Below are 135,506 nucleotides of genomic sequence, written 5' to 3'. Positions count from 1 at the left end.
TGATACCCGCTTGAAATGTGACAACTGCTATACTAAGTGTACGCGGAAACGAGACTTTTAATTCACTTGATGATTCACACTGGCGAGAAGCCTTACAAGTGTAGGTCCGTGCACAGGTAAAACTCGCTTTAAATGACATTTAACCCATAACTATAGGCAGGGGCGTATTTACCCTAGGGCCAAGGGGGCCATGGCCCGGGGCGGCAGGCCGCAGGGGGGCGGCTTCGCCGCCTTTTTCTGGCTTTTTCTGGGCGCCTTTTATAATCAAACTTAGCTATATTTTTTATTATATTTTAATTGACATTTAAATTAATAAACAAACGAACGATTCAAACCAATTGCTTAAAATATCTACCAACAAGTACCTAAATTAAGCAACATTTTCGTTCAAGAAGTATTAGTGCGGCGTGATCAGTTGTTAGCCGAGTTGAGGAAGCGCAAAACGTCATACGACGTAGTGACGGCCAATTTTGTCTTCTTAGGTAAATTAGACACAATGTCTGAGGCAGAAGTCAGGAGTGCCGTAAACCTTCAAACAGTATACCCGTTAGATCTCGCGGTAGACCTACAAGACGAATGTGTTTTATTAAAACATTTTCTGACCGCCTACGAAAATAAAATGAGCTTAAGGCAACTAAGCTTACTCATAAAAAATAAGGACATTCTACATATGAGAAGCATTCCCATATGTAGAAATTGCATTGCGCATTTTTCTTTGCACCGCAGTGACTAATTGCAGTGCAGAACGATCATTTTCTGCACTCAAAAGAAAAAAAAATTATCTACGTTCCAGGGTCGCCCGCCGCACCGCAAAATTTAGCGGTGCGCGGCGCCGCGCGCGGTGCCGCCGAGCGGCGTGCGGCGCCGCGTGCGATGCCGCGCTGCATAGTAAAAAATAAAATTCGACTACCAGTTGTTTGATCAGACATGGATCCCTTCATAGCGATAGCGGTTCGCCAAAACACGCTGCAAATGGTGTTAAAGGTTTGAAAATCGGTACGATTGATCTTTAGGACATTTGAAACAATTTGACCCGAAGCACCAACAAATAAAAAAAAACGAGAGGGGTTATGACGTCATCTTTTTTTGTATAGAATAAAAAAAATATATTTAGAAACCTATCGTGTGTGGTATTAATTAAACGAAAGGTCTTTCTGAGCTGATTCCAAAAATATATCACATCATTACATTTGCGTATTTTTTTTAAATTATAATAAAAATAATTTTCAAGACATACCAAGTTTGAGCTTCTCCAGATACAATACCGTTAATTTTTTTTTTGTAAAATATACCTCAAATTATACCTAATATGAGGATATTTCTAAACATTTTTTTAATTCCATACAAAAAAAGATGACGTCCTCATCATCTTTTTTTTATTTGTTGGTGCTTCGGGTCAAATTGTTTCAAATGTCCTAAAGATCAATCGTACCGATTTTCATAGCTTTAACATCATTTGCAGCATTTTACTGAATTTCTCGGTGTACCGCCAGCGCTATCACACGTGTTCTGCTCTTGCTGTTGTTAAGAGGGCGTAGAAATAAAAAGCGGCCAAGTGCGAGTCGGACTCGCCCATGAAGGGTTCCGTATTTAGGCGATTTATGACGTATAAAAAAAAACTACTTACTAGATCTCGTTCAAACCAATTTTCGGTGGAAGTTTACATGGTAATCTACATCATATATTTTTTTTAGTTTTATCATTCTCTTATTTTAGAAGTTACAGGGGGGGGGGGGGGACACACATTTTACCACTTTGGAAGTGTCTCTCGCGCAAACTATTCAGTTTAGAAAAAATGATATTAGAAACCTCAATATCATTTTTGAAGACCTATCCATAGATACCCCACACGTATGGGTTTGATGAAAAAAAAAAATGTTTGAGTTTCAGTTCGAAGTATGGGGAACCCCAAAAATTTATTGTTTTTTTTCTATTTTTGTGTGAAAATCTTAATGCGGTTCACAGAATACATCTACTTACCAAGTTTCAACAGTATAGTTCTTATAGTTTCGGAGAAAAGTGGCTGTGACATACGGACGGACAGACAGACGGACAGACAGACGGACAGACGGACAGACAGACATGACGAATCTATAAGGGTTCCGTTTTTTTGCCATTTGGCTACGGAACCCTAAAAACAATTGAAAAGAACAAATTAGGTGAACCCATATCTTCGTATAATGAATGAAGATGGAAATCATTTGAAAAGAAAATACGAGGTGTTGAAGATGACTGAAAATAAATGTTATAACTAAAGTCCGTCAACCAAATCTTGTCAGTAGTAAAAGGCGGCAAATTTGAAAAATCGCGGGTTAGCAACACTGTGTTCAAATAATTCCAAAACGCGTGTCATCTGTGTTTTATCTGTGGAATGTGGATCGTGAATGACAGCCGTCACCTTATTTGTTTTCATTTGGTTTTCATTCTGAATCGTTTCTGTTTCAAGAGATATTTCTGCTGTCACCATTAAATACCAATACATTAAATAAGAATAAGCAAAGCTAAGGGGCCTACAATGTACAATCATGCTCGTTGATGGTAAACATTACTAAAAATTGAGGTTATGACAAGTATTGGAAGAACTATTTCGAACTTTTAAGATTATGTTCAGTTTTTTTGTTTTAGAGTTAAAAGGCATAAATAAAATTAAAACGTACCTATGCCTAAATCTATCCAACAAGACCATAAATTGTGTCCTGGAAACCGTCCATAGGCCCACATGTCTGATATTTTCAGCAATCAGTTGTGACTATTTACAAAGGTAAACCATTTAAACAGTATTAAGAGCCTTGATTATATCGCGGTTCTTTCGCAATATCTACCTAATCCATACATGTTTGTTGCAGGATTAAATCTTGCCCAATATAAGGCGTTCGTAGTAGGTAGTATCTTTTCAGACAATACTTACCTATGGCGGTTTATGTACGTGTAAAACGCAACCAAGTCGAAAAGTGACCCTTATCTTATTTACCTTTAAATTAAATAAACACCCAAATATCAGTTGTTTTATTTTTAATATGTATATTGTACAATATATACCAATCAAAAAAATTACACAGGTATGTCATATTCATCCAGAACAGTACACTAATTTACATTAACAAGTGGCATATTATATTGTAAATAACAAATATATGCACTATCTAATTATCTGCATTTTGATATGATTTTATTTTAGTAAACTTAGAAGACATAGATAGGGAACAAAGAGAATATAAGCACTACTATAGGGAGTTGTTTTTGATATCTTCAAATTTGTTCATCATTTTGATTAACATTGTTTTAACATCGCTTTTAAATTGTCCGTCCATGTTTCAATTTTTTTTCAATAAACCGCGAGTGACAATTTGAATTGACGTACGCACGCAGGGCGCGCTCAGCGGAAAAAAAAAACTGTTGGTTCGATGTACATTGCTGCTTTTCTTAGCGCAATACTGCTCTTTGAGTGTTGCCCTACTTTAGTTTGCTTTACATTGCTACTGACAAGATTTGGTTGACGGACTATATTTTCGAATGTCTGTGCCGTGTTTTGAAGAATTTTTAAGCAAAATATCACCTCGCCAACAGCAAGAGCAGAACACGTGTGAAGGGATTCATGTCTGATCAAACACTGGTCGAATTTTTATTCTTTACTATGCAGCGCGGCATCGCACGCGGCGACGCATGCCGCTCGGCGGCACCGCGCGCGGCGCCGCGCACCGCTTTGAGGCGCCGCCGGGCGGCACCGCTAAATTTTGCGGTGCGGCGGCGGCGTCGCACCGCTGACATGTGGCCGGGCCCTATCAGCGAAGAGCGCCTGAATATCTTAGCTCTTCTTAATATAGAAGCTGAGCTGACAAACGTTTTAAATTACGACAGCGTCATTGATGATTTTGTCAACCAATTTGTACATAGGAAAACAATGTACATTTTGTAAATGCCTATGTGAATAAATGGTAAATGTTTAGTTTTTTTTATTTCACACCCCAAAGGTACTTGTTGCAGGCTTTTTGATGAAGGGGGGCGGCAAATCAAAATGGCCCGGGGCGCCAAATTTGTAAATACGCCCCTGACTATAGGGCCTATTAGATCAAGGATCAGCAAAGCCTCGGACAGACAGACAGACGGCATGGCGAAACTATAAGGGTTCTTAGTTGACTACGGAACCCTAAGAAAGCAGACTAGTCGTGCATTATTTGGCCGTGTATTAACCGAACTTCAAGCCAAATGTCACAACTGTCAAAAATTTCAACATTGTCAACTATGGCGTATAGCGTGAGAATAACTTGTATATTTATATAATTTCCTGAAATTTAAAACAAGATAAAATGAGGTGGAGTGAATCAATCACTCTAGAGTTCGTGAAAATATATATAAAACACGAATGCCTGTGGAACCCCGCGCACACTGGTTATAAATTAAAATATCAACGAGAAGAAGCTTACAGCAGTATTCAATCAGATTTCAAAGCGGCCACAGGTAAATCACTGAGTATTCCCGAGATAAAAATAAAGATAAAGAATTTAAGAACAACCTACTGTCAGCAAGTGCAGAAAATACTGCAGAAGTCGAGTCCTGATGCCATATACGAACCGTCTTTAGTTTGGTTTCATGAGATGGATCAATGTTTGAAAAACGTACCAACTAACAGACATTCTACGTCTTATATCAATGTAAGTACTGTTGTGTTTTCTTGGTCATTTTATATCCATAATGCAAAAAATTTTAGAGCAGGGGCGTAGCTAGAGGATACGGGTAGAGATTCAATGACAAAGACAAATTTCAATTAGCTGGGTTGGGGGCGAGGAAATTGCCTGGCGCGTATGCTCGCTCTGTGTGGATTTAAGCATGATAGACACTAGACCAGCATTTCTCAAACTATGGGTCGCGCCTCGTTGGTGGGTCGCGAGTGAGTATTTAGTGGACCCTGGAACTACTTGGGAATCTGAGTGTTACCAATAATATTTTATGCTCCCTTTTTAAAACGGCCAAGCGGTAGGTCTTGAATTTGGCAGTATTTGTTAGGTGGGTCAGAGCCCAGTCAACTTTGGGAACCACTGCACTAGACCAGGAATCGGAACCGGTTTTTTGAAAAAACATCGAAATAACCATATTTTTCGAATTATTTTATACTCGAAATGTAGGACTCAGTTGTGTGTTTAGGTAATGACTTCGTATTATTAGATTGCCCAATTAGAAATGAAGTAATTAGCAAAGAATGAAAAAATATGGTTTCCATTCCCATGATCCCAAATCCCAAAATGTCCCATACATTTTGGGATTTGGGATCCAATACATTCTACCACTTCTCTTTCCGCACAGACTCTGCTAGTTTTTTTTTTGATGTTACAATGGATCTGAAAAAAGCTCAGTAAAACAATCATTAACTAATGATAAAAAAAATTTGGTAATAAACAAAATAAATAGGAAAAGCTCATGAAATTCCCCTATACTGCATTTATGTACTGTATAATCCGACTTTGTTTATTTATTTTCAGACCCATGAAATTCCAGAGGTTGACTCTTCCTGCCAATTGTGGGTTGACCAGGATCTGCCAAATGAGAATACTGAAGACTCCAACCCAGACCCCCTTGTGCCACATACTGATGATGAATATGACTCCAACCAACTCGAACACACAGAAAATATTAAAAAAGAAAGGCGCATTTCGCCACCCTTTAAGAAAATTAAAAAGAAAAAAATCAAGCATAGAGCTACAGATTACTATTCAGAATCTGTTGACAGTACAAATCATCCAAAAGAGGATGAATTTGATATTTATGGGAAATTTATAGCGTCACAATTGAGGAAGATGGATGAGAGGAATTCTTTGAAACTGAAACTGCAGATTCACAGTCTCATCAGTGAGGCTAGGATGTCTGATTTATCAAGAAACAACTAATTCATTCAAATTATAACAGACTTTACATTTAAAGCCTGTGCACATCAGGTAAAGTGGGCCAAGAAAGTGGTCTACCACCCTACGGTTGAGGTTCGTTTGAACGTCATGAGACTCATGAGACAACAAGGTCGATTTACTTTAAACTCCATTAGAAAAGTCAACCTTAGCGATTGTTAGATCTCACAGAAACTTTTGTCAAAACTGGTAGACCACTTTCTTGGCCCTCTGTACATGTGTGTAGATGTGCATTGTAATATACAGATCCATATGAGACATACCACATATGTGATGTGTTGGTATATAGTGTGCTCTGGCCTTTATAGATTTTTAATCTACACAGCATCTAAAAGTATAAAAACCATAACCTCCTAAGTTTTTCATTCTTTAGTATTAGTAGAAAGCTATTTTAGAAAATGTGCAATGAACAGATCTCTATATATTCCCTTTTATTAGGACTTGTATTTTTAAGTGTTATTTTACTTAATTTTCTAAGCAATGATAAAGTTATTTTTAAATTTAAGTTTTGTCAAAGTTTATTTAGTGCTAAAACAAACTAACAAAATTGTTTTTTATAATTTATACCTGTAATTTAGAATGTTGAACCAAAGATTAAGTTCATGATTTGTTTTATAATATAATAAAACATGATTATGTATATTATCTGCTTCCTTATTTTTATTTACCATTTCATACAAGATCAGCTCCCATTCCCATCTGGAACCTCTGAAAATGAAAATTGCAGTATTTTATTTACTCTTTGATTATCATCAAGGTTCACACTGTAGAGAAATATAGACTGGCAAACACAACTTGTCAGTCAGTAAGAACTAGGATATACCTTTTCCTAATTTCATATTCATTTATTACGTAAATGCACACAATACATTACACGTCAGAAACAGTTTGAAGGAAGGAAAAGCCGGTCAAACAACTTCGTCAGTAGAAAAAAAGAGTGAAATTCAAACTTTCTATGGGATGATTGATTATCCTTAGCGCCTACATTTTTCGAATTTGCCTACTTTTTCTACTGACGGAAATGTCTTGACAGACTATAGCAATCGTCTTCAACGAAAGAAATCATTGTTTATGGTTGGGCACGTTTATGTTGAAGTAATTTTCGTAATTTTATACGTATTCAATAGGTATAGTAATTTGGACTTTATAGGGATAAATATTAAGTTGCTTTGAGCTTCATCTAGAAACCTACATTTTAAATACAATGTCGAAAATATCCCATAGTGTATTGTCCTACTGTCATTGCCAAACAACAAATGCCGTGCCAGGGCGACGTTAGTTTATTTATTTAATAAACATTGAAAAACAACATCTAATAAAAACAAACATGAGATGGAGTGAAAAAGAAACGTGTACTTTTGTCAAATTGTACCTGGCGAATGAAGCACTCTGGAATCCTAGAGTTCCCGAGTACAAATCCAAACCAGAACGGCACAAAGCTTATACTAAAATTATAGCTGAATTCAGAGCTTCTACGGGCATGCCTTTGACGGAACCTGAAGTGAGAACCAAGATTAAGAACTTAAGGTCCACGTACATACAGGAGGTCAATAAAATACGTAAGCGATCTAGCCCGGACTTTGTTTTCAAGCCTTCGATCAAATGGTTCTATGCTTGGCATAAACGGTTTAGCAAGACGCTTAGAAGAGATCTGGACGTTATGGACGATGCATTTTTTGATGTAAGTAACGCTGTTTCATCTTTAAACTATGCAACTCACATAATCTGGAAAGAATCTGTTTCTGTGGGATTTTAAGTGACATCAAATTTTCTTTTTGCTTTATCAATAATAGGCAAGAGATTAATATCCTATAACATTTTTTCTTTTAAATAATGGAATGTTGTGGAGAACTGATCAAATAACTGATAAAAAGTATCTGTGTTTGTCAACATATTCAAAATGCTATAGAACACATTCAATGTATGCAACATTGAAATAAATTATTGTTGTGCTAGGATATTCCCACAGAATTTAGATGTAATTTGTTTACTTTATATCTTAATTCTTCTGATATTTACTTGCCATATCTTATCCAGTTATGTGATGAAACAATAATATCCAAAAATTTAATGATTTAATGTGATTTTCTTATTCATTTTACAGCACGAAGAACAAATTGATGAATCATGTCAAAAAATATGGGTTAGTCCAGACGAAGTCAATGATAACTCCAATTCTGACCCCTTCGAGTCCGAACAAGACAACTTCCTTCTAGTCCTCAAACCTGAGCCCGAAGACATAAAGCAAGAAGCGACACAGAGCTCGTACAAAATAAAGAAGAAAAGATTTAAACATCGCCACAGTACCGATAACTCGGATAGATCATATAGGAATAGCATAGACAATGAGGCCAAAGAAGATGAATTTGATATTTATGGTAAATTTATAGCATCACAGTTGAGGAAAATGAATTTGCAGAAAGCGCTACGGCTGCAACTGGAGATTCAGAGTTTAGTGAGCGAGGCTAGGATTTCAGATATGGAACATTGATTTGGAACATAATAATAGTTTTTAATATGTTCCAGTGGGAAGGGATCGAAAGACCCCATTAACCGTTTCGTTGTGACTTCCATTTTCGGAAACTTTTGGCTGTGGCGGCGAACAATTATTTCATGACACGACAGGCGTGCCTTACGCCATAGAATATGATGGCACGCCTATCGTTTCATACGCCACACGTTAAAAACATTGATGTCATGCCATCCGCACCGAATCCTCCGGTTAAAAGTATGATTAACCAGGCTATATATTTCCCTCATCTCACTTCAAACGCGTGTTCTATTTTTGATGAGTGAGACTGACCTTCAATTGTCATTTTCGAAATGTCAGCCTGGTAAAGGTATTAAGCTAACAATTTTATGTTATGTTTATGCAGTCTGTCTAAGCTGGCTCTGCACCAATAATACAACAAAGGGTATAGATGTAATCATAAGTCATATTTATAAAAAAACCGGTTGCACTCCGGAAGGGCCGGCAGAAGTGAAAACTCAATGACTAGTGCAAAATGTCTGCAGCACCATGTATAATTTTAACCTCAATTCATCCATTCATTCATTCATCTAGCGTTATTTCGTCGCATTACTTGAAACCCCTAAGCACATCACTGTTAGTACTCGAGTTATATTAGTACCAGTTATAGGGAAACTCACTATAAAGAAAAACTCAATGACATTGTAACAGTTTTTGGATCAGTTCACGTGTCCGTCTTACGTCTTACGAATCTTACCTGTCGCGAGTTTTACATTTTTACCCCATCACAAAAAGTGCAGAGCGCCGCTAAAGAAGTTTTCACTTCAAAAATTACATCAAGGCACATCCACACTTTGTCAGTACCATACCAATGCAGAGTTAGCTTGGTCGGACTCTCATTGTTTCCAAAGAAAGGTTAATAGGATAGATTATATTTTAAGTTAGCATTTTATCAGTCATTAAATAAAGAAGAAATATTAAACCTTTATCGTTTTGTCAATCAGTGATCTTTAGACAAAGGTGTATTTTGTTTCTTGTAAATATGTGAAAAAAATACTTCAAAGTACCTGTGTCAATTAATATTGAATAGTTATGCAATTTCTTTTTAATTTATCATATTGAATAATGGAGATGAAAAAATTTACAATAACTGACATTACATTTTGAATCTTCTTACGTCAAAACAGGTATTTTTTGTCAAAGTAATTTCTGATAATTTTCACAAAAGGACTAGTGTTCTAGTACAAGAATAAACTAGTGGCTCTGTGAGCTATAGACCTCGCGAGCATAGCTTATTGGGACCGTCATATCATATCATATCATATTTATTCATCAACAATACAAGATTGTGTTTGAAGTAAAGTGACCGTGCACGATGACAGCGCCACACAGCGGTTTGATCAATCAACAATACAAAGATTTTAATTAAAAAAAAATACGAAGTTTAAGTGAAAAAAAAAATACAAAAAGTTATGTCTTACTGGGGATCGAACCCAGACTTTCTGTGTGCAAACAAAAAAGCGATTGTTAACAAAATGCGCCATGATAGTTCTTAGCTAAGCTGACGAAATTCGGCTACTCATTCTCAAGTACTAACTAAATATCTAAATACCGCCTAAACCAGCAATACAATTTTTCTGCATTTTTTGCCATTTACTATGTAAATATGTCTCAAAAAGAAAATACTTTTATGATATCGATACGAGTATTTGTTTAAGCGCGAGGTATCACATCTCCTCCATTTTTGAAAATTTCCAAAAACGGGATCGACTAAAAAAATTTTATTTACTCATAGAATCTGGTCACAAAATTTCACAAGAATCGGTTGAGAATTGTGACCTGTAGAGGAGAACATCCGGACATACAAAAGCAAAATGCCCGAGTCAAAACGTAGACCTTCGCTACGCTTCGGTCAAATACAAGATAATGGGGCTTATGGGGTTGGCCGAAGTATTTTATAGATGGCGCCAGCAGCGTAGGGTTTCACCTGTCAATCCTAGGAATAGTGTATTTTTTAAGCCAAATCTCATATTACAAAACTAGAGACAGGTGCTGGCGCCTTTTATAAAAACCTTCGACTTGACAGTTGCCAATTCCACTGATGTGTAAGGGTAGTATTCCGTATTCCATCTGTCCAATCTCATGGCGTCTCACACTCTCTCTCACGCAAAATGTGAGACAAAACACACATCGGACAAAGAAATTGGACAGGTGGAATACCACCCTAAATTGTATACTTGTGTTTAGTTGTGAGGGGAAATAAATATAAGAGAAAGTCGTGTAGCAAGTCTGATCTTTTATTGCTGTTACAGCCTCTGTTTATAATATAAACAAACATCGCTTACGTTTCACTAGTGAAAATTCAGATTTTCCTGAATGTACCAATTTATTGTACCTACATTCTCACATTTTGTCCTAGAAATTTATGACAAAATACACAGATGTCTGCTGCAGATTGGTTTCAGTACGAGAGTCCACGTCAATTAAAACTATAACTAAATTAAGTACTTTAAGTTACACAAATTACGTGTTCAGAAAAAAAACAAAGTACGGAAGCCTTTACGGCTGAGCATGGTTTAAAAAAACTAACCATCTATAAACTTAGGTTATAAATAACGCTAAAGGACGATTTACACCAACCGATTTAGCACTACATTGGACAACTTATAGTATAGTGTAAATCGACGTTTAGCAGAGACTAGAGAAGACCACAATATTTATTTCAACAATCTCAAAAATAATACTAACAATTCATTTACAATCCGATTGAGTCCGATGTGCGTTTGTCGTAGGGTCTTTGGCACCCTGCCAATGATTGGCACATTCAATCCTGAAGTGGGAAAATTGTGACAGTCCTGTATGCCATTAATCTTGTATTTTGGGTGCCAATTAATGGGTGTTTTACCTCATTAATACAGTGATGCTTATTGATTGTGACTTGCTTGTTTTTGCTCTCCTTACATATTGCCCAATAAAGGTGCACCCACACCGCAACTTTTGTGGAACCATCAGTAACTTTTGTGGCTACAGAGTTAAAAAGTTACCTAATGTAGCAGTAACACTTTTGAAACTTTGTTCTACAAAAAGTAACTGTGGTATGGAATCCATCCATACTATGGATAAATTGTACCTATATTATAAGAAACACTGCTTTCATTCAAGTCCATGATCATGAAATCAACTTGTATAAAAAAAATCTTAACTTTTAAGACAAACCAAAAATATGATTTCATAACATAACAGTACATCGGAGAAAACTTTCATAAAAACATAAATATGTTAATGTTTCCAAAACAAGCAAAAACAAGCAACAAAGCGGGGCAATAAAAAACATTGGCACTTATGAACTACATTTAAAGTCGCACTCCACTGGGTATCAAACCGTACACTTACCCTAATGCCGTCAAGTCAATAACATGTGTGGAAGCGACACCAAAGTCGTCGTTCAAAAGAAAGGAAGGAGCATATAAAGCGGCGGTCGGCAACCTTTTAGCAGCCAAGGGCCACATAGTAGTTAACGAAGTTGACGCGGGCCGTACTTTGTTAATATTTATGACTTTATCAGACATTGTCGTTTGTCAATATTACATACAAAATAGCCCGGGAGGCTCGCGGGCCGCAAGTGACAGGTTCACGAGCCGCAAATTGCCGACCGCTGATATAAAGGACTGTCTTATTTCAAACATCTTTGTCTTACACTAGCACCCAAAAGAAAAGGATGAGTAGTTTTTTTTATTCTTATTTACCGGCACATTTGGTTTGACCAACTATAATCGGTTTATCCCAAGTATTCGAGAAAAGAAGGCGGCACTGAGAAGATTAACATTTTTACGCCAACTGTCACGACCTCTGGCAATGTACAGGTCAAATTTGACCGTTAAAAGAAAAAAAAACACATTCTTTGCGGAAAATTCACCTCTATTTAGACTTTGGTGTAGTTCCCAAACATATCAAACCCCGCTTGGAACCTTAAACTATTCATACAACGACCAATGCTATCTGCCGAGTTTCCGGAAAAAGGTGAAACTTAAATGCATCGTTTGTACATAAATTAGTGGAAGTATCAGGGAAGCATGTGACGCAAGCGCGTTCGAACGATCATTACATTGAAATTCAACAATTTTTAAGATGTCAACTCACTTTTAAAGAAAATTACAAATGTTGTAGCCGAATTAATATATTCGTCTCCTTTAATCTAAGTGCGAGAGACGTGAATAACTTAAAAGGCTTATATTTTAGGCCGCAGTTTAGTCATATGTTAGCCAAATCTCGCCTTACTGAAAGTATATGCAGGATATAGTAGGTCTCATACATCTGGTTTTACATTTAAATTCACCCAAAGTTCGTATGAATTACGAGTATACTTAAAGGTTGCATTACCAGCTTTGGTGATTTATATGGCTACCTACTTATGAAAATGCGTAAGAGTGGGACGCAAGTATCTACTAGAAAATGAGACTCCAGCGTCCAGTTTTGAGCGTCGGCGTCTAGTCAGCGCTATGGAAAATTGTGTCGCTGCGCAGTTGCGCCAACGTTGCATCGAGCTGTTGCCATAGAGTTGACTAGACGCTGACGCTCGGGAGACGCTAGTACGGGGTCTCTCTATGACAGTGGTTCGTAACCTGGGGGTAATTACCCCCGTGGGGGTAAAACTGGTATTTTACGGGGGTAATAAGCTAACCTAATATAACAATACAACAAACGTACACGTTTTATTTTTTATTACCATTGGGAGAAGGGATAAAATCAGGTTCCCTAGTTAGTCATAGGGGTGACCGGACTGAAAAGGTTAGGAACCACTGCTCTATGATGTACAATTGTACATTACTTTTCTAAATCTAGTTTGATAGTGAGTTGACATACTTTCTACGACAGAGTCGCTAAACAATGTAAAATATTTCACAGAGAACATCAACAATTAGTTGTACCGTTTTTGAACACATAAGGAGATAGGTACATTTAGATGTGTGTAAATTAAAAATATAACGATCTCAACTTCAAACAAAATTACGTTAAGCGATGATTTTTTGATGAATTTTGTAGATAATAGCTCTAACATTTTCCAAAAATACTGAAAAATATATGATTTTATGGTTTATATCAGTAACTTTATAGTGTAAAAATGCGTGTGTAGGTATATTACTAGGGCAATGTTCCCTATTACAATGAAGCTTAGGGTCTTTTCACATTGTAGCTTGCAGTATACGTAACTTCATTTTGACCTACTGGGCCAAAATTGTTTTTTTTTTACGACGGGCGATTACTTGAGAACTAACTCCTCGCCGTCCCATTTACCGAATCAAATAGGTACTTACCTATTGCCGTACGGTTCGTTAAACTGAAAAATATCTTCAAGTGTGCATCTACATATTTCTCTACTGGCTCCTTCAGTCATTTTTAAGACAAGAAAGGTCAAAAAAGGTTTTGTAAAATTCTTATTGGTTGTGTTATTTGGTGTCTACTTAACTCATACCATCGCCCACTGACAGTACGTAAACCTTATTACAAAAGGCATAAGGTCCACCGATGGACAGTGAGTGTTGCTGTTTGTATGTACATATCATATGAAATGTTATGACAATGTTAGAGCTGCCATCTGCAAAAGTTATATGAAAGTGCGGCGTGAGCCGCATAACAGGGGTCAGTCGTATCATGGTGTCCTACAACTAAAGTCGAATTCCAACAAGGTACAGGTTATCAGGTGGAGGAAACTCAACTGGTCATACTCATCCGCGTATTTAAGTTAATTGATAAGTATTAAGGGCAGGGGGTGTCCATGCAATTAGAAATTATCCTTGTGAATAGACGACCAGTCGACGTCTATTGGCTAAAACATCTCAACAACCCGCCCTACAGCCATAGACTGGGAATCCTCTAGACGGAGTTTAGAGCAGTTATTTCATGAAACCGATGCTGCCAAAAATACTGGGGTGCGGGGCGTCCCTCCGTCCGTCACCTCGTCAGGTGAGCGAGTCCCGTGCCGTGATTGGTCCGTTCAAAGACACGGACGTCACACAAAGACACTGACTCGAAAATGGAGTAAAACTACCGTATATTTGTGGCAGAGGGGGTAGCGCTACTATGTTCAGTCTGGAGGATGTCTTGCCTGTGCAAACAAAAAATGTCAGTTGAAGTAAGTAACAGTGAAGGAAATATGGTTGAATTTATGAAACAAAAGAAATGCAGCTCTGTTCCAATTGAAAATATGTAGTTTAAATTACATTGAAGTCAGGCAAGACCGTGGGCCTTACGAGGTTATGGCAAGTAGTGTATGACCAATTGCGTTTCAACGCCTAATAACCCCAAATAGCGTCACAATGTATTCGCTATTCTAAACGACAATATAACTACACAAGAAGGGAGACTCGAATCAGATCTCGTTTGTACAATTTATCACATCAATTTAAAGAGTCCACTGCAGCAAATACTGTTTCAAATTATGCATTTAGAGATCAAAAGTACACCAATAGAGCAATACGGTTCTAAAATTACATTTACGTCGCACCGGGCGACAAAACCGTTAAGGCTTCTACAGACGTTGCAACAAATCGCATGCGATTTTAGGAAATTGCTGGCTAAGTTGGAGCAGCGATGTATTGCAAATCGCATGCGATTATCGGTGAAGTTTGGAGGGGCCAATAAGCTGAGATGTGGGGGCCTACCGCGAACACCGAAGTTCGAAAATTGGGGGCATCTTTCTCTTTTACTCCTATCAAGCGTAATTAGAGTGGCAGAAAAAGATGCCCGCAATTTGCCAACTTGAGGGTAGGCCCTCTGGTCATCGAAAGCGTTTCTGTGATATACCATAGATAATACACAGTTTTTTTAAATCGCAGATCAGCGTTTCGACTATAGGACAGCTTTATGAATCCAAATATTTCATTGATGAAAAAATAAACGCTCTGCTATTATCGTATTAACATACACGGTTACAAAACTAACATACACGTATTTCTCGGTTAGATCCGGTTGTGCCGATGTTTGTATGGACATTTTCAAATTGAAAACGCTTTTTAAATAACTAATAAATTAAGAAAAACATATCAAAAGGTTAATTAAATAAGAGAACAGAAAATGAGATCACAAAACGCCCATACAAAAACCAGCGTTTTACAATGCCAGCGTCATGTTGAAAGCTTGGTATCTAGACATATGACAGACTATTCTTTATGGCATATCCTAGACCTAGTCTTCATCCATATTATTTCATCCTTGTAAATGCCATTTTAACTCCAAGTACACAGATTTTCATATAAAACAATGCTGCGTTAGATTATTTTCTATTTCTATGTACAATAACTGCAGCAGGCTTAAATTTCTTTCAAAGTTAGAAAATAATTCTTAGTTTTAGTATGTGAATGATCGAAACTGACATCGAAACAACAGTAGCGTGTTGTAATGTACAGATCTTTATGGGAGACGGCACACTGCTTGCGTGCACGTCTACTCACACGCATCCGGTGTGCTCTGGCCTTTATACCCTAAAGAATAGTTCTGCATGCCAAGATACTTGTTTTACAATAGCTCTCCCTTTACCAGAATGGTTTTCTAAAGTCACGCTAGATGCAAGCTATGTCTATCGAGAGTAAAAATAGTTTGCGTTCAAAAATAACTGTTTCTTTAAATGCCAGAAAAATGCGTGTTAAAATGGAGGTTTACCTCGTGCCGCCCAATGTACATTAGGATGCACACTCAATTTCGATGGAATGACAACCTTAATTACTAACAAAGTAGGTAGCATTCCATTTGTCTCGTGAAATTTTCGAACAAATGAAATTCAACTCAATTGAAAATACAACAAGATTCAAACTTCCTTGGCTATAATTTTGTATGGTGGGTGGCACGAGGTTAATATGACGATATCAGTCTATTGTATTGATTTAAAAGGAATATGACTAACGCAAATATTTTTACCATCAAATAGTACTAAAGGGCTAACCAATGAACTTGACAGACATACTTTTTCGTGATAAAAATATGATGTTAATCGATTATTTTTGATATTTAAATAAGTTCATGATTTCCGTCTGAAAATTTCATTTTTTGGAAAGATAATATTAGAGGATATTAGAAACATTTCCTACCACTTGACCCTCCTAAGGCCCAGCCATACAAATAAAAAATCCAAAATTTGCCACTGAAATTTGAACCTATAGTGTAGGAAATAGAGTTGATTTTGCGTTGTTGGAAAATTTAACGAAACAAAGCAAAAGCGACTCTGTTCCAATTGAATAGGATTTAAATTTCATCGAACTGAAGAGGTACTATAGGTAGGACCTTGGGCCTTAGGAGGTTACTATGCGGTGTTGACTCTCAAGAAAAAGACGAATTAATACTGTATATTATAGCTGACGAAATCTTAGTGCAGAGATGGTGAACCTTTATTGTATTATTTTCAAAAACACCTAGGCCACGTGTCGTCAAATAAGAAAGATGTAAATGGATTTTTGAATCCTAAACCATAGTGAAATGGTTGAATTTTCTGTTCAAAATAACATGGCATTTGTGAATATGATACCTTAGTTAGATCTTTAATTTATTAAAATTATGTTGAACTTGTCAGCATGATCGTGGTCGTGGGACCTGAATAGTTAGGATTTGATGGAGTAAATAAATTAACGTGCCTAAACTGTTTTGCCAGATACCATTGGTTCACCATCGCCATTAGTGTCAAAGGTTGTAGACTGAATAAGAAATGTCTCTTTTATTCACTAATATTAAATCGCAGATCAAGAAAAATAACCCCAGCGCATTTGGCAGCAGTAAACCTTCATTGTATACACCTTTTAAAATAATAGTTAATTTAACAACAATTTACTTAGTTAAAAAAGTATACTGATTACGAATTTCGGTAGAGAACGTAAGTGTAAAAAAATGTCGTAAAATTCTGTTATTTATGTTTACTACATTAAATGCGGCCTCTAAAAACGCTCAGGTAATTTTATCTTGACTTATGTTAGCTCATTATAACTTAATCAATGAGGTCTTTAGTATTAACAATAATTCTCCCTTTCACTGTAGGACATAAATTAGAAGCATCCGATCCATTCATACTTGGACTTTTGGATTTTAGATGGATTTTTCTAATTTATACCCTTATCATTTGTGATGTCTTGCTGCTTGAAATTGGACCAAAAATATCTTCACCTAAAGATTTTAACATAAAATGATATTGTATGGAAACAAAAAATGAACTTAAAACCATCAAATCAATTGATCAAAATTTATAAGAGACAGTTTCATTAAAAACTAAAAACACATTAGTTCAGATAATGTTTTGACAAAATAAGTGGTAAGTGAAGTTTCGTTATATCGGAGCGCCCAAGGTGCTCATAAATATCTTCGATATCGACCGGGATATGAACCGTTGTATTACCTTTTGTATTGTTTTCGGGCTCCCGATATTTCGATAAGTCTAGTGAAACTAACCGTGAATTATTCAAAACTGTTCATCATACAGGGTTCGAAATTATCCAGATAGTTAGTATTTCATAATTATCCGATAAATATCGGATAATTATCCCAAGTATGGATGGTGCTATATTTATTTTCTTTGATAGTAAAAAATTATTGGACGTTTTTTGCAATTTTTTAATAAATTTTATTAGGTTATTATCAAACCGATAATTATCAGGCGTAAGAATCACGATATTTATCGCGATAATTATCAAGATAACTATCATTGATAATTATCCTTTCGAACCCTGTCATCATAAATATCTTGAAAATAAATGAAAAATCAAGTCCAACTTCAATTTGGGAAGAATTATCACCAAACCTCAGTCCATTGAATCCAGTCCAGTCCAGTTTAGGCGTCCGAGCAAAGCTGCTTGGGCGTGTACACGGAGGCATTAGGGTCGAGCGGGGACCCGTCGGATAAACGCAGCTTGCTGACGCCAGCGCCCGCCGCCGTAACAAACTCCGTTGGCATCACGGCCAGCATTTGAGCTTTCAGTTCTTCGATTTCTTTCTCTTGACGGGATATTAAGCCTGGAAGAGAGTTGTCATTAGTTGGGATCTTGGAGGATATAATCAAACGGAGACGCCATGTCTGTAATTTTCTGTACAAAACAGTCTGCCGCTTTTTGCGGGGGAGGGGAACGTCAAATGTATGCGTAACGTAAAAATAGCCATGTCAGATAAACGTCAGTCCATACATTGTGTATGACCGTTGGCCGCCTATTTTCGACAGAGGGGAAAGCCTGTTAATGGCTACTCCATTTAGTTGTAGCCTCCAAGGTTGGGGTCGTATTAGGGTTCTGTACCTCAAGAGGAAAAAACGGAACCCTTATCTGTCTGTCCGACCATTCCCCCCCCCCCCCAACCCTTTATCTCCGAAACTACTGGGTCTAAAATTTTGAAAAAGAAAATACACAAAATAGTTCTTTAGCTATAGATGACAGGAAAACCTGTTAGAAATATGCAGTCAAGCGTGAGTTGGACTTAATGTACGGAACCCTTGGAACGCGAGTCCGACTCGCACTTGGCCGGTATTTTTTTGGGGATAAGATGCATTTTACAGAGTTTAAAGGGCCTTCTTTCGACTCTATTGCCATACAAGTGAGCGTGAATGAGCTGTAGGGTTTGCTATTGAATGTTGCGACCTGCTACGGCGTGTCCCCAATTCTTTAAGAGGTATCAAATAACAGAACGCTTTACTAATATAGGGGAAGCGTGCCAGAATGCTGCCAGGGTCTTTAGTCAGAATTCAATCGTTATTCCCCTTTTTTTAAAACCAAAAGTGATAGGTATTTACAATAAAGGACTAATAGACATACATTACGTTTAATAGTACAATCAATTAAATAATACAATCGTGAATATAAGAATCGTTTAATAATATAATCGTGATATAATGGAGAGCTTTTTAGTCGAGTACCGTGTTTAGGCAACTAAGCTTGCTGAGTTGCCTAAGTGAGGTACGAGATTGAAAAGCTTGATTATATCACTATTGTATACAATACTTTTTCTACGATTCAACAAAAATAATACTTTAAACTAGTAGAATCATATAAGTAAACAAACTAAAAGTATACAGCTAAGATACGCGAGCAGCGAGCAGCCGCGATACCTTCACACTCGTACGCGTCCAGGCCGCCGAGGCCCGGCGGGTTGGTCAACGACACCACGTCGTAACTCATAAGGCCCTGGTACTTGCTCCGCGCTAAATTCAATTTTGACAGTTTTTTTCTCGATTTTGGCCACCGTAGCCTATGGATACTAACAAGCAACGCTAAGTGGTTTTCGTAGTGTATGGATGTTGCTATATTAAGGGTGTCACATGCGCGTTTCCGAATTAAATAATTAAACATAATAATTAGTAATAAATAATTGGTTTGAGCTATAGTTTTGTTTCATCCTCTCCGTCGCAGCAGGTGGTTGTTCATGTTCACGTGTACATACCCTCCTGTATGTGCATGTGTCGCTTGGCGTCGCCCAGCGCCTGCAGCAGGTCCAGCTTGACCCTGGTCTCTGCGCTGAGCGCGCGCTGCAGGTGCGCCGAGCGCTCGGACAGCGCGGCGCACGCGGCGGCCAGGCGCGCGCCGCCCGCCGCCTCGGGGGAGGCGGTCGGCGGCGCCGGCGAGCGCGACTCCAGGGCGCAGGCCTGCCAACAAAACCCATTTTTAAAATAGTTGTGTACAATAGTGATATAATCAAGCTTTTCAATCGCGTACCCAATAAGGCTACTCAGCAAGCTTCGTGGCTTTAACACAATACCAAAAAACTCTCCATTATATCACGATTGTATAAAATACTATTAATGTGTTTGAGTCTCACGGGAGTTTTATAGTTAAAAAATTATAATGCGAGATTAACGCGAGATCAAGATAAAGATATTTTATTTGCAAGAATACTTAATTCTAAAGTACGTAGATGTTGTTTTGTTAAGTGGTGTACAGTATTCAGTCGCACAAACGACTCATCAAATAGTATACACTTATGCGAGATAGCCCGAGGTAGATCGTTGATGTATACCAAAAATAATAGTGGACCTAAGTTGCTCCCTTGAGGAACACCTAGTTGTACCTCACGAAAATCTGAACGATATTTGGCTTTAACAAAACTCTAAACTACTTTTTCTATTTTTACTACTTCGGTAACATTGTTTCTTTTGTGACAAGTAGCTTTTTATCCAATCAAGTGCAACTCCTCTAATCCCATAGCATTCAAGCTTTGTTATGTTCAACACAGTCAAACGCCTTACTTAAGTCTAAAAATATTGATAATACTGGTATTTTGCTATTCAGGCTTTCAGATACATATTTAATTAAATCAAAGCAAACCAATTCAGTTGAATGTCCTCTTCTAAAACCATGCTCTGCTTGGAGATTTGGTTAGCATTTCATAATGCTAACCAAATTTTTATTTTCGAACCGTATAATATTGCACAGTGGACGTACCCAAGATGACAATGGTATATCGACAAACACAAATCAATAAGAAGGTATAGTACGACTCATCTCAGGTGAATTTTTCGCTTCGAGCCTTAATCTTTTAAACAAAGGCCATTGTCTCTATTATCGCAGAGCCGCTAGCTACCGAGTCAGCAGGTGCCAGTACAACATTCACATTGAAAAACAACCGGTATCGTTATAGTATTAAGGTTCAGATTTAATGTCACTGATATTCTAGATATTACGTTTTGGTAGTGTAGGACGATAGACCGCCCCGAAGCGATACGGCACTCATATTATTTTGGTACTTGGTGTGATGTAAAAAATGAAACACGGTTATTTATGATAAAGCGTTGTATATTTGTTATTCGGATAGCAAGAAAAAGACAGCTAAATTAGTCGTTATACAACTCTCTCTGTCGCACAAAAATCCAAACAGTATGCAATCAAAATCCAGGGTCACGTAAGCAGGTCGTCAAGTTTTTAACAATATCGGGCAGAGTACTTATACATACGATATTAGAAACCGACTAAAGCCTGATTTAGGGTCGCTAAATGATAAAATCACGGATCTTGCACACCGCTCTTCTCATAATAATAATAATAATAAGCCCGCAGGGCAGCTTGTGGCGAGCTGTTGGGGAGTAACGACCCCACGGACCCGAGTGCTCCAGAGAGTCGGTCAGGGTTTCCGTCTCCGGCGTGTCTTCTTCGGTCGGAGTGGACCCCAAGGGGACCCGCAGGACTCTCGACTCTGGCTTGCCTTAATTGGCCGTCCAGAGAGGAGTCGTTAGAGCTATATGCTCCAGGGGTGGAAGTGTTAAAGGGCATAACGCCGCGAGTAACTTCGGAGAAAGCGCAGCACACCTCTCGACACCCCTGAGCCGCTCACGCCGGTGTTGCGCCTGGCCGTCTTTACGATGGCGCATCAGGTGCCCATCTAGCGAGTGGCGAGTCACCGCCTGCCTCGATAACACTGTATATCACAATGTTATGGCAGGTGTCCGCAACTCTTTGCAATAGCCCAGTCTTATTTTCCAGCCAAATTTAAACCATAGCCCAGGACTCTTTCCAGTTTTCTACAATAGCCTCCAATGCCTGCTGAAACCGGTTTATGGGTATCTATTTATGTACCCATGAATGGGTTCCAGCAGGCGTTCTACATGACATCAAAGCTCTCCAAACGGCCTCTACGTGTTGGATCTATATCCCCACGCACGCCTTATAAATGACCGGGCTTAAAAACCCGAGAGTTTGTAACGGAGATACAAATAATAATAATAATAAAATCATTTATTTCAGGCAAAGCCCATAAAAGTGTTAGTGTATATTTACAATTAAAGCATAACTTAAGACTATTGTTAATAAATAATACAGAGTCACAAAACACAGACAAACCGGATGAGCAGACATTCACTAATACTGTCAATAAAATATTAAAACTACAATGGTACAATAAAATTCAGAAATAGGTAAAAAATAAAATTACATAATTGAAATATTAATTATAGAAATAAATAAAAACATTAATATAATAAAAATAAATGTAAAAAATCGATCGATAATAAAAAATCAATTATAATAAAAAACATGTCATCAATTAAAATTTAAAAATTACTAATTAAAATTTACCAATGTCGAGTGAAGGCCGATCCATCTTTTCAGCATGGGTGAATCCCACCTGTCGGCGAACACCTTTAGAAGGCTGCTAGGGCTCCCCCGCATCCTTTCTAACAATGAGGCGCAGTGCTTCCTCATGATCGCATGAAAGCCATCAATTCCCGCCTCCGTAAACATGCCCGAAGCACTGCACCTCCGATGAAGCCCCAGCAACGCTCTAAATGCATTATTATATTGCACACGGAGTGCGCTATACGTCCTCCGCGTAAAATTGACCCAGAGATTGCAGGTGTAAAAGCACTGGCAGTATGCCCTAAATAGCGTTAGTTTTACTTTTCTAGTACAGCTTGCAAATCTCCGAGCCAACATATTGCAGCGAACAGACAGCGCCCTCCTCTCCCTTTCTATGTCCATATTGTCAGAGAGGTCTTCAGTGACCCAGTGGCCCAGATACTTAAAATGCTTAACTCGGTTTAAATGGGTACCACACAGAGCAATTGGTGGCACAACCTCGTACGTCTTAGCACCAGCCTTGAAGATTAGGAATTCACTCTTCTTAGCATTGTATCTGAGCCCATGGTCCACTGCATACCTCTCACAGACACCGAGCAAGTTTTGCAATGCGCCGAGAGATGGCGTGAGCAGCACCATGTCGTCTGCATAGCTGATGTTGTTTATACAAACTCCATCAACCGAACAACCGACGTTGGTGCCGCTCAACTTCTGGATCAAACCGTTGATGTACAGGTTGAAAAGCTGGGGAGATGTAAGCCCCCCCTGTCTCACCCCGCATTCCAACCTGTACTCCTCCGAAAGAACACCCGCCCATCTCACACAGTTTCTCTGGTTATGGTACCAATATTTAAGAAGAGAGGTTACCTCTATCGGCAGGCCTGCTACTTCCTCAACCTTGCTCCATAGGACCTTATACGAGACGAGGTCGAAGGCCTTAGATAGGTCCAGGAAACATGCAAAGACTGGCGTTTTTCTAGACGTATAATACTGGACGGTCCGCTTGAGACAGAGGATAGCACTCTCAGTTGAGAACCTATTGTATTTAGGTATGCAAAACAATAGTGGTCAGGTCGCAAATCCTTATCAGTGTTTTTATTGTCACTATACGTCGGCATCACATCAGAGGTGCTAATTTCACAGTATTTTAAAGATAAGAAAAAATAACAATGCTTGCAGCTGCATCTTTGTAAATTATTACATTTAATAAAAATAAAATAAATAAAGTTTTATTTTCAGGCATCACGTACAGTAGATAGTACACCCATATCAAACTAAATATTAAAACTTAAAACTAAAATAAAAGCAAAGTAAAACAAGTTAAATAGTTAATTGTTACTATTTTTTGTTTCCGTTTTGATGTACTGAAAGCCAGTGCCATTTACCACCGCAAGCTAATAATTTAAATAAAACAATATAATAAATATCCACGTTTCATTTTTAACACCACACTAAGTATCAAAATAATATGAGTGCCGTATCGCTTCGGGGCGGTCTATCGTCCTACACTACCAAAACGTAATATCTAGAATATCAGTGATATTCAATTTGAACCTTAATACTATGACGATACCGGTTGTCTTTCAATATGAATGTTGTACTGGCACGTGCTAACTCGGGAGCTAGCGGCTTTGCGATAATAGAGACAATGGCCTTTGTTTGAAAGATTAAGGTTCGAAGCGAAAAGTTCACCTGAGAAGAGCCGTACAACGATTTATACTTCTACAAAATAGTGTACCGTAACGTGTACCCACAGACAAGACATCCTCCAGACTGAGCATAGTAGCGCTACCCACACACAAATATACGGTAGTTTTACTCCATTTTCGAGTCAAAGTGTCTTTGTGTGACGTCCGTGTCTTTGAACGGACCAATCACAGCACGGGACTCGCCCACCTCGTCGCACCCCAGTATTTTTGGCAGCATCGGTTTCTTGAAATAATTGCTCTAAACTCCGTCTAGAGGATTCCTAGTCTATGCGTGTACCTATCCCATAATAGACATTAGAAAGAAGAGATCACCTGATCCGTGGCGTGCTGTCTCGCTCTCGCGAGCTCGCGGCGAAGCGCCGAGGCCTCGGCCTCTCCGCAACGAATAGCCGCGCGGCACCACTCGTTGTCGCAGCCCGACTGGTTGTTGTTGCTTGTACTGTTGCTGCAATATAAACACGCATTAGCGAACTAATAATATAGTAGTTTATGCAACAGTGATATAATAAGGGTTCTTAAAATTCAAGGGTCGAAGTTACAAAACGAGACGTAGTCGAGTTTTGTAAAAAAAGACCCGAGAATTTTAAGAACCAATTATGAGCTGTTGCATACATTACTTTTTCTATGACAGCTGCAGCAAAAAAAAAAAAAAAAAAAAAAAAAAAAAAAAAAAAAAAAAAAAAAAAAAAAAAAAGGTATTATTAAAAAAAAGAGTTATTATTGTAAATGAAAACATACCTCTTTCAATCAAGATGATCGGAACTTGTATCTTTAAAAAAAATAAAGCAGTTGTATTATACTCATAAGATGACTGCTAGCAGTCATCTTATGAGCCTATAGACAAAGCATTCAAATGACATTGCTTTAGATATCACTGTCAGTCATTTAATTGACACATTTAAGTGCTGGAGTAGAAAAAACATTTAACCTGTCGTTTCCCACGATATGACGTCACCCATAAGCGTTATTCATAAACGTCTGCTAAGTTTTATGATGGGGCCGTGTCGTACGCGTTTCGTGACCAACAAATGGTCTCACCGGAAGATCAGCGCTGACTTCTGGGTTAGCATTATGCTGAGGCGGGACCATTTCGTGGTAAACTATTTATTTATTTTATGTTTAATTTTCTCTGTTGTTGTGTACTTGTGTATGTTATAGTTTATCACGAATAAATGCGATGTTTATGATAAGTTAATCAGCTCATGATCACAGGCGCGGATCCAGCCCTCAAATAAGGTTGTGGTCACAGCCACTCGAAAATCGGCAAGTACGAGTCAGAGTAGGCGTTTTGACAAGTATTCTGATACTATAAAACATGACATTGATACATCAAGGCGGTTTGTTCACAAAGGGCCTGTAGGAAAACGCGAAATCGAAACCCAGCTATCTCCCTCTTTATCGCTCGAATATGCAAGAGTGATAGAGAGGTTAGATAACAAAATTTCGACTCTCTTGTTTGCGACAGACCCTTAGATTTTGACTTATTGTGGGAGTTACGCTGAGCCGTCGCTCTAGAGTTGCTCGCTCGTGCGTGCGCCACGTCGCTATCCTGTAATGTGGTATGTGAGGTATAGTTACTGTTGCGGCTGTCGCTTGGCCCGCTGCAGCTGGTGCTCGGCCAAGCCGTCGCTCTAGAGTTGCTCGCTCGTGCGTGCGCCACGTCGCTATTCTGTAATGTGGTATGTGAGGTATAGTTACTGTTGCGGCTGTCGCTTGGCCCGCTGCAGCTGGTGCTCGGCCAAGCCGTCGCTCTAGAGTTGCTCGCTCGTGCGTGCGCCACGTCGCTATTCTGTAATGTGGTATGTGAGGTATAGTTACTGTTGCGGCTGTCGCTTGGCCCGCTGCAGCTGGTGCTCGGCCAAGCCGTCGCTCTAGAGTTGCTCGCTCGTGCGTGCGCCACGTCGCTATTCTGTAATGTGGTATGTGAGGTATAGTTACTGTTGCGGCTGTCGCTTGGCCCGCTGCAGCTGGTGCTCGGCCAAGCCGTCGCTCTAGAGTTGCTCGCTCGTGCGTGCGCCACGTCGCTATCCTGTAATGTGGTATATGAGGTATAGTTACTGTTGCGGCTGTCGCTTGGCCCGCTGCAGCTGGTGCTCGGCCAAGCCGTCGCTCTAGAGTTGCTCGCTCGTGCGTGCGCCACGTCGCTATTCTGTAATGTGGTATGTGAGGTATAGTTACTGTTGCGGCTGTCGCTTGGCCCGCTGCAGCTGGTGCTCGGCCAAGCCGTCGCTCTAGAGTTGCTCGCTCGTGCGTGCGCCACGTCGCTATCCTGTAATGTGGTATATGAGGTATAGTTACTGTTGCGGCTGTCGCTTGGCCCGCTGCAGCTGGTGCTCGGCCAAGCCGTCGCTCTAGAGTTGCTCGCTCGTGCGTGCGCCACGTCGCTATTCTGTAATGTGGTATGTGAGGTATAGTTACTGTTGCGGCTGTCGCTTGGCCCGCTGCAGCTGGTGCTCGGCCAAGCCGTCGCTCTAGAGTTGCTCGCTCGTGCGTGCGCCACGTCGCTATTCTGTAATGTGGTATGTGAGGTATAGTTACTGTTGCGGCTGTCGCTTGGCCCGCTGCAGCTGGTGCTCGGCCAAGCCGTCGCTCTAGAGTTGCTCGCTCGTGCGTGCGCCACGTCGCTATTCTGTAATGTGGTATGTGAGGTATAGTTACTGTTGCGGCTGTCGCTTGGCCCGCTGCAGCTGGTGCTCGGCCAAGCCGTCGCTCTAGAGTTGCTCGCTCGTGCGTGCGCCACGTCGCTATTCTGTAATGTGGTATGTGAGGTATAGTTACTGTTGCGGCTGTCGCTTGGCCCGCTGCAGCTGGTGCTCGGCCAAGCCGTCGCTCTAGAGTTGCTCGCTCGTGCGTGCGCCACGTCGCTATTCTGTAATGTGGTATGTGAGGTATAGTTACTGTTGCGGCTGTCGCTTGGCCCGCTGCAGCTGGTGCTCGGCCAAGCCGTCGCTCTAGAGTTGCTCGCTCGTGCGTGCGCCACGTCGCTATTCTGTAATGTGGTATGTGAGGTATAGTTACTGTTGCGGCTGTCGCTTGGCCCGCTGCAGCTGGTGCTCGGCCAAGCCGTCGCTCTAGAGTTGCTCGCTCGTGCGTGCGCCACGTCGCTATTCTGTAATGTGGTATGTGAGGTATAGTTACTGTTGCGGCTGTCGCTTGGCCCGCTGCAGCTGGTGCTCGGCCAAGCCGTCGCTCTAGAGTTGCTCGCTCGTGCGTGCGCCACGTCGCTATTCTGTAATGTGGTATGTGAGGTATAGTTACTGTTGCGGCTGTCGCTTGGCCCGCTGCAGCTGGTGCTCGGCCAAGCCGTCGCTCTAGAGTTGCTCGCTCGTGCGTGCGCCACGTCGCTATTCTGTAATGTGGTATGTGAGGTATAGTTACTGTTGCGGCTGTCGCTTGGCCCGCTGCAGCTGGTGCTCGGCCAAGCCGTCGCTCTAGAGTTGCTCGCTCGTGCGTGCGCCACGTCGCTATTCTGTAATGTGGTATGTGAGGTATAGTTACTGTTGCGGCTGTCGCTTGGCCCGCTGCAGCTGGTGCTCGGCCGAGCCGTCGCTCTAGAGTTGCTCGCTCGTGCGTGCGCCACGTCGCTATCCTGTAATGTGGTATATGAGGTATAGTTACTGTTGCGGCTGTCGCTTGGCCCGCTGCAGCTGGTGCTCGGCCAAGCCGTCGCTCTAGAGTTGCTCGCTCGTGCGTGCGCCACGTCGCTATTCTGTAATGTGGTATGTGAGGTATAGTTACTGTTGCGGCTGTTGCTTGGCCCGCTGCAGCTGGTGCTCGGCCAAGCCGTCGCTCTAGAGTTGCTCGCTCGTGCGTGCGCCACGTCGCTATTCTGTAATGTGGTATGTGAGGTATAGTTACTGTTGCGGCTGTCGCTTGGCCCGCTGCAGCTGGTGCTCGGCCAAGCCGTCGCTCTAGAGTTGCTCGCTCGTGCGTGCGCCACGTCGCTATTCTGTAATGTGGTATGTGAGGTATAGTTACTGTTGCGGCTGTCGCTTGGCCCGCTGCAGCTGGTGCTCGGCCAAGCCGTCGCTCTAGAGTTGCTCGCTCGTGCGTGCGCCACGTCGCTATTCTGTAATGTGGTATGTGAGGTATAGTTACTGTTGCGGCTGTCGCTTGGCCCGCTGCAGCTGGTGCTCGGCCAAGCCGTCGCTCTAGAGTTGCTCGCTCGTGCGTGCGCCACGTCGCTATCCTGTAATGTGATATATGAGGTATAGTTACTGTTGCGGCTGTCGCTTGGCCCGCTGCAGCTGGTGCTCGGCCAAGCCGTCGCTCTAGAGTTGCTCGCTCGTGCGTGCGCCACGTCGCTATCCTGTAATGTGGTATGTGAGGTATAGTTACTGTTGCGGCTGTCGCTTGGCCCGCTGCAGCTGGTGCTCGGCCAAGCCGTCGCTCTAGAGTTGCTCGCTCGTGCGTGCGCCACGTCGCTATTCTGTAATGTGGTATGTGAGGTATAGTTACTGTTGCGGCTGTCGCTTGGCCCGCTGCAGCTGGTGCTCGGCCAAGCCGTCGCTCTAGAGTTGCTCGCTCGTGCGTGCGCCACGTCGCTATTCTGTAATGTGGTATGTGAGGTATAGTTACTGTTGCGGCTGTCGCTTGGCCCGCTGCAGCTGGTGCTCGGCCAAGCCGTCGCTCTAGAGTTGCTCGCTCGTGCGTGCGCCACGTCGCTATTCTGTAATGTGGTATGTGAGGTATAGTTACTGTTGCGGCTGTTGCTTGGCCCGCTGCAGCTGGTGCTCGGCCAAGCCGTCGCTCTAGAGTTGCTCGCTCGTGCGTGCGCCACGTCGCTATTCTGTAATGTGGTATGTGAGGTATAGTTACTGTTGCGGCTGTCGCTTGGCCCGCTGCAGCTGGTGCTCGGCCAAGCCGTCGCTCTAGAGTTGCTCGCTCGTGCGTGCGCCACGTCGCTATTCTGTAATGTGGTATGTGAGGTATAGTTACTGTTGCGGCTGTCGCTTGGCCCGCTGCAGCTGGTGCTCGGCCAAGCCGTCGCTCTAGAGTTGCTCGCTCGTGCGTGCGCCACGTCGCTATTCTGTAATGTGGTATGTGAGGTATAGTTACTGTTGCGGCTGTCGCTTGGCCCGCTGCAGCTGGTGCTCGGCCAAGCCGTCGCTCTAGAGTTGCTCGCTCGTGCGTGCGCCACGTCGCTATCCTGTAATGTGATATATGAGGTATAGTTACTGTTGCGGCTGTCGCTTGGCCCGCTGCAGCTGGTGCTCGGCCAAGCCGTCGCTCTAGAGTTGCTCGCTCGTGCGTGCGCCACGTCGCTATCCTGTAATGTGGTATGTGAGGTATAGTTACTGTTGCGGCTGTCGCTTGGCCCGCTGCAGCTGGTGCTCGGCCAAGCCGTCGCTCTAGAGTTGCTCGCTCGTGCGTGCGCCACGTCGCTATTCTGTAATGTGGTATGTGAGGTATAGTTACTGTTGCGGCTGTCGCTTGGCCCGCTGCAGCTGGTGCTCGGCCAAGCCGTCGCTCTAGAGTTGCTCGCTCGTGCGTGCGCCACGTCGCTATTCTGTAATGTGGTATGTGAGGTATAGTTACTGTTGCGGCTGTCGCTTGGCCCGCTGCAGCTGGTGCTCGGCCAAGCCGTCGCTCTAGAGTTGCTCGCTCGTGCGTGCGCCACGTCGCTATCCTGTAATGTGGTATATGAGGTATAGTTACTGTTGCGGCTGTCGCTTGGCCCGCTGCAGCTGGTGCTCGGCAGCAGTGCGCGCGCGCCGCTCCTCGCCGAGCCGTCGCTCTAGAGTTGCTCGCTCGTGCGTGCGCCACGTCGCTATTCTGAAAATAACGTAATGCGTCAATATTTCATCGAAGTCGGTTCGGATTTTAATTATGCGTTTTTTTTTTAAAGGTGGTATAATTCCAATTTTAGTGTGGCCCTTTAGGCTCATACACGCTTGTAGTTACAACTGCGGCGTTGCCCGCAAAAAAAACGGACACAAATGCGCCCACCGAGGGTCCGTCCTTTTAGGATTTTTTGTTATAGCAACAGAAATACATCATCTGGTCTGTGAACATTTGAAGTGTCTAGCTATCACAGCCTGTGACCGACAGACAGACAGACAGACGGACAGAGGAGTGTTAGTAATAGGGTCCCGTTGTTACCCTTTGGGCAAGGAACCCTAAAAACTCACTTATGTTGCAACGCTTGATGCTGTTGCTTCAACTGCGCGTGTTCGGCGCGACGTTGCCGCTCCGCGGCGGCGGCGGCGGCCAGCGCGCGCCGGGCCTCCGCCTCGTTGTTGCGCGACGTTGCCAGCTCGGCTTTCAGTCGCTTTATTTCTTCGGCGTATTCGCGAGCTTCGCGCTGTAGAAAATGCATGGAATAAAAAAACTGTCTAGAAACAATAAGTCACTGTAGTTCACTTGTCTGATTATTTGCATAATTACCATAGTACATTTTTACTGAGGTCAGATAACTAGGGATTGCTAGCCGAGTAATTATAAACGGTCGAGTGTAGCGAGGGCGATAAGTGATACGAGGCTGGCAATCTTTTTTACACCGAGGTAGGCATTTAGGCCGGCAATGTTGCATGAAAATCCGTTGCCAGCGCGTTTCATTAAAGCACTCCATGATCTTTGTAGCCTATTAACATAAATCTTAAGACATCATATCTATGATTATAGAAATTTAAGAGACTCACCAATTCGCGTTCTCGCTCTCTCTCCCTCTCGCGTTCCTTGTCCCGCTCCCGCGTTTCTCTCTCCCGCTCCTTTTCTAGTGCCTTCTCTTTCTCCTTGTTGCTATTGCACTCCTTGTTACTTCTCGTTTCTTTTGTACTTTCCACTTCTTTTTCTTTAACTATTTGTTCTTTTACTGGAACAAAGTCATGTGAATTAGTTTGTGGAAAATAGAGCCTAAGTTAAACTGATATGGTTTACATTACTGTACTAGCGACCCGCCCCGGCTTCGCACGGGTTTACAAGTTATACATAAACCTTCCTCTTGAAACAATCTATCTATTAAAAAAAAACCGCATCAAAATCCGTTGCGTAGTTTTAAAGATCTAAGCATACATACAGACAGACAGACAGACAGCGGGAAGCGACTTTGTTTTATACTATGCAAATAGTAAAATGAAACTTCTAGAAACGAACGTCACAATTCACAATCCGTTTGAAGTGGGTGTATACTTAGACTAGTTAAATTAAAAAAATAATATTGAAAGGTGTACTGACTTGACTGATTGTTTCAATTATGTACACACAGCAACACTCTTAACTGTCCATCAGTGGACCTTGTGCCTTTTGTAATAAGGTTTACCAATGGACAGTTAACAATGTGGGCGATGGTACTGTCGCCATCAGATATATCGGAGCGGCCAAGGTGTTCACAATATCTGAACACGCACTCTAACGCCTTGGCAATAGAGGCGTGTTCATATATCCGATGACCACTGAACTTAGAATATATAGTTTAAACAAATATAAAGTGCGATAAAAACCATACAGTAAATAACTTACTATGTTCTGTACTCTTATGACTATCGCTGCTATCCTTATCCTTATTTTTACTCTTTTTCTTTTCTTCTTTTAATGTACTGGCCTCTTTCTTTTCACACTTCGACGATTTTGTACCACCTGAAAAAGAGTGATATGTAACTGTAAAGCTTTGGATTCCTCCGAAAACGGTGCCGTAATATGACGGCCGCTATATAGCGTTGACTGACGTCACTAGAACGTTGTCTATGTAAACAAGATGGCGCGGTTTCCTAGACGGCGTTACGTTACGTTGATTGTCAACGTAACGTAAGATGACGGCCGTCATGACCTTGTCGATAGTTTCGTGAACGTTTTATTAGATAGCGGTGACGCCATTTTGAATAAATGACACGAGATTTGAATAAATGATTCAGTACTACGATTATTTTCCTCTTCTGATGATATTTCATCCTCCAAGTAAATTATAGATGATCAAGCAAATCTTGTCAATAGGAAAAGGCGCGAAATTCAAATGTTCTATGGGACGTTATCCCTTCGCGCCTACATTTTTCAAATTTGCCGCTTTGACTTTGGTGGCTGACGGTGTGTTATGACGCCGTGGTACTTTCCACATGTCGTCACCGTAAAGACGGCCGTCTTTTGCGGCCGCTATATGACGGCCGTCATATTACGGCACCGTTTTCGGAGGAATCCAAAGCTTTACAGCAAAATAACTTGTATAAATAAAAAAGGGGAGAATACAGGAATATAAGTACCTAAACAACACCCAAGAAACCACAATCAAGGTCAATGTATGGAACGACGCGTGACGCTCGCAAAAGGTCACATTGCCTGAGGCCAGCAATATTGTACGTAATTTCATTGCCGGCGCGCCTGGCTTGTGCGCGTGCAACAATGTTTTGCAGCCTATTAACACGTACTTAATGGTATATTTGACCATCCATTTTAAGGGGCTACCTGCGGTTTTCATCGATTTTTGTCAAGTTTTGAATCGTATCTCCTACTTTTGCACCACAGATAGAATTATAAGACAAACGGCTATCAGTTCTCCAATCTTTTATCTCCATTTTTGTCGACCGGATTTTGAAAGAGATGAATGCTTATTTTTTTATGATTTTTTTTAAACATACATATATGTTTTTTTTTTTAACTTCGTGTACCTTTACTGTGGTCGTCGTCGATGCCGGCCTGCCCGTTGCTGAGCGCGTGCGCGCGCCCGTTGGCCGCGGGCTTCTCTACCTTATCTAACTGTACAAACAAATACACAAAATTAGTAAATACACTTCGGAGACGGCTGTGTCCGATGCATATTTGACCTTAAATTACTTAATTAGTAATTTAATTATTAGTCGCATAGACAAAAGACATTGCTTTGGCCAGCTGGCCAAAGCAATGTCTTTTGTCTGCGCGACTACTTGTTTCATTAACTATTTCGCATCGGAGACAATTTATTAAGTAACTATTTCGAGGTATTTTCGAGATCCTGAAAAACAAAGTTGTCCAAATAGAAAAGAGATCGAAATATGATCACCCGAAATGTACAAACCATTTTTTTTTCACGATTTAGCGTTGGTAGCATAATGAAAGTTTTTGTTTCACAATCCTTCCTACCTTCCGTCCGCATCCGTCGCTTTCGCCGTCTTTGAACAGCAGAAGTTCCTAAGCGGGCCAGGTGTTCAAAATGATCTTGACGCGACTTTATTGTTAAGAGAATACGAGCATGTTAAGGTGATTTTGACACACACCTGCAACACCTCGCCCGCTTAGCAACTTTTGCTGCTAAATGTACGGAATACCTTCCTACCTGCGTGTAGCGTAGGGTCGACGGTATCGCTTCTTGAGCGAACCTTTGAAGTGCCGCGCGTCCGTCGCACCCGCCGAGGCGTTTGTGGACGCCAATGATTTATAACTCAAGATAGGTTATAGGCGTTCCAAAATTGAAGCGCTTACCTTGTGACAAATTGGACAAGTTGCCTTTACTCGCGGCTGGACAAGAGAGAAATGCGCACGTGCTAACGAGCTCCCGCACACCGAAAGAGAAAGAGACGACCTTATGTTTAACAACCAGTGTGACAAAGACGGATGGAATGAGAAAATTAATCAAAAATAACAGATTTCTTCGTAGGCACAGAAATAAATATGGAAGTATTTTTTGTGCTCCTCAAGTATGAGTATAACATATCTATGGTTATATAATATCATTGGTGGACGCTCCGTGCGTCGTCATCTTTGGGCGGCTGAATGTACGGAATACCATCCTACCTTGGCGTGTAGCGCGGGGTCGGCGGTATCGCTTCTTGAGCGAGCATTTGAAGTGCCGCGCGTCCATCGCACCCGCCGAGGCGTTTGTGGATGCTCCGTGCGTCGTCATCTTTGGGCGGCTGAATGTACGGAATACCATCCTACCTTGGCGTGTAGCGCGGGGTCGGCGGTATCGCTTCTCGAGCGAGCCTTTGAGGTGCCGCGCGTCCGTCGCACCCGCCGAGGCGTTTGTGGACGCTCCGTGCGTCGTCATCCTTGGACGGCTGAATGTACGGAATACCATCCTACCTTGGCGTGTAGCGCGGGGTCGGCGGTATCGCTTCTCGAGCGAGCCTTTGAGGTAGTGATGGGCAGGACATCAATTTAAAATGAGTTTGTATGAGTACCTCTTTTTCAAAAATGAGGTGTTACAATGTCTTACTTCAAATGAGGTGAGGTACTGGCATATTTTCATATTTTCAGCATCAGCATCGGCTATTTTCTCCGATAAGTTCAGAGCTTATCGGAGTTATCGGCAACAAAAACTAGTTAAACCGAATTTTTAGTCATACACAACTTGTCAGTCAGTAAGAACCAGGAAAGTTATACTCATCCCATTCTTTTGGGTGCTAGTACTAGAAAAGATAGAGTTATAGACAGTATGATATATATGATTCTCTCTGTTTGGTATGAGACAGTCCTGGGCCAAACCATATAATATAATTATACTCCTATTATCCTTTACACATAAATATTTAATTTGAATGCAATTCTCGAGGTGAAGAAAAGAACTTGAACAACAGAAGACGGATCAATTTAAGAACTAAGAATCAAACCAAGGACCTAGTGACCCACATCCTACATAGAAACTTTGATGCTTTTATGAAACTTGTTCTAATTTAGCTGTTTTATGGATTGTTCAATTCAATTTCAATCCTTGCTACTTGATATTATTTACAGTTGAATAATAATATATTTCAATAAGAATAGTAGCCTTAAAACTACACGACTGTTATTTACCAAAGTAAGGAGAACAAATTCCATATTTTCTTCTAATTAGATATCATTATAGATAAAAATAACTAACTTACCACTTCAGATCATTTAACAGTAATGTGATACTAAATAAAAGCACATTAACATTCGCGCCATAACTCCAAACTCATACTTTTCTTTGTTCCGTCACTGTCACTACTGTCAGTGTCAGCTGCCTATGAATTGCGTTTCATTTCGCACTATTTCTTGCGAATTCAGTCTTACTTTTATCATGTTGATTGTTGAGATTGTCGAGTGAAGAAATAGAATAACAGGAAATTTGCATTCCATAGATAATTACTATAAAACAGTCTATGAAAATTGGCATTTTTACCTGCTGATTCGATCGGAGAATTTCATCAGATTGGCGAAAAATTGTCGTGTCTGGATACCACTTATTTCAACGTTGTTTACGAAGAACGGTAACAAAAAGTAATACAAATTCAAATCATTACGTAAAGTACATGTTTATTACACTTAGTAAATTATACTTACTATTTAATTACTATACTGACGTAAATTGTCACATTTTGTGTAAACCACCGACCCACTAAGGGGTAAATTCACGATCTACGCGGCCAAAAGTCGATTTATCAAAACAATAAATACCTCTGCGATAACAGCTACCTGCGGTAGAGGACCCTTTAGCGGCTAGATAACAACCCCCCCCCCCCACCCTCGTATGCACTTTCTAATTCGTTTCACGTCAGTCGGAATTTGATCGTGTCACTTCGTGTACGTTACTTGTTCTCGGCGCTCTTAGAAAAGCAAAACTTTGAAGGTGTGGTTTATTGTTTTTAAGTGATCAAGAGTGAAAAAAATCATGGATTCTGAAACAGCAGGTTAGTAATTTATAACCAAATATATAAATATGCTTTATTTATTTGTTTTTAAGGCTAGGTTAATGCTCTGAAAGAGAGACTGTTTTTGAGCGTCATTTTTCGCAAAAAAAAAACTTCACTCGTTAATAAGTAATACAATAGGGTGAGATCGAGCAGAATTGTTAATGGCATGTTATAGTCTATTGTTTTGGTTATTAGAATTTAAAAAAAAACCTTCCGCATGCTTCCGCCAAATCATAATTTTTATACTTTAAAAATAATTCGTCATTTTACTCAAAAATTGACTTTTTTTTTGTATTCAGTTTAATCGACATGTTTATTTGTTTTAGATGTACCAAATACGTCAGGAATGAAGATCGTAACTAGAAAACACATATTTGATCTCTTCAAAAGTAAAAATTTACCTACATTGGAAGAAAAACTGTGTTCCTTAAGAGATCAACTTTTATCTAGTGAAGGCTGCACTAATGATCAAATAGAATTATTTAAAAGCAATTTTGCTTATTTCAAGTCAGAATTTAAGACTAGATGGAGTAAAGCTCATTATAAAGAAGACAGATTCATAAAAAACAATCATTCTTGGCTAGAAGGCACTTTCGCGATTCCCGTTGCTGAAAGTCCAGCAAACCGACCAGGCCGACAAGATTTCATAACGAAACTGGCTTGTTGGTAGGCAAATTTCGGCAACACTAATGATGGAAACACCAGCAGAAGGTTTTTTGATGATCCAAAAGTAGCATCAGATATAACTGGAATCAGTTACGAGCTGATATATAGATTAAATGTAATTTTAGAGACGATATCAAGTGGCCACAAAATTGACTCTGCAAAATATGACAGTTACGCAAAGGAAACAGCAGAACTATATGTCAAATTATACGGATGGCATCCCATGACGCCCACGATGCATAAAATACTAGTCCATGGTTCTGTTATTATAAAAAATGCGTTACTACCCATTGGACAGCTGACTGAAGAAGCTGCAGAAGCGCGTAACAAGCATTTCCGATCTTATCGACTTAATTTCGCAAGGAAGTTTACGAGAGAAAGCTGCAACACGGATATTTTGAATCGCTTACTTTTGAGTTCCGACCCCTTACTGAGCTGCAGGAGAAAAATAAAAAAAAGAAACACAGTACTTTCCTGCCAGAGACGATAGAATTGCTATTGCCTGCCGATCCGAACCCCGAGTGTTCTTCTGGAAGCGAAGAAGAAAACATCATAGCAGAGACTGTAGCTTAATATGGCAACTGATTTTATTTCAGTAATAAATTATTATACACATTTTACTATATTTTTAATTTTTTCCGCTTTTGTGCAGATGTCAAAATTTTACATATCAGTAGAATTTTGAAAAAAATACCATATCAATAAAAAAAAAATCAAGTAACAGTTGTTTCAACTTCGTAAAACGTTAAAAAATACAAAAAACCGCAAAAATAATTTTGGCCCCGTAGATCGTGAATTTACCCCTATGTGCGACCGTATTCACCGTATTATATTGCAATAATTTAAATAATATTTTGTTCAGTAATCCTCTACTGTTTCTAAGCATGCTTCGTAAATGCTCACGTTACATGCTCAGTCAGAGGCGAACCACGTTCGACGTCTTGCCGCCCTGTCACACTTACGTACGAATTTACAAGTGCGACAGAGAAGCAACACGTCGAACTTCGTTCTGATGACTTAGATTTCCCGCGCCATTCGGCCATTTTGACAAGTGAGTTAGGATTAAAAAGGCGTAAGATGTATGAAAGCGTGCAGCACTTATTAGCACTTACGCTTGTTGTCTTTCGTGTTTAATTTTTAACGTATTTTCGGTGGTGATATTGAAGTGTCTGTCTCACTCCCTCTTTTGGTATTTCTAATTCATTGTGTTTCATTTTGAAAGGATTTTTGAAGAATTTGAAGTGTTCATGTCAATGTCACAGTGACGCGGTGAATGGTACAAACTCAACGCATTTCTCGGTGGACCTTTTGCCATTGCAATAAGGTTTGTAGTTCGGCAGTTGACAGTGTGGACGGTTACTCGTTTCTTAATTTGAGTGTCAGTGAGCCGGCGAGCACCTAGCGGCTCGCGCCTCGCGCGAGAGTTGGTTGTGAAGGGCGTGTAAGCTATGAGGCCCGCGAGTGAATTTGGAAGGATGAGAGTTTTTTGAAATTTGAAGTTTGTGAATGATTTGTGTGGCAAGAGGTGTATGTGATGCGCGCGAGTAAATGAGTTAAATGAATGGAGGAGTGAAGTAAGACATTTTTGCGGTGTGAAGTACTGCGACAATTTAACATAATGAGCGGTACAAAAGAGGTGCCTCGCGAGTGAGCGACTCAACACTACTTTGAGGTGCCGCGCGTCCGTCGCACCCGCCGAGGCGTTTGTGGACGCTCCGTGCGTCGTCATCCTTGGACGGCTGAATGTACGGAATACCATCCTACCTTGGCGTGTAGCGCGGGGTCGGCGGTATCGCTTCTCGAGCGAGCCTTTGAGGTGCCGCGCGTCCGTCGCACCCGCCGAGGCGTTTGTGGACGCTCCGTGCGTCGTCATCCTTGGACGGCTGAATGTACGGAATACCATCCTACCTTGGCGTGTAGCGCGGGGTCGGCGGTATCGCTTCTCGAGCGAGCCTTTGAGGTGCCGCGCGTCCGTCGCACCCGCCGAGGCGTTTGTGGACGCTCCGTGCGTCGTCATCCTTGGACGGCTGAATGTACGGAATACCATCCTACCTTGGCGTGTAGCGCGGGGTCGGCGGTATCGCTTCTCGAGCGAGCCTTTGAGGTGCCGCGCGTCCGTCGCACCCGCCGAGGCGTTTGTGGACGCTCCGTGCGTCGTCATCCTTGGACGGCTGAATGTACGGAATACCATCCTACCTTGGCGTGTAGCGCGGGGTCGGCGGTATCGCTTCTCGAGCGAGCCTTTGAGGTGCCGCGCGTCCGTCGCACCCGCCGAGGCGTTTGTGGACGCTCCGTGCGTCGTCATCCTTGGACGGCTGAATGTACGGAATACCATCCTACCTTGGCGTGTAGCGCGGGGTCGGCGGTATCGCTTCTCGAGCGAGCCTTTGAGGTGCCGCGCGTCCGTCGCACCCGCCGAGGCGTTTGTGGACGCTCCGTGCGTCGTCATCCTTGGACGGCTGAATGTACGGAATACCATCCTACCTTGGCGTGTAGCGCGGGGTCGGCGGTATCGCTTCTCGAGCGAGCCTTTGAGGTGCCGCGCGTCCGTCGCACCCGCCGAGGCGTTTGTGGACGCTCCGTGCGTCGTCATCCTTGGACGGCTGAATGTACGGAATACCATCCTACCTTGGCGTGTAGCGCGGGGTCGGCGGTATCGCTTCTCGAGCGAGCCTTTGAGGTGCCGCGCGTCCGTCGCACCCGCCGAGGCGTTTGTGGACGCTCCGTGCGTCGTCATCCTTGGACGGCTGAATGTACGGAATACCATCCTACCTTGGCGTGTAGCGCGGGGTCGGCGGTATCGCTTCTCGAGCGAGCCTTTGAGGTGCCGCGCGTCCGTCGCACCCGCCGAGGCGTTTGTGGACGCTCCGTGCGTCGTCATCCTTGGACGGCTGAATGTACGGAATACCATCCTACCTTGGCGTGTAGCGCGGGGTCGGCGGTATCGCTTCTCGAGCGAGCCTTTGAGGTGCCGCGCGTCCGTCGCACCCGCCGAGGCGTTTGTGGATGCTCCGTGCGTCATCTTTGGTCGGCTGAATGTACGGAATACCATCCTACCTTGGCGTGCAGCGCGGGGTCGGCGGTGCCGTTCGGCCGCTTCTTGAGCGAGCCGTTGAGCAGCCGCGCGTCCTGCGCCGGCGCCGGCGCCGCACACTCCGGCGCGCCGTCTTTGGACGGCTGGTTCTGTAGAAGTATACTATTATAATAGGGATGATGACACATGTTGAATTTTATAACAAAATCTAGTAAAATAGATAGCAAACGAGCAATTTATCACAATAATGTGGATATTAAAATAAAATATTGAAAAATTACGGAAATACAGGACCTGAAAGTTTCAAAATTTAAGTTTTTTTTAACTCCCAAAAACGATAAAAGTAAGGGTACCATTCGATTCCTTACATTTCATCCAAAAAAATATTCTACAGCAACTATATACATAAACGCAATATTTCACCGACAAAAACGCAGTTTTCTTGTTTTGTACATACTACAAGACGGGCGAAGACGTCAAGGGGCCGTTTTGTATAGGGCGTTTCGCGAGTGAAGTGCGACTCGGCCTTTGACTACAATTTCTGACTTTTGTGTTACTTTAATGCAATGGGTCCCATATAGACATTTGATCCTAAAAACAAACCCGATCGATTGATACCATAAATGAAAATTAGTGATGTAGCCTATTGTTGACCAGAAATTAGGGCCAGTTGCACACCGTCTAGTCATCGTTGTTCATGATTTCATGAAAATTGGGCTCGATGAGAAATAAAATGGAATAAAAACAGAAAAAGGGACCATTAAATGCGCGTTGTTGGGGGTATTTTAACTCAACAAATCGATAGACTAGTGTTGTTACCTGCTCCAGCGCGCTCTCAGGTAGCGCGTCCCTCATGAGCTGGAAGTAGAACTCGTTCTCCTGTCGCACCTGCCGCTGCCGCCGCAGCCGCAGCCTTCGCGTTATGTGCGCCTAGAAAAAAACAACAATATATGTGACGTTCCACGGCAAAAGGTACCTTATGGCAGTTGGCGCTTACGTCGCATAGCGCCGCAATAATAATTAGTGTTGAGTCGCTCACTCGCGAGGCACCTCTTTTGTACCGCTCATTATGTTAAATTGTCGCAGTACTTCACACCGCAAAAATGTCTTACTTCACTCCTCCATTCATTTAACTCATTTACTCGCGCGCATCACATACACCTCTTGCCACACAAATCATTCACAAACTTCAAATTTCAAAAAACTCTCATCCTTCCAAATTCACTCGCGGGCCTCATAGCTTACACGCCCTTCACAACCAACTCTCGCGCGAGGCGCGAGCCGCTAGGTGCTCGCCGGCTCACTGACACTCAAATTAAGAAACGAGTAACCGTCCACACTGTCAACTGCCGAACTACAAACCTTATTGCAATGGCAAAAGGTCCACCGAGAAATGCGTTGAGTTTGTACCATTCACCGCGTCACTGTGACATTGACATGAACACTTCAAATTCTTCAAAAATCCTTTCAAAATGAAACACAATGAATTAGAAATACCAAAAGAGGGAGTGAGACAGACACTTCAATATCACCACCGAAAATACGTTAAAAATTAAACACGAAAGACAACAAGCGTAAGTGCTAATAAGTGCTGCACGCTTTCATACATCTTACGCCTTTTTAATCCTAACTCACTTGTCAAAATGGCCGAATGGCGCGGGAAATCTAAGTCATCAGAACGAAGTTCGACGTGTTGCTTCTCTGTCGCACTTGTAAATTCGTACGTAAGTGTGACAGGGCGGCAAGACGTCGAACGTGGTTCGCCTCTGACTGAGCATGTAACGTGAGCATTTACGAAGCATGCTTAGAAACAGTAGAGGATTACTGAACAAAATATTATTTAAATTATTGCAATATAATACGGTGAATACGGTCGCACATAGGGGTAAATTCACGATCTACGGGGCCAAAATTATTTTTGCGGTTTTTTGTATTTTTTAACGTTTTACGAAGTTGAAACAACTGTTACTTGATTTTTTTTTATTGATATGGTATTTTTTTCAAAATTCTACTGATATGTAAAATTTTGACATCTGCACAAAAGCGGAAAAAATTAAAAATATAGTAAAATGTGTATAATAATTTATTACTGAAATAAAATCAGTTGCCATATTAAGCTACAGTCTCTGCTATGATGTTTTCTTCTTCGCTTCCAGAAGAACACTCGGGGTTCGGATCGGCAGGCAATAGCAATTCTATCGTCTCTGGCAGGAAAGTACTGTGTTTCTTTTTTTTATTTTTCTCCTGCAGCTCAGTAAGGGGTCGGAACTCAAAAGTAAGCGATTCAAAATATCCGTGTTGCAGCTTTCTCTCGTAAACTTCCTTGCGAAATTAAGTCGATAAGATCGGAAATGCTTGTTACGCGCTTCTGCAGCTTCTTCAGTCAGCTGTCCAATGGGTAGTAACGCATTTTTTATAATAACAGAACCATGGACTAGTATTTTATGCATCGTGGGCGTCATGGGATGCCATCCGTATAATTTGACATATAGTTCTGCTGTTTCCTTTGCGTAACTGTCATATTTTGCAGAGTCAATTTTGTGGCCACTTGATATCGTCTCTAAAATTACATTTAATCTATATATCAGCTCGTAACTGATTCCAGTTATATCTGATGCTACTTTTGGATCATCAAAAAACCTTCTGCTGGTGTTTCCATCATTAGTGTTGCCGAAATTTGCCTACCAACAAGCCAGTTTCGTTATGAAATCTTGTCGGCCTGGTCGGTTTGCTGGACTTTCAGCAACGGGAATCGCGAAAGTGCCTTCTAGCCAAGAATGATTGTTTTTTATGAATCTGTCTTCTTTATAATGAGCTTTACTCCATCTAGTCTTAAATTCTGACTTGAAATAAGCAAAATTGCTTTTAAATAATTCTATTTGATCATTAGTGCAGCCTTCACTAGATAAAAGTTGATCTCTTAAGGAACACAGTTTTTCTTCCAATGTAGGTAAATTTTTACTTTTGAAGAGATCAAATATGTGTTTTCTAGTTACGATCTTCATTCCTGACGTATTTGGTACATCTAAAACAAATAAACATGTCGATTAAACTCAATACAAAAAAAAAGTCAATTTTTGAGTAAAATGACGAATTATTTTTAAAGTATAAAAATTATGATTTGGCGGAAGCATGCGGAAGGTTTTTTTTTAAATTCTAATAACCAAAACAATAGACTATAACATGCCATTAACAATTCTGCTCGATCTCACCCTATTGTATTACTTATTAACGAGTGAAGTTTTTTTTTTGCGAAAAATGACGCTCAAAAACAGTCTCTCTTTCAGAGCATTAACCTAGCCTTAAAAACAAATAAATAAAGCATATTTATATATTTGGTTATAAATTACTAACCTGCTGTTTCAGAATCCATGATTTTTTTCACTCTTGATCACTTAAAAACAATAAACCACACCTTCAAAGTTTTGCTTTTCTAAGAGCGCCGAGAACAAGTAACGTACACGAAGTGACACGATCAAATTCCGACTGACGTGAAACGAATTAGAAAGTGCATACGAGGGTGGGGGGGGGGGGGTTGTTATCTAGCCGCTAAAGGGTCCTCTACCGCAGGTAGCTGTTATCGCAGAGGTATTTATTGTTTTGATAAATCGACTTTTGGCCGCGTAGATCGTGAATTTACCCCTTAGTGGGTCGGTGGTTTACACAAAATGTGACAATTTACGTCAGTATAGTAATTAAATAGTAAGTATAATTTACTAAGTGTAATAAACATGTACTTTACGTAATGATTTGAATTTGTATTACTTTTTGTTACCGTTCTTCGTAAACAACGTTGAAATAAGTGGTATCCAGACACGACAATTTTTCGCCAATCTGATGAAATTCTCCGATCGAATCAGCAGGTAAAAATGCCAATTTTCATAGACTGTTTTATAGTAATTATCTATGGAATGCAAATTTCCTGTTATTCTATTTCTTCACTCGACAATCTCAACAATCAACATGATAAAAGTAAGACTGAATTCGCAAGAAATAGTGCGAAATGAAACGCAATTCATAGGCAGCTGACACTGACAGTAGTGACAGTGACGGAACAAAGAAAAGTATGAGTTTGGAGTTATGGCGCGAATGTTAATGTGCTTTTATTTAGTATCACATTACTGTTAAATGATCTGAAGTGGTAAGTTAGTTATTTTTATCTATAATGATATCTAATTAGAAGAAAATATGGAATTTGTTCTCCTTACTTTGGTAAATAACAGTCGTGTAGTTTTAAGGCTACTATTCTTATTGAAATATATTATTATTCAACTGTAAATAATATCAAGTAGCAAGGATTGAAATTGAATTGAACAATCCATAAAACAGCTAAATTAGAACAAGTTTCATAAAAGCATCAAAGTTTCTATGTAGGATGTGGGTCACTAGGTCCTTGGTTTGATTCTTAGTTCTTAAATTGATCCGTCTTCTGTTGTTCAAGTTCTTTTCTTCACCTCGAGAATTGCATTCAAATTAAATATTTATGTGTAAAGGATAATAGGAGTATAATTATATTATATGGTTTGGCCCAGGACTGTCTCATACCAAACAGAGAGAATCATATATATCATACTGTCTATAACTCTATCTTTTCTAGTACTAGCACCCAAAAGAATGGGATGAGTATAACTTTCCTGGTTCTTACTGACTGACAAGTTGTGTATGACTAAAAATTCGGTTTAACTAGTTTTTGTTGCCGATAACTCCGATAAGCTCTGAACTTATCGGAGAAAATAGCCGATGCTGATGCTGAAAATATGAAAATATGCCAGTACCTCACCTCATTTGAAGTAAGACATTGTAACACCTCATTTTTGAAAAAGAGGTACTCATACAAACTCATTTTAAATTGATGTCCTGCCCATCACTAATAATAATAGCGCGCGGCGGCGGAGCGGCGGCCAACGGCCATAAGGTACCTTTATCCGTGGGACGTCACATATTATTGTTTTTATCATATTGTTATGTACTTTTACTCTCCTCTGTCGTATACGTTTATAAATAAACATACCTACGATAAATATATTTGAACAATCAATCACGAAGTGAAAATGGAGATGGATATGATAATGTCCCCGCCATTATCCGCCCAGATGTACGTACAGTCAAGTGTAAAAATATGGGTGCAAAAATCATCTGAAAAATATGTCTTATGTCAGCGAATTAAGAACATATTTTTGTTTGATTAAGTTGTCTTATTTTTTACACTTGACTGTACTCAACATCATGTACTCTTCTTAGAAACCTCTAATATTAATCAGATTAATGTTTTAATTAATATTTAAGGGCTTAGGAAAATGCGAAATGAAACCATCAGATGTAAGACAAAGACAAGAAGAAGTTTATTTTTTTAAATAGAGATGTGACACATACATGTCAAAACTGTGTTGCTAGTTTGCGTTTAACTATCTATTCTAACAACTCTGCTCTCAACTGGAATACTTAAAGTCGCGCAAGATGTATGGAGTCGCGCGCGAGAGCGCAACTCATGCTAGACCGCCTGGAGTAATATTAAGAGCGGGGATGGAGATACACTTGGTATGAGCTCGTTCCACTATGGTACCATAGCAACAGCAACATATTTGTCTTAACTATATTTAAGCCATGCTCACTTTACGTACAGTCGCCATCAGATATATCGGAGCGGCCAAGGTGTTCACAATATCTGAACAAGCACTCTGACAATAGAGACGTGCTCAGATATTTGTGAGCACCTTGGCCGCTCCGATATATCTGATGGCGACGGTACACCAGAGGTACAAGAGTAGCTCACCTTGACGCCCGCTCCGAGCGTGACGGCGGGGTATCCCACGCAGTGCGCCGCGTCAGCTCCATGCTGACTGTCCGCTCCGACCGGAGCGCCCCTTCTACGTACACTAGTCATAGCCCACCTTGACGCCCGCTCCGAGCGTGACGGCGGGGTAGCCCACGCAGTGCGCCGCGAGCGGCCGCGTCAGCTCCATGCTGACTGTCCGCTCCCCCTTCTACGTACACTAGTCATAGCCCACCTTGACGCCCGCTCCGAGCGTGACGGCGGGGTAGCCCACGCAGTGCGCCGCGAGCGGCCGCGTCAGCTCCATGCTGACTGTCCGCTCCGACCGGAGCGCCCCTTCTACGTACACTAGTCATAGCCCACCTTGACGCCCGCTCCGAGCGTGACGGCGGGGTAGCCCACGCAGTGCGCCGCGTCAGCTCCATGCTGACTGTCCGCTCCGACCGGAGCGCCCCTTCTACGTACACTAGTCATAGCCCACCTTGACGCCCGCTCCGAGCGTGACGGCGGGGTAGCCCACGCAGTGCGCCGCGAGCGGCCGCGTCAGCTCCATGCTGACTGTCCGCTCCGACCGGAGCGCCCCTTCTACGTACACTAGTCATAGCCCACCTTGACGCCCGCTCCGAGCGTGACGGCGGGGTAGCCCACGCAGTGCGCCGCGAGCGGCCGCGTCAGCTCCATGCTGACTGTCCGCTCCGACCGGAGCGCCCCTTCTACGTACACTAGTCATAGCCCACCTTGACGCCCGCTCCGAGCGTGACGGCGGGGTAGCCCACGCAGTGCGCCGCGAGCGGCCGCGTCAGCTCCATGCTGACTGTCCGCTCCGACCGGAGCGCCCCTTCTACGTACACTAGTCATAGCCCACCTTGACGCCCGCTCCGAGCGTGACGGCGGGGTAGCCCACGCAGTGCGCCGCGAGCGGCCGCGTCAGCTCCATGCTGACTGTCCGCTCCGACCGGAGCGCCCCTTCTACGTACACTAGTCATAGCCCACCTTGACGCCCGCTCCGAGCGTGACGGCGGGGTAGCCCACGCAGTGCGCCGCGAGCGGCCCCGTCAGCTCCATGCTGACTGTCCGCTCCGACCGGAGCGCCCCTTCTACGTACACTAGTCATAGCCCACCTTCACGCCCGCTCCGAGCGTGACGGCGGGGTAGCCCACGCAGTGCGCCGCGTCAGCTCCATGCTGACTGTCCGCTCCGACCGGAGCGCCCCTTCTACGTACACTAGTCATAGCCCACCTTGACGCCCGCTCCGAGCGTGACGGCGGGGTAGCCCACGCAGTGCGCCGCGAGCGGCCGCGTCAGCTCCATGCTGACTGTCCGCTCCGACCGGAGCGCCCCTTCTACGTACACTAGTAAGCAACACACCACTACTGTGGGCAGGCATATGCCTTTTTCTGCAACTGTAACAATGATAAGAGTATTAAAATTGATGATTTTTGATCCATTGCTGCACCATTATCATCTCATAATACACGGTAAATCCCTTCCCATAATGACCCGAACTTTAACCATAGATTCCACTGCCTAATTGGAATAAAAAAGTTAGGGCTTCGTCACACTGTAGCGGGGCGTGAGCTTGGCGCCCGCTACTTATAAACAAAACAAGCTTTAGGGTTTAGGTGGTTGTCAATTGTTATAGCCTAAGCGCACTAGCGCTATCTAGAATAGAACGTATAAAAAGCTACTAAACGAAATTGCAATCTTGTTCCAAAAAGAACTGAATTAAAATACGTAGTTGTTAGCTAATTTTTATTTATTTTATAATCGCAATCAATCTATTAATACGACGTGAAAGTCTTTCGGGTCATTGACGTCAACCCTATCTATAGAATAAATATTGAACTAAACATATAAAACATAAAATAGTTCTAGATCGCGACTGATAATTCTAGACAAAGAGTGAAATCAGTATCAGACACAGTAAAAATGTAAGTGATGTGTTTATTCCAAACAATAGCATATTGTTTCCAATTCCCACATCTTTGCCCAAAAAATAACACAATGCCAAGGATTTTCACATTTAACACGAAATCTAGAAATAGATACGCAGAAGCTGTAAATTGTATTAATAACTTCTCGTAAACAGTTTCGTCTTATGATGTAATGACACTGTTTTGCTTTAAGTGGAGTCCTGACGAGACAATTTTTCGCCAATCTGATGAAATTGTTCGATCGAATCAGGCCGTGCGGACGCAAACGCCAATTTGATTCCCCGATCAAATCAGCAGGTGTGGACACAAAAATGCCAATTTTCGAAGTTAGTATGTATGGAATGCAAATTGGTGATTAAATTGTGTACAATTATTTTCCTGATCAAATCGGTCGATTTGCCCAGCTCGTCTGGACTCTTATACTTTTGTTGCCTAGCTAGGTAAATAAACATGGCATATTAACTAAAGATTCTAGAGAGTTTAACTATCTTTATTTTAAGCATGAATTACGTAGTTTTGGCAAAAATAATCCATCCTTGAGGATTTGGCATAAAAATTTACAATATATATTTAAATAGTAGATTGTTAACCAAGGGGTGAAGGCACTCATTTCTGCCGAGGTAGTTTAGTGCTCGAACGCAGTGAGAGCGCCAACATTCCGAGGCTGAATGCCTTAAACACTCTACTTTTCATTTCGAATAAGAGGAAAGTAATTTTACATGCATGTATACATTTTTATACTGTTTCTTGAGTTGAGGGTACTTTCAATTAAAAATGTTGGTAGAAGAATCGTTATTTTATGAACTGGGGAGTCAAAATCAGAATGGAAATTGTATAACAAAACCATTTCAATTATTTATCTTAAAAAAATGAAAAAATACGTACTTGGAAAGTTAAATGCTCTAGTGCAGAAACATATCGTTTTCTGCATACCTTTTCGAACAACAATGATCCTCTTTCAGAGCATGAGAAATGAAAAATTTCATTGCATTCTATTCCCTAAAATACGGATAGTTTATCTAGATTTCAGTGATGTTATTTTTGGCAAAAACAGCTTTATATACTGTCCACAATCTAAATATAAAAAAAAACTTACATGAATACCATACATATTGCACCCACACGTATGTGCTTGCCGCGAAGAATATATACTGCAGCGGTATGAAGAAGAAACATATCATGTCGGACGTGAGCGCTATGCAGATGAAGAATACTGAGAATGCCTGAAACAATGTGCAATAATCGCTGTATTAATATATTTCTCTCGCACAACATTTAATTAATTAATATTGTTTTGACATATCTTTGCTATGCATGCACTAGCTTAATAATTTTCGCTAGAATCATTAGAATTCTAAGTAGGTACCTAGCTAGCTGTTAACATTTTGTGCCCTGTCAGAGTGTCATGTACCAACTACCTGTAACTAACATCTTTTGTAATGCATATGACATGTAATGTTGAAAATTGAATAAACCTATGAAATGTCTCTGAATCTATTGAGGTAAATGTGGATGTCAGGGCCAAATTTTAGAACAAACCAAAATGTATGCAGTGAATGTGTTACAAGCTAAGTTGAATTTTTTTAATAAATTCTGTATGTAATGCTTCAGTTATACTAACTCAAGATTAAAATAGTTTTTTTTTTAAATTAAAAATGGGCTTACTCATGGCCACAGACTATTAAGATAGACTTTTATAGTTTGGATTATTAAGTAGATTTCCGAATCACAATATTGCACCATGTTTATTTTTCATTACACACAGTAGGCTTGTGTCGGTTATGAACTAAGAATGATTAACCGAGAGTGGAGTGCTCTCTGTAGTGAACAAGCAGGCATAAACCTAACACACAGATGCCATTGAGCCTAGATCCTGATTGAATGTGAAAATAAGATATTTAACTGTTTTTTATACCACAGAAACAAAGATCAGAGTTCAATTGCCCGGTCTATTACCAAATCTACTCAATCAAATAGTCATTTTTGTACAAAACTAGGTAGTCAATTGGATAATGATACTGTCGTGTTAGTATCTGTTATTTAGTTCAGAAATACATTCACTCTAGACCCTAATTCAGATAGCTTTCATCAGGGAACCTTAGTTTATATCTTACTAGCGACCCACCCCGGCTTCGCACGGGTTAACAAATTATAGAGAATAGAGATAAAACTTCCTTATGAACTATCTATTAAAAAAACTGCATCAAAATCCGGTGCGTAGTTTTAAAGATCTAAGCATACATAGGGACAGACAGACAGCGGGAAGTGACTTTGTTTTATACTATGTAGTTTATATCTAGTTTGAAATAAACTTGTACTTACAATTCCCTGGTATTTGAATGAGTCATAAACAGATCGGAGCATCATCCAGAACGGCCAGAGAAACTCGAATCTGAACTCCAGCATGTAGTCTGCCAGCACCACTGTGGCCCACAGCATCACGAACTTCAGGTACAGGAGCGAGCTGAAAACATGGGGGATTTTAGTTCATCTATATCAACAAATGAAAATGCCTCACTGTTAGGGAGTTCTAGGGGTTTTCTATTTTCTATACATATACAGTACGGGTTCCCGGTTCTCGCCATACAAACACAGTACCGGGAGCATTCCCTACTCGCCATCAGCATAGTGCATTCTACCTTACCACCAGAAACAATTCATAACTACAGATGTACAGAGCTGCAACAACATAAAACAAATGTGGGAAACACGCCGCACATTTGTGCAACCACTTTTGCCGGGTAGAAACCAACAAAACACAAATAAAACTCATTTCTTTCGTTTTTTTGTTTAGTTGACGTTCCCACGACCCAAGACAGATGGTTCTCTCTACCCACACTAAATTTATATTTCACGCATTCTCACTTATTTCATCACTGAATATGAAGCTGCTTTGGAGTTATTACCACTAGAAATGGTCCTAAAGCCCTGAAAAACCGCCAGAATCTACAACCACTCACTTTCCGTACATTCCTTCGGTGATTTTTGTGCGCTTTAAAGGGCGCCGCAATTTGCCACTTTCGGCATTCCGCCTCTTCATATTTTTTCCTCCACGGTGTAAATCACTAATACAGGCTCCCGAGACACAACACTTATTTATACAGAATCATTTGAAACAACAATGTTCCTCAAAATAATGCCTTTTGTTGTCAATCTTTTGGCCTATCGAGAATTTACGAGGGAGATGGATGAAATATCGGCAAGCTCTTTCTGCGTTCACTCAGAATTAATGTTGCCATGCTTTGTTATTGTTAAACACCTAAATAAACAGAAATTTAAAGAAAAAGCAAGCTGTACGTAAAAATGATTTTACTAGTTATTTTTATTAATTATAAGTTTATCTTTCTTTTATTTCTTACAAGCTCCGAATTAAAATTATGAGTTTTTTCCTCCCGGCAACACATTTTGTAAATAAAAATAAACCATATAACAACAAAGTTCATTTCATTATCGAACGTGTTAAAATTTGACTCAAATAGCCTGCATTTTTTTTAACACTATGATGCTAATGTCATTGTCAAATCTGACACTGACACATAGATTCGTAAATAGAGGGAGTGCATGAGATGAAATATTATTGTATTTTTATATTTAGAAATAAATAATATGTACAAGTTTGTTTTAAAATGTCGTCTAATAACTTAGTAAATTCCGTACGGAATTTCCTAGCATCTAAATTTATGCGTGTTGAAGATGACTGGTTGACCGGGTAAACTTTCCATAAAATCCAGACATCTTTCACTTACAGACAGACTTTCAGTTAAAAATTCAGATGAAAATGTTTATTACAGATGTGTTGAGTACTTGACTGAGGATGGCAGCAACAATTACAGTGAGTCGGATGTACAGAATCTGGCCAAAGAGCAATGGCTCCTAAACGATCTAAAAGAGATATGCCCGGGGTCTTTACCTGCTAATTTGAAAAGTCAGCAGAAAACCGTGCTAAACGGGAGGTTCGCTTTGCAAATCAACGCTGCCGTGGATATAGGTAACAAAATCTGACTATTTATAACACGTATTTACAAAACTACGTCGGGGTCGGTTTTTAAGGATAAATACAAACCACTGACAATCCAACCTCTAGACTGAGCTTAGGCCAATTCTTTCATGAAACCGATGCTGATGCCAAAAATACGGGGTGCGGGGGGATGAGGTGAGCGAATCCCGTGCCGTGATTGGTCCGTTCAAAGACATGGACCAATCACGGCACGGGATTGACTCGAAAATGGAGTAACGCTACCGTATGTGTGGCAGAGGGGGTAGCGCGACTATGCTATGTCTAGACTCTAGAGGTTGGATTGTCTGTGATACAAACTAATAACAGGAATAACATCAAGAGCACACACACATATAACTCTACTCTTATCCTATTACTAGGTTAATGTTAACACCGGTACATATGTAGCTACAATAGCCTCCTGACAACTGGATTCCGAAATTTGCCAGCTTAAATTTAACTCAACTGTCAAGGTGACAAAGCGTCAAAAGTTAATTGGGGCCTATGTACTACGTGTAGGACGCTGGTTGTCAGGAGGATAGGTGCACCTTAGCCCTTGTACATGTAGATGTAATTACTTACTCCGTTGGCTCAGTGACCCAAAATGAGACTTGGCCTCCGACTCAAGACAGCGCCACTTTTAACATATAATAATTAATTAAATGTGCCACACAAATAGATATGCAGATTTAATGAGAGTTTTATAGAGGTCACTCAACCAAAAGTGTACGTTAATTCCTTTTGGAGGTCCAGTAAATAAGCCTTGCAACGTAGTTTGAAAACCGCCAGGCACTGTTAACTACTGGTGGCGGCAAATTGTTCCAGCATTTAGACGCAACATAGCGAAAACTTATGTAGGACCTCTTATAATAGGCCTTTACACAGATGGTAAGGGCCTATTATTATTTAGGACCTCTTTTGAATCAATCTTTGTGTGTTTAGGCACACCAGCATATCAGCAGTATATGAAACTCCAGAAAGTCAACACAGAAAACTTGGAAGCCACTACAAAGTTTGAGGATAAAGTGCCAAACCATAGGTAAGTGACTTAAAAAATATATGACATATTTCCAGACAAAAGGGACATTTTTAGTGAGTGTTGATCATTTATATGTAACATTTCATACATACATAATAGGTGTTACATTATTATGTGTTACCTACCTCTGCCTTATAAAGGCTTAATTAAATTTTCAATCCTTTTTTCTTTGAGTCAAAGGAAAGGGGTACCAATATGAAGAACATTACACTCCAAGTCTACAACATTACTAAATGAGTAAAGATGAAGTAAATAATTATTAAGTGTACCCTCTGGGTGTGCTCTGGGAAGTGTAATTTTTTTTTCTTTATATCTGTCAATTATATCTGTTAATTATATAATCTTAGTGTATTCCTATTATTTTCAGAATGATAAAGTTGTATCTCACTGATGGTGTCCAAGAAATATCAGCAATAGAATACAGACCAATGAGGAACCTCAGTTGTGACATCACTCCAGGATGTAAAGTTCTCATCAAAGGTAAGCTTAACGCATTCACTGCCAGGGGGCGTGGCCTAGGAACAAACTTGTATGACGGTTGACGCACATGTGCGTCGGTGGCAGTGAATGTGTTAAAAGTGGGTACTCAAAGAAACAACTAACAAACTGTTTGCAACCAAATTTTACCCAAATCTGTTCAACTGTTTAAGCGTGAAGAGATGTACAAACATTCATTATAGAGAAATAAAAAATATCCTTTAATTTTGTCATTAAAAACAGCTATAAGCAACGGTCGGCAACCTTTTAGCAGCCAAGGGCGATATAGTAGTTAACGAAGTTGACGCGGGCCGTACTTTGTTAATATTTATGACTTTATCAGACATTATCGTATGCCATATTACATACAAAATAGCCAGGGAGGCTCGCGGGCCGCAAGTGTCAGGTTCACTGCGGCCCGCGGGCCGCAGGTTGCCGACCGCTGAGCTAAAGAAAGAAAAAGCACGAGGAATTTTGTACATTGACCCGAATGTTCCTATCTCTATCAGACGCGCATAATTATATTCCTGTCCCGCTCACACAGTGTCATCCACCGCCGGCATCATGGGCAGGACAGCAATCATTGACGTATATCTCGGGACGGGCCTTGCGTGCACTAAAAATAGTTCAGTGGTGTCACTCAAGAATTCGAGCCAATCGTGCAGTCTAACGCAACTAGTTGCGACCGAACGCGCGCGTGATGCGAATTCATCAACCAATCGCGTTGTACTGGCCCCATCCATGCCCCATTCTTATTACCCGTAAAGGCCAGTCCTGAGATATACGTCAATGACAGCAATATAATTACGCGCGCGAGATAGAGATAGGAACGGGCAAGTCTATTTACGAAATTGGTTGGCGCAAAGGATTGATCTCCTACACAAAATTTGACTTTCGCGCCTTTTTCTACTGAAAAAATGGCATGTCAGAGTATATATTTGTATTTGTAGGTCCAATAGAATGCCGGCGCGGCGTGCTGCTTCTCACGGAGAGCTCGATAGAGCTGCTCGGAGGTGAAGTGCAGGAGATCGCCGTCTCCAACTCGTTGGCCGGTTTGCTGTCCAGGAAACTTGGCTTGCCTATCACTCAAGGTACAAAATACTTACATGTACCTTAAATTGAGAATAGTACTGTATACCGACATACTTAAATACTGGATCCATCCAGCTTTATTAGTATCGTCTTGGGTCGTCCCATTCGTTTTTCGTCAAGTTCTTAAATTAGTCCTATTCTGCTTTCGTCACGCATTCTACATTGAAAGCCACTGACGATTGTGACGAAGCAGCGATTGCTTTTAGTTTCAGCAATCAAAAGCAAATGTTTTTTATTTCCTACGATTGAAAATCTAAGAAACATGTTACGCTCGTGGACGGAATAGTCCCTATGTCGAAATTAGCCACATTGATCTACTTAATTATAATGTCAATCAGTATAGTCACTGGTCGGGCGTCCATAAAAGTTTTCTCACCACGATAACGCGCCGTACACGACAGGCATGGCGTCCAAAGATACAAAATAACTAAGAAAATTTAGCTCTTTTTAACACCACATGACGTGATAAGTATTTAATTATTTTCAGGCACCGCTGCAGACCTGAACACAACGGTTCACCGAAACGCCGACATACCCCAGCCCCACTCCGAAATGCCTCCAGCCCGCGACCTTTTCGAGCAAACATTCGACCCACCCCGACCCGTAGCCATAGTCACTAGCGTCCAACAAGCCAACTTTGCCGACGATGACATCGACATAGACCAATTAGCGGCCATAGAAGCGCAATTCACCAATAAACGATCACTTAATGACGATAGAAGCAAACCTGAGAAGAAATTAAAAATAGACCCTATTAGTACCATAAATAGGGTCGAGGATTACCCAGACGACAACGATCTATTCGCCGAAGACGAGAATTATTTGAGAGAGTTAGAATCTAAATTTGATACAGATTCGTATCCTGTTCCAATCTCGTCAGAACCGTTTACGTATCTAAAGCAGATAAATGAAATGAGAGAAATAGAGAAAGCCGGAAGAGTGTTCAGAGTGAAAGCACAGATAATGAAATTGTTGTCGAAATTGTCTGTGGGCAAAGAAGGGTGGAGTTTGAGGTGTACTATTGTCGATGGTACGGGGAGTTTGGAAGTGGATTTCACTAATAATGTTTTGTCTAAGTTGGTCGGGTATACGCCGCAAGAGATGAATCAGTTGAAGAAGCAAATGGCGACGAATCCGCGGCTGAAAGAGAAGGCTGTCATGGTAAATTTTGGTTTGATATTTTATCGCCCGTTTTGCTAAACCTTGTACAGTCGACGCCAAAGATATGTTTAACTTAACACGTTCACTGTCCCGTGCCCCACATATGGGTCACGGCAAGCCTCTATTAAAAGGCCGTAAGGTTAACAGGTGGGACAGTGAACGTGTTAATTTTCGCCTTATTACAAAGGAGTAAGGTGCAAAAGTGTAAACATATCTTTGACATCGACTGTACCTTAATCCGTACCATTAGTATCACATTGTGTACTGCTTGAACTATTTTACCTGTGATTATAGTACGATTTATCGACCAACGCGCCAATAGATTTTCAACTTTGGCATTCCGATTTAAGGTTCAAATTAGGTTGCACTTTCGGGAAATGTGACTGGTCTTCAAAGTTCAAATGAATTATCAAAGCTGGATAAATTGGAATAAATTTGGATTTTTTGAGAAAGCTTTGTATATTAGTTAAAGGGTAAAAATAATCTATATATATAAATGCACGTGTCCTGACTGATTGACTGACTGACTGACTGACTGACTCATCAACGCAGAGCCGAAACTACAAACGCTAGAAAGTTGAAATTTGGACACTAGGTTGCATTTATAAAATGTATAAGAGCTAAGAAGCGATTTTGAGAAATTCAACCCCTAAGGGGGTTAAAAAGGGGATGAAAGGTTGTATGGGGTGCAAGTTTTATTTTAAGCTAGGAATTTGAAACTTTGTAAAAATGTACTATATTAAAAAACAAGAAAACTAATTTCTGCGTTTTCGAAAATTCATCCCCCAAGGTGGTGAAAAAGGGGTTGAAAGTTTGTATGGAGATCAAATATTTTTGTGAGTGTTGGACTTGAAACTTTGTATATGGGGATATTATTATAAGACGGGAAAAGTAATTTCAGCGTTTTTGAAAATTCATCCCCTAACAGGGTTAAAAAGGGGTTGAAAGTTTGAACCCATTACAAATGCTTTGAAACTTCTTAGAAAGGCATAATAGCCGATTACAAGAAAGTAATTGCTATTTTTTGGAAATTCAACCCCTAAGGGGGATAAAAAGAGGATGAAAGTTCGTCTTAGGGTGCAAATTTTATTTTAAGCTAGGAACTTGAAACTTTGCAAAAAGGTATTAAATTAAGACACAAGAAAACTAATTTCAGCGTTTTTGAAAATTCATCCCCTAAGGTGGTGAAAAAGGGGTTGGAAGATTGTATGGATATCAAACATTTTTTCGAACGCTCGACTTGAATCTTTCTATTTGGGGATATTATTAGAAGACAGGAAAAGTTATTTTAGCGTTTTGTAAAATTAATCCCCTAACAGGGTTAAAACAGGGGGTTGAAAGTTTGTATAGGGTTCAAATTTTATTTAAAGCTACAAACTTGAAACTTTGTAAAAATGTATTTTATCAAAAGAGAAGCAAACTAATTTCAGAGATTTTGATAATTCATCCCCCGAGGTGGTGAAAAAGGGGTTGAAAATTTGTTTGGAGGCCAAACATTTTTTTGAGTGCGGGACTTGAATCGTTGTATAAAGGCATATTATTACAATACAAGAAAAATAATTTCAGCTTTTAAAAAAATCATCCCCTAAAATGATTAAAAAGGGGTTGAAAGTTTGTATAGGGTTCAAATTTTATTTAAAGCTAGGAACTTCAAACTTCGTAAATAGGTAGTTAGGTAGTAGGTTTTATTAAATAGAGGACATGAAAATCTTCTAAGGGGGTTTAGAGGGATTATATCGAGGACAATTTTATTCAGTTAGGGGCTTGAAACTTCGTAGGTTGTGAAAGACAAAGTCTCATGCGTTGTATAATATTAATAATTAACAAATGATTAACCGTCCTACCGCAATCACTTGCTGCACAATGTTCTAAGCTAATGTAGAAATATATAACCACCAATATACAAATCCACGCGTACGAAGTCGCGGGCAACAGCTAGTAATATTAATATTTGTTTGTTCACAGGCTCTTCAAAAGGCGAAAGAAGCTCTACAGGTGTTATACTGCATTATAGAGTTAACTATGCTAGAAGTGCCCAAAATAACGTGCCTTACTCCGTTCGATGGATCACACCTAGACTTATTGAAGAAAAGGAAGACTAACTTATAGCATACCAGGGGTAGCAATAGAAACTATTCTTTCATAAAACTTTACGGGCCTGATTTAGTCAAATTATGTTTTATCCCTTTCTTACAAATACATAGGTAAGTCAGAATGACAGATAAGGACAAACGATTATTAGCTAATTGATGTTTGTAGCTCGTTTTTGAATAAGGGGGTACAGATGTAGTGCATAATTATTTTCCATCGTGTTTTTACGGCAACGTACGATGCTCTATACATGGTCACAGACAAGACATCCTCTAGACTGAGCATAGTAGCGCTACCCCCTCTGCCACAAATATACGGTAGTTTTACTCCATCTTCGAGTCAAAGTGTCTTTGTGTGACGTCCGTGTCTTTGAACGGACCAATCACGGCACGGGACTCGCTCACCTCGTCCCCCGCACCCCAGTATTTTTGGCAGCATCGGTTTCATGAAATAATTGCTCTAAATTCCGTCTAGAGGATTCCTAGTCTATGTACATGGTCAACCCAGGTTGGGTAGCCACTATTTTGACCACCACACACATATGAAGAGTTATATACGATCCCAAGTAAAATTTGCAAAGCCATGAATTATTGCATAAACCAGAAAATGTATTTAATGAATATGTGTTGTTAATTTTGAATCCTCTTTTTAAGATTCTACCTATCACTTCTTTTTTTACATAAACAGTAACTTTATTTTTGAGTGATATTGGGACAAAAATATTAAACAATGCAACGAATTAGACTACCTGTATTTAAGTATTCCTTTATTGTCAAATAAAACAACCTGGACGTTTTAAAATCATATTTTATTTTAATACACGTTAACGCAATAATATGTTTGGAGTTCAATATACAAAATTTATCAAATAATATATAAATCAACATAGACAACTAACTTCGCAGGAAACCTGGAAAATGCATACTTAAAGTGGTCAAGCTTACCCGGCTGCCCCAAAAAAGAGGGTTATGTGTTACACGTAACATTTTCAATAATAAAGTGACTGTGGGTGAAATTTTTAGAAATAGTTCCAAAATACTTCAAAGAAATTTTAATTTACAACTAAATAGCGCTATCAGGGGCCCGTTTCTCAGAAGCTTGTAACTTGTAATACAAGCGGATGTCACTTTTTGACAGATTTTGTTAGAAAGGGACTTCCACTTGTATTACAAGTTGCAAGCTTTTGAGAAACGGGCCCCTGGACCATTTTTATACGAAGTCGTACTTTACTAGTCACTATAAGTACTGAAAATTTCCGTTATTAATGTTATGTTGGTAAAACAAAATTGTCTAGTTACAAAAGTGGGAATATTACTTTAGATTCTAAAATAATATTTTAGATTCCAAAATTCTAGGATTATCCAATCGACTAGATCTAGAACCTAACTATAATGTCAGTCTGAAATTTTGCATATCTAGAATAACTAGAGTATCCCTATAGACCAATATTTGGAGGACAGGTATTCATAAATATCTGAACACTATTGTCAAGATGTTAGTCAATGCTCAAATATTTTTGAGCACCTTGTACAAATATATCTGTTTGGAATTCTACACTGCAAAATGACGAAGACAAAATTATAACAAGCTTCTTTAACCTTTTGGACGCCAATGACCGATATATACGCACCGCAGGTCCAACGCCAAAGACGGATTATACGGTCATAGACCACAGCAACATAGACCTAGGTGCATATGCATAAAGTTCAATTTCAGTTTTGACACTTCGGTGACGTGGCGTCTGAGTGACGGCTTTCGTGTTTGACACGGCGTCCAAAAGGTTAAGACTTCAAGCTTATTGGAATACTAATAGGTAAATCATAACATATATAGTATCTACAGATGTAGTGCATAATTGTTTTCCATCGTATATTCTCGGAAACTTTCGTATTTGTCATGCTACTTCAGTCAACCTCAGTACTTTTTGTACCGAGACTAACTGAAATAACAAGACACGTAACATCCGCAACCGCGGAACTTCCGCATTATTTTCAACATCCGCATCCGCATAAAATCGATGCGGAGCTTATGCGGATGCGGATGTCGAACAAGTCGGTACAGGAACGTCTTAGCGGCGGCGTAAGTGCTAGGTAATTTCGTCATTACCTATAACGAAATCGTCTAGATCCAGAAAAGTCGGCCAAGTTACTGTTTATTAAATATAACACACCTATATCCTTGCTCAAATACTAAATGTTTTTTTTAATAAATACTAAAAATGTAATATTTGACGTTTTCTAAGTACCAAATCTTGACATCCGCATCCGCGGATGTGAGCCTTTAAATATCCGCATCCGCGGATGTCAAAAAATCTGCATCCGCAACATCCCTGGTTCGTACGTTTCCGTGAAATTACGATGGAAAATAATTATGCACTATATCTGTAGCAGGGATGTTGCGAACATCCGCATCCGCATCCGCAACCGCGGAACATCCGCATTATTTTCAACATCCGCATCCGCATCCGCATAAAATCGATGCGGAGCTTATGCGGATGCGGATGTTGAACAAGTCGGTACAGGAACGTCTTAGCGGCGGCGTAAGTGCTAGGTAATTTCGTCATTACCTATAACGAAATCGTCTAGATCCAGAAAAGTCGGCGAAGTTACTGTTTCCCAGGACCTCTCAAATCCATACAATTCCGGCTCATATTTGAGCCACTGGGATCTGACAGGTTAAATATAACGCACCTATATTCTTGCTCAAATACTAAACGTTTGGTTTTTTTAATAAAAAAATACTAAAAATGTAATATTTGACGTTTTCTAAGTACCTAATCTTGACATCCGCATCCGCATCCGCATCCGCGGATGTGAGCCTTTAAAAATCCGCATCCGCATCCGCATCCGCGGATGTCAAAAAATCTGCATCCGCAACATCCCTGATCTGTAGTCTTAAAGTATGGGGTTAAACTCTACTTTTTTGGACTAAAACAGTATTATTTTGAAATGCGTATTTATTTAACTCAGTAGTAAAATTGACTCGGACGGCACTTGCAATCCCCGCTATGCGCGGGTTTCGATAATCTGCCCTCGCCCTAAAATTAGCTTCCTTGTGACACGATTAGATTTAAAATGCATGATATTGATGAGAGCGTGGACAAAACAATATAATCAAGTGATTACGAAAATGATAGTACAGTCGTCCATATTTAACTCACATGAACCCGTAGTCATATGGCCGCTCCCATACAATGGATTTTACGCTCTCTTTTGTTTCATAAAAAACTTCTACTCGGTCTATTTTCTTTGTATAACTATTTGTATCCACGAAAACTATAGTAGCAGACAAATCATCATCTTCCTCGCATTGTCCCGGCATTTTGCCACGGCTCATGGGAGCATGTCCGCTTGGCAACTAATCCCAAGAATTGACATAGGCACTACTTTTTACGAAAGGCTACCATAATCTGACCTTTCAACCCAGAGGATAAACTAGGCCTTATTGGGATTAGTCCGGTTTCCTCACGATGTTTTCCTTCACCGAAAAGCGACTGGTAAATATCAAATGATATTTCGTGCACAAGTTCCGAAAAACTCATTGGTACGAGCCGGACTGCAAAACGTTACGATGCGTTACAGGGGCGGGAGGGGGGGGGTTTGAACTACGCGTTACGTAACATTGTTTTTTAACCCTTCAGAACTTTTCGCCACTTTACGGTACTTTACGCCACATAATTGTGGCCTTTAGGTAAAAAAATGGTCACTTGGTGGTTACGTAACGTTTTACTAGGGAGAGGGGGAGGTACAGAAAAACGTTACAGTGCGTTACATTGGGGTGAAAATGTCAAAAAATTGCGTTACGTAATACTTGAACGCTCCCTAGGTCTCCGGGCGGCTAGACGTTAAAATGAGAGCGTAGGTAACTTTGATTGTATGGGAGCGACCTTTTGGTGGTGGGTGCGTGAGATTCTTAATAACTATGTGGTTTAGATTTAATAACGATACCGATGTTTGTCAGCTTCAAATGAGAACGACTTAGCAGTAAAACGTTTCGACATCACATTCCAATAAATAACTATGCTAATTTCATTACTACGAATGGCATTTACCGATATTATACCAGATTTATACAGGCTTGACACGTCAGTGGAAGACTATGGAGAATATAGGATGCACCCTATATAGGTACCTATACAGGATGATTTTTAACAGACGTGAACAGGAACAAAATTATAAACTCAAATAGATGTCATATATTAAAGAAAAAGTGACGAAGCCCTCCAGTGGTGGTATATATTAGTAGTGTGACTACTTAAAAAACACAAATCAAAATATTTAATAAAATAATTAGATTTGTTCCCAAAGTTGTGTAGGGACAAAATTGTTATTGTAATAATAAATATGGTCACAGTATTACTTTTGAAACATAAAGTGTCATTCTATGGAACTTGCTAACCATGTAAACCACCATATTGAAATTGTCTCCGAATGTCAATTTACTAGTGACTTAATTTTGTTTACATACCTAGTTAGCAAGTTCCATAGAATTACACTTTACATACAATTACAGTATGGGAGTGCATGATAACCAAATTGTATAAGGGCGAATCAACTATTATTTTTGTTATTTTGTCTCAGTAGCCAGGAGACAGAGCAAAGTTCGTTAGGAAAGCTGTAACACGTGCTACTAATATGCTTGGTAGATGACCCAATGTAAAGGGCATAATATATGACAACCACAAAAATATAATTAACTAGGGGACCCAAGAAAACGTAACCATGGCAACGAGTGACATGAAAAAGTTGATTAACCGTATAACATCTTATTTTTTACCAAGCTAGAACCTTTTGTAACAACTTGACTAAGTTACCCTTCTGGCTTGTTTTTATTCTGATCACGTCTGCCGAACCACCCTGTAGTCTTTCGCTCCCGAGGCAACAGGGCCACAAAACAACAAATGACAAACATAAATACAGAAAAGAATAAATACGTTAAAAACACGAACGTCTCATAACATTTAAAACTTAGTGAGAACCGCTATGTAACGTTCATAGAGTAAAATAATTTTTAAAATGAAAGACGACTTAATATTACGTCTGCGGCACACGAACGCGCCAAAAAGCCGGTACCATACAATCGCTCAAGTTACGCTCTCATTAAAATGACATGCTTCAAATACATGAAAATTGACATGAACATTTATGTAACATACATCTATGTCTGGTACAAATATCTGAAAACGCACTCTTAACGCCTTACAAAAGAGGCGTGTTCAGATATTTGCGAGCACCTTGGCCGCTCCGATATATCTGATGGCGACTGTACTAGTTTTCACTTTTACGCGCTCTGTTTTTAGGGTTCCGTACTCAAGGGGTACCACTTGGCCGGTTTTTTATATTACAATTCTAGCAACAAAAACTATTACCAGACAGATACATGTTAAGTACTTGAATGTTCATGTAAAACTTCATGTTATTTCAGAATGTTATTTTAAAATGAGCGTAACTCCGATTGTATGACTGCGGCATAGAGAAATATAGCAAGACAAAAATGCTCACTCCATACATCAGTTTTGATACCAAAAATACTATTCGGTGCTACATCTATTGTCAAGTAGCAGTACTGATAGTTCCGCTACTGGATGCTAGATGTAGACACTGAAATTAATAGTCTTTTTGGTACCAAAACTAATGTATGGAGTGAGCAATCTATGTATTTTTTTTCTCTATGGCTGCGGCTAGGTTCGTGCGACCCTCATGCGAGTAACTACATATATATAATCGCAGTACATCTATGCACCAATCAGTACCTTAATTCATGTTATCAATTCCTTAGTTTATCTGCAATGACTACGTTTCGAAATGTACCGTCGGAAAGTTTAAAAAATCGCGAAATTTCCACATTGCAATATTTCGGAAATTTATAGGTTTGTACAGGGGTCTAAATTTTCCATTTCCAAAATGAAAAGTTTCCTAGTTCTTCGTAAATATTTCCTGAAATTTCCGGGAAATTTTCAAACTTTTTTGAAACTTTCCGCAACTAGCACATCTGTAAAGACTCGTATTAATAAAATGCATGATACCATACAAGTTTCAACCCATTCAGCGCTATGACTGTCGTTTTGCTTCTACGATGCATTTTCGCTACATACCGGGAAACCCATGTCATCGGCTATGACCGTAGCTTAGCAGTGAATGTGTTAAGAGGAGTGAGCTGGTATCCTAAAAACTTCGATTTCAAAGGCCTAAGGGCCGGTACAGACAGACTGCAACCCGACTGCAATTTGTGTGGGAACTGCAGTTGGCTTGCAGTTCCCAAGTTGCAATCCGTCTGTATCAGCCCTAAGAGATCAGGACAGTTGCCTCATCTACTGTCGAGATCTCAAAAATGTAGCTATTATTAATACTTTATAATGAAGTTTTCCGTTTAACCATTGAATCAGTGACAATTCAATTGAACAGTGAATTAAATCAATATGAAAAATTATATACATAAGTTAAAACTAAAGCGGTCGAAAGTCGAAACTACACCTCAAAATTAAAGAGGAAAACAGCTCACTTTTCCTCTTTAAAACTAGAGTAAGATATCAGTTAACGGTTTATTAATACGAGCATATATGTGTACATAATTGAGGCGTAGAGCCGTAATAAAATACGAAATATCGTCGCTACAGAGTTTCGGGGCGAGCTCAATGGTTACCTGTCCTAAGGATACAATAAACAAAACAGAGTAACACGGATCACCGGTAACCAACTAGGAAAAGGAAAAGCTAACAAGCTATATACAGCACGCTGGTTAAATTAGGCTTATAGGATCCTCTCGTAGAATAGTAGATAGGCCTGCGCTCTTAATACTTTGTCCTCGCTGACTTCTGACACCATGCTATCGGAGACGTAGTACCATTTGCCAGGCGGGGAGTCGGGCATTGGTGCTCCTTCACCGGACTCGTATCCGGAGAGTTCGGACTCTGAGTCAGGTTCTGGTGCATCTGAGGCTTCAGCGGCAGGAGGTGCTACATTAGCGCTCTTAGGTAAAAAGCCCCAACGAGGATGGTCGCGTCGTAATGGCGCCCGAACCTTCACATATGCAACATAATGCCCACCGTGCATGCCTCCGGAGTGCTCAACGACACCATATAGAGAGTATAGCACTTGTTCCTGTGTCCGGTTGATACCGGGCTGCTTGCGAAGCTTGTCCATAGCGCAGAACGGTGCTAAGTCCAAGATGGCCGGGAAGTCTACATGCTTGGACATTTTCCTGAACATACAGCGGGGTCCGAGCTGGAAACGCTTCAAATGTAGAATGAGGATAGCGGGTGCACTGGCCACTAAGAAGCGTTTAGTAGCGTTCGTGTAGACTGTTTTCCCTTTTTCCTGACCTTCGCGCTTAGTACAAGTGTCGCATCCGACTTTGTTGTTCCCAGTAAGCAGTTCCAAAGCTGTGAACTGGCTGAGGCAGGAGGCGACGCTGCATTCGTCCTCGTCGCTCACGTGGCGGGTCGTATTGCGGGAGTAGGACAGGTAATCCATGAGGCCTTTGTCATCAGCGCCTCCGAGCGTCGGCCGCGGTAACGGGGCGGGCAAAGCCGGGGCCGGAGGGACTATTAGATTTTCTTCCATATCTAGCTTGAGCTTATCAAGTTTGTTCGTGACTTCGACATGATTAGTCAATTCTGTTTCCGCTGGTTTCGCATCAGGCGGAGATTCATAACTGCTGTCTCCACTCTGTTCTAGCAACTGCCTTGAGCCGGCTACACTTATCCCTCTAGATACAACTTTATTGGTATACTCTGGAGCGAAAGCAATCCTGGACACAGGTCTCTCCGGTTCCGTTCCCGGACTTGGTTCTGTCAGCTCCAAATTGATCTCGCTTGAAAGCGAACTGGGACTACCGAGTTCCTTATTATCAGTAGGAGAGTCGACATGGTCAACCGTCTCTGTGGAGTTATGCTTAGTGGCTTCGGGGCTCGCTACTCCTGAGTCCGGATTGGATAGGTTCTCGAATGGTGCAAGAGGCTTGTATTCAAGCGGGACGGCCATAGTTGATGTAGATGAGTCGACATACTCTTTCCCATTTTCTTCTGGAGTTTCCTTCTCGGTTAAATGCACCGGGCTGGTCCGGATGGAGTCTGAGCTTATGACTTTTTCAGAATTATACCCGGATTCCATGTTGAGGTAATGGGCAAAGTTGGCAGCGGTGTGTGCGATGGCCTGGGTTCCGACGGAGGTGCTGTGCGTGTCGGCTCGCCTCGGGGCATCTTCTAGATTATCTTCTACATCGGCGTCTGATTGTTCGGATGAAGACTTGCCATCTTCTTTTTTAGAGTTCGCGTCGGTGGTGGTTTCTTCCTTCGACGTGGAATTACCTGAAATTAGAGTTGGTGAGAAAGGTTTACCTTTTAGCTTGATTTTTAAGATGTGAATAATCAGTAAATACGAATACTTAAATGGCCATTTAGACAATAAACATTAGTTACGCCTTCGATAATTACAGATTCAGTGGAAATAAAAAATAATGACCGAGTTACACACGGTATCACTTTCAGTATACGTAGATAAAAACCTGAAAAGTTTCCCAACTCACACAGGTTTTTTTGGATTGAATAGCGCAGAATGGATAGTTTTTAAGATCCTGTATAATGTATGATCGAGCGATATTCATTCGATTCTTATTGAACGCGACAGCCTTTATACAGAGAGACGGCTTACAGGACAGCGTGTTGATAAGAATATAATTATTTCTAAATACAAATTAACACACGATGATGACCTCTGATGTTCGCGCGGGTTCGTACCTGGTGCAAAGGTTGGCCTTCGCTATCCAACGTGGCAACGCGGCCAGTGTGATGGGCACCTTTGTACCCGGTACAGTTCGCGGAGGTCTTTTTGATTAGTTTATTTGTAGTTTATGGACTGTATATACCATTAACGAAATTTGCTGAATAAAGTATAACATTTGCAATAAACACACAAATATAAATAAATACAGTAAAAGTATGAGAATGAGCAATGTGGTAAGCGTGGTAAGCCATGCTATGCACCTTTGTTTTTGCGCGCCGCTTTCCTCGCCGCTATACGCTCCTTTTTGAGCTGGTGTTTCGAGGGCTTATTCTCTTCCTGACTGTTGTACTGGTTGTACATCTCCTCTGGAAATATGGGGTTTAGTCAGTACACAAATGCGATTAGGGGCAAGCTGGTAATGTTAGTACACATAGGGAATGTGTTGTTTATCAACTAGTTCGTGTTTCTTGTAAACAACATTTGCACCTTTCTTTTAAGGGAATTGAGGCACTAATTTGTTTTAATACAGCTGTGATAATTCAAAATAAAAATCGAAAATATGTCACAGCTATATTAATTATTTTTTCTCGTATAAAGTCCATGCTTCACAAATTTAAGAAAAACAATAAGGGTTAAAAAAAACAGTCACTCAGACAAGTATTTTACTGGATGTTATCGGAAAATATGTCTACGGATACGTTTAATTACTACATTTATCCATTTTATATTTCGTAGCTGAACTAGTTAGATCGTGATAATCTTCTCAATAAAGTCCAAATCCTATTATCTTTCCATAGTTTCCTGGGTAAGATCTACAGTTCTACACATACCTTGAAAAGCCAAATCCCTTATCAAACCAGAGGCTTTTCAGCGACCACGTTGCACTTCAAACATATGTTTAGGGTTTGCACGACGGATCCGAAATGTATGGGAAGATCCGCGGATCCGGATCCAGATCCGGATAATTCCATACATTCGGGATCCGGATTGCAAAGCCTACATATGTTCTATCATAAGTAAAATGGACATTTGTCATTCTTGAACTGGCTGTAAGCGTCAACAGCCTCACATGGCGACCCCGCCTCGGTATGAGTATTGTGTGTACACAGCAGTTTTGAATGATTCACGGTTAGTTTCACTAGACATATTGTCCGGGACCGTGATTACCTTTAGTATTGTCACAGAATAAGTAATAGTATTATCATACAGAACGGCCACGCACCGCCCCGCCCCGACTCGCATTACCTCGCCCCGCGACATGAATCTGGCGGACTTCTGGCGTGCTCTCAGTAAAGCGACTTACCCCCACATACACAATGACGCGTGTACAAACGTGCCGCGCAAATGATTTTTGATGTATGGCGTGTCCGCCCTGTCACAAAATAGATACAGTACAGAAGTCAATCACATGTATGTACTTCACTTTTCATACCTACGCGCGGCGGTCGCTCTAGGGTTGTCAACTATGATTTATGCACAAAAAACTATCGTGGTAGTGGCACTCGTATCTAGTAGTGGCCGGGCGGGGTGCTTACCTACCTACCTAACTGTTCTGTTTAACGTTATAACGAACCATCGAAATACAAGCAGATACCTACTTACCTCTCTGAAACCACTGGTAGCTTAAAAAACGACAATTCACCGTTTAATGTTGAATTTAAACAACCGTCCACTGAACAGTTATAATAACTTTTTTTTTGTTTCTCCATAATTGCACAAAAAAGTTCACAGACGCGTGTCTCAAGCGGTTGACACTCGCGCTCGCACTGGTCCCAACCGGTCCGAGATATCGTGTCCGTGAGCAGTGTCTATGTGTGCGTTGCTCGAGCGCACTTTGTATGTAGATTGATTTCTGTACTGTATCTGTTTTGTGGCCCTGTGGTATTGTTTTCGAGCTCCCGATATGTTCTTGTGTGTACATGTACATACCGTTGGGGGTTTTCCTGCGGACAACGGCTGGGGGCTGCGGGCGACAGGCGGCTACGGGCAGCGACAGGTCCAGGAAGTACTCCGTGCGGTCCGAGTGGTTGAAACACTCCTGACACTCCAGCGTCGACACCAGGAAGCCGCGGAACACCTGCGAGACGTAGAAAACAAACTACCATCATCATCTTCCTCGCGTTGTCCCGGCATTTTGCCACGGCTCATGGGAGCCTGGGGTCCGCTTGGCAACTAATCCCAGGAATTGGCATAGGCACTAGTTTTTACGAAAGCGACTGCCATCTGACCTTCCAACCCAGAGGGTAAACTAAGCCTTATTGGGATTAGTCCGGTTTCCTCACGATGTTTTCCTTCACCGAAAAGCGACTGGTAAATATCAAATGATATTTCGTACGTAAGTTCCGAAAAACTCATTGGTACGAGCCGGGGTTTGAATCCGCGACCTCCGGATTGCAAGTCGCACGCTCTTACCGCTAGGCCACCAGCGCTTTTTTCCAAAGTCGAAAACAAACTACCATAAAAAATAAATTTCCCAAATAAAACCGGCCAAGTGCGAGTCGGACTCGCGCACGGAGGGTTCCGCACCATCAACAAAAAATAGAGCAAAACAAGCAAAAAAACGGTCACCCATCCAAGTACTGACCCCGCCCGACGTTGCTTAACTGCGGTCAAAAATCACGTTTGTTGTATGGGAGCCCCACTTAAATCTTTATTTTATTCTGTTTTTAGTATTTGTTGTTATAGCGGCAACAGAAATACATCATCTGTGAAAATTTCAACTGTCTAGCTATCACGGTTCGTGAGATACAGCCTGGTGACAGACGGACGGACGGACGGACAGCGGAGTCTTAGTAATAGGGTCCCGTTTTTACCCTTTGGGTACGGAACCCTAATAAACTGACATCACTACATAGTATAAAACAAAGTCGCTTTCCTGTCTGTCTGTCTGTATGCTTAGATCTTTAAAACTACGCAACGGATTTTGATGCGGTTTTTTTATGAGTGATTCAAGAGGAAGGTTTATGTATAATTTGTTAACCCGTGCGAAGCCGGGGCGGGTCGCTAGTCGAAATATAAACTATAAATACAGAATTGAGAGCGACAGATTTCAATGGGACTATATAGTTCGTTTTTTAAGCATAAGAAAAAGACTACGCGATCTTGACGTGTCTTTTAATAGAAAAACGTTTTTTTTTTAACTGTTTAATAATAAAAAAAATAAAAATAAAAATTATTTAATTCAGAAAACAGGTTCCATAATTTGGTTAGTAACTATTAACTTAACTTAAGACCTATGTTAGAGAAATAAAAATAATGAATAATAAAAACACGTTTAGACGACAACGCAACGGTTTCACTGACTTGAATTTTTAGTCGCTATTGGCGACATGTACTATTGATGGCTTGGTTTTTTTTAATCAATAATTATTACTTATGAAAGCAAAATAATGTAAGTAATCGTATATGATTCATAATTATTACATATTTGCCGTGACTTATTTTTCAAGTGTTTTTCAATAAAAAGACACGTCAAGATTGTTAACCTTTTTTCTAATGCTAAAAAAACGAACTATAGTCACAGAATAAATAATAGTACTAAGTACAGAAGACTCACTCTCTAACACATCGCGTCAGTTGATCAGCACAGATATGGCCGCTAGGTGGCGACAGCGTCACGCGCGGCTTATGGCTTTCCCCAAAATTGGGGCCGAACGAATGTACTTTTAGCTACCTGTAGCAAAGCGACGAAATCGCAGAGTGAGACAAGCCTGCTATAGTAAACTGGCAATTCTTATTTCAGAAGAAGTACGTACGAATAGTAATTGTATATTAACTCACATTTATAGACGGGTCTAACGCGAAATTTATTCAATTACCTTTATATACCGACGTTTCGACACAGGTTTCACTGGTCATGGCCAACCTGTGTCGAAACGTCGGTATATAAAGGTAATTGAATAAATTTCGCGTTATAAATGTGAGTTAATATGTGTTCAAAACGCGAAGGTTTTAAATATTATATTGAATAGTAATTGTTTTCTCGATTTCATTTCTAGTAAATTTTGTAGCGACCCATAGAACAAATGAACATGTTCACTAACCTGTTCCGGCCTCAGCATGGTGTCAGAGGCCTGCTGGCCGTAGAACTTGACCTTCTGCTTGACCTCACCATCCACTTTTGAAGGGTCAACTTTAGAGTTCATGCCCAGGCTGTTGAGGATCACGGACTGGTAGCGCCTTAGGTCCTCTGATCTGGAAATTAGTACAATGATTGATTGAATAAGTCATTGGTATATTAGGATTTCTATTTCGGCAGTTTTGAAACAAATTGAGAAAGATATTATATGTTCTTAAACTTCCAAAGTTATCATGTACTAGCGACAGCAGCGACCCGCCCCGGCTACGTACGGGTTACAAAAAACCTTACCATTTTATACACCTAAACCTTCCTGTGAGCCCTACGTCCCTGATGTGGGACTAATGGACACCATTATCACCATCTTGTCAGTTAATATGATACATTTACACGCTTGCGCTTGGCAAGTCTCGACACACATTCACAACACAAGCGTGTGGGGTGTTTTTGATCAGATGACTGATTTTAGTTAACTAAAATACTCGCAACTCGACTAATTACTAACGTACCTAGTCCTAGGCTTTACAAATCGTGTAAATCGCATTCAAGCGTGTGTACAGGCTTAGAGCTACGTGTAAATGTAGCATTTACAAATCAATCTTTGGAACATACCTGACGGCCTCTAGAAGATGCCTCAGCAGCTCATGGGCGTCGTGCTGGTCGCCACCTCCGAACTGAGGCAATTTGTTCACCAGCGCCGAGAGCAGTTTGCGAGGCGTGTACACGCCACCTTCCCCTGAAAACAAAAACAGTTGTCATTGTTATATTATGATTTTTTTTAGGGTTCCGTACCTCAAAAGGAGAAAACGGAACCCTTATAGGATCACTCGTGCATCTGTCCGTCTGTCCGACCATTCCCCCCCTTTATCTCCGAAACTACTGGGTCTAAAATTTTGGAAAAAATACACAAAATAGGTCTTTAGATGACAGGAAAACCTATTAGAAATGTGCAGTCAAGCATGGATCGTGGGACTTATGTACGGAACACTCGAAACGCGAGTCCGACTCGCACTTGGCCGGTTTTTTGCCTAGGTCAGAAGTATCAAGTAGCATAATTATTACTGATCTATTTTGTGTATTTTTTTCAAAATTTTAGACCCAGTAAGATAAGATAAGATAAAAGATAGTTTATTCAAGTAGGCATAATTACAATGCGCTTATGAACGTCAAATAAAGCTAGGTAGACCGGCTCCAACCCTACACCTCTGCCCCGAGAAGATTTAAATCCCCCCTCAATTGGAGGAGGGTATCCCAATATGGGACCAGTAGTTTCGGAGATAAAGGGGGGGAGTGGTCGGACAGACTGACAGATGCACGAGTGATCCTATAAGGGTTCGGTATTTCCTTCTGAGGTACGGAACCCTGAAAATGAACTATAGGTGTCTAAAAACAAGCATTCAGGTACCAGTGTAATTTTAGTGCTCTTATCTGTCATAAGTGTCATAACTCATACGCATAACAATTAGCAACACAAAAAGTTAGTGTGTTATCTGCTAAATAACGCAATTCTTTTATCAATAAGGTATGTGATGCCTATATGTGTAGCATTATCACCTTGGGTGTATTAATGTCATTGCTATATGGGCTGTATGTTGTGTATATCAAGAATGTGGCTTATATGGAGTCCTATGCCTTTAATGGTAAAAGTAATTTACTTAAAACTTTATACATAAATCTTCCTCTTGAATCACTCGTCTATTAAAAAAAAATGTATCAAAATCCGTTGCGTAGTTTTAAAGATCTAAGCATACGTACAGACAGACAGACAGACAGCGGGAAGTGACTTTGTTTTATACTATGTAGTGATATAACATCTTATTGTACTTTTCTAATTCAGAATTGTTCACTGCAGTGGCAATGAGGCTTGAATTGAGTACCCATTGTATCCTATGTCCTTTTCCTATTAAGTATTTGTGACGTTCCACGGGCAAAGGTACCTTAAGGCTTCGTCACACAGGCGCGTTTCTCGATAGGGCGTGAGCGGGGCGCGCCGCTTTTACATATAAAACACTCACGCGTCGCCCGGAAAACGCGCCTGCGAGAAGGAACCTTTATGGCGGAATTGGCGGTTAGCGTTTATGCTATTATGATCAACGCTCTATCACTGATGTGGCGTCTCGCGACGTAAGCGCCAGCTGCCATAAGGCACCTTTATCCGTGGAACGTCACATTTGTTTGCCAACACTACCTATTACTAAGCTTAGGAAATTAGATCCAAACATAAATTTTCACATTTATGATATGTAGGATAACTTCCTGGCTTGATTACAGAACAATAGAGGTACCAAGACAGATACTGTTATCAATACATGTCTAATGACACGCAATACATATGTGCGTATATAAGACGTGTTTAAGACAAAGCAATGCAAACTGGGTCATTAGTCAGCTAATTATAATGAGTATCGTATTACAGGCAGAATTGCTATGAACTGTTGAATTAGAAATCGATGTTAATGACCTTTAAACCGAAGGATGTGATGTTAAAATTGTATTTTTACATGCTTTTATGTTCTGTAGGCCAAGGCCAAGACGGTTGCTCAAGACAGGAAGGCGTGGAAGGATCTTGTGGAGGCCCTATGCACCTCCGGGGTGCCCTAGGACAGACAACAACAACATGTTCTGTAGGTTGTTTTTAGTGTCTTACCATAACCGGTTATTTGCCAAAATGGAAACCAAAGGTAGTTTTGGATGAAACCAAATCTATGGCTGAAACATGATTGGTTGCTAGTTGTTTTAGCATCTCTGTTGCATCTTCCCAACTTTGACTTATTTTATGTACGAAGACAATATGAAATAGTCAAGAGTTTAGATTAAGTATTGGTATTTGGTCAACTGTTTAATCTGCAAATTTCAGTGATATATTATCAAAGCAACATAGTTGCTTTAAAAATGGTTAGTAGTAAAAAAAAAATGAATCTGACAATAAGGCATTTAGAGAGGTTTAATTTTCTGGGATTCCAAAAATCTTATTAGAATAGACCAATTCTTTGTTAAATTCTCATTAGCACCTAGTGATTTAATGTTATTGGAATGAAATCTAATTAGAATACACAGATTCGTTGATAATAAATATGAGCCTTAAATAGGGTACTTCGCCAGTAACTGGCCACCGGCTAATAACTGGTCACCCTAAACTAAAAATGAATTCTATTCTCCTATAAACAGAATTCATTTTAGTATAAGGTTTTAATAACTGGCCAGCCTTCAATAACTAGCCACCATAATCTAAAATAAATTTGGTTTATAGGTGAATAGAATTCATTTTTAGTTTAGGGTGGCCAGTAACTGGAAAATCACCCTAATCAAAAATGAAAATAGTTTCGTACCTGATTGCAAGTCTGACAAAGTCTCCGCCAATGTCCTAGTCAACGGGCCCCACTCGGACAGCTGTCCTGTGATAGGGGGCAGCTCCATCTCCTTCTCCCCATCCTGCTTCATGCTCAACTTGCCCCCCGGCAACGTGAACTGTTCCCCCGTCGCCGACATCTCTTGCAAGACTGGGAGCAGGTACGGCGTTTGCACCAAGCACTGCATGACGGAGTTAAAGAAACACGTATTTCCTAAGTTAGAGAGACCTCTCACTCGTTGTGCGGTAAAACCCATGGCTTTGTCTTTGCCTTTGAAAGTATAATCAGCTTTTATTATTGTCTCTGGCGGTGGCAGTTCGATTGGCGGCAAGGATTTCGTACTGCCACCAGATAAAGCCTGCTTTTTAAGATACTCGATACATTCGTGTAGCTTTTTCGCGCTAGTAGCAGTAACCTCATCATTGCAGTTGTAACAGTAGATTGCCCAAGTCGTGGTGTTGGCAGTTAGCGCGTGGGAGTCCGAGTGCGGGCGGTTGAAGTGGTTCAAAGCGTGCTGGTTACGAGCGCGGCCGCAGAGCTGCGAGCCACATCTTAAACACATCCACAGAGAAAGGTCCTCCACAAAATCTGGGTCAGACACCTCTGTCTTCGTACTCTTCAAACACTCTGCGCACTCTTTCTCGAAGCCTCCGACCTTCAGTGCCTTCTTCAGCCGAGTCAGGTCAACCGCTTTCGCGACGTGAGGACATGCGGACTTGACATTTTCGTCGCACGACTCCGTCGATTCGTCCGCATTCTCTCCTGGGTCGCCTTGTCTCTTTTTCCACTTAATCGTTTTTCCCATAACTAGGTCAGAAGACTGCCTGCAACACGTAACGAGATACGTTTATAGAATATCCGCATGGATACAAAAAGAGAAAAATGACAAATCTGTGTCGATAGCCATTGCACGCGTGACAACGCACTATATTCCCGAAAGTTAATTTATAGCAGCACTGATGCCAAATGTATATTAATACAAACGTACAACACTTACAGTTACATGTGAAGAAAGGTTATTAGACTTAATGCGTCGAAACTCCAGTTAAGTTCCGATCTTTCTAAATTTTGTCAAAAGAAAAGTAAACCACGACCGTCAGACATCTTAACAATGTCACCAACATAATGCAATTATAAAAAAAGTTTAGTTAAGGGGAAGTCAATCTTATTGTGTAAAGTTCTCGGAGCATTGGATTATAGGCAATCATTTAATACGATTGCATTAAAATAATTATTCAATTTAGATCAAAAATAGTACTTTAAGAAAAATAGATGAGTTGATTTTACTATCTAAAATAATTAAGACTCGTAGACAAAGAATAATCGTAATCTATCGATTAAACGACTGTCGATTGGCTAAAAAACCTTGTATCTATGTTGCAAATCGTCATTTTTTGCCACGACCTCTAGCGGGGAGTAGTAGCACTAAATTTATGAAACGTCAACATGATCGTGATGGAATTTGTTAATCAAATTGAAATATTCCACTAAATTGTGTATTATAAATGCTAATAAGTGTTTGTTTGATCAAAAATTACACAAGTGAGTTGTATCAGTACAAGCAGTGCAGTGCAAATATGTAGTTAAGCTGACGATCGCGCGCAGCAACGTAGTTTTCTAAGTGTTGATAGTTCTTAGCTGTACTTGAAGAAAGAGGCAGAATGTCGCTCCCTGGAAATGGAATCTTCGTGGTGCAGGGGGAGATGGCGATGCTGGTCACGGCGATGCGGCGGAGCACTCGCTGGGGCTCTCATTCCTTCCCTAATGAGGAATACGACGTCCTTATGCGTACCTTTCAAGATCTCAAAACTATATTGAACCAAGTGGATGACCTGAGATTGATAGACCCTCCGACGTATCTGGGCCCGTTTCTAGAAGTCATTAGAAGCAAGGAGACAACAGGACCTGTGACTAGCCTTGCTCTGTCTGCTATAAACAAGTTTTTATCATATGGATTGATAGGTAAGGAAATTTACACATTTTTTACAATGTTTCATGTCTATACTGACATAATTTCAAATTCAAATTTTCTTGTATATTTCAATTGAAGATTATTCAGAAGGTCTTGATACTCTTCACAAGTTTAACCCAGAGTTGTCTATACTCAAGTGATCTTTCTTTCACAGAAACACTATATGAATATAATTGATTTTTAAAAAGCAAAATGGCATTGAGTTTATCTTATCTTTAATGTGTACTTCAAATCAAGTACAAGCTAGCTGTTTTGACTATTATATTATCAAATGTGGCAAAAACCACTTCCCTTATTAAGGCTCAATTGCCTATGACGGATGAAAAAACAGATTCATTTAATTAACTCCGGCAAATAAAAATTAGAACATTTTTATAGGATGGGGTTTCCTATACCTTTTGTATTGGGTAGTATTACCTACACTACTACATTATTTTTAAGTATAGATTGCACTATACTGGCTTATTATTATACTTATACTAGCCTCGTCTGGCAAAAAAAATTTAAATAAAATATTTCCAAAAGAACCTCATAAGTCCCGGTATACTTTGTATACAAATTAAATTCAAGTTTTGAACTCATATTCTATAAAAGGTCTTAAGAGGATTAATCAATATATCTTGAGATTTACTGGTAATGCTTTTGGCATTAAGTCTGCCTTTTGTAGGATAAGTTTTTCTTTTGTGCAATAAAGATTAAATAAATAGATCTTTGATTAAAATTTCCACTGTTTTGTGGCTTTCCTGGATTCCTAAGAACCCATGGGATATTGTAACCAATGGTTACCTACCATAAAGATAAATCCTTATGTTGGAGATGTAAAAAAACATCTTACTGCTACTTCTAAACTTATCTGCCCCATCAGTTGCACAACCTCTAGCTGCCCAGAGGCCTATGAAAAGATCTCCTGTTCCATTCTAAATTGAATCTTTATTTTGACAAATCTAAATTGCATTTGACTTGGCACATTTTGACATCGGGGCGGCTAGAGGATAATAGTAAAAACAATAATCAATTTGTTTATTAAGTTCTTATAATACATTAAGAGTTTTAAAGCAATACATTTACATGTCAAAAGAAACTAATAAGTAGTTTTATTTAACTTCATTTAAGAACATAGCCGGTCAACAGGAATCCACTGGCTCCATTCATCATCACCTCAGGGTGTGTCCGGTCTGGCAGAACCTGAAAATAACAAGTCATTATTAACTAAAAACCTGAAAATAACAAGTCAGTATTAACTAAAAACCTGAAAATAACAAGTCAGTATTAACTTAAAACTTATCAGCTAGAAATTAAGAGTCCAGCTAAGCTAACTTTGGCCCAACTGGTTAAAGTGTAACTGAAGAATCAATTCCTATGAAAATATAATTATATTTTATTTATAAATATTTGAAACATACTAATGTTCAGTTTATAATGTTACATTCAATGAATTTTACTATAATTTGATAATAAGCTCAAATACTAAATATATCTCTTTTTTGTAAGTTAAATTTCTAACAACTCTAAAACGATGTATGCCAGCTTAAGGGTTAATAGAGTTTCTGATTCCAACAAGTATTAAATAGCAGATACAAACATAAAGCTTGGGTTATCTTTAAAATTAAAAGATGAGATATGCACCTGATAATTCCTCATCCAATTACAAGACAGCTTAAGTGCAGCAACATTGCTTCTTATCTTCAAATTCATATACATCTTCTGTAAGGGCTCAGCCACTGTATAGTGAATTGCAAATGGCCGCCCTGGCTTCACAAACTGCACCAGTTCATCAAATAAATTCTGCGGGTCCTCTTTACAAGCAATGACTAAAGAATCCGCTTTGCCTTTTAGCAATTCTGCCGCAGTAATATTGTCAAAATGCCATTTAGGTTTTTTAAACTCTTTTGGCTTATCATCATTTTCTTTTGTTTCTGAATTATCAGCTGTCTTTTCCTCTGTATCTAGTTTAGTTTCTGTATTCTCTTGTAAATTTTCTTCAAGTTTAGGTATTTTACTTTGAATTTCAAGACTCTCGGCCTTCCTTTTCAAGCTGTTATGCTCAGTTTTCTCATTTGTATCATGTGTGTCACAACCTTGGTAAAACTGTCTTAATACAGAGTAAATATTAACAGAGATACATCTACTTGATTGTTCTTCTTTGTAATTCATAGCTAACAATGCTTGTTTCTGTGACATGTTGCCTGGATGCATATGTATTAGTTTTCCATCATTAGATTCACCTATAGCACTCAATAATGCAGCAGCTAGCAAACCATTTGACCCGGAATCATATAAGAGATGGACTCCTTCCGATTGGATGTTAACGGCTGTAATAATTTGTGACAATGTATCAATGCGGATACTCTGTATTTTCCCTGGCTCCAACTTGTACATAATCTCTGATATCATACGCAGATTCGGCTTAAGGATTTGAATGTACTCGAAATATTTCTTCTCTTTTTTCCTTAAGTATTTTTCTTGTGAGAACTCAGTTTTATTTGAAAAAGTGTTTGAATTTGATATCAAAGTTTCTACAATGTCTGATGCCTTTGTAGCGTCGTTTCTCAGCTCCTCAATCTCGGAATAAGACAGTTTTTGCGATTGTCCGTCATCAATAATGTTTCTGTTGTCTGTACCCGATGTTTTGACATTAATTTCGTCTTTTAAATCGCCAGCCTCTTCTGCTAACTGTACAGAAAATTCCTTAGTCCTTTTCCCACCTTTTGGTATTAGTTTAAACACAGAATGGAACCGGCAGCCTTCTATACCAGTTAGATTAACGTTATCGCGTCCAATGTTGATACAAGAGTTCGGTTTATTGAATTTGTGTAGCTTCCTATAGTTTTGCTTCTGTATAACTATGTACTCCCCCACACGTATCGTGTTGTCTGGCGTCATTTTATTATTAATTTATATTTGATAAAGTTAATACTTCTTATTTATACATAAAACTATATCATATCGTGAACTAGTAGTAGTAGCACGTCACTCAATTAACATAACCTCAAAAATTAAACGTCACTTTGCCGTCCCGCGCCGTTTGAGCTACGTTTTAAGACGTGTAGATTGTAATTTACACAAATCGGTTAAATTCATTAAAATCTTTCAATTAAGAACTTCTAAATTATTTAATTCTTCTATTAATATTGAATACATTGTAAGTAATTTACGAGGTTGCTAAAACTATCATATATATATCTGTGCAGATGGCGACACTGATGCTTGTTTACAAATAGCACACAGTAGCGCCATCTGTACGCAAATAAAAATGTTCAGATTTTGATTCCGTTTTGTAACTTTTTATTCTACACTTTTAATTTCAGATCCGACGCATCCAAGTGTGCCAGCCACCGTGGAAGACATCGCTGATGCGGTTACGCACGCACGGTTTGTCGGCACCGACCATTCATCGGACGGTGTTGTGCTTATGAAAATATTACAGGTATCACTACAAAAATCACCATTTTTTAATCATTAGTCTTGTGATAAGGAATACCATACTTTTACTGGAGAAAAGCCTCCTCCAGGCACCTCCAAAACAAATCAAGTACAGGAGACCCCTTTTTATTGGCGTGAATGTGCCTTTTGTACGCTAAGTTTTTCTTTTGTGCAATGAAGTTTAAATAAATAAATGTGAAGTTTATTTTTTTAATTTACGCAACAAGGCAGACCCGCCAACGCGGATGTCCAACTTCTTACAATTTAATCATTTTAATCTTATTTTCTACCAGACTATAGAACTACTAAAAACTGTGTTATTATGTTTTCCAGGTTTTGCGTACACTAATGCTGAGTCCGGAAGGCGCCATGCTGACAGATGACAGTGTTTGCGAGATCATGCTGAGCTGTTTCCGCATCTGCTTCGAAACCAGACTCACAGGTAGCTGAAACTGCACGAAAGTATTTTATTTTTATTTATTTTATTTTATTTATTTGGAGATCCAACAGCTATGACCTATGACATTAACATAGAAATTTTAGTAGATACAGGAAGCCAATTATAGGAACTCACAGACTATACCCAGACTGACTGATATCCAGAATTAGGAAGATTAAAATGATAGTATGTATAAGATATTACTTTTTTAATTATAGGTAAAAATATGATTGAAAATATAATAATATGGAGACACCTAAATAAAGTATCTTATTCTGGATATGAGTACAGAAATTGAATGTAAAATAAAATGAATAACTAGATGTCGCTAGTAGTCGAAACACTTCGACAACGCTATTAACGCGATACCTAAAGCTTTGGATTCCTCCGAAAACGGGGTGCCGTCATATTACGGCCGCTATATAGCGTTGACTGACGTCACTAGAACGTTGTCTATGTAAACAAGATGGCGCGGTTTCCTAGACGGCGTTACGTTACGTTGATTGTCAACGTAACGTAAGATGACGGCCGTCATGACCTTGTCGATAGTTTCGTGAACGTTTTATTAGATAGCGGTGACGCCATTTTGAATAAATGACACGAGATTTGAATAAATGATTTCGTACTACGATTATTTTCCTCTTCTGATGATATTTCATCCTCCAAGTAAATTATAGATGATCAAGCAAATCTTGTCAGTAGGAAAAGGCGCGAAATTCAAATTTTCTATGGGACGTTATCCCATCGCGCCTACATTTTTCAAATTTGCCGCTTTGACCTTGGTGTTATGACGCCGTGGTACTTTCCACATGTCGCCACCGTAAAGACGGCCGTCTTTTGCTGCTGCTATATGACGGCACCGTTTTCGGAGGAATCCAAAGCTTAACAAACAACTAATCTGCTGGCCCCGTAGACAACATGCCAATCGCTAACGCTACGTAGCGAACGAAACGCAGCTGTCACTGTTACACTAATATGGAAGAGTGATAGAGAGACACAAAGCAATTCGATGGCGAAGCGCAAGCGATTTTCACCGTGGCTAGGCCGCCTCGTCTCTATATTACTTGCAATTGTATGCAAAAAATACGCAAGGAAGTTGTAACCACGTGCTAGTCTGACTAGCACGTTATTATTTCGCGGATTAGGAAAGTAATATGTACTTTTGTTTTGATTGATATGGATTTCCGCAATAAACGCTTCATTCTACCATCTCCATTAATGTATGTTTTCAGAGCTCCTCCGCCGCAACGCCGAGCAATGCCTCCGCGACATGACGCAGCTCATCTTCATGCGGCTGCCGCAGTTCCCCGCCGAAGACAACGCCGCTTTCGCAGCCGCCGCACTCTCGCTGAACAAGAGAGACAAGCCTAAGAAAAAGATTACCTCGGCTAATAGTAAGTATGGCTGGTCAAGCAGATCTTGTCAGTAAAAAAGGCGCGAAATTCAAATTTTCTATGGGACGATATCCCTTCGCGCCTAAATTTTTCAAATTTGCCGCCTTTTTCTACTGACAAGATCTGCTTGACCAAGTATATCTAACAAACCGTTTGACTTTTCATTCCCTGGAATCAACTTCGAATTTTAGGACAGACTTTCCCTCTTTGTGTGTTCTATCACTCGTAATGGGGTGTGAAATTTTATTGACTCGCGCGTTTACTTTTCGGTTAAGATCGGTATTCCTAGGATAGCGGTGCCGTCATATAGAGGCCGTCTCCATACGGCTAAATATGGATGTCGTAGTATTTGTATGGAGACGGCCGTTATATGACGGCACCGCTTTCGGAGGAAACCAAAGCTTTAGGACATATTATTGTATTCGTTATAAGATGACGTCCACGCACCATCACCATTTATCTATCCAGACAAACCTGTCATAATACTTAGTCTTTAACGCCATCTGTATTTTACATGGCAATCATTGTCCCTTAAGCTTTGGATTCCTCCGAAAACGGTGCCGTCATATGACGGCCGTCATATAGCGGCTGCAAAAGACGGCCGTCTTTACGGTGGCGACATGTGGAAAGTACCACGGCGTCATAACACACCGTCATCCACCAAGGTCAAAGCGGCAAATTTGAAAAATGTAGGCGCGATGGGATAACGTCCCATAGAAAATTTGAATTTCGCGCCTTTTTCTACTGGCAAGATTTGCTTGATCATCTATAATTTACTTGGAGGATGAAATATCATCAGAAGAGGAAAATAATCGTAGTACGGAATCATTTATTCAAATCTCGTGTCATTTATTCAAAATGGCGTCACCGCTATCTAATAAAACGTTCACGAAACTATCGACACCGTCATGACGGCCGTCATCTTACGTTACGTTGACAATCAACGTAACGTAACGCCGTCTAGGAAACCGCGCCATCTTGTTTACATAGACAACGTTCTAGTGACGTCAGTCAACGCTATATAGCGGCCGTAATATGACGGCACCGTTTTCGGAGGAATCCAAAGCTTTAAATGTTAAAACTATTGAAAATCGAACAAAATCCAACCACCTTTAGTTCAAATTAGTCCCAACATTTAACGCTAGATGTCGCTGTACCCCCCGCTGCCTCACGCTATCGTTAGTCCCCCGTAGCTTCTATAAGAGTAATGTCAACCGGCCGCCATGTTTAAAAAGGGTGTTTGCCGCTTTGATGGCACGTCGGCCGGCGACGGTCGGCGGAGTATGGTTATCAAGACATACGCAACACGTAATTTTTTTAACGGTGAGGCAGTTGGCTACCCCTTATGTACCGGCGCCTCCTCTGTTTATTAGCTACTAGCGACCCGTCCCGGCTTCGCACGGCTTAACAAATTGTACATAAACCTTCCTCTTGAATCACTATCTAATAAAAAAAGCGGCCAAGTGCGAGTCGGACTCGCCCATGAAGGGTTCCGTATTTAGGCGATTTAAGACGTATAAAAAAAAAACTACTTACTAGATCTCGTTCAAACCAATTTTCGGTGGAAGTTTACATGGTAATGTACATCATATATTTTTTTTAGTTTTATCATTCTCTTATTTTAGAAGTTACAGGGGGGGGGGACACACATTTTACCACTTTGGAAGTGTCTCTCGCGCAAACTATTCAGTTTAGAAAAAAATGATATTAGAAACCTCAATATCATTTTTGAAGACCTATCCATAGATACCCCACACGTATGGGTTTGATGAAAAAAAAATTTTTGAGTTTCAGTTCGAAGTATGGGAAACCCCAAAAATTTATTGTTTTTTTTCTATTTTTGTGTGAAAATCTTAATGCGGTTCACAGAATACATCTACTTACCAAGTTTCAACAGTATAGTTCTTATAGTTTCGGAGAAAAGTGGCTGTGACATACGGACGGACAGACAAACAGACATGACGAATCTATAAGGGTTCCGTTGTTCCATCAAAATCCGTTGCGTAGTTTTAAATATCTAAGCATACATAGGGACAGACAGACAGCGGGAAGCGACTGTTTTATATTATGTAATAATTTAATTTTCTTAGCTGTGACATTTTGATGTTCTAGTCCAGAAATCCTTATTAATTGTTTTTTTGTAAGTATAAAAAAAGACAAAAAACTCGCTAAATAGTGCTTTTAGTATTTTCAAATTTAAATTGGAACAGAGTTGTACTTTGATTTGAATCGGAAAATAATTATAACCATATTTTCTTCCCTGTTCACTTCAAATTTAACTGCCATTTCTTGTACGGTGCCTTAAGATGCTATTAGGCAATGAACAACCAAACTAATAGGGAGTATTACTGCAATGTTTTGCCGCCAGAGTGCAGCACTAGTGACTTAAGTATACCTACCATAGAGTAACTTATACATACTGTACCTTAAACTGTTTTTTGACAAGTTTTCACAGACAATCAAATATGACATTGATACATCAAGGCGGTTTGTTTACAAAGTTTCGACCTCTCTTCGTTTGTGGTAGACTTATAACTTATTGTGGGAGTGACGCCACCTACGCAAGAGTTCGAATATTATTACGCGTATTCCCTATTAGCTAGACATTTTATCGATTCATCTGTTATTTAACTATTTTTTACTCAGGTACTAACTCGCTGGAAAGGAAATCATCAATGACTGAGCCTGCCAGCCCGACTGTTGACCCAGAAACGGACGCGGAAGCTAAAAAGGCTGACAGCCTTCGAAATAGGTACGCATTATTTTTATTCTATGGATCCACCTTTTTAGGGTTCCGTACCCAAAGGGTAAAAACGGGACCCTATTACTAAGACTCCGCTGTCCGTCCGTCCGTCCGTCCGTCCGTCCGTCCGTCCGTCTGTCACCAGGCTGTATCTCACGAACCGTGACAGCTAGATAGTTGAAATTTTCACAGATGATGTATTTCTGTTGCCGCTATAACAACAAATACTAAAAACAGAATAATATAAAGATTTAAGTGGGGCTCCCATACAACAAACGTGATTTTTGACCAAAGTTAAGCAACGTCGGGCGGGGTCAGTACTTGGATGGGTGAACGTTTTTTTTGCTTGTTTTCTTGTTGATGGTGCGGAACCCTCCGTGCGCGAGTCCGACTCGCACTTGGCCGGTTTTTTTTAAACCACAATGGACAAGATATATACTTGGTCAACCAGATCTTGACAGTAGAAAAAGGCGGCAAATTTGAAAAATATAGGCGCGAAGGGATATTGTCCCATAGAAAATTTGAATTTCGCGCCTTTTTTTACTGACAAGATTTGGTTGACCAGCTATAAGTTCGAAGCGTGTATCTGTGACGTCAAAAAATAATGTAAAAGGGTATTTGACTACTAGTCAAATCAGTTTATCTTTTCGAATTGTCAAAACGGTTTTGCTAGTATGGAATGAAACACTAACATGTGACGTCAGAGTCAAATTACCTACTCTTTATAGTTTTATACGGGTTTTAAAATAGAAATTGTATCTAAAAATAACTGCCGTCTACGTTTTATTTTATGCATGGTGTAACATAATTTGTTTTAAATACAGTCAAATACCCAATTTAAATTGTTTTAGCTATTTTGGATGGAAATCTTTTCATTCAATACAATGTTTTGTTTTATTAGGAGATTTTTTTAAGCAGTAATCTATCAGAGAGGCATGTGTTATTTTAATGATTTTCAAATAATAATAAAGTGAAATAAGGAATTCTAATCCTGTATGCCGATAGACTACCATGACGCCTATTTTGAATGTAGCTAATTAATATAGGGCAAAGGTCACCAAATGGCATTCCGGAACGCCGACCTATACATTATATTATGTGCATAATTAATAAACTCACGTAGAAACGGACCGCGATGGTCATTTTATTTTAAACTAGCGACCCGCCCCGGCTTCGCCCCGCCCCGTTAACAAATTATACATAAACCTTCCTCTTGAATCACTCTATCTATTAAAAAAAACCGCATCAAAATCCGTTGCGTAGTTTTAAAGATCTAAGCATACATACAGGCAGACAGACAGACAGACGGCGGGAAGCGACTTTGTTTTATACTATGTAGTGAAATCGGACCCCTGTAGAAACTAATTGGTGATCCCTGATATAGGACCAACATGTCTAAAATACTGTACTACTTACTTGTATAAAATATTTATATATTTTTTTATATAGCCAAGACAAAAACCTAATAAACGAAGCGGAAATCACCATAGAGCCAGTGGAATCGATCAAGAGTCCAAAGAAACATACACGCCACTCCTCTATGGATCTGGCGACCACAGACAATTCGTCTATAGCACAACTTGTTGAGAAATGCGTCAATGCTGACGAGACAGAGACAGAGAGAGCGGCGGAGGAACCTGCAGAAGGTGAGGGAAAGAGAAAACAAAATAGTTATTTTTTTTAACACAAAAATTGTATTGGTTCTGGTATTCCACCTGTCCAATTTCTTTGGCCAGTATGTATTTGCCTCTCACATTTGACTTAGTGACAGAGTGAGACGCAATGCACATTGGACCAGGAAATTGGACAGGTGGAATACCAACCGAAGCCTCAGGGCTGCCATAAACAGTGAAATCTCGATAATCCGGCACTTCGATGGTCCGGTATATACGGCACTAAAATTGGGGTACAACAGTAGAATTTTGTTTGAATATGGTATTTTAGTAAAATTGATTTCTACGACATGCTAAAAAACACATCAAAATAATATGCAGATTTGCTCTAACTTCCAGTACTTAATCCGAATTTTCCAGTAATCCGGCTCTCTTGTGTCAGCATTAGTGCCGGATTAGTGAGATTGTACTGTATACAAAGGAAATGTTTATGATATGGCAACATTAATTTAATTGGATAGGAATTTTAATGTATAGCCGATCAAACAAGTTTGTCAGTAGAAAAAGGCGCGAAATTATTTTTTTCTATGGAATGATAACTCTTCCCGCCTACATTTTTTAAATTTGCCGCTCTTTTCTACTGACGGAAATGGCTTGAAGAGTATAATTTCCATATTTTTTTCTACAGTCCTACCCCCAGACTCAGATCCCGACGGCACAACTCCATCTAAACCAGCCGAAGAGACAGAGAAACTGGAAGAATACGTGAACCACCGAGGAATACGGTTCACTCAGCAAGACGAGGCTCTAGACCTACAGCCTTATGGGCTAGCCTGCGTTCGAGAGGTTTTTAGGTACGCAGTACTAGTAGAAATTATTAGAGATGCACCGGATATCCGGTTACTATCCGGTATCCGGCCTATCCGGCCGTTATTTTAGTATCCGGCCGGATACCGGATAGTGACCTACTATCCGGCCGGATACCGGATAGTAAAATTAACACATTTTGGGGTAAAAAATGGAATCTAATAAACAGTCACGGTCATAATGCTAACGACACAGTAGATAGAAATGAATACGTAACCAATGTCACACAATACACTTATTTGTTTACACAAAAAATACGCGCGCGCACTTGTAACTATAAACGAACTTACTACGTAATGACATGATAAAACTCGTTACGATCCTAGAAATGTGTCCGCGCGAACGTTCACTATGAAACAGGTCGAAACCTGCACGACGCGCACCTGCAAAACTCAAAATATAGGTATAGTTCCGCCGGCCGAATATCCGGCGGCCGGATACCGGATATTCGGCCAGTGCCCACGCCGGATATCCGGTATCCGGTATCCGGCCAAACAACTATCCGTTGCATCTCTAGAAATTATATACCTTTAAACGAGCAATTCTTGTATATTTATTTATATATATATATTTCGGGGATCTCGGAAACGGCTCTAACGATTTCGATGAAATTTGCGGGGCGAAAAGTCGATCTAGCTAGGTCTTATCTCTGGGAAAACGCGCATTTTTGAGTTTTTATATGTTTTCCGAGCAAAGCTCGGTTTCCCAGATACTTATTACTAGTAGAAAATAGTTATTTTTAATTTGTATAGGGAATATTACGCGAAACTTTGCGTAGGGGCGCCATTCCCACAATAAGTCACAATGTAAGGGTCTACCGCAAACGAGAGAGTCGAAATTTTGTTACCTAACCTCTCTATCACTCTTGCATATTCGAGCGATAAAGAGGCAGATAGCTGAGTTTCGATTTCGCGTTTCCCGTTAGGCCCTTTGTAAACAAACCGCCTTGATGTATCAATGTCATATTTGATGGTCTGTGAAAACTTGTCAAAAAACAGTTTAAGGTAGTACAAGTTAAGTTGTTTGAATTGTTTTTTGTATCGTTCTATCTTCCATATATTGTACGAATGGTGAATACTTCTGTAAGCTAGTTTCACTCAACCCCTCGCTTTTCACCGACGCGATATTAGGTCAGCAAAGAGAATCAAAATCAAATCTGAATTCAAAACATTAAGGTCGTTTTCTGGTTAACAAATTTAGACCTTTGGGTTGAGAAGTTAACACATTCATTGCCACCCAGCCAAACAAGACATCCGCGCCAGGCCACAAAAATTTCGTCATATAAAGATGTGGTACCACGATCCCGACTATCGGGTCGTCCGGCCTGGGAACGAAATCATAAAATACCCGATAGACGGGCACTGAATGTGTTAAAATGTTTTATTGAAGTGAAAACTTCTTTAGCGGCGCTGTGCACTTTTTGAGGTGGGGAAAAAATGTTAAACTCGAGACAGCGTAAGACGATCACGTGACCGTAAGATTTAGATGGCCACTCATTTAGATGGCATTTAAATCAATAAAGAAAAACTCAATGACATTACATGAAATTACATGTAATGTCATTGAGCTTTTCTTTATTGATTTAAATGCTATCTAGTGAGTTTCGCTCTAACTGGTATTAATATAACTCGAGTACTAACAGTGATGTTCTTAGGGGTTTCAAGTAATTAACGCTAACGCTAGATGGCGTTAACCTCAATTGGATGCTGTTTAGGAAAAAATGTGTCAACCCACATTAATTTTGCAATAAAGTGTCAACTTTAAGCGTCAATTTTTTGAGTTGACATCTTATTGCAAAATGAATGTGGGTTGACACATTATTGCTTATCAGTATCCAATTATACATAATGCATTTTGCACTAGTCATTGAGTTTTCACTTCTGCCGGCACTCCCTGAGTGCAACCCGTTGTTTTTTTTGTGTATATTATCTACTCACATTAATTGATCTTCCCCAGGTTTATAATATCGCTATGTAACCCCCTGGACACCCAAAACACGTCCGGAATGGTACACCTAGGGCTCTGTCTAGCTGGCACCGCGCTAGAAGTTGGCGCTGACCAGTTAGCGCGGTACCCTTCGCTTTTGTACTTGGTGAAGGATCCACTCTGTAGGAATCTGCTTAGTGTAAGTATGACCATAGAGAAAACAATACATAGATTGCTCACTCCATACATCAGTTTTAGTGCCAAAAAGACTATTAGCATCTAGCATCGAGTAGTGGAACTATCAGTACTGCTACTTGACAATAGATGTAGCACCGACCGGAAAGTCTTGTCTCAACAGCATAAGACTTTCCGGTCGGTGCTACATCTATTGTCAAGTAGCAGTACTGATAGTTCCGCTACTCGATGCTAGATGTAGACACTGAAATTAATAGTCTAACTGATGTATGGAGTGAGCACTCTTGTCTTACTATATTTCTCTATGGTATGACTGATCGTGATCATCAAGGCTAGGAAAAACGCCCGTCATTAAAAAAAATCAAAATTATTTATTTCATGTGATTTACACAATAACCATACAAGAATTACACAAACATTTTGAAAACAAATCATAATTTATGAACAGACTGGCTGTCCTTCGTGAACTGATGTTATTATGTCGTGTCGTTGTCATGTCTAATTATGAGTTTAAATGTCAGTAGTTCCAAATATGTATGTCAGTCAGCCAGTCAGTCAGTTGGTCTATGTCAGGTCGCCACGGAGGTTGGAAGCCACGACAATTTAGGATCCATTTACGAGTCGAAAATGTTCGTTTACTGTCTACGGATGTCATTGGGGCATATTAAATCGTTGACATTGGTATAAAGAAGACTGTGTTGTACGGAACAGGGTAATGTTTTCAAAATTACGGGCGTTTTTCCGAGCATTGCTGATGATGAAAATCCTATAAACTATTTCGATCGCTGCGTTTGTGAAAAACCCAAAATTATATTATGGAATTTGATTTTCCTCTAAGATGGTGCGAAACATGTATGTTTCGTTATCTTTCGAATTGAACTTTAGACAGTCTGTTCAAAATCATCTTCTATTCTGAAATCCTTCGGAATGCTCTAAATTCAATAACCGCCTCCGCCGCTACTATGTCTCCGTGTGATTATTTGTTTGTATTCGAATTAATATTGAAGTGTAACAAAATGTCTTAGAATATATTCTTAAGAGCCAACAGGAGTGGTCATTTCTCCATACAAACGTACTCGACTGTTTCCTCCGTGGGTTTTGAAGCTAGAGCAATGATTTTTTCAACACAGATTAATATTGTCAATATCTGTGTCGGACTGTTTTGCTTTTTTTGATATTTTTGTTTTTTAAGGCGCTAGAGCCCTTCAAAAATGGCCAAAATGGCCTAATTGACTATGCCGCAATGAGAGGCGTGGTATTCAAAACTGATATCAATTAGCCATAAAAGCAAAACGGTCTGACAAAGATAATTTCATTACCATTTAGATCTCAAAATTTCGTCACATTTGGTTAAGTTTTGGGGGAGGAAACAGTCGAGTACGAAACCTCCTTTTTTGAGATTTTTATGCAGGGTTTTTCGCCTTGTCCTTATCGCACTAGTTTTAGGAGCCGCTTCCATTAGCGAGACGGGTATGTTTACCTAAAATATTTAAATCTCAGCTCCCGTATCCTCTTAAATTAAAAAGTTACCTATTTTTACAGTTGCTGAGCACAGAACGGATATCCATATACGCCTTAGACCTCCAAATAACCTTCCTACTCTTCGAGGCTCTGAGATTCCACCTCAAATTCCAAATGGAGGCCTTCTTCAAAAAAGTCATAGAAATAGTCTCAATGGACGTCTCTAAAGCAAACTACGAACTCAAAGAAATACAGTATCTGACCTTAGAAAGCCTAGCACAGATATTTAGGATACCTGGGATTTGTAACGAGTTATATTTGAACTATGACTGCGATATATACTGTATGAATGTGTTTGAGGAAATGACTAAGTTGTTATCAAAGAATGTTGTATCGGCAACGGCTTATAATATACATACGTTGTCTTTGGAGGCGCTGATGACTATAATAGAAGCTATTGAGATGAGTAATCCGAAAGAGAGCGAGACGGAAGTTGTGGTTGAAGAGGAGGAAAAAGAAAGGTATAGTTATTTTTTTTTTAGTTTTGTTTACAAAAGTAATAAATAGATAACAGTTAATTTTGTCGAGTCTTGAATTTAGAATCATTCATTTGTATTTGTCTTTAAAAACATGTCGAATCTGAGTTTGTTTTATGAGAGTTCCACTAAGGGCCCAGTGTCCTATATAAAGGTCATAATTATCATTTCATCGATACAATAATTCGTTTCCAAATATTTTTTTGAGATTGTACAGTATGTATGTATTATAAGAATTCAGTGGGCATACTTATTCAGTCGACTTTACCTACCCTACTTTAGCTACCCTTTTTTTATTTATTTTTTTAGCGAATGTGAAATAATTTGGACTGTGTATGACTGTATGACCCAGTGTCCTATGTAAAGAACATAATCATAAATTTATTATGCAAATCTGTTGTTTAAATTTATTTTTCTGCACCAAAATTCCTTATGCACTTGCTTTCATTTAGGCTAAAATTGTTACCAAATAATGTATTTATCTTACAGGAAATGCGGCCATGTTAGCTTAGAATTGGGTGGTATGGAGGACTCAGTGAGTGACATAACGCATGACATAAGTCAGTATTTCGGCTGCGGGCGGACCGGGCGGCATAAGATAGTGTCAGAAGTGCCTTCCGAAGCCGAGTTGGACAATATTAGGAATATGAAAAAGGTGATTGACATTTTGTTTTTTAATCAGGCCAATGTGCTTTAAATGAAGGTATACAAAATTGCAACTACTTTTGTATTAAATGTGTAATAAGAACTAATAAAATCACGTAGGTATGTTGGTAATGTAAGCGCTGGTGGCCTAGCGGTAAGAGCGTGCGACTTGCAATCCGGAGGTCGCGGGTTCGAACCCCGGCTCGTACCAATGAGTTTTTCGGAACTTATGTACGAAATATCATTTGATATTTACCAGTCGCTTTTCGGTGAAGGAAAACATCGTGAGGAAACCGGACTAATCCCTAAACGGGCCTAGTTTACCCTCTGGGTTGGAAGGTCAGATGGCAGTCGCTTTCGTAAAAACTAGTGCCCAAGCCAATTACTGGGATTAGTTGCCAAGCGGACCCCAGGCTCTCATGAGCCGTGGCAAAATGCCGGGACAACGCGAGGAAGATGATGAGGTATGTTGGTAATGTATAATCCTTCATTTTGCTATTTTTTGACATAATATTTATTCGATAAAGAATACCTATTTAAAAATGTAACTCTATCATCAAATTTTAAGAAGTCTTTTGGATAAGGATTTAAAAACGAAAACGAAGCGAAAAAACGAAAACAGAAATTTCTTTATCGTAAATAGAGTTTTTTTCTAATTTATAGTTTTATACTCACTAAACTCCATTCCTTTATGATCTTGCTTTTAGTCCCTCATACCTAATACCTCATACCCAACATTTTTTTTTATCCAGTGGGTGACACAAGGCACGGAACTCTTCAACCAGAAACCAGAACGAGGCATCGAGTATTTACAAGAGCATGGAGTCCTGAAAACGCCCCTGGACCCTGAAGAAGTAGCGCTTTTCCTGAGGGAAAACCCTGACTTGGATAAGAAAATGATTGGTAAGGGAAAAATATGCTGTAATTGAAGTGTTTAGTGCTTATGTTTGACAATCCAGTCACTGCTATAGTTCGTTTTTTTTTAGCATTAGAAAGAAAGTAAGCGATCTTGACATGTCTTTTAATTGAAAACGCCGTTTGAAAATCAGTAACTATTACTTATGAAAGCAGAAGAATATAAATGATCGTATTAGATTCATAATTGTTACATATTTGCCATTATTTATTTTTAAAACGTATTTTTCAATAAAAAGATACGTCAAGATTGTTTACCTTATTTCTAATGCTAAAAAAACGAACTATAACGTATGACGCTGTTCAGTGCGTGACGACTTGTCATTTTTAGGGTTCCGTACCGAAAGGGTAAAAACGGGATTACTTAGGCTACACTGTCCGTCTGTCTGTCACCAGACTGTATCTCATGAACCGTGATAGGCAGTTGAATTTTTCACAGATGTTGTATTTCTGTTGCCGCTATAACAACAAATACTAAAAACACAATAAAATAAATATTTACGTGGGGCTCCCATACAACAAACGTGATTTTTTTGTTGTTTTTTGCGTAGGTAATGGTACGGAACCCTACATGCGCGAGTCCGACTCGCCCTTGGCAGGTTTTATTCGTGCCTGATTAAGCTACATGCATGTCAAGAAGCATGCTTTCTGTCGGATGGAACAATACTTTTGAAATTAGTGCTCAAAGCCACAGTAAATAAAAACATTTGAAATATAACCTGACTTACCTCATATCGCTAGTTGAGTTAGAGCCACTTGCACCATTTCACCAACTTGGGGTTAACCGGTTAAACCTGGAGTTACCATGGTTACCAGTACAATTTGGCACTGGGTTAACGGTTTAACCGCTTAACCCCGGGGCTAGTGGGATGGTGCAATTCACCCTTAAGGCTTCGTCACACAGGCGCGTTTTCCAGGCGGGGCGCGAGCGTTTTATATGTAAAAGCGGCGCGCCGGAAAACGCGCCTGTGTGACGAAGCCTTTAGTAGTGTGACTTAAAAAGCTTATTTATAACAATTTTATTCTAAAGGTGAATACATCTGCAAGCGTTCATCCCGCGACGACGATGACGGTTACAGCGTATTAGGAGCCTTCGCTTGCAGCTTCGACTACGCGGGGCTCCGCATCGACCAGGCGCTCCGCCTTTACCTGGAGACCTTCCGTCTGCCCGGAGAGGCGCCGCTGATCTTCCTGGTTATGGAGCGCTTCGCCGAACGCTGGCATGTGAGTTGACGCAGTCGATCGCTAGATGGTGCTGTGCTGGTTGATGCGGGGTTTCTACATCGCGCTAACGGTGTGTCGACGTGGAATATATAAGTAGTAGAGACCTTATGGGTGATGTATGTTAGTTGAAGCCTGACTTGACTGAGTGGTTCATTACTATGACTACTAAGGTTTGTTGAAGGCTATATTATAGCTCCGACTGTACCTGGAGACCTGCCGGGGGAGGCGCCGCTGATCTTCCTGGTTATGGAGCGCTTCGCCGAACGCTGGCATGTGAGTTGACGCAGTCGATCGCTAGATGGTGCTGTGCTGGTTGATGCGGGGTTTCTACATCGCGCTAACGGTGTGTCGACGTGGAATATATAAGTAGTAGAGACCTTATGGGTGATGTATGTTAGTTGAAGCCTGACTTGACTGAGTGGTTCATTATTATGACTACTAAGGTTTGTTGAAGGCTATATTATAGCTCCGCCTGTACCTGGAGACCTTCCGTCTGCCCGGAGAGGCGCCGCTGATCTTCCTAGTTATGGAGCGCTTCGCCGAACGCTGGCATGTGAGTTGACGCAGTCGATCGCTAGATGATGCTGTGCTGGTTGATGCGGGGTTTCTACATCGCGCTAACGGTGTGTCGACGTGGAATATATAAGTAGTAGAGACCTTATGGGTGATGTATGTTAGTTGAAGCCTGACTTGACTGAGTGGTTCATTATTATGACTACTAAGGTTTGTTGAAGGCTATATTATAGCTCCGCCTGTACCTGGAGACCTTCCGTCTGCCCGGAGAGGCGCCGCTGATCTTCCTAGTTATGGAGCGCTTCGCCGAACGCTGGCATGTGAGTTGACGCAGTCGATCGCTAGATGATGCTGTGCTGGTTGATGCGGGGTTTCTACATCGCGCTAACGGTGTGTCGACGTGGAATATATAAGTAGTAGAGACCTTATGGGTGATGTATGTTAGTTGAAGCCTGACTTGACTGAGTGGTTCATTACTATGACTACTAAGGTTTGTTGAAGGCTATATTATAGCTCCGCCTGTACCTGGAGACCTTCCGTCTGCCCGGAGAGGCGCCGCTGATCTTCCTAGTTATGGAGCGCTTCGCCGAACGCTGGCATGTGAGTTGACGCAGTCGATCGCTAGATGATGCTGTGCTGGTTGATGCGGGGTTTCTACATCGCGCTAACGGTGTGTCGACGTGGAATATATAAGTAGTAGAGACCTTATGGGTGATGTATGTTAGTTGAAGCCTGACTTGACTGAGTGGTTCATTATTATGACTACTAAGGTTTGTTGAAGGCTATATTATAGCTCCGCCTGTACCTGGAGACCTTCCGTCTGCCCGGAGAGGCGCCGCTGATCTTCCTGGTTATGGAGCGCTTCGCCGAACGCTGGCATGTGAGTTGACGCAGTCGATCGCTAGATGGTGCTGTGCTGGTTTATGCGGGGTTTCTACATCGCGCTAACGGTGTGTCGACGTGGAATATATAAGTAGTAGAGACCTTATGGGTGATATATGTTAGTTGAAGCCTGACTTGACTGAGTGGTTCATTACTATGACTACTAAGGTTTGTTGAAGGCTATATTATAGCTCCGCCTGTACTTGGAGACCTTCCGTCTGCCCGGAGAGGCGCCGCTGATCTTCCTGGTTATGGAGCGCTTCGCCGAACGCTGGCATGTGAGTTGACGCAGTCGATCGCTAGATGGTGCCGTGCTGGTTGATGCGGGGTTTCTACATCGCGCTAACGGTGTGTCGACGTGGAATATATAAGTAGTAGAGACCTTATGGGTGATGTATGTTAGTTGAAGCCTGACTTGACTGAGTGGTTCATTACTATGACTACTAAGGTTTGTTGAAGGCTATATTATAGCTCCGCCTGTACCTGGAGACCTGACCTTCCGTCTGCCGGGGGAGGCGCCGCTGATCTTCCTGGTTATGGAGCGCTTCGCTGAACGCTGGCATGTGAGTTGACGCAGTCGATCGCTAGATGGTGCTGTGCTGGTTGATGCGGGGTTTCTACATCGCGCTAACGGTGTGTCGACGTGGAATACATAAGTAGTAGAGACCTTATGGGTGATGTATGTTAGTTGAAGCCTGACTTGACTGAGTGGTTCATTACTATGACTACTAAGGTTTGTTGAAGACTATATTATAGCTCCGCCTGTACCTGGAGACCTTCCGTCTGCCGGGGGAGGCGCCGCTGATTTCTGGTTATGGAGCGCTTCGCCGAACGCTGGCATGTGAGTTGACTACTGAGATAGAATAATACTCTTTATTAGCACACCTCAGTAAAAAGATACAAAAGAAAAGAACAATTGATTAAGTGTAGAGACCGACAACAGGTGGTCTTATCGCTAAAGATCGATCTCTACAGTCCTAACTCAGTTAGGACTAGTTAGGAGTCCTAACTGTACATCGGTGGATCTTATTACAAAATGCATAAGGTCCATCGATGTACAGTTAACAGTGTGGGCGACGGTACTTGGAGACCTTCCGTCTGCTGGGAGGCTTCGCTCATATTTTTAGTGATGGAGCGCTTCACTGACTTGTGAGTGTTGCAGTAGGGATGATGACACATGTGGAATTTTATAACAAAATCTAGTTAAATAAATAGCAAATGACCAATTTATCACAATATTGTACATATTAAAAAAATATATGGAAATAATACAAAAATACAGCACCTGAAAGTTTCAAAATTAAAATTTTTTTTTAACTTTCAAAAACGAAATAAGTAAGGATACCATTCGATTCCTCACATTTTATTCAAAAAAAGATTTTATAGCAACTATATACATAAACGCAATATTTTACCGCCAAAAATGCAATTTTCTTGTTTTGTTTATACTTCAAGATGCGCTCTCAGTGACCTTGACGTCACGTTCACATAGCGTTTTGTTCAGGGCGTTTCGCGAGTGAAGTACGACTGTCGGACTTTGACTATCATTTCTGACTTTTGTATGGATTTAATGCAGTGGGTCCCATATAGACATTTGATCCTAAAAACAAACCTGATTGATTAATACCATAAATGAAAAATTATCATCTAGCGGTCTAGCCTATTCATCGGTAGATGGCGTTGTACAAGCTGACGCGATTTCTAATCTCTTCTCCGCAGACATAGAGAAAAAAATACATAGAGTGCTCACTCCATACATCAGTTCAGACTATTAATTTCAGTGTCTACATCTAGCATCGAGTAGCGGAACTATCAGTACTGCTACTTGACAATAGATGTAGCACCGACCGGAAAGTCTTATCTCAACAGCATAAGACTTTCCGGTCGGTGGCTACATCTATTGTCAAGTAGCAGTACTTATAGTTCCGCTACTCGATGCTAGATGCTAATAGTCTTTTTGGTACTAAAACTGATGTATGGAGTGAGCACTCTATGTATTTTTTTCTCTATGCCGCAGACCACAAACGGCGAGCCATTCGCCAACACTGACGCCGCCTTCCGCCTAGCCTATGCCGTCATCATGCTGAACATGGACCAGCACAACCATAACGCCAAGAAGCTGAACGTGCCAATGACCGTTGAAGATTTCGTCAAGAACCTGCGAGGCTGCAACGGTACTGGCGACTTCGACCAGGCCATGCTCGAGGCCATCTTTCATTCTATCAAGTAAGTTTTCTGAGACCCTTTGTTTCCCATAAAGTTTTAAGTAATAATGTATTATCATTAGTCATAAAACGGAAACCGTTAACTTTTCAGGATTTTCGTCAGGTTAGCCTATAGTTAGGTTAGGTTTGTTTTATGGCAATCCTGAAAAGTGACGCGTTTCTGAACCAAATCAATTGTGACTAACAAAAATTTAGGTAAACAATACATTATGACTTAAAACTACTTGGGAAACAATAGAGACCCGTTTTCTGATAAATGACTTCTTTAACACATTCATTGCCACCCAGCTAAACAATACATCCGCGCCAGGCATGCAATTATGTACTGTACCTACGAACTAAGTGAAAACATAGAGAAAAAAATACATAGAGTGCTCACTCCATACATCAGTTTTAGTACCAAAAAGACTATTAGCATCTAGCATCGAGTAGCGGAACTATCAGTACTGCTACTTGACAATAGATGTCGCCACCGACCGGAAAGTCTTATGCTGTTGAGATAAGACTTTCCGGTCGGTGCTACATCTATTGTCAAGTAGCAGTACTGATAGTTCCGCTACTCGATGCTAGATGTAGACACTGAAATTACATCAAACATCAAACATCAACATTTATTCAGCAAATAGGCCACAAGGGCACTTTTACACGTCAACATGGAATTTACATACAGCAAAAAAAAAACACATCTACAATTATAAAATACAACTTTCTAAGCCGCAAATATAAAATCAAACTAAAGTATTACATAGAGATGTATAAAGTCTCTAAATGTCGAATTACAAAAAAAAAAAACGCTATAACAATAGTATTGAAAAAAAAAGAACACAAAGATACAAAACTATAAACTAAAATTATTTAGAGATGTAAATGTCTCTAAGTGTCATCATAACTAAAAGATTACAAATATATAGTAGTTAATCAAATTATCCTTAGAGATGTATAGGGTCTCCAAGAGTCAAAATCCTGTATACCTAATTAAAACATTCATTAAGTAAGAAAATGACAATAAAAATAAAATAGCATACGAGAACCGAATGATGTGTGTCTGTGTCCATGTAATTATCCTCAAAAATAGAGTAACTAAATATAATAGCTCGTGTTAGCTTAAATAGACCAGTCTCCACAAACAGCACCCGTTCACGAGTATGACGCGTATCTCAGCCATCGCCTCTCTCAACCTTCATTCGGGAAAGTGGCGACCCGATCAACAACGCCACCGTAAGCAAAGACTTTTAAGCGAGCATGACATATTCAAGCTGCCGGGCCATATTAATATTTAAATTGTAATAAGGTATAACTGTGAGACACAACATTTTGTTCTTGTATGTTACATAAAAAAACGGTAAATTTTCACATAATTACCAAGCTAAATGCCCTATATTGACTTAGAGATGTATAGGTCTCTAAGTGTCGGAATCATTAAAAATATAAGTATGTACAAATAAAATAAAAATAAAATTAAAACTAAAACTTAGAGATGTATAAGGTCTCCAAGTGTCAAAAATTTAAATTAAATTAAGCAATATAAACAATATAATTAATCGAGAACATGATGGTCTCATGTGTCAATTCTACTGGACACTAGCATGATTAATTTACAATGAAAAGAAAGAAAAGAAAAACAATACATTTTTATTTAACTCTTATTATACTATCGAAATCAAGCTGCCGGCTTAAAGGCATCTCTATCATCTATAAAATAATTTACAGTGTAGTACGCCTTACTCAACAAGGAGCGCTTAATGTGTGACTTAAATTTGTTAAGTGGTAAATTCGCTATATCAGTGGGAACTTTGTTATAAAAACGTGTACAGTTCCCGACGAAAGACGTACTAACCTTACGGAGGCGGTGGGCGGGCACAGCAAGTTTATGTTTGTTTCTAGTGTTATAGTTATGGATATCACTGTTAAGCTTGAATTCATGGACGTTTTTCCGAACATACATAATATTCTCAAGTGTGTATTGAGATGCAAGGGTAAGAATGTTCACTTCTTTGAATTTCTCTCTCAGGGATGCTCGAGCGCCCAGTCCATAGATAGAACGTACAGCTCGTTTTTGCAGCACAAATATTGTCTGAATGTCTGCCGCTTTTCCCCACAACAGAATTCCATACGACATAACACTGTGGAAGTAGCTAAAGTATACCAGCCTGGCCGTCTCTACGTTTGTCAGCTGTCTGATTCGCCTCACTGCATAGGCAGCAGAACTAAGTTTGCCGGCTAGAGTGGCTATATGTGCATGCCACTGCAGTTTTGCGTCTAAAGTGACTCCAAGGAAAACCGTTCGATCTTCGAATTCCAGCGTATCACCTTTTATTTTAATATTGCTGTTGTTTACCTGCTTGACGTTCGGCAGCGTAAATTTGATGCACTTGGTTTTCTTGGCATTCAAAAGTAAGTTATTTGCCGTAAACCAGTCTACTATGGTGGATAGTGCATCGTTAATGTTATCGAAGCTGTTTTCCTTCCTGTCTACTTTAAATATAAGAGAAGTGTCATCTGCAAATAACACTATATCATGTCTATCTTGCACTACTTTTGGTAGATCATTAATGTATACCAAAAACAGAAAGGGACCAAGAATTGAACCTTGAGGCACTCCAAGAGCTACTGGGGACCCCGCCGATTGAGCTCCATTGATAACTACTCGCTGAGTTCTATCCGAAAGGTACGAAGAAACAAGATCAAGGGCAGTAGCTTTTATCCCATAGCGGCATAATTTTCTTTTTAAATTCTCGTGATCAACGCAATCAAATGCCTTTGATAGATCACAGAAAATTCCAACAGCATCTTGAGCTTTTTCCCAAGCGTCAAAGATGTGTTTTAGAAGTACCGCACCGGCGTCAGTAGTTGACCGACCTCGGGTAAAACCAAATTGATTATTGTCAAGCAATTTATTTCTGTTAAAATGAGACAAAAGTTGATTAAGAATAAGTTTCTCGAAAACTTTGCTTAACGCCGGTAGTATTGAAATTGGTCTAAAGTTGGTGGGGTCTGTTCTCGTTCCAGATTTAAACAGTGGGATAATTTTGCTGTGTTTCATAATATCTGGAAAAATTCCAGTATCAATACATCTGTTGAAAATCTCGGCTAAATATGGTGCGATCGATTCTACAATAGAATGTAATACTTTTACTGATAATCCCCAGAGATCTTCCGTTTTCTTTAAGTTTAATGATCTGAAAGTTTTAAGAACTATATTCGGAGTGACATAAGAAAAGTTGAACATTTCTGTACATTCCGCTACTGTTGTCTTCAGAATTTCTTCAGCGACCTCTGGCGATGAATTAAGTGACTTTGTTGTTTCTACCGGTATATTCGAGAAAAACTGCTCTACAGAAAAATGTGTTAATTTATAACCAGGAACGAAGAGATGGTAATGCCAGCGGAGCGCGTGGGCCCCGTGCGCGACGCGTACCTGTGGCGCGTGCTGCAGCGCCGCGGCGCCACGCCGGCCGCGCGCTACCGCGCCGGGCACGCCGCGCGCCTGCTGCCCGTCGCCGCGCCTCCACAGGTTCATTTTTATTTATTTTTATTTATTTATATGAGCCTAGAGTATCCCACTGCTGGGCGAAGGCTTCCCTCCTCCCTTTCCACGTATCCCGGGCTTGACCCGTCTCCCACCAGTTCCTGTCAAAGGCGTCAAGGTCATCTCGCCAACGCCGTCGAGGTTTGCCGCGACCCCGGGTTTGATGTGGGACAATTGGTTATGATCTTAGCCCACAACTCATTCGGCATACGACAAACGTGTCCCGCCCAGTCCCATTTCAGCTGGACGACTGTTTCAGCTACGTCCGCTATTTGTGTTTTGGAGCATAGTACAGTGTTCTTCGTTAAAATCGTATCCGAGTTCGCGCGCCGTCTAAATGAGCCCTAAACCTCAAATTATTTTCAGATAACAGCGCTCTCAGCAGCCTTCGAGCGCTCCTCCCCCCCAACCGCCGACGACATCCTCACCAACAACCTGCAGAACGCCGCCATACTAGCGCTCTGCGGCATCGAGCGCTGCGCGGCGCTACTGTCGCGCCTGCCGCCGGTGCCGCCCACGCTGACCGTCGACACGCTGCTGCTGACGCTGTGCAAGTTCACCGCGCTGCTGCCGCCGCAGCCGCAGATGCACCATCACGCTATAGGTGACAACAACAGGGGAGAGTGGGCACACGTCACACGAGGGAGGGAGCGAAACTAGTGCACACACACTGCGCCATCTATGCCCGCAGGGCATAGATGATCGCAGCCACTTAGATACAAATAGAGTCAGTAACAGAGAGATAGATAGAGTTTGTTAGAGAGAGAAAGATAGTCAGATGTGTAGCATATCGTGTTTGCTTGTGAACGCCGCCATACTAGCGCTCTGCGGCATCGAGCGCTGCGCGGCGCTACTGTCGCGCCTGCCGCCGGTGCCGCCCACGCTGACCGTCGACACGCTGCTGCTGACGCTGTGCAAGTTCACCGCGCTGCTGCCGCCGCAGCCGCAGATGCACCATCACGCTATAGGTGACATACAGGGGAGAGTGGGCACACGTCACACGAGGGAGGGAGCGAAACTAGTGCACACACACTGCGCCATCTATGCCCGCAGGGCATAGATGATCGCAGCCCCTTAGATACAAATAGAGTCAGTAACAGAGAGATAGATAGAGTTTGTTAGAGAGAGAAAGATAGTCTGATGTGTAGCATATCGTGTTTGCTTGTGAACGCCGCCATACTAGCGCTCTGCGGCATCGAGCGCTGCGCGGCGCTACTGTCGCGCCTGCCGCCGGTGCCGCCCACGCTGACCGTCGACACGCTGCTGCTGACGCTGTGCAAGTTCACCGCGCTGCTGCCGCCGCAGCCGCAGATGCACCATCACGCTATAGGTGACATACAGGGGAGAGTGGGCACACGTCACACGAGGGAGGGAGCGAAACTAGTGCACACACACTGCGCCATCTATGCCCGCAGGGCATAGATGATCGCAGCCACTTAGATACAAATAGAGTCAGTAACAGAGAGATAGATAGAGTTTGTTAGAGAGAGAAAGATAGTCTGATGTGTAGCATATCGTGTTTGCTTGTGAACGCCGCCATACTAGCGCTCTGCGGCATCGAGCGCTGCGCGGCTCTACTGTCGCGCCTGCCGCCGGTGCCGCCCACGCTGACCGTCGACACGCTGCTGCTGACGCTGTGCAAGTTCACCGCGCTGCTGCCGCCGCAGCCGCAGATGCACCATCACGCTATAGGTGACAACAACAGGGGAGAGTGGGCGCACACACGAGGGAGGGAGCGAAACCAGTGCACACACACACTGCGCCATCTATGCCCGCAGGGCATAGATGGTCGCAGCCACTTAGAGACAAATAGAGTCAGTAACAGAGAGATAGATAGAGTTTGTTAGAGAGAGAAAGATAGTCTGATGTGTAGCATATCGTGTTTGCTTGTGAGCGCCGCCATACTAGCGCTCTGCGGCATCGAGCGCTGCGCGGCGCTACTGTCGCGCCTGCCGCCGGTGCCGCCCACGCTGACCGTCGACACGCTGCTGCTGACGCTGTGCAAGTTCACCGCGCTGCTGCCGCCGCAGCCGCAGATGCACCATCACGCTATAGGTGACAACAACAGGGGAGAGTGGGCGCACACACGAGGGAGGGAGCGAAACCAGTGCACACACACACTGCGCCATCTATGCCCGCAGGGCATAGATGGTCGCAGCCACTTAGAGACAAATAGAGTCAGTAACAGAGAGATAGATAGAGTTTGTTAGAGAGAGAAAGATAGTCTGATGTGTAGCATATCGTGTTTGCTTGTGAGCGCCGCCATACTAGCGCTCTGCGGCATCGAGCGCTGCGCGGCGCTACTGTCGCGCCTGCCGCCGGTGCCGCCCACGCTGACCGTCGACACGCTGCTGCTGACGCTGTGCAAGTTCACCGCGCTGCTGCCGCCGCAGCCGCAGATGCACCATCACGCTATAGGTGACAACAACAGGGGAGAGTGGGCGCACACACGAGGGAGGGAGCGAAACCAGTGCACACACACACTGCGCCATCTATGCCCGCAGGGCATAGATGGTCGCAGCCACTTAGAGACAAATAGAGTCAGTAACAGAGAGATAGATAGAGTTTGTTAGAGAGAGAAAGATAGTCTGATGTGTAGCATATCGTGTTTGCTTGTGAGCGCCGCCATACTAGCGCTCTGCGGCATCGAGCGCTGCGCGGCGCTACTGTCGCGCCTGCCGCCGGTGCCGCCCACGCTGACCGTCGACACGCTGCTGCTGACGCTGTGCAAGTTCACCGCGCTGCTGCCGCCGCAGCCGCAGATGCACCATCATGCTATAGGTGACATACAGGGGAGAGTGGGCGCACACACGAGGGAGGGAGCGAAACTAGTGCACACACACTACGCCATCTATGCCCGCAGGGCATAGATGATCGCAGCCACTTACACAGAGACAAATAGAGTCAGTAAGAGAGAGACAGTAAGTCCAATGTGTAGCATATCGTGTTTGTGGTGGTGTGTGTTTGCTTGTGAGTGCCGCCGCACTAGCGCTCTGCGGCATCGAGCGCTGCGCGGCTCTACTGTCGCGCCTGCCGCCGGTGCCGCCCACGCTGACCGTCGACACGCTGCTGCTGACGCTGTGCAAGTTCACCGCGCTGCTGCCGCCGCAGCCGCAGATGCACCATCACGCTATAGGTGACAACAACAGGGGAGAGTGGGCGCACACACGAGGGAGGGAGCGAAACCAGTGCACACACACACTGCGCCATCTATGCCCGCAGGGCATAGATGGTCGCAGCCACTTAGAGACAAATAGAGTCAGTAACAGAGAGATAGATAGAGTTTGTTAGAGAGAGAAAGATAGTCTGATGTGTAGCATATCGTGTTTGCTTGTGAACGCCGCCATACTAGCGCTCTGCGGCATCGAGCGCTGCGCGGCTCTACTGTCGCGCCTGCCGCCGGTGCCGCCCACGCTGACCGTCGACACGCTGCTGCTGACGCTGTGCAAGTTCACCGCGCTGCTGCCGCCGCAGCCGCAGATGCACCATCACGCTATAGGTGACAACAACAGGGGAGAGTGGGCGCACACACGAGGGAGGGAGCGAAACCAGTGCACACACACACTGCGCCATCTATGCCCGCAGGGCATAGATGGTCGCAGCCACTTAGAGACAAATAGAGTCAGTAACAGAGAGATAGATAGAGTTTGTTAGAGAGAGAAAGATAGTCTGATGTGTAGCATATCGTGTTTGCTTGTGAGCGCCGCCATACTAGCGCTCTGCGGCATCGAGCGCTGCGCGGCGCTACTGTCGCGCCTGCCGCCGGTGCCGCCCACGCTGACCGTCGACACGCTGCTGCTGACGCTGTGCAAGTTCACCGCGCTGCTGCCGCCGCAGCCGCAGATGCACCATCACGCTATAGGTGACAACAACAGGGGAGAGTGGGCGCACACACGAGGGAGGGAGCGAAACCAGTGCACACACACACTGCGCCATCTATGCCCGCAGGGCATAGATGGTCGCAGCCACTTAGAGACAAATAGAGTCAGTAACAGAGAGATAGATAGAGTTTGTTAGAGAGAGAAAGATAGTCTGATGTGTAGCATATCGTGTTTGCTTGTGAGCGCCGCCATACTAGCGCTCTGCGGCATCGAGCGCTGCGCGGCGCTACTGTCGCGCCTGCCGCCGGTGCCGCCCACGCTGACCGTCGACACGCTGCTGCTGACGCTGTGCAAGTTCACCGCGCTGCTGCCGCCGCAGCCGCAGATGCACCATCATGCTATAGGTGACATACAGGGGAGAGTGGGCGCACACACGAGGGAGGGAGCGAAACTAGTGCACACACACTACGCCATCTATGCCCGCAGGGCATAGATGATCGCAGCCACTTACACAGAGACAAATAGAGTCAGTAAGAGAGAGACAGTAAGTCCAATGTGTAGCATATCGTGTTTGTGGTGGTGTGTGTTTGCTTGTGAGTGCCGCCGCACTAGCGCTCTGCGGCATCGAGCGCTGCGCCGCGCATCATCATGCTATAGGTGACACAACACGTGCATGATACAGGGTAGAGTGGGCACGCGTCACACGAGGGACGGGGCGAAACTAGTGCCCACACAATATTATATGCACATACGTTAAACATGATTTTGTGTTTAATCTTTGCGACCTTTAAAAAACCCTTAAAAACTGTTAAAGACCGAAAGCCTTTGAGACCAACTTGCAATTTTTTCATGTTTTTTTATATTTTTTCTTCAACTTAAATTTTTTTTACAGGTGTAACACTAGGCCAGTCAACTAAAGCCCAGCTAGCGTTACGGCGCGCATGCGCCGTGGCCGCTCGCCACGCCGACTGCATCCGCGACGCGTGGCGACATCTGTTGGAGATCGTCCACACTTTGTATCTTGGGAGACTTTTACCTAAGGTAATTTACTAATAGGGGCCGCGTTGGAGGGTCTACCATCTTGTGGACTTAATTGGAAACATAAACATACACCTTTTTAACACTACGCCAAAGCAAGTGCTGCCATGTACCGTTCTCGTACGTTTTCTTGTGCATAGTAGGTTGTGCCATCTTGTGGGCTACATCGGAAGCATAAACTTCACTTCGCGCCAAAAATCTGACGGCTCCTGTGTAAGAACATTGTGAGTTCACTGTGATAACGACTCAACGAACTAAGTATTTTTCACTTTTACATTTTCTAAGCTAAGGAAGCGCCTGGCGGTAAGAGCGTGCAACTTGCAATCCGGAGGTCGCGGGTTCGAACCCCGGCTCGTACCAATGAGTTTTTCGGAACTTATGTACGAAATATCATTTGATATTTACCAGTCACTTTTCGGTGAAGGAAAACATCGTGAGGAAACCGAATACGGGCCTAGTTTACCCTCTGGGTTGGAAGGTCAGATGGCAGTCACTTTCGTAAAAACTAGTGCCCACGCCAATTACTGGGATTAGTTGCCAAGCGGACCCCAAGCTCCCATGAGCCGTGGCAAAATGCCGGGACAACGCGAGGAAGATGATGATGATTTTCTAAGCTAAGCTTAATGCGAGGTTTATAGCTCACAGAGCCACTAGTTATTCAATCTCATTTCATGGGTAAAAACTAAAAATGTTTGTCACTTTATCAGTTAAAACTAAAAAATATTAAGTTGATGTTTTTGTTTCAGAGCCTAGTAGAAGCGGAGGACTACCTGTCATCTACAGGCACTGTATCGCTCATCCGTGATGTCAACAGAGGTTCAGAAGCGGGCCTACTCTCTAGTATATACTCCTACATAGCGCTAGGCGAAACAGGTTAGTTGGCTCTCTAATGGGACCGTGCGCGTTAGAGGCTCTGCCATCTAGTGACTTAAATCGGAAGCTTAAACTTGACATGTACAATTCGCACCTTTAAACACTGGGTTACTGAGCTACCTACTAGTTCACGCACGCTTCCTATACACGACGTATTCTTATATGTTTTAAAAGGTGTTTCTCCGGTGTTACACCATAAATCGTCTGGAATAGACGCAAAGGCCAATGATGATGATGAATAATTTAATTTAGTGATAATTATGTATACACTATGATGTGTGACGTTTAAAATTATTTATCTGGGGGCACGGTAGTGCCCCCGCCAAGACAAGCAAAGCGCAAGGGCACTACCTACCTTTTCTCGAAGCGCTTCGTCGTTTTTTTTAACCCTCATAACTTGGGTTTGGATTATACCAGATAAACAAAATTCTCGGGATATGATGTCAATAGTGGACTTATTAAACATAAAAAATTCCAGTTGCATAGCTCTTATACTTAAGATATTATTCATATCTAAAAAACCCCGATTTCGTCACTGACTCACTCACTCACTGTTGATCATCAAAACCTCTAGGGTACTTCCTGAAGTCCTAGGAAGCTGAAATTTGGTAAGTAAGAAAATTTGAAATTTTTTGCCCCTAAGGGGGGGAAAAGGGGGGTGGAATTTTGTATGGGAAATCAATAACCGCTGAACCGATTTAGTTGAAATTTGGTATGTAGATAGTTTTTGTAATGGGGAATGGCATAGAATAGTTTTCAACCCCAAAATCACCCCGTAAGGGTGAAAAGGGGGTGGAAAAGGGCGTTAGGGGAAAAAGAGGGTTGAAGTTTGTATGGGGAATCAGTAAAAAGCAGATTGTATAAAAGATGCAGATGAGGTACGTATTTCAGGATTTTTAATAGTAGGTCCTTAAATCACACGCGCAACCCTTTGAATTAGGGGATGGAAGCAACTTACAAAAATAATTGAAATCCCACCAAAAACATTTTCATGTAAAATGTTGCCAAGACGAAACCATAAGGCTCGCACTGACAAAAAGTTATGAGATCTCTTGTAGAGCCAAGCTTCTAACTCTACAAGCCCTAACTTCACAAACTCTACACCTTAGTCAAAATATGTGGCTTGGCCTTTTCGTTACTCCAAGAACTATTGTATTATAAAAATAATGAATAGTGAATACATTTTTCACCTTACGTCCATGTGACAGTAGCGAAACGGTCAAGCCACATATTTTGACTAAGGTGTAGAGTTTGTGAAGTTAGGGCTTGTAGAGTTAGAAGCTTGGCTCTACAAGAGATCTGATAACTTTTTGTCAGTGCGAGCCTTATGGTTTCGTCTTGGCAACATTTTACATGAAAATGTTTTTGGTGGGATAATTTTATCAATAAATATCTCAATCTCAATCATCTCATGTTCTAAAATGAGTGTTTGTAACAGGTATGCGCGCCCCCACGCCACACGAGAAGGCGCTAATAGACGCGGCAACGGAGTGTGTAGAGAAATGCAATCTTCCCGGCCTGCTCATAACGGAGACAAAATTCCTGCAGCTAGAAAGTTTGCAGGTAAGCTTGCAAGAGCTTTTCTTGACCGACTTCGAGATTTCCAAGTTTTTGTATTTTGATTTTCGGGGTTCACAATTCGTCGGGATCTTCATTTTTAGGGTTACCCAAAGGGTAAAAACGGGACCCTGTTACTAAGACCGACTGTCCGTTCGTCTCCGTTTGTCTGTCGGTCACCAGGCTGTATCTCATGAACCGTGATAGCTAGACAGTTGAAATTTAACCTAACCTAACCTATATCATGTTACTTTTGTATGTTTAACTAGTTTATCACGAAAAATAAATAATTTATGATTTTAAATTTTTATAGATGATGTATTTCTGTTGCCGCTATAACAAATACTAAAAACAGAATAAAATAAATAATATATATAATATAACTGGGGCTCCCATGCAACAAACGTGATTTTTATGCCGTTTTTGCGTAAAAAAAACGATTTACAATACTCATTAGCCTCAGAAAACATCATAAGGTAGTAGAATCGCTGATGAAGATCAGAAAATGATGGCATAACGTTATGTGAAATAGAATAGAATAGAATCTCATTTAATCAAGTAGGATTTTACAATCACTTTTGCATCGTCAAAGTACATTATAAATAAATTAAAAAATAAATAACAGCTTACAAAATACAAAATTCAACAATTACAATTTACTACCGATACAAATACATTTCATAATAATTAATTCATTTATTAATAGACGGCCATGCATCTCTATCGTTAATATAGTCTTCGACTGTGTAATAAGCCTTATGCAGTAGGCTAGATTTGACATATTTTTTAAGTCCAGGAAATGGTAAATCCAGTGCCTCCCTTGGTAACTTATTGTAAAACTGTATACACTGTCCTAGAAATGGTATTTTTGTAACAATGGCAATGTTGACAGGAATTGATTCACGCCATGGTGACGGTGGGCGCTCCGCCGGACGCCGAGGCGCTGCAAGCGAACCCGCAGGCGGAAGATGTAGCCATATTTTTCTTGGAGTTATTAGGACACACACTTATACAGAATAGGTAAGTAACTGGGTCAATAGGGGAATACTATTAAACATATCTCTCTCTACTCAGCATTATTATTTCCCATCTGATTGTGGGATCTGCTTTTCTGGTCTTTTCTCTCCACTTCGCGCGATCGGACGTGTCGTCTACTGAAACGTCGCAGGCCCTCATGTATACTATCAAACATATCGTATATAAATATGATCAAAATCGAAAATGCCTTATTAAGTTTACTGTGGAACTAGGTCTATTTTTGTCTTATAATATTTTTGTTTTTAACCTTTTAACCATCGTAGACTGGTATATAATACATACAAAATCGGGCTCATTTCGCCGCGGTCTTATAAATAGGTAAGACAAAACTTCGTACCGCCGGCGACACGAGCACGCTCGATGAAAAATTATATGGCAGTTAAAAGGTTAAATGCGCCTAGATTACAAAGAACATAGACTTTTAGGCTATGGTCAAAGACTAAGAATGCATAAACCTTGGTAACTCAATAATGTCGGGCGATGATACCGTAGCCAGGTGGTTTATGAATGATGGCACCAAACGTGAAAGCCACGGCGAAACAAAAAGACGTTGGTTTTAATCTATAAAACAGCCATTGGAGATTATTTGATATATTTTGAGGTGGTGAGGTAATGTGTCGACTCTCAAATTATGCTTTGTTTTAAGAAAAAGGTTATACTCAGTTACAGGTGGACTTGGTCACTTTCTTTAGTGTATGATATCTATTTCGGTAAAAAGGTTAAAATTAAATGGAAAAAGGAAAATGTATAACGTATATTTACGTAATTGCAGCTCCGAGTCTTGGGACAGGTATGCAAATGATTATAATAAAATTCTATGATCTTATTTTTTAATAACGTCTTATGTTCAATTGTCATGTCGATTTCATTAAAAACAGTCTAAATTAGTATTTTTAATATATCTATATATAATATTTTAGATTTTTTTATGATTTTGATGCCCCATTTCGCAAAGTTATAGAGTGACATTCAAAAAGTCATTCAATAAATTATTTACTATATTCTCGCGTCACAAATTACTTAATACGACGTCACTTAGCGCCACTTGCACCAACCCACTAAGCCGGGGTTAACAGGTTAAGTCGTCAACCCGGTGTCAAATTATACCGGTAACAGTGGTAACTCCAGGTTTAACCGGTTTACCCCGGGTTAGTGAACGGTGCAAATGAACCTTAAGTTATGGGAGAATATAAGTTCAATTTTTAGGGTTCCGTACCCAAAGGGTAAAAAACGGGACCCTATTACTAAGACTTCGCTGTCCGTCCGTCCGTCCGTCCGTCTGTCACCAGGCTGTATCTCACGAACCGTGATAGCTAGACAGTTGAAATTTTCACAGATGATGTATTTCTGTTGCCGCTATAACAACAAATACTAAAAACAGAATAAAATAAAGATTTAAGTGGGGCTCCCATACAACAAACGTGCTTTTTGACCGAAGTTAAGCAACGTCGGGTTTTTATCTACAGTCCCGTAACCCTATAATTTATCCAACAGGGACCGGGCCCTAGAAGTGTGGCCTGAAGCGTCCGCCCACTTCACCCGTGTCCTGTCTTGGGCGGTGTCTCGACCGGCGCCTACGCCGCGGCGCGCGCTAACCGCACTCCTGCGCACGTGCGCGCGCCTCATGCGCTCTGAAGTATGCTGCGCCAGCGCACTGCGGCATCTGCACACGCTGTTCCACATGCCTCATACCACCTTCACCAAACACGCTACCGTGGTGAGTATACATGCGCGAAACAGTGCTTCAAAACGTAATGCTATATCACATCACGTTTTCGAAAACGTAACATTAGGTACATTGAGAAATCAAATCACTCAGGCGCGCGCGATATGGCACGAGAGCACTGAGTGCAAACTTGCTAGCGGTATAACAAAGCGATGATGGCATGGCGAACAAACATGAAATTATCACACGTGGCATTATACATTACGCGCACTGTGTATATACTTGAACTGACCATTCATATCGGCGCGTCAATGTATATTGAATCGAATCTGTTACGCGCGCTTCGGCCGGTCGTTCGCGCTCGTGTTACGAGTGATGTTTGAAGTAAAGGTTGTTTTTACGGAGTGATACGTAATGCCATATTACGCGTTCGAGAGATATCTCCTTTGTGATATTACGAGCATTACTTACACATGTCTAGTGGTGAGGCCATTTCCTGCGACTATATCAAGGCATATGTAGTCACGAAAAATGCTCCAAGAAATTTTGTTGGGAATCGTTGAAGAATGCAACGCGCTCTGTGCTATTCTTAAAACTGTACAAGCCTCCACAGCTTACAAACAAGCAAGCGAGCTTACAAGTTAATTTATGTGGTATCCCTTTCATATAAATTGTTTAAGAACAAACGAATAATATATTGTGAGAACATACATGGACGCCAAACTCCCCGCGCGTCCCGCGCGCCGATTCAATTTCGCTACGTAGTGGGATTGGCAATCCACACCTAGTCTCCTAGACCTTGAGCGTGCGACATTAAGACCATAGTCGCACAATATCATCGTCATCATATCAGCCTTTTATCGCCCACTGCTGAGCATAGGCCTCTTTTCGAGATAATAAATGATAATATATATATGAGGCTTTTAGCCCGTTTACAAATAATTACATTGATTTATTTGACCTATAATTTATTTGCAGATATCGTGCGGCCTGTACGAGCTAGTGAAAACATCCGCCCAAAACGTCCACACTGCAGAGGAATGGGAGATTGTGTTTTCTCTTCTCTGTGCCGCTGGAGCCGGCGCCTGGCCCGCGCACATAGCCCCCTCTGCCAACAACACTGGTAAATATCATACGTCAATTAAATACGTGATAGACAAACTCACAGTATACTTTTCAATTGTCAAGCATTACCCTACAATAGTTAATGTGTTTAGCCTTTCATCGACAAATATTTTAGCTGTCAAACCTAGAGCCACAATATTTTGTACTAATTTAATCGTATTAAATCACCTGTCATTACAAATCCTTTTCCCAAAAGCGTCCTCTATCGCGAGCAACAGGTTATTTTACAAAATGGGCAGCTACTTTTTACGAAACGTAAATAGTTATTTTCGATACAAGTGCGAAAAAGAGGAAATTCGAAACGAGTGGCGATAAATTAAAACACGACCGAAGGGAGTGTTTTAAATCGACACGAGTTGCGAATTACCTATTCGCACGTGTATCGAACAACGTTTTACAGTACATATGGCACTTTAAAGTTTCGACATATGCACGAAAAATGCTATTTTACGCATTAGTGCGGAAAAGTAGCCCCATATGTACTGTAAAGATATTTGATTTTGACTATAACTTTTATGTACATTTTCGTAAAATTGATTTTATGATCACAAAAACAATTAAATTTACGTGTGACTCTCCACGGGAAAAGGTGCCTTATGACGGCTAGCGCTTACGTTGCATAGCACCGCAATAGTATTGGAGCGGCGTTAATAATAGCGTAAGCGCCAACCGCCATAAGGTACCTTACCCGTGTAACGTCACACGTATATATGTAAAAGATAAAGATAGTTTATTATGCAAGTAGGCATATTACAATGCGCTTATGAACGTCAAATAAAGCTACACCGGCTCCAACCATACACCTATACCTCTGCCTCGAGAAGATTTAGATCCCCCCTCAATAGGGATGATGACACATGTTGAATTGTATAACAAAATCTAGTAAAATAGATAGCAAACGAGCAATTTATCACAATAATGTGGATATTAAAATAAAATATTGAAAAATTACAAAAATACAGGACCTGAAAGTTTCAAAATTTAAGTTTTTTTTAACTTCCAAAAACGATAAAAGTAAGGGTACCATTCGATTCCTTACATTTCATCCAAAAAAATATTGTATAGCAACTATATACATAAACGCAATATTTCACCGACAAAAACGCAATTTTCTTGTTTTGTCCATACTACAAGATGGGCGATGACGTCACGGCCTCTGGCCGTTTTGTATAGGGCGTTTCGCGAGTGAAGTGCGACTGTCGGACTTTGACTACAATTTCTGACTTTTGTGTTACTTTAATGCAATGGGTCCCATATAGACATTTGATCCTAAAAACAAACCCGATCGATTGATACCATAAAAAAAATTAGTCATGTAGCCTATTGGTAATGTGGCAAACTAATATAATCTATTTTGCAGCTTCGAGTCGATCAGAAGGCTCGGAAGAGGAGGGAGAGAGACGGCCTACGTCGGCCTCGTCTGACAGCGAGCTGTCTCAATCGCCGCGCGCTCACGGATGGATATTGGTGAATATTTCTATCTATTTATAGTTGGTCAAACCAATTTGTCAGCCAGTAAGAACCAGGAAAATTATATGAAATGAAATGAAATTTATTATTAATAACATAGTTACAGGTCGGTATTTTACATAAGTATCACAAATATTACACTATTAATCACATGTATAAAATATTATATCAATTAATTACATTTATTTCATAAATTCCAATAGTTAAATTGATTTAAATAATTATTGGTAGATCAAAAAAATCTTTATAATTATAAAATAATTCTTGCGACAGCCACTTTTTAGGGTTCCGTAGCCAAATGGCAAAAAACGGAACCCTTATAGATTCGTCATGTCTGTCCGTCTGTCTGTCCGTCCATATGTCACAGCCACTTTTCTCCGAAACTATAAGAACTATACTGTTGAAACTTAGTAAGTAGATGTATTCTGTGAACCGCATTAAGATTTTCACACAAAAATAGAAAAAAAAAAACAATAAGTTTTTGGGGTTCCCCATACTTCGAACTGAAACTCAAAAATTTTTTTTTCATCAAACCCATACGTGTGGGGTATCTATGGATAGGTCTTCAAAAATGATATTGAGGTTTCTAATATAATTTTTTTCTAAACTGAATAGTTTGCGCGAGTGACACTTCCAAAGTGGTAAAATGTGTGTGTCCCCCCCCCCCCCTGTAACTTCTAAAATAAGAGAATGATATAACTAAAAAAAATATATGATGTACATTACCATGTAAACTTCCACCGAAAATTGGTTTGAACGAGATCTAGTAAGTAATTTTTTTTTTATACGTCATAAATCGCCTAAATACGTGATTCGGTGACCAGCCTATTATGGTGCCTATTACTGCGGAGATTGTAATTGATGTTAATGCCTCTGCACTTAAACATATCTAGGTTTCCGTGCATGAATACTGCTATTTGGTTAAGGAATGCTGGACCAATTTGCCGCCACCAGTAGCTAACAGTAAGTCCCTGGCGGTTTTCAAACTACGTTGCAAGGCTTATTTACTGGACCTCCAAAAGGAATTAACGTACACTTTTGGTTGAGTGACCTTTAGATATTTAATTTTAATTAAGTTAGCACTTTTTTATCCACTGCGCATTGTTCGGTTTTGCTATCCTGTCCTATGTGTAATAGTGTAAATGTTTCTACTGTCCTTAGCTAGATATAAATACGGCGGTGGCAGAATAACAGTGAAATAGGCAGAGTGCCGGGAGGAGAGTAGACACTAAACTCAGGTTCCTGTATTATAGTTTATATCCTGTCACTATACAAGTCACCACCAATCTCCCTAGTAATTCTAATGATCAACTATATATATCGTTAACCTACGTGTCTTGAAGAGGAAATCCCTTATCGGATGGAGAGGTGTTTTATCTGTTTATTAATTCGCTTAGTATCCACTACGTGGTTTACGTGTACTATGTGAGCTACGTGTAGATGCGCGCATCTGCCTATCACAACAGCGTCCGTTGCTGGAAGTCTTTAGGGCCGCTGTGCCCCGTAGTCTTTTGGCACAGACATTAGCTGAGCCACCTTCCCTTTCAATTAGTTTGTAAGCATTATTGTGTACTTTTATTATGTACCTATGTTCAAACTCTTTGAATAAACGTCTTTTATTATTATTATTATTAAATAGGCATGATAGGGGCAGAATATTGAGATCGCGGAAGATGTCTCGTGCCGGTGCATCAGACGACTTGCCAGCCATCGCGCGGACGGCGCGCTTCTGCATAGAGAACGCACGTCTCCAGTCGGAAGCACGTCCCCATAGCTTAATGCCGTACGTCAAGAGCGAGTGCACCGTCGCAAAATAACACTCTCGCACTGCGCCCTTTCCGGCTGTGCTAGCCAACCGTCGCAATGCAAAGCACGCGCGCCCTATACTCATCATTTTCTTTTAGGTGCTAGTACCAGCGTAAGACAAAGATAGATTCTCTCTGCCTATATTTGAAATGAGACCAGGGATCGGATACCGGTATTTTTTGTATGGGAACGGAAACGGTATTTTTTCGTTCTTTGCTAATTACTTCATTTCTAATTGGACAATCTAATAATACGAAGTCGGAACCTAAAAACACAACTGAGTCCTACATTTCGAGTATAAAATAATTCGAAAAATATGGTTATTTCTAAGTTTTTGCAAAAAACCGGTTCCGATCCCTGAATGAGACAGTCCTTTGACAAGCTATAAACCTCATCTGGTGTAGAAGTCTTAATTTTTGTCCAAACAACGTTCTGAATGTTTAAATTTTTTGTTCCATCAGCGAGGGAACAACCGTAACATAGTTTATTAAAAAAAATACCACGTTCTCCTATCATGATTGTTAAATGACCCATTATGGAAAAGGCTTATAATAACCACAAAATACAATTTTTTAGAGCATAAATGCTACAAAACCGGGGCTTAAAGAGTTAGCCAGGGGAACGTAACCATGGCATCGCGAACAGGGTTCAAAATTATCCAGATAATTATAGTCTTTGATAATTATTCGATAAATAACGGATAATTATCTCAAGTATGGATGGTGCTATATTTATTAGAGATGCCACTATTCGGGGCATCTCTAATATTTATTTTCTCAGCTAGTAAAAAATAATTGCACGTCTTTGCTATTTTTTATAAATTTTTATTAGGTTATTATCATATCGATAATTATCAGGCATAAAAATCACGATAATTATCAAGATGAACATCATTGATAATTATCCTTTCGAACCCTGAACACGAAACACTGATTTACCTTTTTTTTGACAGGTGAAAAACGAAGCCACAACCCCAGACTCTGACTTCGACACAGACCAACTAACGTTCCTCCCATACAAGCGGGCAGCTTTAGCGCGCTGTTGCGAGGCGCTAGCGCTCGTGGTGCGGGACGTGGCGCATGTGACACCCCACAACTGCCGCGCCGCCGTGCGCGCTGTCAGGATATTCGCGCACGCCACTTTAACTAGAGGTAGGTTGAAAAAAAAAACCGGTTTCAAGGGGAAGATTCACGAAATCAATCAATGTATGTGTGTGGGTAAGGTGTAGTATACACACTACAAATCAATCAATAGGGATGATGACACATGTTGAATTTTATAACAAAATCTAGTAAAATAGATAGCAAACGAGCAATTTATCACAATAATGTGGATATTAAAATAAAATATGGAAATGTTACATAAATACAGGACCTGAAAGTTTCAAAATTTAAGTTTTTTTTTAACTTCCAAAAACGATAAAAGTAAGGGTACCATTCGATTCCTTACATTTTATGCAATAAAATATTGTACAGCAACTATATACATAAACGCAATATTTCACCGACAAAAACGCAATTTTCTTGTTTTGTCCATACTACAAGATGGGCGATGACGTCACGGCCCTTGGCCGTTTTGTATAGGGCATTTCGCGAGTGAAGTGCGACTGTCGGCCTTTGACTACAATTTCTGACTTTTGTGTTACTTTAATGCAATGGATCCCATATAGACATTTGATCCTAAAAACAAACCCGATCGATTGATACCATAAAAAAAAATTAGTCCTGTAGCCTATTGTATCAATTGTCTCACGAAAGTTTAATATCGTTAATATCGAACATTATACAATGTTTAACAATATATTTTTTTATGTGGAACGTGAAGGAAATTTTGTGTATTTTTTTCAAAATTTTAGCTCCAGTAGTTTCGGAGATAAAAATGGGGGGGGGGGGGGGGGGTCGGACAGACAGACGCACGAGTGATCCTATAAGGGTTCCGTTTTTTTTCTTTTTTTTCTTTTTGACGTATAGAACCCTAAAAAAGAGATGGCGGGACGTGTTCGAAGCATTTTATGCACCAAACCATAGGATATAGTAAAAAAATCCGTAGTTCTAAGAAATAGAAGGTTTCCAACAAGTCGGAATGTTAAAATCACAGGGTACTGTCAAAAAAGGGTAGCTCATACGTGTAACCCATTTCAAAATTTAATATTAAATTAAATTAATTTAACGTTTATTTCAAGCTCGTGGCTCATAAAATGTTAGTTATGAAAACTAACGGGCTCACAATCTTACGGTGTCATGTACAATAAAAAATAACTTAAAAACTATGTTAGTGACAATAAATATCTTAACTAAATTTACAATAGGACACCGTTACTGGGCTTGTGAAGTACACAGCAGCTGTGATCATAATAATATAATATACTGTATACTTTATATACTGTAGTCTTATGAAAACCAACTTAAGAAAGTACGAGTACATTATATTTATTATGATCATACTAATATGATCATAATAAATATAATGTACTCGTACTTTCTTAAGTTGGTTTTCATAAGACTACAGTATATAAATTAATAAAAAATGGTATTTTTGTTATTAGCTAAAAAGCAGAAGGCCCGCGAAGGCAGAAAGCGTCCTAGCTCCGCGCGCCGAGGGAGCTACGAAGATAGCAGCGAAGAGGAAGACGACACACAGGACCAATACCACATGGTCAGTTTGCAGGTATGCATTATTCGCTTCAGACAGACCATCTTCCTCGCGTTTGTCCCGGCATTTTTGCCACGGCTCATGGGAGCCTGGGGTCCGCTTGGCAACTAATCCCAGTAATTGGCGTGGGCACTAGTTTTTACGAAAGCGACTGCCATCTGACCTTCCAACCCAGAGGGTAAACTAGGCCCGTATTGGGATTAGTCCGGTTTCCTCACGATGTTTTCCTTCACCGAAAAGCGACTGGTAAATATCAAATGATATTTCGTACATAAGTTCCGAAAAACTCATTGGTACAAGCCGGGGTTCGAACCCGCGACCTCCGGATTGCAAGTCGCACGCTCTTACCGCTAGGCCACCAGCGCTTCAGACAGACATTATTCACAAAAAAGCCGGCCAAGTGCGAGTCGGACTCGCCCACCGAGTACCCACTTTTTAGTATTTGTTGTTATAGCGGCAAGAGAAATACATCATTGTGAAAATTAAAACCTGACTTAGCGATGGGCGAGTCGAGTTATCTGATTCGAATAATTCGAATCAGCCTACAGATGAGTTAATTCGAATCAAGACTATTGGCAATTCGAATCAACTCGACCACTAGCTAACTCGGCGAATGAATCGCCAATTCGCCGAGCCGAGTCAACGCTATCACACTGCTACTAAGGCCATTCAAAAATAAACCTTAATACCGTAGCCCGTAGGCTCTTTTTACAACAACTGCCGCTTGATTCGCCATCCCAAGTATCCCAACTCGAGTTCACTGCTAGTATGACCTTTCAAAAATAAACCTTAATTCCGCGCCCTGAAGGTTCTTTTTACAACAAGAGACCGCAAGCACAAACACAGATAATGTTCAAATTGTTGCCGGAAATATCTTAATTCCACGTGTAGACCGTTTTAAGTACCTGGGTTCCATCATTAGTAATGACGGAAAAATCGACAAAGACGTCGAGCACAGAACATCTGCGGGATGGTTAAAATGGAGACAGCTCACGGGAGTAATGTGCGATGTTAAAATGCCACTGAGGATAAAAGGCAAACTATATAAGACCGCAATCAGACCCGCCATACTCCATGGTTCCGAATGCTGGGCCACTACTAAACAACACCTAAATAAACTCCATTCTGCAGAAATGCGCATGTTAAGATGGTCGGCCGGCGTCACTCTAATGGATAAAGTCAGGAACGAATATGTCAGAGGCAGCTTTAAAGTAGCTCCTATTCACGAGAAAGTTGTTGAAAAACGCCTTAGATGGTACGGCCATATACAAAGACGACCCGAAGACCATATCGTCAAAACAGCCTTATACTTGCCGACGACGAAGCGCGGAAGCGGAAGGCCCCCCGCCACTTGGTGGACGACGGTCCAAAAAGACCTCAAAGAACAAAATATTGACAAGAACCTAACCAGGAACCGTGCCACCTGGAGGCTTAGGACAAGGAAGGCCGACCCCAAATAGGGATAAAGGTCCAGGATGATGATGATGATGATGGACTCGTCACATCGCTAAAACCTGTGTCGATTTCGTCGCGTCGCTACAAGTACCTACAAGTACACGCGGCCCACACCAATTTTCGTGTCTAACCATAGTACAGGGTGGCCAACTTAGAGGTATACAATTTTTTTTTTGCCGCCATTTTATTTTGGCGGTAAATATGACAGTTATTGCATGAAAATTAGTTTGTGTAGATACGGCAAATTTATTATGGAGCGTTTTACGATGGAACAACGTGTTTTAATCATTAAAAACAATAGAAACATTAAAAATAACGTTTCCCGGTCGATTAATTTCGAGAAACGGTGACATTGACTGGCCCCCAAGATCGCCTGATTTAACAGCTCCTGACTTTTTTCTGTGGGGCTATCTAAAGGGACGTGTCTATGCTAATAGGCCAACGAACCTTCAGCAATTAAAACAAAATATTCGAAACACTGTCGCTGAGATAACGCCAGAAATGTGTGAAATAGTGATGAAAAACGCGATGAAAAGGGTTCGCATCTGCCATGCTGCTAGAGGTGGACATTTGTCTGACATTATTTTCCATGTGTAATTGCTGACCCTACATATTATATTTAACAAGGAATACTTAATATTTTTTATGTTTTATAGAATAAAATTTCAAAAATAAAGTGTATACCTCTTATTTGGCCATCCTGTAGTAGCCGCGCGCCGCTACGGAACGGACGCCTGGCCGCGTAGCCAACGTGCCATTCGCTAACGCTCCGTAGCGATCGAAACGCAACTGTCACTGTCGCACTAGTATGGAAGAATGATAGAGAGACACAAAGCGAATCGATCGCGAAGCGATAGCGATTGTCAGCTTGGCTAGGCCGGCTGCTCGCGCTTTGGCCACCTAGCGGTCATATCTGTAGTTATAGACGCGTTTTGTTAGAGAGTGAATCTTCTGTGCCTAGTACTATTATTTATTCTGTGCCTGTGTTGTTTCAGCTCCTAGACCTAATGCACACGCTACACAGCCGGACAGCGCAAATATTCAAGTGGTGGCGAGACGAGGCTGACCAGGAACAAGGTATTTTAAAGATGTATATTTGCTAATGGAATTCACGTTTAAAATATCAGCAATAACTAAAACGCTTAAATGATACATGTAATTGACGACCGGTCTGGCCTAGTGGGTAGTGACCCTGCCTGTGAAGCCGCGGTCCTGGGTTCGAATCCCAGTAAGGGCATTTATTTGTGTGATGAGCACAGATATTTGTTCCTGAGTCATGGTTGTTATCTATGTATTTAAGTATTTGTATATTATATCTATCATTGTCTGAGTACCCACAACACAAGCCTTCTTGAGCTTACTGTGGGGCTTAGTCAATTTGTGTAAAAATGTCCTATAATATTTATTATTATTATTTATTAATTCATATTTTATGTAAATGAGGGCTACCGTTTTTGTGCTCACCAGTTGGCGCCACTGTAGATGTAGGTCCAGAAAAATAGATCTCGAAATTCTTCTATGCGTATTTTTATAAAATCAATACGTACTAAAGGTATTTTAACGTCTAACTTTGCCGTTGTTTCAACCTGTTTAATTTTGCATATATTTTAGTTGGCACTTTTTTTAAACAACTAACATTTATTGAGCTATATCTATTGTTTACCATTATTACAATCAAAGATGGACAAAGATTTTCCACAATTATGAATTAGGAGTGAAAAAAGCGATAAAAAAGCTTGAAACCCCAAAAACTTCTATGCATTTGACATTTTGAAAGATCTCCGTCTACACTAGCGCCCCTAGCGGTGAAATTAAATGCGGTTACCCTCATTAGCAAAGCCATAGAGAAAAAAATACATAGATTGCTCACTCCATACATCAGTTTTAGTACTAAAAAGACCATTAGCATCTAGCATCGAGTAGCGGAACTATCAGTACTGCTACTTGACAATAGATGTAGCACCGACCGGAAAGTCTTATGCTGTTGAGATAAAACTTTCCGGTCGGTGCTACATCTATTGTCAAGTAGCAGTACTGATAGTTCCGCTACTCGATGCTAGATGTAGACACTGAAATTAATAGTCTAACTGATGTATGGAGTGAGCACTCTTGTCTTACTATATTTCTCTATGGCAAAGCTGAATTTTGCGTACAATAAAATGTTTACTTAAAAAGTCCCGTATTTCAGGTGCCGAGGAATACGATCTATGGGAAGTGGCATGGAAGCCCCTCCTACAAGGCATCGCCGAATTTTGTACAGACAGAAGAAAACAAGTAAGTGAAATTGTAATAATGTTATGTTAGTTGTTAATTCATTAGTATCTTAGTTACTTCCAAATTATCCTTATTAGATATAATTTGTATTGGCTTTGTTCAGATATGTGCGATAGTGCGTAACCTTAGTAATAAGTAGTATCTGTTAGTTTAATATTATGTTACTACCTGTGAGTTCATAGGAACTCACAGGCCAATTATAGAATTGGCTTCCTGTTTCTACTAAAATTTCTATGTTAATGTCATAGCTGTTGGTGGCCTAGCGGTAAGAGCGTGCGACTTGCAATCCGGAGGTCGCGGGTTCGAACCCCGGCTCGTACCAATGAGTTTTTCGGAACTTATGTACGAAATATCATTTGATATTTACCAGTCGCTTTTCGGTGAAAGAAAACATCGTGAGGAAACCGGACTAATCCCAATACGGGCCTAGTTTACCCTCTGGGTTGGAAGGTCAGATGGCAGTCGCTTTCGTAAAAACTAGTGCCCACGCCAATTACTGGGATTAGTTGCCAAGCGGACCCCAGGCTCCCATGAGCCGTGGCAAAATGCCGGGACAACGCGAGGAAGATGATAAATGTCATAGCTGTTGGATCTCCAAATAAATAAAATAAAAAATAAAAATATGTTATTGATTTCAAAGATTTGGAAATAAACATGTTTTCACCGCACCAACTTACCAGTTGGCTCAAGGCTCTCTTGATTGTTGCATTTTATTCGCATGTGAGACACTGGCTACGCTCGTCGTTCAATCTTGGATTTCCTTTCGCTTGCTCGGGTATCAATATTAGCACGAGCTGTTAAACAAAAACTTTGCCCCCTTGTAAAACAAATAAGTATTTATTTTTACCTTCAAATCAAGGGTGAAGAGGCGCCTTCTGGGCGAGCTCGCTCCATCGTAGGCCACGCCTTCGCCTCGGCTAGTCTGTGGCCATGAGTAAGCCCATTTATAAAAAAAAGCGGCCAAGTGCGAGTCGGACTCGCCCATGAAGGGTTCCGTATTTAGGCGATTTATGACGTATAAAAAAAACTACTTACTAGATCTCGTTCAAACCAATTTTCGGTGGAAGTTTACATGGTAATGTACATCATATATTTTTTTTAGTTTTATCATTCTCTTATTTTAGAAGTTACAGGGGGGGGGACACACATTTTACCACTTTGGAAGTGTCTCTCGCGCAAACTATTCAGTTTAAAAAAAATGATATTAGAAACCTCAATATCATTTTTTAAGACCTATCCATAGATACGCCACACGTATGGGTTTGATGAAAAAATTTTTTTTGAGTTTCAGTTCGAAGTATGGGGAACCCCAAAAATTTAATGTTTTTTTTTCTATTTTTGTGTGAAAATCTTAATGCGGTTCACAGAATACATCTACTTACCAAGTTTGAAGAGTATAGTTCTTATAGTTTCGGAGAAAAGTGGCTGTGACATACGGACGGACAGACAGACGGACAGACAGACATGACGAATCTATAAGGGTTCCGTTTTTTGCCATTTGGCTACGGAACCCTAAAAAGTTGAATACTATAATAGGCTACATGACTAATTTTTTTTATGGTATCAATCGATCGGGTTTGTTTTTAGGATCGAATGTCTATATGGGACCCATTGCATTAAAGTAACACAAAAGTCAGAAATTGTAGTCAAAGGCCGACAGTCGCACTTCACTCACGAAACGCCCTATACAAAACGGCCAGAGGCCGTGACGTCATCGCCCATCTTGTAGTATGGACAAAACAAGAAAATTGCGTTTTTGTCGGTGAAATATTGCGTTTATGTATATAGTTGCTATACAATATTTTTTTGGATGAAATGTAATGAATCGAATTGTACCCTTACTTTTATCGTTTTTGGAAGTTAAAAAAAAAACTTTAATTTTGAAACTTTCAGGTCCTGTAATTTTGTAATTTTTCAATATTTTATTTTAATGATTTGTTAGCTGTACGTCCAATACGCAGTTCGTCCAAATTATATTTCAATTCGCATTTCGTCCAACACGTATTTGGTCCAACATGCATTTCGTCCAACAGCATTTCGTCCAACCATTTCGTCGTCGTTTAATATCGACATTATTGTGATAAATTGCTCGTTTGCTATCTATTTTACTAGATTTTGTTATAAAATTCAACATGTGTCATCATCCCTATTGTTCCAGGTGGCGGACAGCGCTATAGCGTACCTGCAGCGCGCGCTGCTGGCGCCCGGGCTGCACGCGCTGGGCGGCGCGCGCTGGGAGGCGTGCTTCGCGCGGGTGCTGTTCCCTCTGCTGGACAAGGTGGCGCCGCAGCATGCCAGCCGCGCCAACACTATACTGTGCAAGGTATGGGACATACTGTTCCAGGTGGCGAGCAGCGCTATAGCGTACCTGCAGCGCGCGCTGCTGGCGCCCGGGCTGCACGCGCTGGGCGGCGCGCGCTGGGAGGCGTGCTTCGCGCGGGTGCTGTTCCCTCTGCTGGACAAGGTGGCGCCGCAGCATGCCAGCCGCGCCAACACTATACTGTGCAAGGTATGGGACATACTGTTCCAGGTGGCGGACAGCGCTATAGCGTACCTGCAGCGCGCGCTGCTGGCGCCCGGGCTGCACGCGCTGGGCGGCGCGCGCTGGGAGGCGTGCTTCGCGCGGGTGCTGTTCCCTCTGCTGGACAAGGTGGCGCCGCAGCATGCCAGCCGCGCCAACACTATACTGTGCAAGGTATGGGACATACTGTTCCAGGTGGCGAGCAGCGCTATAGCGTACCTGCAGCGCGCGCTGCTGGCGCCCGGGCTGCACGCGCTGGGCGGCGCGCGCTGGGAGGCGTGCTTCGCGCGGGTGCTGTTCCCTCTGCTGGACAAGGTGGCGCCGCAGCATGCCAGCCGCGCCAACACTATACTGTGCAAGGTATGGGACATACTGTTCCAGGTGGCGAGCAGCGCTATAGCGTACCTGCAGCGCGCGCTGCTGGCGCCCGGGCTGCACGCGCTGGGCGGCGCGCGCTGGGAGGCGTGCTTCGCGCGGGTGCTGTTCCCTCTGCTGGACAAGGTGGCGCCGCAGCATGCCAGCCGCGCCAACACTATACTGTGCAAGGTATGGGACATACTGTTCCAGGTGGCGAGCAGCGCTATAGCGTACCTGCAGCGCGCGCTGCTGGCGCCCGGGCTGCACGCGCTGGGCGGCGCGCGCTGGGAGGCGTGCTTCGCGCGGGTGCTGTTCCCTCTGCTGGACAAGGTGGCGCCGCAGCATGCCAGCCGCGCCAACACTATACTGTGCAAGGTATGGGACATACTGTTCCAGGTGGCGAGCAGCGCTATAGCGTACCTGCAGCGCGCGCTGCTGGCGCCCGGGCTGCACGCGCTGGGCGGCGCGCGCTGGGAGGCGTGCTTCGCGCGGGTGCTGTTCCCTCTGCTGGACAAGGTGGCGCCGCAGCATGCCAGCCGCGCCAACACTATACTGTGCAAGGTATGGGACATACTGTTCCAGGTGGCGAGCAGCGCTATAGCGTACCTGCAGCGCGCGCTGCTGGCGCCCGGGCTGCACGCGCTGGGCGGCGCGCGCTGGGAGGCGTGCTTCGCGCGGGTGCTGTTCCCTCTGCTGGACAAGGTGGCGCCGCAGCATGCCAGCCGCGCCAACACTATACTGTGCAAGGTATGGGACATACTGTTCCAGGTGGCGGACAGCGCTATAGCGTACCTGCAGCGCGCGCTGCTGGCGCCCGGGCTGCACGCGCTGGGCGGCGCGCGCTGGGAGGCGTGCTTCGCGCGGGTGCTGTTCCCTCTGCTGGACAAGGTGGCGCCGCAGCATGCCAGCCGCGCCAACACTATACTGTGCAAGGTATGGGACATACTGTTCCAGGTGGCGGACAGCGCTATAGCGTACCTGCAGCGCGCGCTGCTGGCGCCCGGGCTGCACGCGCTGGGCGGCGCGCGCTGGGAGGCGTGCTTCGCGCGGGTGCTGTTCCCTCTGCTGGACAAGGTGGCGCCGCAGCATGCCAGCCGCGCCAACACTATACTGTGCAAGGTATGGGACATACTGTTCCAGGTGGCGAGCAGCGCTATAGCGTACCTGCAGCGCGCGCTGCTGGCGCCCGGGCTGCACGCGCTGGGCGGCGCGCGCTGGGAGGCGTGCTTCGCGCGGGTGCTGTTCCCTCTGCTGGACAAGGTGGCGCCGCAGCATGCCAGCCGCGCCAACACTATACTGTGCAAGGTATGGGACATACTGTTCCAGGTGGCGAGCAGCGCTATAGCGTACCTGCAGCGCGCGCTGCTGGCGCCCGGGCTGCACGCGCTGGGCGGCGCGCGCTGGGAGGCGTGCTTCGCGCGGGTGCTGTTCCCTCTGCTGGACAAGGTGGCGCCGCAGCATGCCAGCCGCGCCAACACTATACTGTGCAAGGTATGGGACATACTGTTCCAGGTGGCGAGCAGCGCTATAGCGTACCTGCAGCGCGCGCTGCTGGCGCCCGGGCTGCACGCGCTGGGCGGCGCGCGCTGGGAGGCGTGCTTCGCGCGGGTGCTGTTCCCTCTGCTGGACAAGGTGGCGCCGCAGCATGCCAGCCGCGCCAACACTATACTGTGCAAGGTATGGGACATACTGTTCCAGGTGGCGAGCAGCGCTATAGCGTACCTGCAGCGCGCGCTGCTGGCGCCCGGGCTGCACGCGCTGGGCGGCGCGCGCTGGGAGGCGTGCTTCGCGCGGGTGCTGTTCCCTCTGCTGGACAAGGTGGCGCCGCAGCATGCCAGCCGCGCCAACACTATACTGTGCAAGGTATGGGACATACTGTTCCAGGTGGCGAGCAGCGCTATAGCGTACCTGCAGCGCGCGCTGCTGGCGCCCGGGCTGCACGCGCTGGGCGGCGCGCGCTGGGAGGCGTGCTTCGCGCGGGTGCTGTTCCCTCTGCTGGACAAGGTGGCGCCGCAGCATGCCAGCCGCGCCAACACTATACTGTGCAAGGTATGGGACATACTGTTCCAGGTGGCGGACAGCGCTATAGCGTACCTGCAGCGCGCGCTGCTGGCGCCCGGGCTGCACGCGCTGGGCGGCGCGCGCTGGGAGGCGTGCTTCGCGCGGGTGCTGTTCCCTCTGCTGGACAAGGTGGCGCCGCAGCATGCCAGCCGCGCCAACACTATACTGTGCAAGGTATGGGACATACTGTTCCAGGTGGCGGACAGCGCTATAGCGTACCTGCAGCGCGCGCTGCTGGCGCCCGGGCTGCACGCGCTGGGCGGCGCGCGCTGGGAGGCGTGCTTCGCGCGGGTGCTGTTCCCTCTGCTGGACAAGGTGGCGCCGCAGCATGCCAGCCGCGCCAACACTATACTGTGCAAGGTATGGGACATACTGTTCCAGGTGGCGGACAGCGCTATAGCGTACCTGCAGCGCGCGCTGCTGGCGCCCGGGCTGCACGCGCTGGGCGGCGCGCGCTGGGAGGCGTGCTTCGCGCGGGTGCTGTTCCCTCTGCTGGACAAGGTGGCGCCGCAGCATGCCAGCCGCGCCAACACTATACTGTGCAAGGTATGGGACATACTGTTCCAGGTGGCGAGCAGCGCTATAGCGTACCTGCAGCGCGCGCTGCTGGCGCCCGGGCTGCACGCGCTGGGCGGCGCGCGCTGGGAGGCGTGCTTCGCGCGGGTGCTGTTCCCTCTGCTGGACAAGGTGGCGCCGCAGCATGCCAGCCGCGCCAACACTATACTGTGCAAGGTATGGGACATACTGTTCCAGGTGGCGAGCAGCGCTATAGCGTACCTGCAGCGCGCGCTGCTGGCGCCCGGGCTGCACGCGCTGGGCGGCGCGCGCTGGGAGGCGTGCTTCGCGCGGGTGCTGTTCCCTCTGCTGGACAAGGTGGCGCCGCAGCATGCCAGCCGCGCCAACACTATACTGTGCAAGGTATGGGACATACTGTTCCAGGTGGCGAGCAGCGCTATAGCGTACCTGCAGCGCGCGCTGCTGGCGCCCGGGCTGCACGCGCTGGGCGGCGCGCGCTGGGAGGCGTGCTTCGCGCGGGTGCTGTTCCCTCTGCTGGACAAGGTGGCGCCGCAGCATGCCAGCCGCGCCAACACTATACTGTGCAAGGTATGGGACATACTGTTCCAGGTGGCGAGCAGCGCTATAGCGTACCTGCAGCGCGCGCTGCTGGCGCCCGGGCTGCACGCGCTGGGCGGCGCGCGCTGGGAGGCGTGCTTCGCGCGGGTGCTGTTCCCTCTGCTGGACAAGGTGGCGCCGCAGCATGCCAGCCGCGCCAACACTATACTGTGCAAGGTATGGGACATACTGTTCCAGGTGGCGAGCAGCGCTATAGCGTACCTGCAGCGCGCGCTGCTGGCGCCCGGGCTGCACGCGCTGGGCGGCGCGCGCTGGGAGGCGTGCTTCGCGCGGGTGCTGTTCCCTCTGCTGGACAAGGTGGCGCCGCAGCATGCCAGCCGCGCCAACACTATACTGTGCAAGGTATGGGACATACTGTTCCAGGTGGCGAGCAGCGCTATAGCGTACCTGCAGCGCGCGCTGCTGGCGCCCGGGCTGCACGATATTTTTCATTCAAGAAGTAGCAAAGAATGGAGGGTACGGGCGGGAAAAGAATGAATGAAATAAAAAAAACATGTCTATGGTTCACTCATCTGTCAGAGACGACAATTAAAATTAGGTTGGCAACAATGTATTTCATACAATATTTTTTAAGTGGTGATTACACGAAGTATCGTAAAAGTGCCAAAAAGATACTGCGTGTATGCACAAATACTTTTTTGGGGAATAGACTAAAGAATTGTCTTGACAACTATAACATTTAAAGGTGTGTGCACGATCCTTTAAATGACAAATAAAAGTACGGGAGTAGAAAAAGTTAATTAAATATGTATTATTTATTAAATAAACGAACAACGCGCGTGTGTGTGTGTAGGCGTGTATTGTACAACGTTTTACAGTACATATGGCCTTTTAAATTTTCGACATAAGCACGTATTGTCCTAATTACCGCACTAGGGCAGTAAAGTAGCACCATATGTACTGTAAAAGTATTTCCAAATTATTTATTTTTTAAATATGAATTTTTAAATGATTTAACTTTGGATTTAACCTATTCTCGTTTATATTTCAGGTGTTTCTACACCACCTCTCGGCCTTATCGCCGCGGCCAACGTTCGGCGCGCTCTGGCTCCGCATAGTGTCCGTCCAGCGGACCCTCATATCGACACCCTTGGACCCCCTCACCGAAGCGGCCCTAGAGTCCCTCAAGAACATGATACTGGTCATGCACTCAGTGCGGGTGAGACAGATAGTGCACTTGTCCCACTCTAGCCTTACTTATCTAGATAACAGTGTAGAATACTTTTTCAAAGTTTCTCAAAGAAGTTAAGTTAAAAAAATTACAGATGTCGCCAGCGTAGGTTTTCCTTGTCAATCCTGCCAATAGTGTAAAATTCTTAGAGTTAGCCTTTTAAGCCAAATCCCATAGAAAAATAAAAACCGGCCAAGTGCGAGTCGGACTCGCGTTCCGAGGGTTCCGTCCATTAAGTACGACTCACGCTTGACTGCACATTTATAATAGGTTTTCCTGTCATCTATAGGTAAAGAACTATTTTGTGTATTTTTTTTTAAATTTTAGACCTAGTCGTTTCGGAGATAAACGGGAGGGAGTCGTACAGGCAGACTCACGAGTGATCCTATAAGGGTTCCGTTTTTTCCTTTTGAGGTACGGAGCCCTAAAAAACTAGAAACAGGGGAACCTTGTCTTGGCGCCATCTGTAAAAACCTTTGACAGTTGCCTTTCCCATTTCACTCAATTTGAACCTAGACTAAGACTTAGCCTACTTATCCTTCTAAGGCCCATGATCCTATCCGTAGTTTTTGAAGTGAAAACTTCTTTAGCGGCGCTGTGTACTTTTTGAGGTGGGGAAAAAAATGTTAAACTCGCGACAGATCACGTGACCGTAAGACGGACACGTGATCTGATCGAAAACCTGTTACAATGTCATTGAGTTTTTCTTTATTGATTTAAATGCCATCTAGTGACTTTCCCTCTAACTCGAGTACTAACAGTGATGTGCTTAGGGGTTTCAATTAATGCGACGAAATAACGCTAGATGGCGTTAACCTCAATTATACATAGTGCTGCAGACATTTTGCACTAGTCACTGAGTTTTCACTTCTGCCGGCATTCCCTGAGTGCAACCGGTTTTCTTTTTAGCTATTTTTGTTACACCTTGTATTGGACCTTAAAATATTGCATACTAAGGTTTATATTCGCTTGCATTGCACAGATATTCACGAACGCTGACGGCTACAACGACCTGTGGTATATCACGTGGGAGAAAATAGGAGAGTTCCTGCCTAACTTGAAAGACGAGCTTTTCCCGGAGGGTAAATACATATAATTATTACCAGACATAGGAATCCGTGGGGCAAATTTTCTTGACAGGTAGGGACTTCCTATATCGATAAACTCAATTATCGATGTTCGTTCTATATACTATAGTGATCGCCCCCAACATTGCGTTTTTTGTAAGTACATATTGTTTTGAAGACAAGTATGAAATTCACACATAGCATATTTTATTTAATCGCTAGGTTATATAAAGGTAGGGCGTAATACTTATTGCACTATAAAATAGTCAATATTATCTCAACCTCTTTATTGATTGATTATCAATCAAAACGAATTGAGTTATTATTTTATTTGATTTTTACACTTTTAATAAAAACATATTTTTACAAGCAAACCTTTGAGTGATCACTAGTATATAGAACGAGCATCGATAATTGAGTTTATCGATATAGGAAGTCCCTACCCGTCAAGAAAATTTGCCCCACGGATTCCTATGTCTGATTATTACCTAGTTTTCCACATACGCATTATTTTAGATTCCGACGCCATTAATACTATATTCCTATAATACTTTATTATAAACAAACAACCATGATGAGACACGCGTGTTATGAGTTTTTGCCCGCGACATCATGTGCGTGTACCTTATAATATTTTCCGTGATAAAACTATAGATAGATAGAATACTCTACTATACTATGTCCTCCGGGGCTCATATTATCTCTATACCAAATTTAATCTAAACGGGTTCAGCGGTTTACGCGTGAACAGGTAAATAACAGATAGTTTCGATCGCATTTATATTTTAGAGTAAACGTATCGATTACTAAATGATTAAGTAATACTTAAGCTTTGGATTCCTCCGAAAACGGTGCCGTCATATGACGGCCGTCATATAGCGGCCGCAAAAGACGGCCGTCTTTACGGTGGCGACATGTGGAAAGTACCACGGCGTCATAACACACCGTCATCCACCAAGGTCAAAGCGGCAAATTTGAAAAATTTAGGCGCGATGGGATAACGTCCCATAGAAAATTTGAATTTCGCGCCTTTTCCTACTGACAAGATTTGCTTAATCATCTATAATTTACTTGGAGGATGAAATATCATCAGAAGAGGAAAATAATCGTAGTACGGAATCATTTATTCAAATCTCGTGTCATTTATTCAAAATGGCGTCACCGCTATCTAATAAAACGTTCACGAAACTATCGACAAGGTCATGACGGCCGTCATCTTACGTTACGTTGACAATCAACGTAACGTAACGCCGTCTAGGAAACCGCGCCATCTTGTTTACATAGACAACGTTCTAGTGACGTCAGTCAACGCTATATAGCGGCCGTAATATGACGGCACCGTTTTCGGAGGAATCCAAAGCTTTACCCTTCATGTTTTATCTTTCAGCAAAAGACACCAAACCTGCACAACTTCCCCCCTCCACCATCCCCCAAAACCCGCTCCAAACCCCATCCCCGACCCAATCGCCGCCGCTCCAGTGTTCGTCACCCACTCTCCAGTCTTCGACATTGAACGGGGGCCCACAACTGGTCGCGCCGGTGCCGGTGATGCCAGTTAGCGGCACGGTGCCTATCAGGAACCCGCTGTATGATCAGACTGGTCTCAGCGCTTCTGTCTTACTACAACCTTTGAATGAGGTAAGCCATAGAGAAATATAATAAGACAAGAGTGCTCACTCCATACATCAGTTAGACTATTAATTTCAGTGTCTACATCTAGCATCGAGTCGTTACTCGATGCTAGATGTAGACACTGAAACACTTGAACTATCAGTACTGCTACTTGACAATAGATGTAGCAGTACTGATAGTTCCGCTACTCGATGCTAGATGCTAATAGTCTTTTTGGTACTAAAACTGATGTATGGAGTGAGCAATCTATGTATTTTTTCTCTATGGGTAAGCTTAAACATTGTTATTATAGTTGGTCAAACCAAATCGTCAGTAAATAAGAACAAAAAAACTATACTCATCCTCAGTGTAAGACAAAGATGATTATCTCTGTCTATGTTTGAAATGAGACAGTCATCTGACAAACTATACAGGGTGGTCCAAACCTTGACGTCCAAAAATTTTTTTTAGATTCCTCTAGTCGTGGGCTATCAGAATATACCCCATGTATATTAGCCGATTTTTTGTAGTTTTCGAGTTATGAATTTTTGAAGTTTTTTTTGGTGAAAATTTTGGGGGTGAAGTAATTTACTCATAAAAAAAAACTATTAGATTTTTTAAGATGTTTCTTCTTGTAACATACTCCTTAATAAATGACGTAATTATTTAAAAAAAAATCAGCGTCCTCACATTGATACAAGTTGTAAAAAAACATGACAGAAATAATTTTTTTACACTCAGGCATGTCAAGCTTAGATTTTGCGCTTAAATAAAAAAAATACAAGCTGTTACAAGGACTTCTGCTGATTTTAAAAACTGATAGACCCTAAGTGTTTTACAAAAAGGTAAAAAAAAGTGACACTTAATAGTCGAAATTTGACAGAATCGGCACTCAAAGGAGCTGAGGTCGAAAGTTCCCAAATTAGTGAATCACAAAAAAATACGGTTTTATTATTCCTAACTTTAATAAAACACAGAAATGACCACGATGCATCAATGTTGTGACATGCGATAAGCGAATCATCATTTGGGTAAGCTTAATCATTATCTTAACTGGACCGGTGTCGCGGCGGGTAACCCATACACAAAACCCACACACACACACACACGCACACGCACACACACACGCGCACACGCACATCCACCCACTCACACACGCACGCACACGCACACACACCCACACGCACGCACACACACACACACACACACACACACACATTAATGCGTGTGCGTGTGTGTGGGGGGGGGGGTGCGTGTGCGTGTGCGCGTGTGGTGTGTGCGCGCGCGTGTGTGTGTGTGTGTGTGGGTTTTGTGTGTGGGTCGGTGGGTGTGTGTGTGGGTGTGTAAAGAGGTGAACTTATTAAACAATAGTGAGTATGGAGACAGTAGTCGGCGGGGTGGGAGCAGGTAAAAATGAACCCTTTGTAGATAACAACCCGCCGCGACACCGGTCCAGTTAAGATAATGATTAAGCTTACCCAAATGATGATTCGCTTATCGCATGTCACAACATTGATGCATCGTGGTCATTTCTGTGTTTTATTAAAGTTAGGAATAATAAAACCGTATTTTTTTGTGATTCACTAATTTGGGAACTTTCGACCTCAGCTCCTTTGAGTGCCGATTCTGTCAAATTTCGACTATTAAGTGTCACTTTTTTTTACCTTTTTGTAAAACACTTAGGGTCTATCAGTTTTTAAAATCAGCAGAAGTCCTTGTAACAGCTTGTATTTTTTTTTATTTAAGCGCAAAATCTAAGCTTGACATGCCTGAGTGTAAAAAAAATATTTCTGTCATGTTTTATTACAACTTGTATCAACGTGAGGACGCTGATTTTTTTTTTTATAATTACGTCATTTATTAAGGAGTATGTTACAAGAAGAAACATCTTAAAAAATCCAATAGTTTTTTTTATGAGTAAATTACTTCACCCCCAAAATTTTCAACAAAAAAAACTTCAAAAATTCATAACTCGAAAACTACAAAAAATCTGCTAATATACATGGGGTATATTCTGATAGCCCACGACTAGAGGAATCTAAAAAAAATTTTTGGACGTCAAGGTTTGGACCACCCTGTATATCCCAGGTTAAATGAGAGTACGACTAAAGTAAAGATGTTAAGCACGGAGAATTCCGTACATTGGTCCGCCTGTTCCTATCTCTATCGCACGCGCTTAATAGGGTATTATACTGTATTATTATTTTACACCATGCATGAAATAAAGCACCAGATAATGATTAGAAAAACACAGATAGGAGTTATTTTTAAACACGAGTTATATTTAATAAATCGGATAGAAATATAAAAAGTAGTTGAGTTGACCGTGACGTCACGATGTAATGTTTCATATAAATTCCATATTAGCAAATCGTTTTGACAGTTCTAATAAAGTAACTGATTTGACTAGTAGGAAAATACTCTATTATATTGTTATCCCGCCGATGGTCAATGCCATTGTGCGAGCGGGAGGGAATTAGACGCATGCGATAGAGGTAGGAACAGGCGGTTTAATGTACGAATTTCTGCGAGCTCAGCGTCCTTACTTTACCTCCCAATTTCTGTAACCAATCTGTCATTTTAGTACAATTTTACCTGTTTCGTAATTTGTTCTTTTTTGATACAGTTATGAATATTGTTTACTAATTATTTTAATCGACTCGGTAGATTTATAGTTTGCTTTATATACATAAACTAGCGACCCGCCCCGGCTTCGCACGGGTTAACAAATAATACATAAACCTTCCTCTTGAATCACTATCGATTAAAAAAACCGCATCAAAATCCGTTGCGTAGTTTTAAAGATGCATACATAGGGACAGACAGACAGCGGGAAGCGACTTTGTTTTATACTATGTAGTGATGTAAAATGTCATTCAATAGAACTTGCGAACTATGTAAACAAAAGTTGCTAGTAATTTGACATTCAGTGTCAATTTTAGTATGGCGATTTGTTTACATAGTTAGCAAGTTCTATTGAATGACACTTTAGTGATTATCACTTTTTAAATAAACTTACTCCTTTTTCAGATGGTCTCTACACCAATAGGAATATCCCTTCAGTCACAAATACCGACGCTCTACCGCGCCCCCGAGCAGGTACCACAACCACCAGCGGTACCACAACAGGTACCAGTTCAGCAAGTACCACAACCGGTACCACAGCAGGTACCAGTTCAGCAAGTACCACAACCGGTACCACAGCAGGTACCAGTTCAGCAAGTACCACAAGCGGTACCACAGCAGGTACCAGTTCAGCAAGTACCACAAGCGATACCACAACAGCAAGTACCACAACCGGTACCACAGCAGGTACCAGTTCAGCAAGTACCCCATTCGGTACCACTAACACAAGTTTTGTCACATCCGATACCACCGGTACCACTTCAACCACAAGTACCACCCCAACCGGTACTAGTACCTCAAGTACCGTCCAATCCGGTACCACCTCAACAAGTACCATCTCAAGTACAAACTCCAAATGACCCAAAACCATCAATAATCGACCTAAACTACGACATAATCGAAGTAACCAAACTAAAACAGAGCGAACTATTCGCCGAATACATGACCAACCCTTACAACGACACCACAATATCCCCTACAGAGGCAACCCTATACGACCCTGAGGACCCAAAACCGCTCTTAGACAAGAAATCCCTAAGCGCAAATGCGACCCCTATGCATGTAAAGAATAAAGCTCAATTTGGCTCAACAGACAATGTGACACAGAGCTTCAATTTCACGAGTTACTTCGGTTCTGTGAACGAGTTGGTAACGCCGGGTTCTGAGGTATTTGACAGTTTGACCGGAGACGGATAGCTCGAGGACTTTGGGACTTGGTTGTAAATAGTTCAGAGCTCGAGTTTATGCCATTTTCGATTTAGTGTGTTGGGTTTATAGTATATATTTGTTTGGCGATTTAAATTATGTTTTGACTAGTCTGTATTATACGTTTTGTGCAATAAGCGCTTGAAAACTATGAGAAGTCATAGACGAGATACCAACTTGACAAGACAATAGTAACAATACATTCAAATGTATGTAAATTATCTATGTATTTATTATTGAACCGTACCATGTTTGGAACCTAGATTAACAATGCACTGAAATCATAATTTATAATGACTTTAAAAAAATACGAGAGCTCTGTGATTAGTTAATGACACTAAAACTCGAGGCATAACTTTTGTAAAACGTAATCATGATGTAAAAAAATTGAATCCGAATTTTGTTGTTTAGGTAATAAAGTTTAGTTTTGGTTGTTGTTGATTTGTTTCTGTAAAATATTATCTAATTTGGATGAAGCTGCTTAAGTGTGGTTTAATATTCGACCTTACATAATGGTAATAAAGTCTATATAAGTATTTGTTGATAAGTTTGCAAAAGTTATGCTCCCTGGCAATATCAAATTGTTATTAGAATAGTTGGGTACTTGTGACTCCGGCTTAGAATAAATATATGTATTTACTTTTCTTTATAATATTTACATTCCAAGTATTGTTATTATTTTGATTTATTATTTATTTAAAGCTGTCAGACCTAGAAATATACTTAAAACGATAGCCGTAACGTCATTGTATAGTCAAGTGTTTTGTAGAGAGAAATAAAGTATAACAACTTAAGCTATTTTAAAGTACATTTCCATACTTTGGCCGATATTTGTTTTGTTGTAGTTTTTTTTCGTCACATATATTTTCAATTTGGTCAGTTTGAAAAGCTCCTTGTTCTGGGCGGATTAAAAAGACAAAGCAATTTGAACCTTCTCTCCAATAGATACATTTCATATTTCAATGGCAACTCGACTCCGCGCCGAATACTCGATACCGTTGTAATATGGAATGTAACTACTGTATATAAGTTTCAAATTACTTTAGTTCTAGTAAAATGCGCCCTAACTAGTTATTTGACAAAAAAAGTAATTTCCGTACCATTACGTACCTTGTCACGGTGACAATCAATATGAAAGTCGTTAGGGACCTCATACTATTGTCACTGTGACAAGGTTAGAAATGGTATAACTGAAATTAAATTCCTTGACCGTTCAGTTGATTGGATAGCCCACTTATACAACTATTAGTCAACTTCTATAGGATTTATAGTATTATTATTGTTTTATCGACTTCAGGGTCTTTTCAGGATGTAAATTGTAATTAATCGTTTCGTTTTGTATAGAGAGCTATATATACCTGTCGATGTAATATATGTTTAACAATTTATTAATAAAA

The 135,506-nt window shown here is 41.8% G+C and overlaps 6 protein-coding genes and 1 non-coding gene across 8 annotated transcripts; 4 read left to right on the top strand and 3 right to left on the bottom strand.

Annotated features, from left to right (window-relative positions):
• The first annotated feature begins 4,288 nt into the window (after positions 1 to 4,288).
• LOC134654371 (uncharacterized) lies at positions 4,289 to 8,388 on the top strand. Its single transcript, XM_063509835.1, has 4 exons — positions 4,289 to 4,652; positions 5,478 to 5,879; positions 7,177 to 7,578; positions 8,002 to 8,388. Exons 1-4 carry the CDS (start codon positions 4,308 to 4,310, stop codon positions 8,386 to 8,388), a joined length of 1,536 nt encoding a protein of 511 aa, XP_063365905.1. The 5' UTR covers positions 4,289 to 4,307.
• Positions 8,389 to 18,116: 9,728 nt separating this feature from the next.
• On the bottom strand, positions 18,117 to 50,334 carry LOC134654175 (macoilin). Its single transcript, XM_063509623.1, has 14 exons — positions 50,032 to 50,334; positions 49,394 to 49,535; positions 48,168 to 48,294; positions 46,377 to 46,540; positions 40,184 to 40,294; positions 39,388 to 39,513; positions 32,704 to 32,791; positions 31,565 to 31,681; positions 30,745 to 30,917; positions 30,235 to 30,407; positions 29,762 to 29,878; positions 24,416 to 24,542; positions 19,771 to 19,972; positions 18,117 to 18,357 (listed from the first exon to the last, which is right to left on the bottom strand). The coding sequence occupies exons 1-14, from the start codon at positions 50,109 to 50,111 to the stop codon at positions 18,176 to 18,178; spliced, it is 1,929 nt and encodes a 642-aa protein (XP_063365693.1). The 5' UTR covers positions 50,112 to 50,334; the 3' UTR covers positions 18,117 to 18,175.
• A 272-nt stretch (positions 50,335 to 50,606) lies between these two features.
• LOC134654195 (recQ-mediated genome instability protein 1-like) lies at positions 50,607 to 56,967 on the top strand. Its single transcript, XM_063509652.1, has 7 exons — positions 50,607 to 50,780; positions 50,863 to 51,059; positions 52,011 to 52,107; positions 52,475 to 52,587; positions 53,535 to 53,675; positions 54,164 to 54,837; positions 56,803 to 56,967. Exons 1-7 carry the CDS (start codon positions 50,698 to 50,700, stop codon positions 56,944 to 56,946), a joined length of 1,449 nt encoding a protein of 482 aa, XP_063365722.1. The 5' UTR covers positions 50,607 to 50,697; the 3' UTR covers positions 56,947 to 56,967.
• Positions 56,968 to 63,394: 6,427 nt separating this feature from the next.
• LOC134654174 (ubiquitin carboxyl-terminal hydrolase 16/45) lies at positions 63,395 to 74,219 on the bottom strand. 2 transcript variants are annotated; one of them, XM_063509621.1, is made up of 7 exons: positions 74,077 to 74,218; positions 73,059 to 73,903; positions 70,342 to 70,465; positions 69,695 to 69,845; positions 67,581 to 67,728; positions 65,912 to 66,016; positions 63,395 to 65,236 (listed from the first exon to the last, which is right to left on the bottom strand). In XM_063509621.1, exons 2-7 carry the CDS (start codon positions 73,882 to 73,884, stop codon positions 63,678 to 63,680), a joined length of 2,913 nt encoding a protein of 970 aa, XP_063365691.1. In that variant the 5' UTR covers positions 73,885 to 73,903; positions 74,077 to 74,218; the 3' UTR covers positions 63,395 to 63,677. The 2 variants fall into 2 exon arrangements, with proteins under 2 accessions (XP_063365691.1, XP_063365692.1); XM_063509622.1 differs by lacking the exon at positions 65,912 to 66,016 and having other exon boundaries at positions 74,077 to 74,219.
• Positions 74,220 to 74,501: 282 nt separating this feature from the next.
• On the top strand, positions 74,502 to 134,234 carry LOC134654226 (Golgi-specific brefeldin A-resistance guanine nucleotide exchange factor 1). Its single transcript, XM_063509696.1, has 32 exons — positions 74,502 to 75,041; positions 78,360 to 78,478; positions 78,808 to 78,916; positions 80,146 to 80,307; positions 82,954 to 83,059; positions 84,500 to 84,696; positions 85,352 to 85,517; positions 87,487 to 87,655; positions 89,194 to 89,633; positions 90,138 to 90,303; positions 91,046 to 91,196; positions 92,239 to 92,432; positions 95,845 to 96,053; positions 99,416 to 99,566; positions 99,948 to 100,185; positions 104,295 to 104,443; positions 105,187 to 105,313; positions 106,752 to 106,876; positions 107,763 to 107,890; positions 109,403 to 109,625; positions 110,553 to 110,697; positions 112,060 to 112,166; positions 114,928 to 115,126; positions 116,521 to 116,642; positions 119,078 to 119,159; positions 120,271 to 120,356; positions 122,515 to 122,679; positions 127,421 to 127,588; positions 128,583 to 128,682; positions 130,055 to 130,305; positions 133,309 to 133,407; positions 133,591 to 134,234. Exons 1-32 carry the CDS (start codon positions 74,741 to 74,743, stop codon positions 134,098 to 134,100), a joined length of 5,664 nt encoding a protein of 1,887 aa, XP_063365766.1. The 5' UTR covers positions 74,502 to 74,740; the 3' UTR covers positions 134,101 to 134,234.
• LOC134654201 (tRNA (adenine(58)-N(1))-methyltransferase non-catalytic subunit TRM6) lies at positions 76,147 to 78,014 on the bottom strand. The gene is made up of 2 exons (XM_063509663.1): positions 76,678 to 78,014; positions 76,147 to 76,236 (listed from the first exon to the last, which is right to left on the bottom strand). Exons 1-2 carry the CDS (start codon positions 77,932 to 77,934, stop codon positions 76,156 to 76,158), a joined length of 1,338 nt encoding a protein of 445 aa, XP_063365733.1. The 5' UTR covers positions 77,935 to 78,014; the 3' UTR covers positions 76,147 to 76,155.
• LOC134654395 (U11 spliceosomal RNA) lies at positions 81,537 to 81,668 on the top strand. Its single transcript, XR_010097327.1, has one exon. It is a non-coding gene; the product is annotated as a U11 spliceosomal RNA (small nuclear RNA).
• Positions 134,235 to 135,506: the final 1,272 nt, after the last annotated feature.

Source organism: Cydia amplana, chromosome 14, assembly GCF_948474715.1.
Source record: "Cydia amplana chromosome 14, ilCydAmpl1.1, whole genome shotgun sequence".
In the NCBI taxonomy this organism is placed as follows: domain Eukaryota; kingdom Metazoa; phylum Arthropoda; class Insecta; order Lepidoptera; family Tortricidae; genus Cydia; species Cydia amplana.
The sequence above is the reverse complement of the archived record's forward strand: the minus strand, read 5'-3'. Positions and strand labels throughout refer to the sequence as shown.

What these genes read in the sequence shown, in the direction of transcription:
- LOC134654226 (XM_063509696.1), top strand. Translation starts at nt 74,741, where the DNA reads ATGTCGCTCCCTGGAAATGGAATCTTCGTGGTGCAGGGGGAGATGGCG. An exon ending in TTTATCATATGGATTGATAG is followed by an intron (nt 75,042 to 78,359) that starts GTAAGGAAATTT and finishes TTTTAATTTCAG; the next exon opens with ATCCGACGCATCCAAGTGTG. An exon ending in GGCGGAGGAACCTGCAGAAG is followed by an intron (nt 84,697 to 85,351) that starts GTGAGGGAAAGA and finishes TTTTTTCTACAG; the next exon opens with TCCTACCCCCAGACTCAGAT.
- LOC134654195 (XM_063509652.1), top strand. Translation starts at nt 50,698, where the DNA reads ATGTCGTCTAATAACTTAGTAAATTCCGTACGGAATTTCCTAGCATCT. An exon ending in CAACGCTGCCGTGGATATAG is followed by an intron (nt 51,060 to 52,010) that starts GTAACAAAATCT and finishes TTGTGTGTTTAG; the next exon opens with GCACACCAGCATATCAGCAG. An exon ending in ATGTAAAGTTCTCATCAAAG is followed by an intron (nt 52,588 to 53,534) that starts GTAAGCTTAACG and finishes TTGTATTTGTAG; the next exon opens with GTCCAATAGAATGCCGGCGC.
- LOC134654371 (XM_063509835.1), top strand. Translation starts at nt 4,308, where the DNA reads ATGAGGTGGAGTGAATCAATCACTCTAGAGTTCGTGAAAATATATATA. An exon ending in ATTCTACGTCTTATATCAAT is followed by an intron (nt 4,653 to 5,477) that starts GTAAGTACTGTT and finishes ATTTATTTTCAG; the next exon opens with ACCCATGAAATTCCAGAGGT. An exon ending in CTGATTTATCAAGAAACAAC is followed by an intron (nt 5,880 to 7,176) that starts TAATTCATTCAA and finishes GGGCGACGTTAG; the next exon opens with TTTATTTATTTAATAAACAT.
- LOC134654175 (XM_063509623.1), bottom strand. Translation starts at nt 50,111, where the DNA reads ATGAAGAGGCGGAATGCCGAAAGTGGCAAATTGCGGCGCCCTTTAAAG. An exon ending in CTGAGAGCGCGCTGGAGCAG is followed by an intron (nt 39,514 to 40,183) that starts GTAACAACACTA and finishes ATACTTCTACAG; the next exon opens with AACCAGCCGTCCAAAGACGG. An exon ending in ACCCCGCGCTGCACGCCAAG is followed by an intron (nt 32,792 to 39,387) that starts GTAGGATGGTAT and finishes TTGTTTGTACAG; the next exon opens with TTAGATAAGGTAGAGAAGCC.
- LOC134654174 (XM_063509621.1), bottom strand. Translation starts at nt 73,884, where the DNA reads ATGGGAAAAACGATTAAGTGGAAAAAGAGACAAGGCGACCCAGGAGAG. An exon ending in CCGCAGGAAAACCCCCAACG is followed by an intron (nt 66,017 to 67,580) that starts GTATGTACATGT and finishes CCATATTTCCAG; the next exon opens with AGGAGATGTACAACCAGTAC. An exon ending in AGCGGCGCGCAAAAACAAAG is followed by an intron (nt 65,237 to 65,911) that starts GTGCATAGCATG and finishes CTCTAATTTCAG; the next exon opens with GTAATTCCACGTCGAAGGAA.
- LOC134654201 (XM_063509663.1), bottom strand. Translation starts at nt 77,934, where the DNA reads ATGACGCCAGACAACACGATACGTGTGGGGGAGTACATAGTTATACAG. An exon ending in ATTGGATGAGGAATTATCAG is followed by an intron (nt 76,237 to 76,677) that starts GTGCATATCTCA and finishes TGTTATTTTCAG; the next exon opens with GTTCTGCCAGACCGGACACA.